The sequence below is a fragment of the Ylistrum balloti genome, unplaced genomic scaffold, assembly GCF_031769215.1.
Source record: "Ylistrum balloti isolate Yb309-2 unplaced genomic scaffold, AGI_CSIRO_Ybal_v1 Utg370376, whole genome shotgun sequence".
Taxonomy (NCBI): Eukaryota; Metazoa; Mollusca; class Bivalvia; order Pectinida; family Pectinidae; genus Ylistrum; species Ylistrum balloti.
In genome coordinates, this window is record NW_026782263.1 from 93,781 (window position 1) to 231,420 (window position 137,640).

General features: G+C 35.5%; 2 protein-coding genes across 2 annotated transcripts in view; both read right to left on the reverse strand.

Moving 5' to 3' along the window:
- LOC132554073 (uncharacterized) overlaps positions 1-13,803 on the reverse strand; it is a 15,474-nt gene extending 1,671 nt beyond the window's left edge. Inside the window, exons 1-2 of the mRNA XM_060218371.1 lie at positions 13,618-13,803; positions 1-903 (exon numbers count right to left, since the gene is read on the reverse strand). The exon at positions 1-903 is cut by the window's left edge and continues 1,671 nt beyond it. Coding sequence (XP_060074354.1) covers positions 191-903; positions 13,618-13,672 — 768 coding nt within the window. The 5' untranslated portion in view covers positions 13,673-13,803 and the 3' untranslated portion in view covers positions 1-190. The remainder of the gene's footprint in view (positions 904-13,617) is intronic.
- A 46,061-nt stretch (positions 13,804-59,864) lies between these two features.
- LOC132554063 (protein stum homolog) lies at positions 59,865-120,449 on the reverse strand. Its single transcript, XM_060218360.1, has 3 exons — positions 120,158-120,449; positions 64,993-65,166; positions 59,865-64,248 (listed from the first exon to the last, which is right to left on the reverse strand). The coding sequence occupies exons 1-3, from the start codon at positions 120,357-120,359 to the stop codon at positions 64,172-64,174; spliced, it is 453 nt and encodes a 150-aa protein (XP_060074343.1). The 5' UTR covers positions 120,360-120,449; the 3' UTR covers positions 59,865-64,171.
- Between the last annotated feature and the right edge of the window lie 17,191 nt (positions 120,450-137,640).

Sequence of the window (137,640 nt, forward strand, 5' to 3'; positions counted from 1 at the left end):
AAAAATACAACCAGTGCGTATAATGGAAAATAACCAAGTGGAGGTCATTTGAATACACTACAACGTTCATCCAATGTCTGACTTGGCAAGATAAACTTTGGTCGTTCATTGAAAGGAAGGTCTTCCACAAATTTAAAACCATTGGGAGATGGTTTAGAAAACTGTCAACCTTTGGTGGTTGTTGAATTTATCACTTTTTAGGCCAGAGTGCTTCCACAGCAAACATAATATCTGCAATATTGCCATCCAACAACTCGTCGTCCAGTATTTTCTCCTCGCTGCTACTTTGCACGGTAACCTGTGGTAACTCTGGTCGATCCAAAATATCTACAGAGTGCTGTCCCCTTGCCTGCATGATCACCATACTGGAACTTTTTCTTCTAATATCATTAACAAGCACACCATGACTATCTAACAGGTTACCAACACTTGAACTTAACACATGTGCAGCTCTGCCGGAAGTTAGAAAATTCTTCCGTTTCTTAAGTAAAATTTCCTTTGGATCTACAATGTCAAAATCATGTTCTCTGTCTGCATCGTTATATAAACTTTCACTTGATAGTTTTCTTAATTCATTGTCTTCCTCGTCCTCACTAAATGTCGTCTGTCTGCTCGACACAGGCACACGCAGCCTCGAATTGGGATCTATAATGTCTTCACATGAACGAGACGATTTACTAACGGCCGGAGTTTCCGTGCTAGTGTATGAGTCGCATGAAGTCTGCCAGGAGGCTTGGTTTCGAAGCTTTCTTTTTCGCTTCGTACAAACGTTCTGTATTTGGTTGACAAAGGATGCCTTGTCGATTCCAGAGTTGTCATTCTCTGCCATTTCTACCAACCACGCCACAAGTTTGTCGTAAGAGTCCATTGGAGGCTCGTTCAAATCATCAGTGTTGTCCAATGCTGAAAGTATACAATATAAATTTGTATTTGAATTCGTAGAATCCTTGTTGAATATCATTATAAAATATGTGAATAAGTGAAAAACAGGATAAATATTCCTAATACGAAGAATATGATAAATATCCCACATGTAAATACTTCGTGTCAGCTATGATGTTTATAGTATAATTTGAATGAGTAAGTGCTAATTCCTAATTTGTGAGAGGTGTAGAACATTGTTGTTATGTGCACTATGGTACGTGAAAGTTGGTGTTAAAAGTTAACATCAGACACTTATTACACGTTACAGGAGTCTATCGCAGTACATGTGCCAACGAAAAAACTCTGTTTTAGCGGAGAAACAAACTTTTAATTTAGTCAGACTATTTATATTTGTTGCATAAGGTTAAACGTTCTTTTAACAGCTGATATTGAACAACATGACAGATTAATGAGAAATTGACAGGAGATAACTAGCACAGTTAAGGAGGAATAGTGGTGCCATGATATGCTAAGGTCCCTAGTTATAACGTGTGGAAGAGAATGTACATGTTTATCTGTATTTACAAAAACAGATGTGAATGTTCGGCAAACAATTTTGCGTGGTTACATTTAGAGCGTTTCCATTTTGTTTTCAAAATCCGTTTTGTATGTTAAAATGCGTCACCCGAAACGTGCAATAATGATTAAGTTTGAATATTGCGATATACATTCAAGATATGATATATATAAAGAAGAAAACAACCGAATGTCTATTAGTTGTGGTAGAGAATATTCTGGAGAAAAACAATAAAATATCACAAAAAGTGTTTATCGGCATACCTATTTAAAAAAAAATTAACATTTATAGAAAGTTTAGCTCTCACTCATGTTGTGTAAGCTCATCGTCAATAGAGTGTTTGATTGTTCTCTGATAAACGTCACTTCTTGTGTATATATAGCCGAATAAAATGGAAAAGAAACAAGGATTGTAGAAGAACTGTTTGATTGAAAACTACCGAAACTTCTCTTTACTACTTCCCAAGATATATATTTACCATACTAATGTGCCCATTTATAAGAAAGCTGAGAGGAGACAATAAAAATCACCAATTCTTTTGGTTCCTTTATAAGTTGACGGTAAAGTGGTAGTGATTAAACAAAACAACATTAAATGTCCCAAACATATCAAAATAACATATTTTGTATTAGCGTTTGGAATTCTGTCTGTATCCAGTACACGATGAAATAATTAAGACAAATGTATTTAACTAAATATATCTACATGATGTATGTAAATAGGTATTAATGTATTCATATCAAAAAACCCATTTCCATGGTGATAGATATACAAATACTTCAGTAAACAGGAAAGTTTATGAACCTAAACTCTGAATTTGGCATAGAACCAAGTGTATTTCGTGTGCTATCGCGATGTAGTAAATATCCCCCCGATTCACTGCGTTATCGCAGATGGCGGCCAATCACTACAATGTCAGTTTATTTCAGTTTTTAATTTGTGATGAATCATAAAGAGAAGATTTACTAGGCGGTAGTCTGGAGTACTTAGTACACGTGTGTTATGCTTTAAATCATCATAATTAAATGTACTCTGAAAATTATTAACCCGCGATCAAAATGTTTTTATCGACGCAGAACTCTATAGGGAGAATCACTTCAACATATAGGTGCGGCTGTATAGAAAACAAGCATATACCAAAGAGTTTCTTCATCAACAATGAACCATTGATTGATCATTCCAATTTCATATTATCAAGAAATCGATATCATAATATGATTGGATTATTCCAGACAAACCTGTGAAATACATGTGATTAGTTTTCCATCTGAATGGACAATATGTTGTATTAATTTAACATTCTAATGCAAAGCATTGTGAAAATTACAACAAAATGTGTATCTCAAATTGAATAATTGATTTGAGTAAGATCTGTAACAGACCATACACGTCAGAAGTAGACTGGTACCTTGTGGGCCATGTAAACAAAGCAACTCTTTCATCATTGACTTTTCATGATTGTCTATCTATCGAATCAGGCTACCACGTAGGGCACAGTAAACAAGTACAGGATACTTGAAACCAGCTCCGTACACAACAGCCAAAGGGCAACTCCCTCAACTGGGGAAGTAAACAGATTTTAATAATTTAGCCAGTGAACCAGGATGTACATACATAACAGGATATTTCTCAATATGAGTGGCATCATAGTATCCATTGCAGAAAGCATAAATTTTGTTTCGGTTCCAATCGTCAACCTGTGTCTACAGAAAAACCAAGCGCTGTGACAGAGCAATGGAATTTTTGTTCCAGGAAACCCCGAAAAAACACCAACAAAAACGGTTGGTAAAGTATGACCCCAATCAGGAATGATGGCTGTAGATATAAAACCATCATTGACAGTATACAGCTTGATATACAAAGTCAGTATGGTACCACATATTCTCTAAAGTTGTTTGGCAACACAGCTGTATATATTCATACAAAACACTTTTTGCGACCTTGAAGCGTAGCACTTGCTGCATCAACCTTTCAGCTATAGATACAAGATGATATATACGCTGCGTGTTATCAACCGTGAACTCCAAACTATTTTCATATGTGGATTGATCGAGCGTTCTTGTCCAACTTTTTTTTTATTTGTATACAAATCTAAATAATTAAAAACATACTTGCAAACATTGACGATCAATGAGAGAGGTGATATCGATATTGCATTCTAAGCTAGATATCCCGGTAATTAGTGACTGTAGTTAACATTAACCATCAATTCGACAGGTGGTATCGATATTTCATTCTAAGCTAGATATCCTGGCAAAATAGTGATGGAGATCAATGTCTATCTTCGTTAATTTATCTTTGGGAATAATACATATTGCATACAACTTTAACGTTTTAACAATTAGGTATTGGAAATTAAAAGCGATTATTGTTTTAAAATTGAAACTATATCACGTTTTGAATAATTCATGATAGGATCAATTGAACTATGATACTTGGTTATCATAAAAAAAGAAAACATTTCGTGTCATTTGATTAACAAATGTGCTGTTTTGAGTCTTTAAATAACAAATAAATATATTTACGATAACGTTTGATATGTAGTTATGAAAAATGGAGCTTATTAAGATAAAAAATGTCGAATACATTAACATTTTAAAACACGATTGTTGAAAACTAGTGTTATCTGGAATAAGGCTTTACAGAATACAGCAGACCGATGTTTACGTCACAAAACAGACGTATCATTGCGCCTGATTAGATATCGGGATCCGAATCTGAAGGAAATGTCATGCGGGCGATACTATAGGATTACATTTTATTTGCGGATCCCTGTGGCCTTTGATATTATCAACAGTATCCAGAGTCGCACGTTAATACTAGCCAGCTATTTGTTTCATTTTACATAGTGCTGGAATGATCTCACCACGGTTTGGAATGACGCAACAATAGATTCAATTAGTACGACATCAGGAGGAAATGACGTTGTTATACATCAACTAAAGTACAGATGTTTCGAATTCTGCAACATATGCCTACCTACAGCGTACGAAACTATAATCCACAGCCTCACGTCAACGTCAGGACAACATTAATAAACAAATTTCTAACTTTTGTTTAACTTTCGGTGAACTCTTCCTAAACATTTCCGCTATCCAAACTGATATCTCTGGTAGACATGTTTACCAGTAGTGCTGAATGATCGAGTAGATCCTATCGGTGAGCTGTTATTTGTAGCTGATTAATCTATTTCCTATCGAGCTGGTTCATCTTCTACCAGGACTGAATACATCGGATAAACTTGACCTTTCCCCTCATTTACTAGGTTTAGTGGAGAGTGAATCGATGGACTCCGCTAATTGGACATGCAAGACAAGAATATCATGATGGCAAGCTGAATTTTCAAATCGTCAAGTAAAATATAGGTGTTAAAAAATTATGAAAAAGCATCAGTTATATTTAGAAATTTCTTAATTAGTTTGAAGTTCACCTTGAAAACTCATTATAATTGCTGTTTTTTATGAACCTAGATGATCATTTTAAGGAAAGTGCAATTGTAAGGAATATCAGTAGTCAAGATAACATTCTTCAGCGCAGAAAATTTCAAATAAATTTGAAAATATAAATAACCTAATATATCTATTATGTAACATGTGATTATTAGGCAATATGTTCACAGATCACACGTTACACAATAGAACTTGCAAATATAACCGAAAATACAAATTAGGGTTGAAATAGAGATAAAAATGAAATCTGTAAAACATAAAAAAGTAATGAAGGCAAAAATTGTTTTTAGAAACCATTTGCATGTGAGGGGAAATACTATAATTCCACAGAATTTTATTACTGACATTACTAAAGGAACTGAATATATAGTTATTTGCGATGTTATTCCATTAATGTCGGATAGCCGAAATAAAACCATGAAATATTGCTCTCAAGCGTACATGTTTTATGGTTAAAGATATTAGTTTGGCGTTCAAAACATGAGTTTTGTCAGTTTTGAAACATGTAACATGAAGTGCTTATAGTTACATTATTTTACTATGTTTGCTATTCCAACTACCTCAAGGATTCAGGATGGTTGTAAGCAGCTGTTTGCCGTAGCTGGGAATATTCTTGCCATCTCACTTGCACGAAATATTTCGGTAGTGGCTACGAGGTCAGTAGAACTAGGCTAGATATCACCGAAAGGCAAAACAAATATACCGTTTGGTATATCAGATTTCATTTACTTGTCATCATGTGTTATAGAATTAAACGTAATTGCTTAGATCACGCCATCAGCTATGTGTAATAAAAGGTTTGACGAGATTCGCTATGAATTATTTGAAATAGTAACACTTATTACACAATCTTCCAGGCAGTACTTAATGATACGCCTACATGAAGACACATAGAGGCGAGGTTACTGTTTGATCAAGTTCGATATGGGAGCTCGCGAGTAGGTTGTTAAATTTGTTTTTCTACTACGTCAATTCTGTGAGATACGAAACCCACGCAGAAGGCATACCGCCACAAAAAAGAAGCAAAGGTCATTAACGGGTGAAAACATAAGGTTTTACAGATGGATGATAATTTGAATGGCGGTCATTATCAACGCTGACCGTTCCCTTAAAATGGATTTGTGTGGTTAAACAATGACCAACCAAAATCGATTTTTAACATTACCAAATTATTGTTGTTGACTCATCGAAAACAAAGCTATGATTCATCAAATCTCCATTTAATAAACCAAATTCTTTAATGATATAAATACTCTGACTTGTGTATAGAAGCGAGCTAATAATAAGTCTATATAAACATGCACAGGATGGAGTAGAGTGTTACATAACAATTGCAACAACCAAATAATAGCATACGTTACATAGCGACAAGTCTATTCAACCGGAAGCGGATACGGATGTTTATACGGTCCAGATGTATATTATCTAGCAAGTATGGTAATTTTATCACGTATCTATCCCCATCTTGAAACATGTTGTATGTTTAGTGGCCATGTTATCTTTTTATTATCAATTTCAGTTAAAAGAGCACAGCTAGATTTTGCCGTTTTGTTCTTTAAAAATCTAAAAATTCATATGATTATTTGAAGCAATTTTAATTATGTAAGATATATGTGATTTTGTTGACAGGTGTACGATAAATTTGAAGAATAATGTGGTTTCCTGTTTACAATGTTTACCGGCCGTTAGTAGCCATTAATATCTTGCCGGTGAATGAAGAGTTTTGGAATCCTTGACTCCATCGCCATATGGTCTTTGTTATTAAGAGATTGTAAAACTTCAAATAATAAAAACATAGATTGTGGTTCATATAATAACTTTAATCTATCATATCTTTCCTGTTCCTAATTGATGTTTTTTTTTATTTTCGCACTATGTTTTGTTTGAAATTGAATATTGTTTGGTAGTTCAGTTTTTATTAACCCTAATAACCTCAACAATGTACGCTTAGTAATAAGCAAGCGCTATCAAGTGGCTTGTTTACCTTTTCATATTAATGGATGCACGTAAATTGGCAACGATGAGAAGAAAAATCGTTATTTTGTAGTAACGAATAGATCTTACTTCTTAATAGCCAACAGTAAGTTTCGTCATAACATCACATCCCTACAGTTGTGAAAGGGGCAGTAAGTCGAAAAAATAATTAAGTAGTACGTGCAATCATGCCAGACTTTGCGTGGGAGTAATATCGCCAATTGCTCCCATAGCATACTACAAAATGTCTGTATGTACAACTGCAAACAGTGTATATTTAATATGACTTAATCACACAATATTTCGATATATTTTGTTTACGAATTACACAAAATAGTCGTGAAATTCTACCCATCTTTGATATTGATAAAACGAATCTTATATATATATTGTTTCTTTACAATAGTCTGCGTCTAAGTTGTTTTCTTGTTTGTTTACTAGGCCTTCATGGTAGAATAATAAACGGGGGTTGATTAGGAGAGACAATTATCGCCCAGGATGCCACGCAAGGCATCTCTTGAATATATTTGAACAGACAAACAATAGGCCGGAGGATCAGGACGAAATAAGATTACACGCAGTGGTGCAACACTTGTATCCTTTAAATCCTATGTAAGCCACCCTTTGTACCTAGTAAAATACATCGGGATATTGACCGATAATCGTTTGAAGTACATGTAACGTTTGAAAAGTTCAGTAGAGCAATGAAGAGCAACCAGTGAAATCCACCACCCACTGTGTGGTGTTATCATTCTTTATCAATAGGATATCTTAACGTATATTGTTCCGTGCTTTACGGTCTGATGTTAATTAAGCCTGATTTGGGTTATAACATGCTTGATTTGGAGGAGGTCCAGCTAAGGTGTTTGTAAGTCACAAGTCATTTATACACATACTAGGCGAGGTATTTCACTGTGGTCTTTACGTTGACGTTCTAATGAAGAATCGTAAAACAAATTCCGTTATTTTGACAACGACTAATATATATATAAATTATAATAATAGGAACACGGGCATTTTGGTTTGTTTATATCGTTAGACGTTAGTTCAAGTTCCAGGAAAGTGCGTTTTCTTTAGCATAAACAAAATAAAACGTGGGTTAATTCCCAAAGTAGTTTTACCATAAATCATCAAAGTGTCATTGTTTTGAAACTAAGAAAGAACAAAACAAACGAAACCAAGTATTTTTGTAAGATCTGGACCCCAACGCACTCCGTTGTATATAAGATATGAAGTGCTGAGAACTTATAACAGATTTGTCTTCTGTAAAAAATGAAGTTTGAACGGACCCAGATGAGGCAAACAATTTTGCTGATGTATGATTACCATGCATGCTTAGGATAGTTGAAGCATGTTGGTACATCTCATGTAAACAACATGGTATATGTCTAGGTGGAAGGAAAAGAAACCTGCGTTTTGAACTAATTCTGGTTAATAAGCCAACGAGGTGCATTGAATGGCCATACCATATGTAAACTACAAAACGCTAATTAGTAGTAGCCTGGAACGAGGCCCAGTATTTTCTACACAGTTTAGAACATGCGAGGTTAGCAAGGGTATCGTAGTGGGGCTAGGTTTCTGACTGTCATGGACATGATTTGCCAGCATGGATCTTCAGATGGTTAATTAATTGTGAAATGTTGGTAAGTGTAGCAGAACTGTGCTAACTTTATGTAAATACAGAATACGGTAGTAAGGATGATGCCTTCAATGTTTTTATACTGAATTATTATGTTATACTTATAAATATGGTAATACATTAAACAAAATTATCGACCCTGGTCCTAACAATTATTTGTTTATGTAAGTGTCATAATATTACTGCTATTCTGGATAAATTTCAAAAGTAATTTAGAATATAGGTGTTGATCTGGATAATGTTAATTGAATTACATATGTAATTATGAGATACTAATGTACAATAAAGTTATATGTCTTGTTGACTTAATTTCTTATTTACAATATAGTATTTTTAAATGATCTTTTCGCATGGTTTGTCGATATTGCTAATGATTAATTGTATGGGATGTTACGTCCTCTTATAACTAACATGTCTGATGACGACGTTGTCTGGGATGATGGCCAACGGTCTTTCATTTGTAATCTTGCATCGAACCTAGTTTTACAAGCTATCAGAAAACGCAACACACCATTTTGTTCACATATAAGGCTGTGTGAAAACATCCTGAATGGAAAAGGTTTTCGAATGTATCATTATGAGAACGTGTATAACAAAAATATTGATCATGAAATTGGATTGTTTTACCAATGATTTTAATTACTATGCAAGTTGTAACTGTTTCCCTTTAAATTTTTCTATATTCGTTCGTATGCATGCATTGAAATGAAATTCTGTCAAATAGGATATGCATGCGAGATTGTATAATACTTTGGTATGCTTTCTGCATTATATATTAAACTTACTCTTTATGTATATTTATATTGTACGACTATAAACAGCATTGTTTGAATTCAATGTCGGTTGTATATTGGCACAGAACATTGAATGTAGTGTTCAGTCTTTTGTTAATGCGAAGTTTCTGAACAATGAGAACTGGGAAATTCTCCTACTAGTCAATAAATATTTAAACATCACCATCATTCACACGCATAGAACAGGCAAACTGTCCTTATTGACAGGGCTTAACATTTTTTCTTTGACAGAGCAACAAAATACTAAGACCCAAATTGTGAAAAAATATAACACAGTATCCTATTGTTTGATATAAACAAGTGTTATTTTTTTATTATGCATTGTTATTCTTCGTTCAGTTTTTATTTGTTGTAACGTTGAAAAATTTATTCCAGTTTATATATACAATATATAGAATTTCACATTTTGTTATAAGACAAGTTATAAAAAGTTCATGATCAGCGATCAGTAAAAATAGGATTTAATATAGCTGAAGCGGAGTTAATGCCATGAAACTGTGACGTCACTACAGATAGAACGGCTAATCCATGATTATAAAGGTTTATATTGTATAATTTATAACTTAATACCGATAACACGGTGCTGATAATTTATTCCAATATCCAATCACTTAAGGTTATCTAAAGGCATGAATTATTGTGGAAGGAGGTTTTCAAATATAGGTAAGTTTAAAGTACCATTATACCGACTTTTCATTACCTAGTGAAGACCGACGATTAGAAGGAGGTATAAAGGACCTATTTCAAAGGATTTAACAATATGTGATGATTATGTAAAATAATTCCTAGGCAAATTGTCAACATGGAAACCGAGGAAAAAGAAAGTAAAAAAGGACTGGTAGAGACAACCTGTGTACAGAGTATGATGCATAACCATAGAAAACCGATAAGGATGGCATTATATGATAGTCTACCTGTATTAACAGACCCAGGTCGATAACCATTCCTTCCGAATTAGATCGTTACTCTACACTAAGCCTATCATTGTCTGGTATCAACGAATACATCTGTCAACGTTGGCTGTATAGCGTTGGCAGCAAGCAAGGTGGCTCCAGATGTCACTGATTACTGCTGTAAGAAGTGATATCATTACTGATCTCATAGCCAGACACACGAACGTGACACTAGGCGTTATCATACACAATAAAGTCTGGGATGTACTTCTACAGCGCTGTATATATTAAATAGACGATTCAATGCCACTTCCTATCTTTTAATGTATTAGGTTATAAAAGCACCTGAAAATTGATAAGTGATTTCGATATGTCCCGTGTCTCAATCTATTCGCTACCACGCAGTTTAATATGTACAACCCAGTATTGGTAACACCATCATTCGGTCGTATTAAAACCCTCATCACGGCTAACCCAAAGGACTTTCACACTACCCTATTTATCGATTTTCCAACATTTGGTAATTGGCCATGTTTGCGTCAGCTCTATTAACTTCTAAATACCCAGGTGACCTCTGGAAAGTGTTGGTCCTAGCTGACACGCGGGCCAGTAGGCGATTTCCCCTGACAAAAAAATTGTAAATGCTGTTATGTAGATTCATGTTTTCACTCGTCCTCGTGTAGAAGTGGCTTCTTCCAATTCGTCAAGGGACCTGCCTACTCGCCAGTGCTACATAAAAGGTGAATTCATCTATCACCGAATGTGGTATATAGAGGATGCTTTTCATATCGTTAGTTGGTAAAAAATCGTTTTATTTTACTAGAATTTGGATGTTCGTGTATACGTCACTTTTATTTGGAGACACAAATGCGTATCATAATATACAATAATTTATCTGTTGATCATACGATAATGTTAGGTATTATTGTCCTGCATTTGGACATCTGTTGCTATATGTATGTAATGAGTTGGTGATTATTATGGTTCATGTTAATATTAGAACAACAACTGCGTCATACCGTTATATATATATAACATAATGACTTATAAGTATCAGTGAAAACCTTTGTACTTTTGTAAAAAGGAATTATTTATGAAATCAATCGAATGGTAATTATCGATTTTTATATAGTGTCAGTACTACGACGCTAGGTATACACAACACATTGCAACCACTATGTATTATGTATTAGAAATGTGAAATATCCTTGATCTGTGCTAATCCATATTGTATACATGACATTTGATGATAACACTGATACTGCTGGTTTTAACAGCGTTGCAGACATACGTGCTATACAACATTAGTAGTAACATTAAGAGCGTTTTGATGTACTGTATATGTTCGTCTGCAGCTCTGCTATTTACGGAGATGTAGGTCGTTAGTTCATCATTTTGCTTACTTCCAACGATAAAAACTGCTACTTATATATTTATTTATCTGTTTTTGCATGGCTAATACAACTTTGTCTTTCACCCCGGGTATATTGACACACAGACTAACACATTTACATTTTCTAGTGTCTTAGTCGTCATTATAGGTCTAATTATATAATTTGTTTCTCAAATTAAAATCCAAAATATCTTATGTATTATAAATGTATATATACGTCAACTAATTGTATTCGGACAAATCTGTAGCTTATGTCACTATATATTAAGATTCATACTAATGGCATAAACATCAATATGTACAACCCAGTATTATCATATCATTTGGAATGACTGATACGAATCTCGTTGAAAATCTTCCGTACTTACGACCCCTAATTAGTCAAAATTTCAAAAGTGTCCGTAATTAGTCAAAATTTCAAACTTGTTCAATTTCGCTTCAATCAAGTTTGAATGTGTAATGTGTTGCTATTGGGCACAACTTATTTAACTTTATCTAAGGTGCGGGAATAGCTTGGGGCATATGTATCGGTTCCTGTAACAATTAATACATGTTTGTTCTTGAAATCATGTTTATTAATAATTTGTTTCAGGTCAAATGCAATCGTCAGAGATTTATATAAACTTAAGAAAACAATAAATATGCCATTTGTCTTATTTCTTTGGTTGTAGGTCACAGCAACGGAATTATTTACGTTTAAAATTGTCAAAATCAACAGTACAATGAAGAACCAGTGAACGTTTACATTATCAGGAGAGGTTACCATCAAATAGCTATAACAGTAGCCAGTGAATAGAATCTAGATAAATACAGGGAGGAACATGTATACCAGAATTCTATAGAGATCTATAGCAATACCACTAGAGTTTCAGAATCAATTACATACATTATAAACATAAGGAGTTCAGGTAACGTTGAACTGGTGCAAACCCGTTACTAGGCAGACCTTCCCGACATGTGGTGTTTTATCTAGTGGAACCCATGGATGGCATCATGCAGATGCAAATATGTATTACAACATTCGCTTTTAATACCTTTTGACTGAGTCATGAGTCATCCTGTAGAGATATAAGATACTTTTCATCGATAACATCATCTTTGATACAGAATATACATCTACGTTTAGGTAAATATAGGACAGGTTCGAACGAGAGAATTTATGCGACGTGTGCATATTTCTATTATTAATTTCAGACATTTATGTTGAAACAGTAAAGTTATTTCATTTATTCTGTTTCCATAACAATTTCGATTCTATAAAAAGTACATTATGCTTTTTTCTAATATTGACTAATTGAAATAGATACCAGAAAAAGCTATCATAGGGTATCGAATGGATAATAGTAGTTTATTAATTAATTCCCTTATGAATATTCATTGCATGAGAATGATATAACGATATGATAGGAAGGGTTTCCTTTAATATATAATATCGAAACGTAACACTGATGTTGCAAAAGAGTAACTGCGTTTTGAAACTCATCTCTATGCCTGGTAATCTAGCCATATCATTAATAGTACACAAGAAAAGACAACACAGACACCACTGGTATACCAAATCTACCTAAACTTGACAATTAAATATGAAGTACGTATTCTGGTCTCGAAATTATCTATGTAGATCAAATTTAGAAAGCAATTAATTGCAGACTAACATATGAATATAGATGAATTTGTGACGCATTCTCTTTTTTTTAATATAAAATGCTGTATTTTAAAAAAAACTTATTTACCGTCAATATGCTTAAATATCCATAAATGTTGCCCATTTTGTGATTCATAAAGAAACATGATTTCCCGGTACTTGAGAACATGTGTTTTAAGGTAGAATTGACCAAATCCTCCCTAAAAGCGGGAACAAGTCCATGTTTAATAAAGCTATGTACCTGTATATAAAGGCACCATATGTATTTGTAGAAAGATACCAAACCCATGTGGAACATTCTCATACCCTGACCTAGTTACACAGCACTTATATCATTACCAAGATACACCAATAAAATACAGTTGGTTGTAAGTTTGAAATCAGCTTACCTTTTTTCCCGTGATATTTGAGTCCATTGTTTTTCCGGCTAGAATGATTCCCCATATTTCTTTCGCAATTACAAGTGAATTTTACACGCTATCCGACAATTCAGCACCACAGTACGGTTTGCTGTTGTATACAGTTGGAAATCAACAGACCCCTTGTTGTAGTAGCGAGCAGTGTGTATTGACGTTCATCTAAGCCTGGTGCTAGCACCACAGAGATCTGGGAAGTGAATGGGAAAATCCAGGCGCTGAAATCTATATATAACTTGTGGTGCCATCAGCCGCATTCATAGTAAAGGGGCGGAGACTAACAGAGAATTACTGATGTCGACTACTGATTCAGTTATTGGGTAAAGATTTCGTCATTTTCATTGTGCTCTCAACTGAGTAATAATTATGATTATGTTGCTTTGTATCTACTTAAACAACTAAATGTCATTTCTCTTTGTGATATTAAAACTCATTTTTGATAATTTGGATTCGTTTGACGCACACGTTGAACGGCGAGTGCTTTTTCCTATTGATTTTGTGCCCGATTGGTTAGGTGCTACTAAACATTTAATGTTTACTCTTTATAGTTGTTTGAATCTAGTTATTGGTTTTCATTGTACAGTACACTTTCATTATCGCTTTCGAAATGACCATTCGTTTGCTACATGTAACGAAGATATATGAAACACAAGACACAAATACTGGGTATATTCTAGAAGTCTGTTGCAAATAGATATTTGGACTACACACGTCTACAGGCTTTTCCTCATCCCTAACATTTTCCATTCCTTTTTATAACAAAATTATAGCTGTGTATATGACAGCTGGCGTTTAGTGGTCTGTGATGCGAAACAGATGTTGGTAAAACAAGAATGAAACTGTATAAATACGATGACCTCTATAAAATATATTTCCAATTTCAAATGTCTAGTTATCGATGATCGATAGATGGCCCGGGGTTTTGTTTTCTTCTCAGCAGGTAATCTAATTTGATGAGTGCATTCCTGTTTGACTGGTGGAACGGTCTCAAACTATTTAAAAAATATTGCTTTACTTAAGTGTCTTACCTGGACAGCATAGCAAAGTTACACTAACCCATCACAAACGTTTTGACCACAGGTGGAAAATATCAAAATGTATCGACCAGCTTCGACCTTATAATTAGGTCATGGCCTCAGAATTTGACGTCATATCAGCAGTAAGAATAAGATGATTTTTTTGCTAAAAGCACGTCAGTTATTGTGATTGTTTAACTATATCGATGTTCCTAATTGCAGGTAGACTAATATTTCTGGTAGAAATATCACAAAATGTATATTACCATTTTAGAAATGTATTGTTACAAAGTATTGTAAAGCACTGACACAAACACGATCATTGTATCGTTGAATTTATGACTCGGAAAAACAAAGCAAATTTTACTATCAGTTGGTCAAGGTAAAAAATATACAGTGAAGTGACATTGACACATGAAACCAGTAGCACAGTAAATGAAGTAGGGAATATCAATTTAAAAAACAAAACCAGAAAATGAAAAAGACATGGATAGGTGATATGTCCTCAGAAATCGTGCAAATTCAATATTTAAAGGTACCGAAACTGATACCATTCTGCCTGACTATAACATGTTGCAAATTTTCCGATGAAATTCGTTTTAGTCAAGTAAACAAACCATTAAAACGTAAAATATGACTGAAGAAATTACTGAAAACCGGAAACTGTAACCGAATACCGGAAAACGAAGCAATTCTGACAAATACAAATCGATAGACAATGGCGTATCGGAGGAGAATGCTCCAAGTCCATTTACACCTGAACTCGATCGTATGACACTGTAGCTGGCCACAGTACTCCACGATGAGATAAGCAATTTTGCATTAGATCAGAAGGTATGGAAAAATATCTGGTTACATGTAAGTTGAGAAAATAAACATTTCAAGTATGATTTTGTATGTTAACTAATAATCACGGCAAAACACATTTCTGTGTTGTTAATGTGATTTACCTAGTAACAGTATCATACACACACACACAGACACACACATATATATAGGGACAAGCACAGAGTTTGTGATGATATGGTCACGATCGAAGCGTTTAATCCTGAAGTGCTTTGATAAAAAGCGTGTTGAATATATGTTGTCTATAAGGCAACACAACTACCTCTACATCTTTTCTCTAATGTTAGTAACCCCGCATTAAAATAATAATTTACTTCTCATTTCGTTCAAAACAAAGAGTGCAGATAGTCATATAAACTGGCACATAGCGCCAACAAAGATCTCCAGGACCCAGGTATTCTTTGTATCTAACGAATTAACTCATTACTACATACAATTAGGACAGGATGCATTAAAATCATGCGTATTTTCTATTTTCCCTCTTATGTTTATATATGCAGTATTCTAAGCATCAAAGATGCCAGAAAGAATGAAACGTTGGATCACCGTTAAAGCAACTGTGTCGATCATAAAAAATAGGAGGCAGAACAGACAAGCGACTATAACTTAACCCAATGGCTAAGTCTCGCCATTCAGATTTCCGGCTCTTAAAGCTAAAACGGGTTTGCGATTTCGTAAATTGTAAATCCTATTGAAGGAAAAAAATACTAGCATGGAACAAAATTAGCATTTGAAGAACTTATTAGTTACTGTGAAATCATATATTTTCGAAGTGTTCAAATTTCGTGGTTTTCCAAAAAACAATAGAGTATTGACGCTTGATTTTTGTGGATATATTGCTCTCCAAATTCACAAGTATTATAATCCCTGTCAACTTTTGTCTATGTATCATGCCGTGGACATATAAACCCACGGATTCACCGAAAAAATCCCTGGAAAAGTTTTTACAATACCATTATTGGGGTTATATATCTTGTTCTTGGTGGTTATTATTTGCTCCAGACGTCAGTAGGGACATTTTTACCAACAAAAACTTCTTAATTTCAATCCGCATGCTTTTAATATTGTAATTTGTGAATAAGCAAGCATTCATAAATGACTTAACACCTTCTGTCTGAAGAAAGTTAATAAAGAATTTTGAGACCGATCTTGTTGTACAAGCAATGGTTAGCAGCAGTTGAACATATAATAGTTTCTTATGCTGATTCAAAAACACTGATCATTTATATTTAGACTATGTTGATGACAAGAGAGGTTTATTTAATAAACTTACAGAAATCGCCGTGCGAGGTTAGAAAGGGCGACTGGTTTGAGTTCCAAAGTTTTGGGGGTTTCCCTTCTTCCATCGGATAGTTAATCCTGGTTCACTTCGTTGCTTCAGCCAATCCCCTTTTACGCTCGGGATATAAGTCCCTTTTCTGTCTTACAGTAACACTGACAGTCAACACTAATTACTGTTATGTTTATATTGGCTTAAAATCTGCAGGAGTATTCGATCTAATACATGTAATTACTGAATGGATTAAAATATTTATGTTGAATATCACAGAAGTTTTTTCCGGTGACAGACAGTGATACTGAAAATGTTTTATCCCGTTGTAAATAAAACTTAATCGCAAGGAGAACTCATCATAATTATTTATAAAACGGGATTTCGGAACCTTGAAATCGGAAACCATGGATAGAAAGATTTCATATATGGTCCTCTTTTCATAAGTTTTTAAAATGTCTATTTACTTTAAGCGTTTTCTTTCGATCTACGAAATGCTTCAAAACTTTGTATTATATAAAAATGTAGCTGGTGTCTCGTATGATCAACGGACTCTGGTATAATCATATTTTTATGATGGGGAGGAATGTCATGTTAAATTGTCTCTGATAATGGTATTGCAGTGCGATAGCACTATAAATGCGTCGATCACTGACGCGTATGTATGTATGTCGTCGTAAAATTTCCTTTTCTGCTGTGAGTATGTAAAACCAGAAAGACTGATTTCTTGCATCTGATAACAGTATATCTATTTAACACGTAATTTGTATGTTCTGATGTGTCTCGCCTTAGTTGCGTCATTGTTGAACGTGTATCTAGGGACTCATTGATACAAAAGAGTTCCGCCTACAGCCTTCCGTAAATATAATGATGAAGGAGACAGTCCGCGACCAATGCAACGCTTTTCAATGTTGTTGTATATTGACACTCTACTTTCCCTTATCTAATGTTAACTGCTGTGGTCAGAGCATTATCCAATCCTGTATCGATCTGTTCATACTGTCGTTAGGGTATACAGGAAGTGACACTCTGTGCACAGGCAATAAACCATCGCCATCACGTTTTCATCTCATTTACATCAATATTTCTTGTGATACACACTTTTGCAATGTGATACATTGTTGCAAAAGTCCTTGCTGATGGTAATGAATTCGATGTTCATTGATTATTGGTTGACACTGACTGTTAAAGCCTTAAAAGAACATCGATTTCCTTATAGGCCTTGTTACAGCCACATAAATGCTAACCACTGTACAACCTAACAATGGTTTATATTTTGGTCCATACAATTGTCAAAAGTATGTAAAGATAACTGTTTCTTCAAGTAATATAATTTTCCTTGTTTGTTGAGAATAACTTCATCTTCAGTTCTATGTTTGAATTTCAATGTTAGAATAAGATTTAACGACAGTTAAGTGGATTAATATGACCATTTATTAACAACATATCGTTCTCGCTTTAGAAAATGAAGACAAAAACATTCACAATAAACACAATGGTACAGTATTTAATTATTTTTAGATGGAGTAAAATTTTCCATATTGCTGTATGGAAGTTTTTAAGGTTGTAAGGAATTACTATGACTGCAGACAATGTGATGAATCTACAACATACACACACACCAGTACTATTATAAAACAGGTGGGATTAACATGAAAAAAGAACATAACAGTAAGTTTAGCAGACCGGAACACGACCTGACTCATATTGTTGCGGCTGGCCATTATGCACTTGTTTTGCTAGAAGACAACGATGTAATGACTAATAAAACTTTCAAAACTTTCCATTAAAACTCCGAAGAAAAATGTTTAATGTGAATCATAGAAGTCTGGCTTTCCTTAACGAATGAATTTCTCATTATGAATGGTCGTTCGTAAAAACGAGATTTGTCTCTGACCAGTAAAGAAAATGGTCATCAAAGATTCCCTGCAGCTGCTGCCGTTTTGACCTTCAATTTGGTGGTTGGAACAATAGGCTTATAGTGACTGGTGATTTTGCTCTAAGCTAGGACATTTCGGTGAGACTGGTGCTTGAATGCAGATATTGTCTTCATATGACGTAGTCTGTTGCAAAGGCGTAACCTAGAACCACCTATTTTAAAGTGGCAACAGTAACAGAAGACCATTACGTTTTTATTAAAACTGCACTTGCATTTATTACTACACGTTAAAAGGTTGAATTCGGGCATAATGTGTCTAAGTGTAACCTATCAACAATTGTTAGTAGTTCGATATATTGTTGTGTCTGAGTGAAGAAGCTGATTGTCGGCACTGAATACCGCTAATAGGATTCCGTTGTTGTAGAAGGACTTCGTTTGTATCTACTTACGACTTGGTTCAAAGCCAGTCTTATCCATTAAAGTTCATTCGAGAAAACATCTTTAGGATAAATACATGAATATTAAAATGAACAATCTTTAGGAGAACACAACAGAAAAAAAAATAACATAAATGTCGTACATTTTCATCTGTCGCTTATGAAATATATCAAATGTTGTCATACAATTGCCTGATAGGAGATTAAGATATCACCATCAGTGTGTTTTATTGTTGATGCTGTCAATTAAACTAGCGATGCAGTGCACATATTTCATTGTTTAAATAAATGTAGTTGTGATTGAGCCGGACGTTTTCTTTGTTTGGAAGATTCCGATAAATGGATAAAAAGAAATCTGCAAATAAGCACACGATTTTTTCAAATTTTCATCTTGCGTATTTTCAAAACATTATCTAATAGGTCAATATTTTCAAAATGATTGCCATATGTGTTAAACCAGAAGGTGCATTCTAAAATCAACAAACCTGGTGCCTGCTTTGTGTAACATGTGCATTTTTTCTCCTTCTAATGCACGTGATGCGAGTACGTCATGCTTGCGTGAGTGCATGCCTAGCCCTAGCGATAGATATCGTGCTTAAAACTTTCCGATGGGTTACATTACAAGGTCGAAGAACTCTCGGTCAAAGGATGTAGCTACATATTGACCGAGTACCTGTCGTGGCACTGACCTTGGACTGTTTAGATGAACCCCGGCTATATAATCGAGTTTTCTGAGATACTGACCTGAATGTGGATGTTACATGTCTGCCATATCAACGCTGACATGCTCGAACACATGCTCATTATGTCATGGTAATGATACACGAGTAGGTTAAGCACGTGTTTTGGTTTATAGAGAACATTGATGGCAATGTACACAACAATGCGCGGTTTCATCCCAACAATTAGTGCATATGCAATACAAGCGGACGGGCATGTTGACAGATATATACCTTTGTTCATCTTGTATGCATGATCGTTTATTTGTTATTTAGCATTCTCGCAGCATATGACGACAGTAATGTCTATACAAAGGGGACACATATGATGATAATCAAACTGTATGATGTGATATAAAAAAATGGTATATCGAACTTAACATCACTCATGGTGACGCAAACGGCTAACAACTGCCGCATATACATATAATCTTCCATTTTGTCGTATTGTCCTGAATAATTAATGCTTTTTTATGTGTCAATGTCATTCACTGATGTGTCCTTTGGCGGTCACGTCAACATGGTACCATTCCTGCTTTGTTACTATGACATCAGAAAGGGTCAGTTACACATTATTGACAAGATGTAGAAGTATAAAAAGCTCCGAAATGATTCCGTGTTATTCATTATTTGGCCCTTCGCCACATAAATATACATTTTTATTGAAAAAAATACTGTTCGTTTGGATGTCTTTTGTATTTATTTTGACAGGGAACGGGACTCTTAACGTTTTGACAAATAGTTCTTGAAACATTGTTCTATCATTTACAGAGTGAATGTCAAAAAGGAGAAGGACAAGCTCAAATGGAAGCAGCCATTTTCTTACATTTTCAATTCAGGATGTGTCGTCATTGGGCAAATCATGACATAACAATCGATGTCTGACTTTAACGGTCAATGAAAATGCAGCAGAGTATATAGCACTAGCGAGATATCGTGAGAAAACATGGCTATATTCCAGTATGTTATAAACCTCACAGACACTACAGATTGACATATAGGTAAAGGCACTATGAAATTCTTTCATTTCAGTAGGAACCGTTCATGAACAACATGTGTTCATAATTAACATACAAGTCAAAACAAACCATAAATTCATTGCGACCTTTGAGTAATACGAACAACTTTATATGACATCAACTCTTTGGAGGAAACACGGTCCCACTCAAAACACATGGTTTCAACAACATTGGTATTCTTCTGAATGACTCGCACAATTAAATCAGCTAATGAGTGACTGGGATATTCTGTATCAGTACAGTTACAGTGCATACCTTAATTTGGTAATAGATTTTGCCCTCTGGGGATCTAAATTGATAATTGGTGACAGTTGAAAGAAATTTGTATATTTTTAAACACAATTTTATATCTGAGGGATGAATTTAGACATGTAAAATGTTTGTTTTTACTCCGGATTAGGGGACTAGTTATACTTGTAAATGTCTGGTTGTTGACAGTCCAAGTTGCAATTTAGCCTACTATATTATGCCATTTGTAGTTTTTGACTGGTATGTTTCTATGAATATAGACAGTCGTTACTTATGTTGAACTTGAAAATTTTAATGACATTAGCTTTAAGTAATAACACATAGTGTTTTATTTATGTGTGCGAGTCCTTCGTCATCTCCTGTCGAGAGAGTATTTTGATAAAGAATTTCCAGAACAGTCTGGAGTTCATTTCAATGTCATTGCACTAAACTTTCGTTTATTGGAAATAAGCTGAAAACAGTTGATAAATCTGACAGTAAAATCGTCCGCTTGCTATACATTGCTTCACCGCGGATATTTTAACGTCTGCCTACGCGATAGATGCTATAAAAGGAGCTATTGAATAACTATAATTCCATGCCATAAAAATCTAGACCGTAGATTACCTTTATATAGCGACTAGTTTCTATGTTTTGAATCCCACCCAGTGATGGATGTGGACGATTTTAGAAATAGAATATTTTATTCTATATTTATCTGATTAACTGGAAACTATTATACTATTGTATTTGGTTATTTCGCGTGTTCTATTTTTCATATTACCCAACGGTCGGGTTTGGATTTCATTTTACTGATTGCTTGTGAGCTGAAGAAGAATTTCTGACGCATTTTGTCATTTTTCTGACTGACTTTGTGAAACTTGTATAGATAAAGCTATATTTAGATTCTGCATTTAAATTATGAGTGTTTTGATCATGCATGAATTCATTCATTGCTTATAATGTCGGTAAATCTGGTAGATGTTTGATTGTACAAATGTATTAAGTACAGTAAAAAAAACTGAAAAATAGATGTATTATGAGTGATGTGTTTTCTTAATTGTTTAAACTCCAACAGTATGATGAAATACATGGATCTAACAAATAAGATATATCATTAGTTTTGTCAGGGTATACGACACTGTATGACCGTCAAAATGCATTATTTTCCGAGACCGTATGACAAATTTATGAAACTTTCGAGTCTTTTATCATAGCATGTTTTATACTTATTAAAGGAACATAGTCATCAAAATCGACAAACAGTAACGTTGGGATAAAAGTTTTTCATCTTTCTAATTATAACGTTGTTGTTTGAATTCACTCTCTTTCTTGTCTTTCCATTCTTTGGCTCATATATCTAAAAATAAAATGTATCATTTGAATTAATTCTCAACACCTGTGATGTCCTTGTTATTTAGGGAGGTGGTTTCGGAACACAAACTACCTATTTCTAATAGTTCATTAACTAATCATCGACGTGACGTGACATCCGGGTGAAGATCTCGTGACGTAACTTTATAACCAATGGGAATGTCCAAATGCAGTTTTCTGCATAACATGTTTTAGTCTATTACTTCTAGAGATGATTCCCTTAAGTGTTGTACATTCAAGTAGACAAATTGCGAAACTGTGATAAGTAATTTCAAATACTGGAAAAAAGGACAAGAAAATGGATTTCCCCAAAAATGCTTCAAGCAATATGTTACATTAATTTCTTATCTGTTGGTTATGCTTATCAAAATGCAATATTTTAATCGTGTTCCAATAGGTTACTGAACCATTCAATCAAATAATTTTCGTTTGTCCACGTTTATCAAGAGTTTCTATACGTTTCACAACGGTAATGTTTCAGTTTAAATGTTCTCCATACCACTGACATCTACTGGTGTGTTGTCTACATTGTGATCGGGTTCTGTTTTGTCAGTTACCAAGGCGATAATCTTGAACTAGCCAAGACTGTCATACATAACGATATTACAGGCAACGGTGACATGCCTGTGTAGGCTTAGATCATTGTCTTTCGTTATACTGTTCATTGAAGCAAATGAGATAACGAAACAACATCCTCTTTGAACGAAGTGTTAAGAGCAGCATGTCACGAAATCAAATAGAAAAAATGTGGTTTCGCAAAACAAAATTGTATTGCTTAATTCTTATCATGCAGTATATACCACTGGTATGGACATTACTGGACGAGGAAGTCGTTTTGAAATGTGTGCTAGGAACTAACGTTTGGGAGACAGTAGAAAATCAAACAAGTAGTAACACGGATATACTTGGCTCAAGTTTGTTTAGTGTTACAGGACAGTACACCATCTCCAAGGTTCGCCCAGTCTAATGTCCGTAAAGATATTGTGATATGCATTCACTACTTATTTTAAGACGAACTGAAACAATGTTTCAGATGTAAGATAACAAAGACGAGGCCCACGGGCCTTAAGGGTCATCTGACTATAAAGACCTATGTATGAAATAGGCCGGAGATAAATTGCTCAACTACACTACAGCTTACATAGGTTGGTTCATGAAGACATTTTTTGAAAACGTATACATGCACTACACAAATGCCGTTACTCCGGACATACTACTTGTTGAAAAAACATGCTACACGCCCATTATCAAGACTCTTGGCCTTGGTTATTGAGAAGAAGTGGCTCACGCATTTCAACACATTTGAGCCCTGTGACCTTGACAGTAGGTCAAAATTAACAAATTTGGTAGCCCATCATTCCAGCATGCATCAAGCCCAATATCACCACCATGAACCTTTTGGTTGTTTAAAGATTTGACACCTGTTACCTTGAAAGTAGGCCAAGCCCATTTCATTTTTACAAACGTCATCCTATCATGCTACAAGCCCAATATCAGTAACCTGAACTTTGTGTTACTATAAAGACGTCTTTTGAATAGAAAGTTTACGCAAGATGACGGACGAAACACGATGGCTACAGGTCATCCTGATCTTCTGGGTCAGATGACCTATTGAAGTTCAATCGTAAACGGGGTTTATTGATTAAATGCGCGTTTACCGAAGACAGGAAGTAGGTAGGGCAAACAAAATTTCCGGGGGTAGATAGTTATCACGAAACCATATATGACAAAAGAAAAAGACAGCCTTTTACCATCGTATATAGCCGCTCAGACCAAACAAAACAAACCATTCTTGGAAATCGCACTGTATGCTATATTGCATTGCTCAATATTTCAAAGTCCAAACAACAACATATGAAGATTGTCCGACGATGATAGACCACTAAGCACATTTTTACAATGCACTCACACTGTAATGCCACTCGCGACATGGTTGTTTGTCATTCCACCTATTCATCTTATACTGATAAAACGGGCTATTCTGTCTTAACAACAGCTAATTTAAAGATGTCAGTAAGTATAACATATTTGTTTTGTCGAGATCTGGGTACGAGACCAATCATTTTTATCGCTCGGGCAAACGTGAAGGATAAGCATCCATCGTCAGGTATCCAGTAACATGTGAAAAGCCATATCCTTGAAATGAGCATGCAGGACACCACATGTTCGCTTATACCACCATAGAAATCACTTAGAAATCAAACTATATTTAGACATAGAAACAAAAATAACTAGAAACAAAGAATACATTTAATTCCAGATTTTGACGTAATAAATATCTGGTTTTATCATCGTCGAACTTAAATACAAAGAATGTCATTAACAGGCATTTTCTCCGTGTAAATATCGATCGAAGTTTTCGTGTAGATGTCATACGTATATTTTTGTATAAGTAGCGAGGTATGTTTTTTTGTGTAGATCACTTTTGTAGGTCTACATGTAAATGTCATATACGTGTCTTTGTGTTAATATCATCCGCATGGCTGTTTAAATAGCGTACCTTTGTACGCATGCAAATGTCTTACGTGGTTAAATCATGATTTCCATCATTTATGTTTGTTATTTTTTTTCACTGTATGGTATCATTTTACTTTCTCCATGATAACGTGATGTATAACGGGTTTGCACCTAATGACTGATTAAAACGCACAACTGGTATAAGACATAAATTGGACATAAACAGTTGGACTCCAGAACAACGAAATGCAGAGCTTATATTACCTCATTAATGTCAGAAAGGAACAATGATTCCTCATGTTTACAAGTAAAACTACGTCACTGTATTTTAAAATGGCAAATTGAGAGATTGTTACGGATTTCCACGGATTATTTTTTTTATCAATTCGAGATATTGCCCACGTTTTGATTATATATTTAAAATGTATTGATTTAATAGCATGAAATGAAGAGTAAATGTCATGTATCAACCTAATGCAGATTTAAACGTGGCAGTGTATTTTGTTCAATATGTTTACTTAAGGAGACGACTGACAATGGTACACCCACACGAACCATGGGTAGAGTCGATCAAACACGAAAAAAAGAGAAGAACATATAATTCGTTATTGATCCAAACATATTGATATTCAAGAAATATCAATCTTCGCCCATCCAGTTTTTCTATCCTCCAATGTTTCTGCATATACACAACACATGAATAATTTAGTCATCGTTTTATTGCAGACTCATATCATACAAAACAATATTGTCGACAAGAAAAACTGCTCTTTTATTATTCAGATCAAATCCATCAATAAACCATTTACACGTGATTAATTAACGTATTTCTAAAGACTTCAGCGTCGACTGGATCATTCAGGTTACGGTTTGTTTACCTTTCATACATTCTTCAATAATCGCGTTGATCGCGGTGTATGTCCGTGTTGGTTTGTTTGTTGTGTATATCCCATCATGGTAGCCATCTGCGATTTAGTATTGCGCTTCCTTATCAAATCGATCCTAGGTGATTGGGTCATCACGCCGGAACTTAATTATGGTAAACATGTTTCCATTATTTGCTGTTTACGTGCATGGAAGCATTAGACAAATGGCGTCGTCAAACAATCCAATGAGGTGTATGTGATAATTCCCCCCCCCCCCCCCCACCCCTAATTGAAGATACATTAATTTGTGATTGGAGTCTTCCTGGTTCAAAAAATAAATCGGAAATATAAAAACATCAATTTGGTTACTTTAAGTGGTATTTTACGTCCCCATGCCTGTGTCATTTAAACGATATCCATTAATGATTGGACCACTGACATACGCCACTGCAGATGAGACCACTTTGTAAAATATAAAATGACACTGATGCAAGAGCGCAAAACAGCAAAGAAGGAATACTGAAATTGCATTTTGTTATTATTCGGATTTGTTGAGTTGAGTTTAAACTTGCTTGTGCATCGCCACCGACCGTTCATCATAACGGTAGGTGATTCAGTTGTAAGTGTTACATAAAACTCTTAGAAGTGGAGACCATTCTCCAACAGAATCAAATAGACAAACATTTATCAAGCGAAAATTGTCATAGCTTTTTATGTCACCGAATCAGATTGTCCAAAAGTTACAAGTGAATAGCACCATTTCGTAAAATTATATAGAGACAAATGATATATCAAACTGCATCATACAGAAGTTTCGTACTTCTAAGACTCGTAATTAATGTCCAGGGCATCAATCTTAAAAAACTATTAGGCGACTGAGGGCTGTATAAAGTGATCGCAACACAATGTCAAAATCTAGACGCCCAATCTTTCAATAACATTTCTTGTGTCTGATACTGTAGTGTATATACCGAACCGTACAACTATTCGATTGAATTAAAACGAGGCATGGATATTATATACTAACAGCTTTCAGATAGCCTACAATGTATAATTGTATGATTGTTTGTGCTGATTTCAACTGTAAAACAATGAATATCAGCTCAAACAGCAGTAATGGTACGGTAATTACACAACAGATTACATAAAAAAAAGTACCTGTCATTAGTCATATTAAAATTTCATTTAGTAAAACTGGTCAATAACACTAAAGAAACAACATTTTAAAACATTTTAAAGGAGGGACCTTTCTATGCCCTTAACATAGATAAAGAAGGACCCTTCTGTTCCTCCAGTAGAGATAAGGAATGACACTTCTGTCCCCTAAACACAGAAGAATCCTTCTGTGTCCTCATCAGAGTTGAGGAAGGCCACTTCATGCCCTTGACAGAGATAGGAAGGACCTTTCTGTGTACTCGACAAAGATACAGAAGGATATTTCTGTACACTCAATCGAGAAGAGGAAGGACCTTTCCGTGCCCTCAACATAGATAAGGAAGGACTTTTCTGTGCCTTAACAGGGAACAGGGCACAGACAGGGCTTTTCTGTGATCTCAATAAATATAAGGGAAGGCCACTTCTTTGCCAATGAAAGAGATAAGAAATGACCATTCTGTGTACACAACAAAGATAAGGAAGGATATTTCTGTACAGTCAATCGAGAAAAGGAAGGATCTTTCCGTGCCCTCAACAGGGAACAGGAAGGACTTTTCTGTGCCCTTAACAGGGAACAGGCAGGGCTTTTCTATGCCCTGAACATGGAACAGGAAGGACCTTTCTGTACTCTCAACAGAGATAAAGAAGGAAGGGCCTTTCTATGCCTTCAACAGAGATGAGGAAGGACCTTTCTGTGCCCTCAACACTGATGAGAAAACTTTTGATACAACAGGTTGTTAATATCATTGGTGTCTGTGGAGAAATAGAATATATCTAGCACTGATGGTCTCTAATTTGTCGCGTTGTTATGTTACATCTATGGATCAGAATGAAGGATGAAATACACTTGTCTTTATTACTAATGCCAACAAGAGGCAATTCTTCTTGCACTTTTGTGTATAAGCTGATTGTGTTTCCCTAATAGGTTTTATACGTTCAAGTGTATAACGCCCGCCTGTCGAAATGAACAGCATGATTCATTAGCATAAACATAGACATTCCCTATAATAAAGCATTAGTGAAGGTGAGTGGTAGACAATTGGTCTGTACATTATCCAATCCATTCATACAAGTATACACATACATGCATATGCTTACCAGGTGTTGACACGTGCGTGAATATATGCACTACTGCAATGTGGTGGGGGAGGTATGTATTGGCAAGTCTATAGGTAAAGCAATCTTGTCACAGCTTGTTTGTATATTTTGCCAAAAATGTGAGGACATATGACAGATCTTGAGACAGTTGTTTATCTATGATATCATATCAAAGAGTGATTGAAACAATATCAAACGACTGTTGGAAGAGGATAAAGAAACAGCTAGGTTTCACTAAGAATTCTGAAGATAACTAGAAAGGTATTCACTCCTCTCACTCTATTTGAAGAAGATTACGACTGATCAAATAGACATGACAAGCGTTGGCAAGAAACCCGAGAGGCAAAACAATCAAGGAGACATCGAGCGTTGTTCACGTGAAAGAGAAATCAGTTTATGATTGATAAATTATATAATTAAAGAGATTCGGTAAATATTGTAATTAATTATTAGCCTGGCGTGGCATTTCCGGGGTTACATACCATGTGTGTTTAAGAGGATCGAACCCAAAATGATTTGTATATGGGAGTGTTTTAATACATGGGGGCGTTTTGATTGTTTTTGTTCGAGTAAATAAAATACATGGAGATACCGATTATAAAATCTTCACTACATGTATTGAGTCGATCTAGGTACAGAATTGATCCGCAAATCCTTTTTCATCATGCTAATAGATCGAGAGGTTTAAAAATGACTACAGTTGCTGACAAATAACGCATAAATCCATTTACGAAGGCTTACTTGTATCAAATTTTGTTTTTATAATCCTTTGCGTGTGTGCTTCGTAATAGATCTCTGTTACATAAAAGAATTAGAGATCAACAGAGGAGATTTAGTTGCTGATAAATATAATCATTTGGGAAGCTTATTTATTTGTATTATATTTTGTTTTCATAATCTCTAATCATTTCTGTATGTGATTCGTAATATATCTATGTTACATAAAATGATAAGAGATAAGCAGGTGGGATTTAGTTGAAATGGATACAGCTGCTGACAATGGAATTTAAAAAGGCTCATTTGCATGATATTCGCTTTTATAATCCTTTCCGTTTATAGTTTGTGCCCTAATGGTGTTACAAAAAATAATCGATAATCCGGATATGTTTTGATAATCATTTTACTTATCCATTCATCGATTTTGATTTCCAATAGAAATATATTTCTATTTAAATGAACTTTCAGTTTCTATTTAGCATAAGTGTACGTGTCGTTTTATGTTATTAATAAGACTATATTGGGATACGTGTTCTGTTAAATTGATGATATTCAATTCAATCGATTTCTCATACTTGGCTTCAATATTGTTATTGGGCATGTTATGATTTTGCCAATGAATGAAGATTAGACGGACTTTCCAATAACACTAAAATCTAATGAAATGTTAAAAATCGGAAGACATGCCAAATCGCTTCTTGAAGATGTCTAATGCGGCATTTCCATTAATCCTTAGAACAATTCTAAGTACTAGGATTGTGTTAAGTTTGAGTGATCGGGGTTAGATACTATTATCATGTGGAACCATAAAACACATCGATTATTAAAAAGGCAACAGGGGGAGCTGTAGTTAGAACTACCAATTAAGCCCTCTAGATGTGTCCTTTTCAGGTGACTCAAAAACACCTTTATTTCCCGACGTTAACTTTAATAGATCGACATCAACACGTTCCTTCATCTATTTCTGGTAAAATAAATAATCAAACCATGCGTTATTTACTATAAGAAAATAATGTAACAAAGATGATATCATTCTTGATCTTACCTCCACTTAGATTAGATTTCTTTTTATAATTTTGTGAATCAGTAACGATATACATAGATGTTTATCTATTATGTTGGTACATTCACCACATGCTCCTTGGCATACAACCCCGTAAGAATTTATAGATCGCTGCAAAAATCCATAGATGAGATATCTGTTATAAGCTTTTCGCACTTTCTCGTTATACTTGTAATAACGTAAAGGACCTCGAAGTTTTAAAGAAGACTCGAGGGGATTCACTGAATACACATAAAAGCCCATATCACATAGTTAATAGTCTATAGTCACTGTGATATACAATGTACAATATATGCTTAATCAGTTATTTCATGTGTGTATGATTCTTTCTGATTACGTGAGCAAAAACGGAGTGTATGGAAGATGGAAGCACTTTTCCCAAGAAGCGTGCAAAATTCTTAGAGTACGCCTGGAATGGCGAACATCTAACTTTTTAGGTTGACAAATCGATAGCACACACCAAAATTAATTTGGGTTTAATCAACTAGACATTAACTAGCGAACTGTTGATAAAAAAAACCCCGGAAAAGTGTGAATCTGCAGCAACGCAGTAACCTACCAAGGGTTAACAAGTGCTCTTTACAGAATCAACTTGTATGGTATTTGCATTCTCGTACAATAGTGCCTTAATGAACTATCCTATAACGACTGAAGAAATCTTTTTTGCAGCATTTTCCACAAAAGTTTTCAAACGTATTTAGTTATATGATTTAATTATAATTTGATTCTGATAAAAATATCTTTGATACAACGACAAACACCTCCAAAGAACGTGCACCAAAATTTGCACTTGAACAGTAGAGTTACATAGAAATAGTCCAAGCGAAAACTGTTTCGTCCGCTGAAATCATTGTCTCCCTTTGTACAAAATTACTTCCGAAACGAGAAATAGTCCTTACACCTGAACAGATATTAGCTTAGTGGTATCATTGTATCAGAGGTCGCAGGTTGGTTAAGATGCTGTACACCTATATTCATCAATGTCTAGTTGAGTGACAAGGAGTCTTTTCCCCACCACTAAAAATCTACCGTTTCAGTGCCCAAACGTAGTCAGACTCGGACCACATCGTTGTAATGAACTGGAAAATAACATGTTCAAAATAGGATCGTATTTTGTCAAGTAGTCATAATCGACCAGAGGCTGTCACTCTAACGAAATGTCTCAATATAGATACAGTATACATAATTATATCTATATACACAAAGTGACACTTGCTATTGTACTCTGTGTTTAGCAGACAATCGTGGATTGTTTGTTTGTTTGTTTGTTTATTGTATTACTTTGATATTGGTGTCCATAGATGATGGGATATTGTAATTGATGTACTCTTTGTATAGAAACACAGTGGAATGATACCCCACCCAGTCATTTTTGTTCTAAATGCTTTGTATATTATTTGTTATTTCAAAACGGGACTCATGATATAATTTTCCATTTTCATAATTAACACTTTTAAGCTAAATGTACCACAACTGCTATCACATGACAAACATAATGTAAACAATGTATAAGGCTTCTCGTCTCAACACATCTAGATTTAGATTATTATTAGAATTATGACATTCAATTTGTGACAGGTAACTATAATGACATATATATTTATGTCTTGTAACCGAAGAGGGATTCAGTAGTACCATCCCTTCCTTACCCAGGAGTATCGACTAGTAGGCGCTAATCTTCTTGTAATTAAGACTCTATCAAACCAATCTATGTATGGATTTACTCCTGACATACTAACTCACATTCATCAAAGCTTAGATCGACAACAAATTAACAGATATTGTGTGGGTGTTGAATCGCCGTCATTTCTATACGATTCGATGAACATTATCACATTGGCTTACTGCATAATTGATCACACGGAAAAAACCCTACGTGGAGAGATTTTCCACATGTCAAAAATCCAAACATACCATAGCGAAGTTTGAGTCCAGAACGATGTGAGGAAACTATACCAATGTCAACCATAGCGAAGTTTGAGTCCAGAACTTTTGAGGTGATTACACGAAAGTCGACAACCCAAATATACCATAACATAGTCTGAATCATGGACGACGTAACAAGACAAAGCAATGTCAGTCATAGCAAAATAAGCCCCCAGAACAAACGTGTGGAAACTACACGAATGTCGACTATTGCGAAGTTCGAGTCGTAAACGACGTGAGAAGACATAAATATCAACCGCAGGGAAGGATGAGATCAATACGACGGGAAAAGACATAAATATCACCCATAGGGAAGGATGAGATCAACACGATGGGAAGAGACATAGATATCACCCATAGGAAAGGATGAGATTAACACGATGGGAAGAGACATAAATATCACTCATAGGGAAGGATGAGATCATAAATATCACCCATAGGGAAGGATGAGATCAACACGATTGGAAGAGACATAGATATCACCCATAGGAAAGGATGAGATTAACACGATGGGAAGAGACATAGATATCACCCATAGGGAAGGATGAGATCATAAATATCACCCATAGGGAAGGATGAGATCAACACGATGGGAAGAGACATAGATATCACCCATAGGAAAGGATGAGATTAACACGATGGGAAGAGACATAGATATCGCCCATAGGGAAGGATGAGATTAACACGATGAGAAGTGACATAGATATCACCCATAGGAAAGGATGAGATTAACACGATGGGAAGAGACATAGATATCGCCCATAGGGAAGGATGAGATTAACACGATTGGAAGAGACATAAATATCACCCATAGGGAAGGATGAGATTAACACGATGGGAAGAGACATAGATATCACTCATAGGGAAGGATGAGATTAACACGATGAGAAGTGACATAAATATCACCCATAGGGAAGGATGAGATTAACACGATGGGAAGAGACATAGATATCACCCATAGGGAAGGATGAGATTAACACGATGGGAAGAGACATAAATATCACTCATAGGGAAGGATGAGATTAACACGATGGGAAGAGACATAGATATCACCCATATGGAAGGATGAGATTAACACGATGGGAAGAGACATAGATATCACCCATAGGAAAGGATGAGATTAACACGATGGAAAGAGACATATATATCGCCCATAGGGAAGGATGAGATTAACACGATGGGAAGAGACATAAATATCACCGATAGGGGAGGATGAGATAACACGATGAGAAGAGACATAGATATCACCCATAGGGAAGGATGATTAACAGATGAGAAGAGACACGTCCATAGGGAAAGAGACATAAATATCACCCATAGGGAAGGATGAGATTAACACGATGGGAAGAGACATAAATATCACCCATAGGGAAGGATGAGATCAACACGATGGGAAGAGACATAGATATCACTCATAGGGAAGGATGAGATTAACACGATGGGAAGAGACATATATATCACCCATAGGGAAGGATGAGATTAACACGATGGGAAGAGACATAGATATCACCCATAGGAAAGGATGAGATTAACACGATGGGAAGAGACATAGATATCGCCCATAGGGAAGGATGAGATTAACACGATTGGAAGAGACATTAATATCACCCATAGGGAAGGATGAGATTAACACGATGGGAAGAGACATAGATATCACTCATAGGGAAGGATGAGATTAACACGATGAGAAGAGACATAAATATCACCCATAGGGAAGGATGAGATTAACACGATGGGAAGAGACATAGATATCACCCATAGGGAAGGATGAGATTAACACGATGGGAAGAGACATAAATATCACTCATAGGGAAGGATGAGATTAACACGATGGGAAGAGACATAGATATCACCCACATGGAAGGATGAGATTAACACGATGGGAAGAGACATAGATATCGCCCATAGGGAAGGATGAGATTAACACGATGGAAAGAGACATAGATATCGCCCATAGGGAAGGATGAGATTAACACGATGAGAAGAGACATTTATATCGCCCATAGGGAAGGATGAGATTAACACGATGGGAAGAGACATAGATATCGCCCATAGGGAAGGATGAGATTAACACGATTGGAAGAGACATAAATATCACCCATAGGGAAGGATGAGATAAACACGATGGGAAGAGACATAGATATCACCCATAGGGAAGGATGAGATTAACACGATGGGAAGAGACATAGATATCACCCATAGGGAAGGATGAGATTAACACGATGGGAAGAGACATAAATATTACCCATAGGAAAGGATGAGATTAACACGATGGGAAGAGACATAGATATCACTCATAGGGAAGGATGAGATTAACACGATGGGAAGAGACATAGATATCACCCATAGGAAAGGATGAGATTAACACGATGGGAAGAGGCATAAATATCACCCATAGGGAAGGATGAGATAATAAATATCACCCATAGGGAAGGATGAGATTAACACGATGGGAAGAGACATAAATATTACCCATAGGAAAGGATGAGATTAACACGATGGGAAGAGACATAGATATCACTCATAGGGAAGGATGAGATTAACACGATGGGAAGAGACATAGATATCACCCATAGGAAAGGATGAGATTAACACGATGGGAAGAGGCATAAATATCACCCATAGGGAAGGATGAGATTAACACGATGGGAAGAGACATAGATATCACCCATAGGGAAGGATGAGATTAACACGATGGGAAGAGACATAAATATCACTCATAGGGAAGGATGAGATTATCACGATGGGAAGAGACATAGATATCACCCATATGGAAGGATGAGATTAACACGATGGGAAGAGACATAGATATCACCCATAGGAAAGGATGAGATTAACACGATGGAAAGAGACATAGATATCGCCCATAGGGAAGGATGAGATTAACACGATGGGAAGAGACATAAATATCACTCATAGGGGAGGGTGAGATTAACACGATGAGAAGAGACATAGATATCGCCCATAGGGAAGGATGAGATTAACACGATGAGAAGAGACATAGATATCGCCCATAGGGAAGGATGAGATAATAAATATCACCCATAGGGAAGGATGAGATTAACACGATGGGAAGAGACATAAATATTACCCATAGGAAAGGATGAGATTAACACGATGGGAAGAGACATAGATATCACTCATAGGGAAGGATGAGATTAACACGATGGGAAGAGACATAAATATCACTCATAGGGAAGGATGAGATTAACACGATGGGAAGAGACATAAATATCACCCATAGGGAAGGATGAGATTAACACGATGGGAAGAGACATAAATATCACCGATAGGGAAGGATGAGATTAACACGATGGGAAGAGACATAAATATCACCCATAGGGAAGGATGAGATTAACACGATGGGAAGAGACATAAATATCACCGATAGGGAAGGATGAGATAAACACGATGGGAAGAGACATAAATATCACCCATAGGGAAGGATGAGATTAACACGATGGGAAGAGACATAGATATCACCCATAGGGAAGGATGAGATAAACACGATGGGAAGAGACACAAATATCACCGATAGGGAAGGATGAGATAAACACGATGGGAAGAGACACAAATATCACCGATAGGGAAGGATGAGATAAACACGATGGGAAGAGACACAAATATCACCGATAGGGAAGGATGAGATAAACACGATGGGAAGAGACACAAATATCACCGATAGGGAAGGATGAGATAAACATGATGGGAAGAGACACAAATATCACCGATAGGGAAGGATGAGATAAACACGATGGGAAGAGACACAAATATCACCGATAGGGAAGGATGAGATAAACACGATGGGAAGAGACACAAATATCACCGATAGGGAAGGATGAGATAAACACGATGGGAAGAGACACAAATATCACCGATAGGGAAGGATGAGATAAACACGATGGGAAGAGACATAAATATCAACCAAAAAGAAGGATCAAAATGACGTTAGAAGACTTACTACATGTCAACAATCAAATTTAAGGCCCAAACGACTATTTCTGATTAGAAACTAATAAAAAACCCAATTATAAGATTATACAAAAAATGTTTGTTTCGTACCCCTTTCTCGGGGTGTCTTTTACGATTGCATATAGTGATGTAAAACTTGATTTGGTTATCTTGGATTGAATGTAGGGGAATAAGATAATTCACTTCCTATTCAAGGAAGTTCTAGCTTGAAGGATTCGATATCCAACAAAAACGAAAATAACATTGATACTTTGTGAAACCTTAATGGTTGGTTTGGGATTTTACGTGGGCATCCAAGGTTTTCGCGGATGCCGGGGCCGCTGACTCGCTTTGTTATGTAACAATACTGATATATCAAAACAAGCTTGGACTGTAGCATGGCTCCCCACCCAGGTACAAAGCATAGACTTACCATTACTCAAATCCCATAAGCGTTAGAATATGATTAATCTTTGTGTTATTAAGATATGTCTTGATCGTGTTTATTCCAGTTGTCCATGCCTAGCGTATGCGTTGTTACCCATTATCATGCTTTAAATCTATAATGCATTTCTTCACACTTATACATATCAAGTTAAGTATGAACGGTTGCAGGGCTGAATTATATTTTACTGACTTTGTTATTCATCACGAATATTCAAATACACAACACAGTGATAAAGTAATCGTCAGTGTCTATTTTCTGGTTGATGTTACCGCCTTGGTTCTCTTCTCTGCTTTATTTGTTCATTTAGGTCGAAAGGATCTAGGATAAGTAATGGAAGAATCCGTTTCCCGACGACTATAGTCATTATCTACCGTAGGAAGGGATAATGGCAATTTATGTTTAAACATTATTTCTTATTTCAAGAAAGCATCGACAGAAATATCTATTTAGCGTGATGTTGTTCAGAGCTATGTTTCATTAGGTAACACTTTGGACAGCTCTATTATACATAATCCCAGTCATTCCCTCTTGGCCTCTAAGTGAGCTCATCATCTGTAGACACTGCTATCAGTAGGTATCAGCCGTTATGTAAATTTGAAATAGATCATCCATATCAATGAATCATAATTGATACCATGTGCTACGATTTCTGTTGATGGAAATTGAAATAAGAAATTCCAATGTAGATATCTCGAGTTAAAATAACCAGGTGAATACTTAAGAAGTCGACCGAGAACCGTCTTAACATAACAACTAACGACGAGATGGAGATTTCTTTGTGTTTGCAACTTTTGAAGAAACCGTCAACAGAAAAAACTATACTTTGCCTCACATGTTTTCCTTAAATGATACCGGTGTTTTTCTTTACCCACAGCCTTTCAACACAGATGCAGGGTTTATAGAAGGTAATCGGATAGCATGATATGGCAATACTATTAATGCTCCGTGTTGATATGAGATTGAAAATGTTATGATCAAATGAATGGCCCTTTAGCTGCTACTCAAATGTCCCGTTCATGAAGATAACGCGACATGGCGTGGGCAGTCTTCTAGTCATATGGGGTTTGTCAATAGTCGTAATTTAGTGAAAGTACGAGACAAAAATTGGCGGATAATTGCGCACTCATTCGAATGACATATTCAGATCACTACAGACAGTTGTTTAAAAAATAACTTTCGTTTGATTTTGAAGTTAATCAATAAAGGAGAGGAAGAATTGCCTGGTAATTGCAGCCAATTGAAAGTGAATACCTTTCAATACGAATTTAGAATGCTATTTTGGTATAATGCAATGCCAAATGTTGGTAAAAATGTTCTGTATTAGCATTACTTGTCTTAATGGTTAGAGATTCAAACCCGGCACCTCTGATTACAACACACCGCATTATCTCATTCCTTTTAACTGATAAATGTTTTGGCCATGTTTAATGACTTATGTATTGCAAGGTTTTGTTTACAAGTTGTTTACCTCCATTCTGCGGGAAATTATCATAAGAAGCATTGTTGACGTCGGATGACTACCATCGGGGTCATACCAGAAATATTCACAATTATAAGCATATTATGCGCAAACACTATAACCAGTAGGTACCTACTGATAATTGTTCTAATGTTACTCAGCTCGCATTCGCCGAACCACTTTGAAAATACTTTTTTTACATTGGACACCTACATATTGTTTACCTACTACACACAACTACAAGTCTTGTTAAACGATGTTTATTATCATGTGGTTTATTTTGTGTTTAATGTTTTTCAGATAACCTGACACTGCAAAAATGATTTAGAATAAACGCTCAAGATGATAAGCAATTCCAGCAGGATGAACGGTTTTCTATTTAAGTAACAATACTATGCAACAACTGGTTATGAATAAAACACGCCATACAGCTGTTTGATTCTCTACAAATGCTGGACAAAACATAAAATGTAGACTAAATAGGTAAGACAAACGCTGGACAAAACGTCCAATGTAAACTAGACAAGGTAATGACAGACGCTGGAAAAAACAAATGTTGACTAGACAAGGTATCGATAAACGCTGGGCAAAACGACAAACGCTGGACAAAACTTCCAATGTAGACTAGACAATGTATCGACAAAAGGCTGTCAAAAAACATCAAATGTAAACTAGACAAGGTAATAACAAACGTTGGACAAAATGTCCAATGTAGAATAGACAAGGTATCGACAAACGTCCGACAACATATCCAATGTTGGCTAGATAGGTTAGACAAACGCTGGAAAAACGTTTATTGTAGACAAGACAAGGTAACGACAAATGCTGAACAACATATCCAATGTAGACTAGACAAGGTATCGACAAACTCTGGACAAAACGTCCAATATAGACTTGACAAGGTACTGACCAACTCTGGACAAAACATCCAATATAGACTTGACAAGGTACTGACACACGCTGGACAAAACGTTTATTGTAGACAAGAAAAGGTGACGACAAACGCTAAACAACATAACCAATGTAGACTAGACAAGGTATCGAAAAACGCTGGAAAAACATCTAATATAGACTTGACAAGGTACCGACAAACACTGGACAAAACGTTGAACATAGACTAGACAAAGTATTGACAAACGCTGGACAAAATATCCACTAGCAGACCTAATCACTCTTATTGGAAGACGTGTATATAGGTCTCATTGCTGATGTTTTAGTAATTAGTCTTCCTATAGAGCATGCATTCATTTACTCGAAATCTACTAACACGGAGATGTAAACCTTGATTAAGTACTTAAATATGACCCTTCTCTCATCATGTACTTGATCTCCTTTTGTTTCTTTTGATTAAATATTAACAACCAAACAATTACCTTGTTGGAAATCGATCGTTTTCATCGGGTTTATTGATGGTATGAAGCTAAAGGTATTTTCTTCATCATCTTCACCTTTTATCTGTGTGTAATGACAGCCATAATGGAAGACGACCTTGTTAAGGTGCGATTGATTAAATGTATCATTTTTTTCCGTTGTGACGTCTCCGAAGGAAGAGATATCGAGCAGGAATATAGATTTAGATTTTTTTTATTCATCTATGATAAATAATTCCTCAATAGTTTTGTTTAATGAAAGCCATATATGATCAAGATCATTCGTTGTTTTCCATTTGATTGACGAAACTCGCCATAAATCATACAAATCACCTCTGTCTAAGTGCCCTGAAAAAAATGATAATAAAACCCTCGAAGACTTGTTTCAAAAATCTGACATGAAAAGATAATTGTGTAAGATCCTATATTTCTCCTATATTCATTCTTTTAACCTACTAAAATATAGATACAATTTTGCAAAATCGTTTGTTGCCATCTGTGTTCATAAGTTTGGAAAATAAGTTACGTTAATTTTTCCCTAAGGAATGGTACCCTGTTGCGGGTGTTTTCTTATTATTCCTGAAACAAGTGAATGAAGTAGGTTTGATCTTTCCCTTCTCCCGCGTTTATTTCACAATAAACAAACAAACGTGTTTTGTGTCCGTTGTCTCCTAGGTAATCTTAAATAGCAGCACAGTGGTTTGTAGGACGTAAATATTGAACCAAACAAACTCGACTTCCCACATGTCAATATCATGTGTCAAGATCGTGCCCTCGCACTGTGGTCGGAGAAGACTATTGGATCGTCACGAGCAAACATGCGCGTGGGTGACGAGAAATATCATGAACTGACCGTGACACCACTGACTCTAAATACCATCACTGGTTGACGACATTTTGCTGTCAGTCTATCCCCAACAACTTAATAAACCCAATGAGATAATCGGTCAATGATGCTTACGGCGATATGATGTACATATTAGGGATACAATGCAAATATGACAGATAATCATTAGCAGTGACGTGCGTGAAATGTACCTCTTTGGTATCTCGCTAATGTCTTTTTTTACAGGAATATGGTGTGACACTTTACTAATGTTATGTTATAAAAGTAGAAAAAGAAAAACAAAATATATCACGTATTGATAATAATTGCTTGTATATATATACACACATATATTTACACACTATCTGAACATGTTTTCAACTCGTCTGCCAAACACCTAAGTCAGTAACCATCATCATCATGTGACTTTAAACACCTTATATTGTCAAAATTATTTTCACCACTGTATTATACGAATTATTGATTGATTGAAGTGCAACATCCTGGTAACATTTGGGGACAAAGGCTGAACGTAGCAAATAAGATGGGAAAGCAAGTATCGAAAGGAGGACATTGGTTCAAAATACTTGGGTACAGTGGTAGAAAAATATCCCTGACTCTGCCCAGGCGAAATTGTTCATTTTAATAATAACTGTATTCTTAACTGTTCCTCACAGAAAAATGTTATTGGTGTTGATTTGATTATGATGTAATTATGGTCGTTTAAAAACAGTCGCCTAATATACATGCGTTGAAAGTGCATGTGTTAAAGGGGTAAAGCTCGTGCTAATCTCCTGCTGATAGTGCGGAGCTAATGCCCACTTTATAGTGCTGCCACACTGTAATATACTGCCGACGGCCCCCAGTAGGACACCGCATCCCATCACATATACATGTACCAACATTTGACAATTCAATACAATTGAGAAGGATATAAGAACTAGACTCTAGTATGTCTCGGCAAGGAGATCGAACCCAGAACCTTCCTCACCGTAAAGAATGTTCAACTAGCGAGACTGAATAAAAGTGACTGAAAATCTGTCAAAGTAATGCTATCCAAATTTGTTCTGATAAAACGGATGTAATCACACTTACCTAGGTTGTTAAACACAAAGACGACTCTGAATTTTTATCTTTTGTGAAACAGATCAATAACTTGATAAATTAGAAAGCTGTGGATATCCACTGTTTATAACGGAGAATCGAGACTTGGTATTTCCTTAAAAACTATATAGGCAGACGAATAAAAGTTGCACGCATTGTACTTGAATGACACATCCGCAGACCAGCAGGGACATCAGCCAGTGTTATTGGGCATAATCACTAGTTGCAGACATGCATTTAAAACATTACGCTTCCATTTACGTACTGAAAATAAGGGAGAATTCTTAAATTTGTTATTCAAATGTTAAATTACATTAAACAGATCATTACAGCAACTCCGAGTTCATTCCATTGTCAAATTATACCTAGCAGCACTAGAGGAGGGGCTATTCTGGTGTCATTGACGACGCAACGACAACAAAATAGTTAAAAAAAAATCACAGGATGAAGCTATGATGTCATGTTACACCTACATACATATCTCTTTACATTAAACTACGCCGATGTGAAATTAAGGGATGTAAGCAAATATTGTGCATTTATGACAGGAATGAGTAATGACAAGACTGAAGTATTACGGAAGTCTGACATAATATGATAAAATATCATATTGAATTTGAAAATATTATATTTAATTAGTCAAAATTTCGATAAATATTTTTCCAAGCCCAAATTATTCAAAGCATCAATACCTTGTGACGAAATAACCCTGTGTAATTTTGGTTGGAGAATGGGTACACAAGGCCATTTGTGAACCATAGCAAATAAACCGGTCAAATGTGATATTTATTATTATTTGTATGCTCATTATTTATGTTATACGATAAAAACAATCGTTTAACCGGTAATTGAATATTAGTGCGGGACTAGCGGACGACACCCGCGTCAATACACCTTTGGGAAAGAATGTTTCCCTGTTGACTTTGCACGTGTAGTGACGTCACTAGTAAATTGCACGCTTTGTTGATAGGGAAATAACACCACCTATAGCGCGTGCGGTCTTCCTGTGGACGGCACAGGCCATGCACGTACAATGGCTTGAGCAGGTGCTTCCAATCACACCGACACTTAACGTGCAGGACTAATCATTTTTAACGCGAACCATACCCAGGAAAGCGCCTGTTGTTTCCGACCTGATAATAAATACAAAGGATAGCAAAATAAGAAATATTGATGTTTTGGATCATTCCGGATCGTTGATTGGCCGGTGCTTATCTGGAACGTGAATTTCCCAATTGCTCAAACAATAAATATGTAGTTGTTTGTTGAAAAATATGTGTGTGTTTATAATTTGTCCGACTGTTATTTCACTGTAGTTACCAGCAAGACATGCTTATCATACACAGCAACACAGTAAATGTTCAGCGCTAATAGTAAGAAAAATCATTCAATTTTCGTTGCTGAAACTACCATACATCATTGTTAAACAGTGAATTTCATTTGGATGTTTTGTTTAAAATTCAGTTAAAATGGAGGTGATTATTTCGATCTGTAATGGTACGGCGTCTACACAAATCAATCCAATTACATCAAGAAGTAGCAAGCATCAGGTTCATGTATACTGTTACATTGTATAGAACAAGTGCATTTAATGCTGGTTGTACTTCAACGTATTTCAATGCATTTCCCTTGCATTGCAATTGTTTGCTTTTGGTATAGACGTCCCATGGTCATATGAAGAAGATATCCACGGACAATGGAGCCACTGAACGTCTATCACACTGCAATACTAGCAAGAAACTACAACTAGTTACAAAAAACTGACAACTAGTCAGTCCTTGCGTATTCCATTCAAGGCGACTAGAAGGGAGCGAAAATAATAATCGTAATCGAAACTCTAATTCAGTAAAACTAAGACAAAATGTAAACAAAAAAGATTTACACGGAGAAAAGTACAAGGAGATAAAGACAATACGAATAAGTAATGTCACGTTCTCAAATCTCAAATCTTTTTTTATATTCTAACGTAATAGACATGGAATAAGAGAATATATAGAAAAGATTATAAGCTTTATGCTCTATCTGCAGGTTTGCAGCTTTTATAGCGAAATATGCCTTTTAATGGTAGAAAGACGCCGATGCCAAATAGTTTATGCTCGTGTCTAGACAGGTTGCTCTTTGCGGTATATATTCCATCACCAAGTTAGACCATCATTACCTTATCAATTCTATCTCACAAAGGGCTATATGTTAATAAAATTTATCCTTTTTGTTACTTCGGAGAGTTATTTCGGGATGTTAAATATACATTTGTAAAATCAGAAATTGAATTTGAATAAAAAATGAAATGCCTCTACACTGAACATCGATATAAATTGATCGCTAAAGGCAACGGCATATCAGGTAATACCGATGTACGTTTAACAGCATTTGGAGATGTCTAGAAGGAGCCGTCAAACGAATGTCAGTGTTAGAAAATAACCAACTTTGTTGTCAAGGAGCGGGGATAAATGTTAAGGGTTCAAAATAGAATAGCCGACGAGATGACGTTAATTGTACAATATTTCGATACATTTTGAATCAGCGCAAGCGTTTGTAAATTGTCAAAATTAGTACATATCATATATAGCGAAAATGAATCCTACATGAGGAAAAATATATCTTTTCTCGATATTAAAGACAATAGAGTCAACATCTCATTTCTCGCTGAAAACAATCACTGAAGTTTTATATTTATATGCATATTCTTTTTTCATCTTCTGTACGGACAATCAACTGATGACAGATCAGTAGGTTTTTGAACTACTACACGGATATTATAGTAAATGTTGCGTGAAGTAAGTGTCCATGGAGTTTACAGTGCCAACACACATGGATTTCATATTATTTACATGTCACATATTCAACCAATTATGGCATATGGCGTGTCTATGGGCTAACCAGAGCTTAAAAAACGACAAGACGATACCAGCTTTAAGCAAAGTGCGACGTTATTGACGAAGCAGAAGACGCTTATCCCTACGGAACACCTGGTCTTATTATCTTTATCCTTCTATTGCTTTCTCAAGTGTAAATATATCATCCGGCCATATTTTGATGTAGTTGTATACTTGTTTGTTTAAATGTTCCTTTTCGTTTGTTTTCTTCTTTGCAAATTAAATAGCTCAGAATAATTCTACTAGAGCATTGTTATAAAAACAAACATGTTTTTATCGGTCTGTCAACAAACGTAAGGTCATAATGAACTAATAAATGATGGACAAAAGATACAAAAATAATTCACATCAAACAAACAGAGATAGTCAATTTACGTATGCAGTTTAAGATATCATAACATAGTGGTCATGGTAAGGTATATCTTGACAGTCTTCAGATTATCTAGAAAGTTTTATATATTTAAAGTATCAAAAATAAAAGTATCTCGTAGATTGCAGTTTAATGCAATCCAATATAATGCGTGTTTTGTTGTCTGCATATTCACATCAGGAAGTGTGACAATAATGTGTTAAAATCTCTAAAATGAAATTCTAAATCCTTTGGGCGATAGCGAGAAAGGCACTTTTGTGGCACGATCTGCCATTTCAGTACCTGGTATTTTGACGACAATTGTTATTGAATTCAATTTGCTATCGAATTAGGCAATAAGACAACTTCAATTATACCGAAATTAAAGTGGTCCATATCCTCCATTTCAAATTAATTTGTTCAGACGAGTTGGAGCCTGCCGTAATTTTTATATCAATGATAATTATCACGGTTCTTCAACAGCGCAAAGACAATTAGAACCGACTAATGACGAATGAATCCGTTTCAGAAATTTGAAATCTAGATCATTGTTTAGTCAAATTGTGACATAACCTGCAATATAGATTAAATTATTATTAAGGTACAATGAAAATATCCCAATAGGTCACTGAAGCTGTTTACAAATAGAGAGAAAAAAAGGATACAGAATAAGCGTTTATGTACGGATGTTTCATGAATTTTCAATTTTTATATACATTCTAGTGTAGGTTGGTGCCTCGGTGTCTGAATCACCAACCATCCCAGTAATAGCAATATTCCAAAATAAGACGGAAAGAACATTAAAACAGATGTTCAATTTCATATTTTTGTTTTAGAATCAATACCTTCGCCCACCACTTGAAAAAAAGAAGAGAAAAATGGAAAGCTTGCGTTATAATTACACTGCTCGTCTTGGATAATTACGGCTTCATCTTTCTTGAACAGAACAGATTACAAACACTTGTATAATACTATACATCGCTGTAGGCATGGATGACTGATGCTAAAACGCAGAACGTTATATCTGAATCATGAAAATCCTTTGTTTAATCTTCAGCTATCTATTTGAAATGGCATTTTAAGTCATTTCATTCTGGCTGCGGTTATTTGTACTGTAAGCAAAAGACAAATAGAAAACATCAGAATTTTCGTGTGGGACATAAAAGGTGTCAGTTAGACTGAGCTCTTTCTTGTACTTCTTAGAACACAGATTTACCTTTCACGTTAGTATCAATTCTAGTTGGTTACAAAGAAAACACCGCGATAAAATCCGCTCATCATAAACAATTGATATCCATGCGTTTTCTTGCCTGTCAAGGACGAAACATTACAGGATTCGGGTTATTAATGTTTGTCATTAAAAACTCATTTGTTACTTAAGCTATCGGGGACCACAAAATATATGGAGCCGAAATTGATTGATCTATTTTTTTCATTTTGGAAACCGTTTATTTAAATATTAGCCTAATAACTTCAAGATTTCGAAACTGACAGAAAAATAAAAAGGTGAACAGACTTTTAACCTAATCGCAAATTAAACACGCAGAAAATATGACGAAAAGAAAGATTTACAAGAAGACTCCCGAAAAAGAACAAGAAAGAATGAGACCGTGCGTTCCGGAAGAGCAAGCATCCTCTGCTTCATTGACGACACCTGTCATATAAACCAATGAGCACCAAACACTTCTAGCTCCATATCGCACAAAGAATAAAAATATTTGACAATGATATCACTATGACGACCGAAAATATTCCCATAATTCTCACCAACCTGCTTCTCTCGAAACCTTGTGTTGTGAGTTTGTTAGTCAGTTGTCGACTTGTTCCACGTGTAAATCGTGCTTTTGGGAACAACTGTAAAAACTCGAATCAACAGCGACATGTAAACAGCACATTTTGGGAATGCAAGATTGTTGCTATCCAGAAATGGATTTTTTATAAGAGGGAAACTGAAATCTTTAAGCTTACCATACAACTTGTTGGAAAGGAAAGATCGGGACAAATGACTGATGGATAAATCGGTTCTGTCCGTGATTTTCGATTTGGTGGGTAAATACGATGGACTAGGTCAATAAATCTCTTGTTATTTAAAAGTAAAATTGAAGCAATTTCAAGGTCTTCGTGACCTGATTTAACATGCTCTGCGATAAATTCAGACTCGTATGGAACTTGTTTCGATAGCTATGTGTAATGGCATATATTCTTGATATTATTACCACATAACAAATACTCAGTACCAAAGGGAATAACAAAATGAATAAATCATTAGATTATGCTTTGGAAAATGTAAGGAGCGAATCTTCCTTGAATATTACTTACGTTTGTGTATTCTAATCACTTGTAATTACTTGGGTGACAACTTGACCCTGCATATCTAAATAATGGCGATTTCAATCTATTTTTGAAATGCCTGAAGGTGGAACGGATAGACTAAGCAAATGTACATTTGATATGGAATTGACTTGATCTTAAGCCGTTGAGTTCATAATCTTGTAAAAGGCAAAAGAAAAAGAATCACCTCAAACTTAAGTTGAAGAAAATAAAACTTTCAAAATTTAGGGAAATCAAAATATTGCAAACAAATGGATAAAAGGCAATTGCATTCATATAATGTACGACCTTTATACGTGATAAAGAGTGGCCATGTGTGGATCTTCCATAACGTATATTACAAATTGTCGTGATAAAGGTGATATCCTATACGCAAACGGAGTAAAACAACATCCTTTTGGCGTGATGCTGTAAGGCTAGTACATGTGCCTACTTCTTGTCGCAAATAATCTATTATTAATTTGTCTTCAATATTGATGCTGAAAGTTAAAGAAATCCCTTCGCAGTGAATTCCGGAGGAAATTTGCTGAATACAAATCTGAAGGGTTTTCTTCAAGTTCAGAAACACGGCATTTGTTTTTACCAAATACAGCTGAGAAAAAGATCGTTTGTGAGTATCATTATATCGATTACTGAATAACGATTTGTTTTTATTTTTCAAATTACAAGAGAGAATTAGACTTAATAACGCTGCGTGAAGTCTTTCGCTTTCTATGTTTCAGATAAAATCAAACGAAATGCAGTCATGAGGATAGTCTCTGTCTTTTGATTCATCGGCCAAATCAGAATATCCACAGAAAACCAATATGTGATGAATGCCAACAAGGTCATTGATACCTAAAGCAAAGTTGATTACACTGGGTATGTATTTGATCAGTGAACCTGCCGGTCGGGCAGCCTGTCTTCAAAATCAATGTTGCGGATGCTTGTAGGGGTAACCGACCTACTGCTGACCCGACGAAAATAATCGATACCAAGAAATGAAATGGTAATACAAATATTTTACTGTTGATGCCAAACCCTTACACACTTGGTACTGAAATTGATTTGTCGTCTCGTAGCATGTCATCATTTATGGAAAAACGTGAAAACGACAAGCATCCATTCTGATCTTAAAAAATTGAAAATACTGGAAGTAAAAAATGAGCGAAGGAAACTTTTGCTTCATTAGTTCAATGATTCTCAATCAAATACAAAAGCGTACAGCGGATTAGATGATACGGTTATTAGTTCTCCTTTTGAATGCCCAAGGTTGAAGCTCAGTTTCCAATGCTTGGTAACAGCTTCTATACGAATTATATGTATATATGTCTATTGTGAGTATAATGGGACTATGTATGCTTACTTGTGACCTTGTCACTTTATTACTTTCCAATGTGATAGACAACAAACAAATCATCGTATTTTCTTGTTTGCTTAGGTCATTTAAAGACGCTAGCTACTGATGCGGCAAACCATATCAGCTGTTCAAAGGCTTACTGCAATATAAGACATTGTATTCTCTTGGGAATATTATTTTGAATTCCCAGATTGCTGCCTAATCATGCGTAACGGCACATAAAAACATAATGAATCTTGTGAATCAAACACGTGTTTCGGGGTATTGAAAACTTATTCTTATGAGAAACATTACTTCCATGCATTAATCCATTTCTTCAGGTAAGATTTAAAATATGTTACTGTAGTTTCAAATACATTTTTCTTGAAATCTTCATATACACGCCTTCTTTTCTTTCAACATAACTTTTAATCCGTCTTTTGAGTCTCTACTAAAGTTTTTAGTACCTACTGCTGGTTCACCCTTTATCAGGACAATGGGATCGGGTGAGATGTCTTGCTGGGGGCCTAATTTAGTAGTTCTTAAAAAACCGATGATTTCCTAATCAAGTCGGCATTAGAACTGCCAAGTTAACGTATCGTTAGTATCTTTTTTCTTAACAAACTGTCCAATTTTCAGCTCTACAGCACCAAAAAAACAGGTAAACAAATAATAAGATATGATTTTCGATATTGCGGTGATACCTAATCTCAGTACTATTCCATTGGTGACGGTTAAGCAGCAATGCGTCTTTCCTAAACGTTTCCACCTTTTTTCAGATTAACTATGTAACTGAGAAATTAAGAAAGAGACATCAAATATGCTTTTTAGCATGACGTTCATACTGGATTTCAGATTGACCCGAAAATTTAAACACTTGGACCCTATCAAAATTATTCCATGTAACCTTGAGATAAATACCAATCGTAAAAAGACGTTTAAAATAAGGATTGTTCAAGTATGATTGCGCAATCATATTGCAAAATGGTCGCTATGGCAGTCATATTGAACTTTTGAGGAAGTCAGCTTTTACAAAGCTTGTCAAATTCTTTCCTTTACATCCCGACCAAGTCACACTTCAATCGTAGAAGTGGAACGGGAAAAGCTGAAATGTGATGTCAAAATGGCGTCTGTATGCTTACAGCGACCGAAAAATAGCACCACTAGGTTGTGGTGATTCTAAGCAAGATTCAAGTAAATTCCAATAATGAAATGTTGGAAATGGGAATGAAACGGATGGCGGACGGAACGAGATGACTAGAGGTTGTGAAGTCAATCTGACCATTCCGGTCAAATGCTGCGCTGCAGGTATGGAGTAAGAATTGAACCTGCTGTTCGAATTACCTGAAAGTACGAAACATGTGATCTTTTTTCTAAACAACGATATTTGTCTACTTTACATGAGGTGGGCGTTGGCCACTATAAGGAAAGCTTCAGGGTTTTTCCTCCTGTCAAGTTATGCAGAGGTCTATCAAAATGGTATTTACTACTTTCTGTTTAACTTTCACAGCCTTGTGATAATTTAACGACTCTTTTTCCCCTTATCAGTATAATCCGACCAGGTCGCATACATAGGACGGCTGTACTGAAATGACAATGCACTTGTTGACCACAAGAGTTACAGTAAGCATGTACCTTGGTATCTTTCTACTTACTTAGCGCCTGATCAACACTTGTAAACTGTCTGTTCAACCACTGACTCCTGTATCACGCTTCTGTCTAATTCACGTAAATTTCATCAACTCGAATCTCACGAATCTGACGTCATTTCCGCTGATATTATCCTGGGGCGACACTATCCTTTGTTATCTGGCAATGACAGGAAATTACATTTCCCCCCTCGGCGAATACATGGCTATGTATAACTACCTTTGCAAGACATTTTGTGCGACAGATCTATACTAGATAATTACGTATATGAAGCACCGTACGCAATCTCAGAAATGAAGTGGAAGAAAAGATAATGACATTTCCAATGACGATTTCTCATTTGTGTACCGGATTATCATCCTCTGGGGATCCCGGCTTCTTTGCGATAATACAACACTATTTAGTCTGTCACACTTTGAAAGTGATTTCGTAGTTATCAAACAATCTACATTGACCTACATCTGGCCGTACAACCTCGGATGTTGCTGTAGATCTTCACAGAATTTTTTTTTATATCATAGTCACTTTGCAATATATACAGATAAACATAGTACAATTTATGCATCTTTAGGACTTGAAGGTAATTTCAAGTTTCTGAGTCGTCTCTGAAACAAATTTGGTCATCTTAGAGTACAGTGTAAATTTGCTATCGGGGTACTAGACGAGAGCACCAAATATTTCAAAGGTGACTACTTGAACGCCTCCATCCGGGCGAGTGAGAATAATTAATACAAGCTCATTGTAAAACAGATGAAGTTTATATTATAATATCTAAAAAAAATGTGTAGGAAGAGGATGTCTCATATATCAAAAGACATTACCTGGCATGTGGCAATGATTTGTGTCCTATAATGATTTTGAAATATTTTGTATACATGTATGTATGGATGCTGTCAAATATTCAATAACAAGTACTGTTTCAACGTCGATATCCTAAAAACCCATATTGTCACAATTTTGGTTGAATGATCCATATATTGTTTGTTGTTGTAGTAAGTTTTATGCAATCCAAAAAACTCATATAAAGGATAAAACATTCAGTTTCTTGTAACGATTTCAAAGAGAAAGACCTCTTCATGATAAGAAATTATAAACTGTGTTAGACGTTCACGGCTTTTTTCTTCCGTGTGTCTCCTTCTCCCATATTAGAAGTGCTGTTTCTTCTCTATCCGGCTCCCGGCATACCGAAATCGTTTAAACTGGTAATTTGCGCCCAGCACTAAATAGATTTCCTCCAAAAAATGACTGTTTTTGGAGTCGGCGATATAGAGAAGTAACATGCACTGCGACATATAATCATTGTAAATGAAAGGCACGAAAGGGATCCTATTTTTTTTTTACATTTCAGAACAGTTACCATTTTAGGATGATCCGGATGTGTTAAATGTATCAGTGTTAATCATGGAAACTGTCTAACGAATCAAAATTCACATAGTATCAGTAAGATACCCAATCAAATAGCTTTACACGGAATATGGCTGCTGTCATATCTTCGTGGAAAACTGCTTCACAGTTCTTCCGATGTTGATAAAAATCGCTGACAGAATATACCAACAAATTATCGTTTCTGCTTCTTTACTAGAAAGTTGCCATCTTACCAATGTTTGAAAGCTCCCAAGGACCTGCAATCACATAAAAAGATAGACATATTCTTTAGAATTCGAAGTTTTTTTTATTGTAGGACATTATTCCGCATATGTTGTATGTAGTTTTGCGCTTTAGCGTGCGTTCAACCGGAAATAAGTATTGTACATCCATTTACTGCAAAAAACGCCGATAAGAATATATCATGACAAACATGCTTGTTCGATTGCATCCCGGCAAAAACTTGACTTCAATGACAGAAATCAATGATATTGCAGTTCCATGACATGCCTTTATTGCCCGTATCACGTTCCAATGACTTGCCCGTCCTTGGTAACAAGCAAATTCTTTCTAGCGGAATACTTCAGAAAAATAAACACTGTAATCGGAAACAAAGATTTTTCCACTTGCACTGTTTCTGGTGCATGTTATAGACGTTAATGACTAATTAACATGCAATCTGTCGTCACCTAATCACACTGAAATACATGTTTACATAACATAGGATTCACTAACCATCATTCGATACGCTGATCTATGTCAGTATATTGTTTACGATGTACATGCCTAATAAATAATGTCTTTTGATTTCTGGTTTCCATCAGCAACGGAAAGGACAACAAAGTGAAACATAAAACAGTATCAGAAGCTATTATCTTTGGCAGACTGGTAGAATTTTATCATCTTTTTAATCATAAAAAACAAATCAGCACTTCTCGCGATTGAAAACAAAGGAAAATATCTCTTTCAAACAAACGTTTGTTTACAGCGTATTTGCTTTAAATTTAGATAATGTACGTGCTGTTTCAAAAAAAAAATTCTCGTGTTTCTGAATGTGTTTAATACTATTTAACTATTCTATATTTTTTTCTTTTTCTGCCTAGTGCGTCAAAACACTGCTGAATTATGTAACAGAAATACTTTTAACGAAATAAACTACTTGTTACAATTTCAGTGTACATATATATCATGTGTGATAGCGCAAAAAAAAAAAAAAAAAAAACGAGAAATACACACCCTAAATGTCTGGGAATCTTGTGAAAACACTACCATTCCGACACCTGAAATCTTCAGCTAAAACCCCCACTTGTATTTGCATCACACCTGTCTGACAGTCTCTAAGTTATTAGGTGCTACGGTTGCGTATATCGTCGTACAAGACATATCTTTCTTAGTGTGATTTGCATAAATTTTTAATGCGTTTATGCGTGCCGTTGGAAATTTCCCACAAATTAAATAAGAAACTCTAAACATTCTTCCCAAATGCTTAAAATAATCAATATATAACCAGATGAAAGCATTATGTATTAAAACACGATATTTTCAGTCAATTAAATAAACCTACCTACAGCATTACCATGCTCTTCGGCTACACCTGTAGATAGCCTGTATTCAATGTCATGTGATCAAATAAGGTCAAAGTACAAAATTTCCGTGTTAACACAGACCTTTAGAAATAACACTGATGATAATGTCCTGACAGCTCTTTCACGGGATTGTTTCAGGATCTCCCTTAATTTCTATTATTATCTAGATAACGTTCGGCCTGTTGGTGAATTTTCGCTATAATAAGTTGTTTCTTTAAGTAGAGACTGGATCAGTGTCACATAACTCGTTACAATCCTCGAAGTCACTAAAGCAAGTGACATTAGAACAGTCGTACAAAGTAATCAAAACCAAACAATTAATTAAGTGTGTCGTTCGATACATCTGAACGCTCTGTAGTTTATTGGTGCCGAAGCGATGACGCCGACTATCATCTTATGCGTTCTATCACAACCTGATTGCCAGACTGCTGCAAGCGACACAATTCGATTCCAAAACACGTCCTTTGCCTATACTAACATTTCTTGCAATGGTGAGTCATACATGTAGATTTTTTCCCATTTATATCTTGCTTTGTTTCTGTCAAAGTTTTTTTCGTTATGAATAAGATACAAAACCACCAAGAATAAAATATATTTTTTCTAAGTCTAATTCATTCGCATTACTAAATAAAATTAAATATCGCATTTTTAGTACTGGTATCATTTATGAATAACTTATATGTAAATTGTGAATACTTAATTCAATCAGCTTTGTTTGATATATCTCTTTTTAATTATGCTGCTAACAATACGATGGACACGCCATTAAAACTGAAGAACACCTACAGGTCAGTATGTTATGGTGATATCAAATCGATAGAACCACAATTTTTCTAATGAAACCATAGAACCCTTTTTCACATAACGAGACATGTAGAAACTGTCTCCGTTCACTGAATCATCGCACGCAATAAAGTACAAACTTTGTTTATCAAATAGTGGTGAGATATGGACTTCAACTTGTAAACATTTGTATTCGTGTGAAAAAGTCAAGAAACATCTTGAATTTGCTCCGCAAACACAATAATTCATTTTGGTTCAGTTTTCGAAATGACGTGATAATATCAACACGACTGTTCGCTTGCTATGCGGGACGAAAGTATTACATAACAGCTTTCCATAGCTTTATTTCCGTCTATTCCAAATATAGCGTGAATAAGTTTACATACTCGCCTCTGTTCTATTTATGCGAGTTTGGAAGACACAGCACGGAAATTAATTATTCATAAACTTTTGACGTGCGGGTATAGAGGACACAAGCATGACGTCATAGCGATGAATAATATATACATCCGTCTAAATCCGTCTGTTCCTGGAAGGCTTTTATACAGTATTATGACACGGGAAATCAGATTAGGCAAAGAAAAACGATCCAGCACCAAATGGTGACACAACCCAACTTAACAGCCACAAAATAATTTTTGCTATTTTTATCACAATACTGGATGCAATTGAAATATTGAAAATAGTATGCATGCAAGACGATACGACGTATGTTTTTTTTTATTTTGGTGTTGGGGAGATGGGATGGGGGATGATGCATATTTTCAGTCTTCTGTCCTTTATTGATAGCAAAAATGCTGAATAATATTCTCACGTTTGATTTTGGAACGTTTGACATCTAAAGAATTGTACAAAAGACACAATATCTGGGCGGCATCGTTAACTACTAAAAAAAATAGGACAGTGAAGACATCTGTAAACAAATATAAGTTAAATACAAAACTTAATTAATGCCCAATTATATATTTCCTATGCGATGCCCGTGTGTGCGTCCTTGTCATTTTTATAAGATAATTTGTTCCCAATCTACAGAATTGTGTCGCCCAGACACCTGTATAGTTTCACTAGGAAATAATGAGATTTCGAGGACAGAATGTAGACAATTTTTTTCTTACTTGCCTCATTTGATTAGAGGCGACCAGTTTGGGAGCTTCGAGCTTCAGAATGGGACATCAAAATTTAAGCAACGAAAATGATGGTCCCATAGCATTTTTTAAATATCATTTTTCCTTTTGACCTTTTGACCTACATTATTCTAAAAATGGATACTAACATATCGACATAAGCCCATTTCTAGTGCATTTCTCGACAACAACCCAACAGGGACCTAAAACCATACACACGACATCTGGAATAAAACACAAAATGCAACTTTTATCAATAACAGTGTTCTGACCTGGGAACAATTCGACGACAATGAGTCCTAATTAGTAAGTGAAGAAGATCAATGTTACAGACTCGCGACAGACACCTTTATAGCAAGGGGAATGAGTTGTCTTCTTACATGTTGCCATAATTATCAGCATGAGGATTGGGCACAAGTTATAACAACAGTAAGCCCTTTTCATAAACAAATTACAATTATAGTTTTTTAAACAAATTACGAGGTCGTGAATCAATGGTGATATACATACTGGAAAGTTACATTGATCTGCTGACTAAGAAGATGAATAAGCTTTATTGTAATTTCAAAAATCTGTTGCCAGATTTAGTGAAATTGTGTATATTTCTAAAATTCATTTCATTACTTTCTTCAGGAAGATTTTCATTTCCAGAAAGTAAGTCTAAATTAAAAAAACAAACCTGCATTTTCAAGATAAAGGAAAAGCAAACCTCTCTGTTGTTACAATCTCCAGCGGACAAATTTCATCCGCCTTACATTACAGAAACAGGATCAGACACGTAGAAGAACTAACCCCTTAACCTTTCTTTAATATTATATACAAACGCCATGCTTACTTTCGCAAAATGATCGTTACGAATGGACAACAGTTTACAAGGCCTGAAGGTTTGCTAGTATGGATAATTTTGATAAAGTGATTAACTACATCTTGCCTACAAAGTGGAAGTACGAGTTAACCGTGCTTTATGTTGGTACTTGTTCGGGCTCAATCTGTCACATTATTTGAAAGAGGAACTTCATATTTTGGGTATGTCTTCATCTATATAAAGTTATACAAGCTATATCGTGTTATGATTCGTGATAAAGATTAATCTATGCTTTCAAATATAACTTCGGATTCCTTTGGAGTGATATCTACTTAATAAAAAAATCTATAGGTGAACGAAGAATGAAGGGAACAGAGTTACTGGCTGGTAACGTGGCTGAAAGTGCTCGAATCACGACTTTCAGCGACAAATCGAGCAGCACTCTTGTCTGCGTGTAAGGAACGATAACTCTGAACAAATCACTCACCATTGATGCATTGACAAGCGAGGTTTTAGATCGCGATTTTTTTTTATTATCTATTGCTTCTAGTTTGTATCAATAAAAATTAATGGTTTGTTTTTCACATGTTATGTCAAAGTATATTATGATAAATGTTAGATAAGACTCATGGCTACAAGTTGATCGAGTATCGTCTGCTGTGTAGATCAAGATAAATGGATTTTCGAGACTTAAACCATAATTCATTTATCTCGATACTAGATCGAGATATCAATATTGAATTCTTAAACTTTTTTCTGCGCTAATTTACAGTGATACTATTAATTCTCACACAAGATACTTATAACATGTAAAATTTAGACTGTATTTATTTAAAGTATTCTCATTTGTGTGATGCTAATACTTGTATATAGAAATGAATACTATCATTAGCGTAGACACTGATACCTATTCATCTTAATATAATCAACGCCAAATTTATGACTATTTGTTAAGCCAGGTTTTCTCAGACAAGTTACCACTGCGCCACCCGACTACCCACTCATTCCCAATATGATGACGTTCAATGCAACATAATGAAATAGTTTTTACTCCATTGTGACGTCATACGTCGAATGGTGACATCAAACATGTTTCAAAATGGTTGCGAGGTAAGACTTTAAGAAATACAGGAATCAAAAAGTTTATTTTTGACGCACCTGCATCAGGTCAAAATCGGCACTTTGGCACATAACTCGTTAAAATTCACTTACCTTTTATTTCACTTCTTCAGTAAACAGTATCATAATAGAACTGTAACCCAGATTTAATTGTAACTCGTTAAATCTATACGTTATTTTTTTCCCGTACTCTTCTTTTCTTAATATCATGTATCTGGTTTGTCTGCATCCAATCTCAAAATTTTGATGAATGTCCCCCTCCCCCGTTGTGGCACTATATATGCTGGTATCTAAAGGAAAATAATTTTTACATGTAAACATTCGTTGTCATCTACGGATTATCAAACATTTAGGAAGAATATTGTTGTTTTTGTAATGAGGTAGTGAATAGTGAGACTAAAAATGTCCGTTTAGCTCAACTATTTATTTTTAATTTCTCAACTGATGCCGAACAACAGTGACGTCACAAACAACGTAACGTAATGATATCATGGTTGTGTAGCTGTCGCTGAATTCCCGACCGCTTACAAAGCTCCCACGTCTTTAGCGTTATTTCTCTCTATATAGCAGACGACACTTGTTAAATTATCAGTCATGTTCCATCTTAAACCACACGAGTAGTCTCCCATCACTTAGTAGTTTTCAGGAAATTTTATTTCTAATGTCAAACAAGTTGTCTCCCTTCCCCTGGATATAGTTGACATCATATCAGACGAGGCTACCACTCATACATGCTATCATTATTTGCCCTTACAACCGCTCTCAGGCTAAAGGATTAGGAAAGTATTGATTCACCAATACTTCTACATGTCCTTGAAAATACAAGTGCATTCAATACATTAGAAAACATTGCACCACAGTTTGATTTAAGAAACGATTAACACAGTCCGCTCCTGTCACTACTTTCAGTATGGTGACACATTTAAATGATCTCAACATCCGATCTCAATGTAACTCAAAACCCAACACTAGCAAATCAGACCTGATTGATACTGTTTGCATTTAGCTGCAAAAACAGGTTTCAATTTTTTGACACCGCCAAAGAATTATTTTCTTAGCTATTGAATTTATTGTTGTTCAAAATGATAACTTAACATAATGGTTGTTTTGTTTGTTTGCTTATAAATTTTGGGGAGGGAGAGGGCCATGGAATGTGGCAAATTTGCTTCATATCTTTTATAAATGTTATGCGTGTTGGTTGTCCCCAGTATTTACCATCAGACAGCTTTATGTCGGCATCAACACTCTTTCGATACCTCTACTAGGAAACAAAATAAGTGCAAGGGCAGATTTTGCTTGTCAGTTTTTGTCGGATTTGATCTGACAGTCAGGGAAATTTAGAAATGCCAAAATTGATAAGAATCCCCGTTTTCAACGTTGCTAAACCATTCGTGATATTGTAAAATCGTTCATTTTCGTGGGGAATTTTATTTTCGTTGTTTTTTATGGGTACGTTCTCGATCAACAAAATCATACGTTTACCAGCTGTTAAAAGTAAGTAGTATAATTAGCTTTACTGAGCTGTATCCATCCACAAAAAAGTTTCCACGAAATAATGATTTAATAAACACGGATAAGCGGTTTAGGGCTGGTTAGGTCGTTATTTGTATGTACCAGGGTTAGGGCGACGTGATACTATGAAACTGTCCTTGAGGGTTCTGAGAACGCAAATTCCTCGAGTTTTTCATTCATGTTACTTGGTGGTATTACATTTTTTCATATCAATTTGAGCCAATGGTACAAAGAAACTTATGTTCTCTTTTAGATTTCAAATAATGTACAATGAAATTTCGCTGGCTTCTGAAAAGACAGTTCCAAGGTGAAGAGACGAAAAACAACAATATAGAGATATAAAAAAGAAGTTAATTTTAAAAAGTCTTTTCTACGTACAAATGAAAGATTTATATCCCTTTATACACAACCTAACATAGTCTGTTTCTTGTGCGATTCTGTTTACGTTTTATACCACTTCAATGTACATCTGGTTAAGGGCCAATCAACAAAAGACAAAAACTTTTGTCATACTTATTCTGAAGGGCCAAACAACAAAAGACAAAGACATTTGTCCTAATTATTCCGAAGGGCCAAACAACAAAAGACAAAGACATTTGTCATACTTATTCTGAAGGGCCAATCAACAAAAGACAAAGACATTTGTCATACTTATTCTGAAGGGCCAATCAACAAAAGACAAAGACATTTGTCATACTTATTCTGAAGGGCCAAAAAACAAAAGACAAAGACATTTGTCATAATTATTCTGAAGGGCCAAACAACAAAAGACAAAGACATTTGTCATACTTATTCTGAAGGGCCAATCAACAAAAGACAAAGACATTTGTCATACTTATTCTGAAGGGCCAAACAACAAAAGACAAAGACATTTGCCATACTTATTCTGAAGGCCAATCAACAAAAGACAAAGGCATTTGTCATATTTATTCTGAAGGGCCAATCAACAAAAGACAAAGACATTTGTCATACTTATTCTGAAGGGCCAATCAACAAAAGACAAAGACATTTGCCATACTTACTATGAAGACTAGGGACAAATTTGCTCTAAATGAATTATATGTTTGCATGGGTTGTGCATAGGGATATGCCAAATTTATCCTAATGGTTAGTAGCATTAGCTGCTATGTTCTACGTAGGTTTGAAATCGGATTGCAACACAAAACTGGTTTGGCCATTGTCATGCTACCCTTTCCAGGTTATGACATTTAAGTGCTCTTACATTTCTCGGAAATCGTCTTTTTCACAAAGCAACAACTTATTAATTTTATTTGAAAGCAGCCCACTGAGGAGCCATTTTCAAGTGATGGGTTCTTTTAAGGCGCCAACCTCTTGAAAACGATCATATAATAGTACAATGCAATTCCTCCGACAGGTAATGTAGTAGGCATAAAAACATAACATATTCCCTGGTCCTTCAAACGTACATGGAGGTGACCCAGTTACGTTGTAAGCGAAGGACATAAGACTAATGTCTGCTATCTCGAAATCGTGATAATAGCGGATCATTGCGATCTTGGTATCTTCTCTGTTCCCAGATATACACTTTTCTTTCTAATGTCTCACCAGACACAACCTTGTTTTGACCTTCGCGTTTTGTTTCCTGTCCATGACCCACAAGTCATAAAATAGCACTTGAAGCTCTCTACTGTTCATATTTGATGCTATTGAGAGCCATGAGACCATTTAACATTGATCTGCAGTCGAAACTGTAACATTTTTGATAGTTGTGGTTTTCCTTTCGTTTCTGGTTTCTTCCGATCATTTATTTTCTCTGTGGATGTCCTTTCAGATCAGATATAAAACCCTTTCTTCTAAGGAGGTTAAGCCCAAGAGAAAAGAAAACAGAGCACAGGAACTAGTTGTTTAAGGCTGGAATAACATTTGACAGTCACGGCGACATCCTTATTAGGTCCATTTTAAGCGAAATACACTTCGTTTTGAATACCGCAAGTATAAGTATAACAGTTATTTAGGTTATAAAATAGCAAATGTGTCGGAATTATTCATCATTATTCAATATGAAACTTAAATTTGAAAGACGACATTTTAAACGCACATTTGGTTCGTGTTAGTTATTAGTCTGAGGTGTCCGTGTGAGAGGTGTTGTTGGCTGGACGGTGATCCCCGTCGCCCACCAGAAACATAACGATACTTGTTTAAATATACTCCATTTTATTCACATTTAAATTAAGCTACATTCAATTATATTTTAATAGACGACCATTGTCTTCATACCAAAATATTCAAAACTTAAATACTTGAAGCAGTTAACATTCTAAACGGACATTCATATGTATTCACTGTACACATAATGGCAAATACTGAAATAAATTAGTGAAGCACAATGATTGAACATATAGTAACGGTGTAGAAAGGATAACATTAAAAAAGTAACTTCAATTATGTTCATTTGTAAATATTTGGTACAAATTTTTATTCATTTGAAAGAAAAAAGATTTCGTGCTAGCCTTTGCTATATTTCCTAGATTATGTAAAATTTATAAAAGATTCATTTTTTAATAACTATAACCAATCACGATGTTCCTTATTGTCTCTTAAACTTTTATTATTTATGTAAATATATAATTAATATTGTAAGGTGTTTTCATATTCATATATCTACAATAATGTACTTACGCAAATTTCTACCGACTCACCGATACGAATGAATGTAGAGATACGAAAATGTGTCATTACATAGTAAAATGCAATGATAAATGACAAAATATTAAGGTGAAAAAGTTCAAATAGCATTCAACGCATTTTAAAATTATAACCATTCAGCAATACAATAATTTGTCAAAACACATACTTGTTTTAGGATATGAGATATTGATTATATAAATCCTCCACAAAAATGATTTATTACAAAAAAATCTGTTCAGATCTAACATTAGTCATACATTGTCAAACTATCACACAACACGAAAAAAATGTTAAAGTTCTATTTCCTTTTTCAAAATATTTAATCTCTAATCAAAGAATTGTTCAATAAGGACACAAAGAAGTCGATCAGCATCGAGAGTCAACATTTTCAAATACAAAAGTACAAATGTATATTTCTAACTAAACGTACATTGGAAAAATACAATACAATGCACAGAAAAAATATTACTGTAATTTGACAACTTTCAACTACAGCACGTAACAAACAGAACTTAGATGAATTAGTTTTATTACAAATTATTTATGTCTTTGCTTAATTAGGTTATTGCTTGCTATGCATAACTGAGTGCGACACGTGTGGATGCTTGTTGTACCCTCCTATTGTGGACATTCGAATGACTGAAAAAACAGCTACTCCAATATTAATGTTTTTTTCATTATCATACATTTTGTGTTTTTGCAAATGTTTATCTAATTCAGACATATCATAGATTCTGGCAACTATCCGAGAAAAAAAGGTAAAATTGTATATGTCAACCTCTGTTATGTATTTGACTTGTAACAAAGCCTTTTTAATATCTAGCAAGTCAGTTTTCAAGATAACAAGACAGATTGAGTTCAAAGTTGACCCAGTGCGGTAGTATGTCATTTTAAAACGACTTTCAAGTGATTTGCACTAAAATGTTCAAGGAGGGCAAGATTCCTCAACATTCCAGACACACTAACAAACGGAAAATCCTAGAAAATGTAGTTTTAAATGTCAATGGATGAACAGTGCGCAAACTGATATCAAGGTTTAAGAATTAATATAAAGTTGATGGTTTCCATTTATTTGTGTGATCGCTGGTAAGAAAGGCGATGCTTTATCTTTCACGCCGGCTGTTCCAACCAGACAAAACTGAAAACTGATAAATTGAAAATGTAACCAATTAAATCATGACCTTGTATCACTTTACGTGCAAGTCTCAAAATAGCGATTTTTATCATTTGGAATTTCATTTGTAAAGTTTGACTCGAATACTGCTTGACATGTTTACTTTGTGCAATGCCACATGTTTTGAAGAAAGGGTGCGATATATAATGCCATCAACAGTTTTTTTAACGCAGAGAACAAAAGTGTCTTGCAGGGAGTATTTTGTCAGATCAAATTTTATCTAAACTATTCCAAAACCATCTTCTGCTGGTGGGTCTGCCTTGCATGGACTAAGGGAAAATAATTATGAATGAAAATAAATGAATTATTGTAATGTGTTTTGGTATTCAAATATCTTACTCAAAATTTTCTTTCCGTTTCTTTTCCAGTGTTATCTGTTGCATGCATTGGTTCTATCCAGGTTATCACTGACACACCTAAAACACTTACTTAGCTTAATGTACATCAAAACCAGTTCAAGCTAATGTAATAATTTGTTTTAAATATTTCATCGTCAGAAATGTATATGTATGAGAGACATATATGCAATTAAAATGACATAGCAGATTTTATATAAAACGAGAGTATGAGTCAAAAACATCTGTGTTTGTATATGATAATAAAATTACAACTATGGTGTTCCTATCTCTCTCGTATACCCACTTCCGGTATTCGTAAACATAATACACTATAAAGGCAGTAAACAGACATATGTTATTTCTTTCCCGTCCTGTTTTTATTGCAAGCAAATCACGATATTCTTGAATGATGATGAACATTCCCTACTCCTTTTCTTTCATCACAGCGTGCACCTGCCGTTTTTGATAAGACAAATTCTTTACTTGCTTCTTAGGATAAGAAACATTCACGACTTGAATTCAGTTTGGGGCTTATAGGGCAACTGTATTTCGGTATTGTATTTATGATACAGTCTCGAAGATAACTTTGCTGCTGCAACGACTAAACAAAATCTTCCATTCGAAAAAGAACAGTCATATGTGTTTTATAAAAGTGGTGGTCGGGTAGCGCAGTTCAATTCCCCAAATAGACATGAAAAGTTATGGAGCTCCTGCCCGACTACCTGGGGTTTCCTGGGTACCCTGGTCACTTCCTACAGTAAAACCCCTCTCGCGCTCTCATCCGGACCGCTTTGAGTGTTTAATACAAGTTGGCATAATCAGATTCACAATCTTGTTGTAAAATAAAGTTGAATTTAATTTGAATGTCGACAATAGGGACAGCCACTGTCGCATTAGCATGTCGATGATTTATACAGGCTCGGCTAAGAGAAGAGCAAAAAGACAAAATAATTGTTTTAAATCACATTAACTCTCATGTGAAATATACGCACAAACCACTGTAACAACTAGTATGTAGTCAGATCGTCACACCTACACTGATTAAATGTTAACAGGTTTCTAAATTTAAAGAATAAAAATAAAATAAGTTAATAACCAGTTTTGGAGTGGGGCTGGGGGATCAAGTCGACAAAACAGTCCTAAGAAGCAAATAGCATTTATCGATACAAGTAATAAGTAACGTTACAGTTATACTAGGTAGATAAAGAAACACATATGGAATGCTGGCATTTCAATACAAACATTTCTTGCTTATTTACTCATTGTATAATGTAAAGGGAAACACGTCATAATAAGTTGATAACCATACTTAAATGTTCTTGTTATTTTAGGTACACAAGCATAAGCTTAACATTATCTTCGAATGATCTTTTTGGGCGATTTCGAATCACATGTTCATTTCCAGTCAGTGTCTCCTAAATGACACGAGCCCATCGTTACAAACTTTTATTATGTTTCGTAATGCACAAGTAGGGTATTCCCTGCGGGTTTATAAAAGGTGTATGATACATGCACAGGTAATGTTTGTCTACATAATAAGATATATTCTGACTTCAGTCAATGAAAAAAGAAAGAAATATAAAACACATTCAGTTCCGCAAATATATTACAGCCTGACAGCCCCATTTTCTACTCCCAAGTGTTCGAGTTATATATACCTTCATTAATATATAAGCGGTAACATCTTTCGAAGAAATACCAGGAAAATGCTCTCAGTAATTGGTATTCGTACATGGAGAACAGTATAATCAGGGTTGATAGGAATATTGCATTTTATCGTAGTCGTGTATCAAACCCCTTCGTATTTAACAAAAAAAATCTATCTGCTATCTGTATTCTAGATAATACTCATGAAATAGTCCCAGACACAATATGTACAAATACTTGTCAATACTTACACTCAACTTAGCTTCTAAAAAGTAGCGTTATGCAAGGCTGTACCATCATGCTGTATCTTGACGTAATGTTAATGGCTGAATTCCCATTAATTAAAAAATAACATGACAATCGCATCGGTACAAACCTCGTAAAACTTAGAGCTATTACTTCAAGATTTTATATCAAAATCCTTAATTTCTAGAATACAATTCACCAATTACAAACGGTTCACTGAATCTCTCATTCGAATATAAACACCATTTATAATTCAAGCATATATGTTGTTGACTCGTTATATGTTCATTCTATCCACCGTATAGATATCGGCTAAACTCAACGTTTTCGTATTGCAACCTTCCATAGAATGATCGCTGTCGTTTCTACGTAGAATGAATATGTACGAGTGTATATGTGAGGACACTTGATAACAAAAGTTATACGGTCATGGCACGTCGACACTGCTCTGCCTCCTCACGTAATATGGTCCGAGTTTACGTTTGTTCTCCTCTCCTTTGGCTACTGCAAAATATACAAAAAATTGTCAAATTAGTCGAAAATACACATATCAGAAGATGTTCACTAAGTGAACTTTCTGAAATAAATAAAAACGATTTGCACCTTAAACTTATTAATTTCGAAGATAAAAGGTAAAAATGATGACGGTATAGCTTAAAAATAAATAAAAAAAAATCATGATCCAAACTCAAATTCAATTAAACTAGGGCAAAAAATTAACAAAAGATATATTTATACGGAAGCTCCTGAATAAGCACAAGGCAAATAAGATCATGTGTTCCGGAAGAGTAAGCATCTTCTGCTTCATCGGCGACACCCACCATGTAAGCCTTGGTCAATCAAGGTAAGTATTGCCTCGTTTTCAAATGAGAACAAAGTATATAACAACGGAAACAAGAGACAAACTAACCACGTGCAGCTTCATATAGCACAACGAAAATGAATATTTCTCAGGGAGATCAATATGACGACCGAAAAACTTCCACATAGTTATCATCACCCTTCATTTTTTGAAACTTTGTCTTATGAAATTGTATGTCCGTTGACGACCTCTTACAAGAAAATCGTAATATTGGGAACAGTTTTTTTTTTAGGAATCTCAATGTGAAAACCATTTCTTTTCTCATTTTTTTCTCTAGTTTTATTGGCCTTGGATTTTGATTCTTTCCACATCTTGATATCTTTTGTTATTGATTTTCTCAAATAGAGGGCAGAGTCTACTCCAACGAATTGAATATTTTCACTTACATGCAAACTGGACGAAGTTCATCCCCCATAATATACTCCATATCCATCCAACAATGACGAGAAAGGTGATCATTTGGAGCAGTGCTGCGAGGATATTGAGGACGAAGGCGTGAACTCGTTTACCTATCCTGGTCGTTGCGCCACAAAACACGGTAAAGGAAGAAATGAACGTACCTGGAGAGAAAGAAATAGGTTATCAGCATCATATAAGTATTTAGTTATTATTAAATCCAGATTATCATCGAGCAGGTGTATAACAACTTCCTATATATCGCCATTTGTATAACGTACGCGAAAGAAACATGAAATATTCAACAAATTGTAAAACATTAAGGGCTGTTTATAATTCGGATGCTTTGCATCGTATCACTCTATTCTTGTATTAGTGATATTTTACCGTTTTGTTAATTTTGCATTTGTTTACGGGCAATTTTCTATATGATATTGGAACTCTGAGGTAGGCACTGTTGAAGATTAGAGATTCGTTTGATGTTTGTTGTTGTTTTAACATATTTCGGTCATTTAAACGAGTAAACTAAGTGTTATTATGTCATGTAGTGTATATCGGACTTCTCTCACGATCCATCACTCTGGTTCAGGGATGGCAAACATATGATTCAATAATGTAGTGCTGAGAGTTAATCAAGGAACAGCAAGTACCGATTTTTATGAATGCGTTATACCGAGAAATAGGGACAACACCAGTAAGATTTCTCACACGGGAGAAATAAAGGTCAAATTTGAGGAAGTGTCATTTTGGGGACATAGCAGGAAAAATAGATTAGGAAGAAAAGATGCTAAAATACAGAGTTCAGTCATGTCATCCGGTAATGCAAACTGGAATGCAAAGGTAATTCTCAAGTTGTACCTGCGTGATATGTAAAGAAACAAAGACATGAGAAATAGACAGATGTGTAAGTAAAGGGTCATATATTTATATATATCAAGCATAGTCTACAAACTAACAATGAGTACCTCTTTCGTTCATCATAAACAAATAACTTTGTCTGGGATATCGGATCTATTATATCAGATGTGAAAACAAATACTACCATTTCTTCTCTATTTGACATTATTAATGAAGCCATGTGAAATACAATGTACCTTAATGAACAAAGTGACGTGACGTCAGATTTTGAAGAATTTAATTAGGTTATGATATTTTCGCGTGATTGCACTTTCAAAGGCAACACCTTCACTCTTTAATCATAAGAAATTTGAATATGACAGCTGACATACTCAAACATAGCTGGTACGCTAACGACAGTAACATATATTAACCACACATCTGTTTGTCAGAAGTCAGACATGTATGGACGATAGATATAACTAACAAGCATACGTCTTCGTACTTATTTCCACATAACATTGGAACTGAAATATGAACGTAGACATCTATGAATGTTAATGAGTTTGCCAAATACAGCCGCTTTTATAATAGCATTGGATCGTTTTTTTTCATCTGTAATTGCAAATGTTTGAAACGACCTTGAGTTAAGTCGGGGAAATCTACTTTGCATGATTTTTTCTACTAGTTTGATATGTGATTTATAGGGGTAATTACGTTCTTAACGAATATTCTTGCTAGGAACCAGTATCGTAGCTGAAAAACTAACTGCCAAGTTATGCAGAAATTGAAAATATGAACACATAATAAGATTTGAGATTTTTTGTGATGAAGTTTAGGGAAAGAATGTACGTTGGAATCCTGATCTTTAAAAGCGAAAATAGTTGGTCCATGCAGAAACAGGAACCGTTTCTCTAACATAATGCTCCTCAGTTGATCTGTTGCCACTTAAGCGGTATTTAATTCATCATTTTTACCCCTTATGTCTTCCAAACATTTCTTTTGTGTCATGTTTATATACGTGTTTCAAAGACTCCTGTCCTCACAATACACATGGCTGTGGCCAGGATATTAATCTCAAAGCAAAAACAATAAAACCCACAAAGCAAATTCTAGACACTTTGAAGACACATGCATCTGTAGTTTTGCTTACACGAGTATTGAAATTATTTCATACAGTTTTCACGTAGGTACATATACATGTAGCCAGTCTCTGTTGAAATAATATTCATCATTATAAACCCGTCTATTAAGTTTTCATTTGAAACAAACAAGCTTTTAAGAAGAGAAATAAAACGTGCTGATGAAGAAGAAAATCGTTAACATTTGTTTTTGCTGCATGATTTTGTGTCAAGGTAACGTTGAATATCTTATTACTATACACTTAGAATTACCAACTATTTCACTAGATACTTCAATTTATCTTAGTAAATTTGAATTATCATTACAAAACCTACTGAAGTAGAATGGTAAGATAATGTCTATAACCCTTAAAAATTTCACCCCATATTTGATACAGTGTCACTTTTTGTTACAAAAATCATCTACTGACAGACAGATGAAACCTGTTTCCTTCGTATCTCCATAGTTAGCCTCTGTCATGTTACTCGTCCGTTGTTTTCAAAAAGACAGACTAGCAGAAAGGGAAACGATATCACAATGTAAAATACTTTTATATCAAACTAATGTGCAACCAACGCCATTCAAATAACTAAGATTGCATTATTTTTGTTCATTGAAATGTTTCAAAGAATTTCTGAATAAAATTGGCAAGAACCCGAAATTTGAATCTTTTAAAACTGGTGAGAAATTAATTTCTGGTTTAAACTTTCATTTTATCCTGCATAACAGTAGTAAGTAGATTACTTTTAATGAGTGACAACACAATGCTGTAAATGTTATTGGCAAAACTCTGTTTGCAGGAATTACAGTTATTGTTACCATAGATTGATGCTATCAAGTGCCTGAAAATGTTTCATTATTCTACTGATTTCCAAACTAAAATAAAAAAGAAATAATAACGTTTGTCATTTGAACGATCATAAAGGCAGTCGACTTAATCACGACCTTTATTTAAGGAGAATGTAGAAATCCAATTTCATATTAGAATCGGCATACGGTATATTCCATACACAGTTGAATTACACAGGAAACTCTTCCGTCATATAATATACATTATATGTTCAGAAAGAGTTTGTGGCATTTTGAGCAACTGTCGTTTAGCTTAATGAGGCTATGGTGTTTTGGAATATACGCTCAAGACGATGAATTATATCGAAAAGTGTACACATTTGCCATATATGCCTACACGTGCATCTTGAAAATTGCAAGCTTTGTGCATGTGTGTTCCTTGTTAGCATTTCATTGCTATTTCACTGCCAATACAGAATCATACGATAATGCCTTTAGCTAGGGAAATTCTTGTTATCTCTACATTTTTTAAGTCTTCGTACACGGAATTCTACCTGCATCTCGAGACAAGTATACGACCTGACCTTTCACCTTCCGTCTGAATACTTGTCTGTGAATAGAACATTGTTATCTAATTGAAATCAATTACCTCAGGGCATCCGATCTTTTTTAAGACTATATTGTAATATAACCTATTATTAAAATGTCTTCTGTTAAACCTGCCAGTGTCAAGGTGACATTTCTACTTATCATATGACCATGAATTCCATCCGAAGTGAATTACCAGTATGTCCAACACTGTATTGCAGTACTATTCATACCTTTTTTCTGTATTCACGAAAGATATTAGCGAAATGCAAATTGGCAATTTTAACTTTATTTTCCAATTATTGCTTTAATCATAACGACGGGTCTTAATGTGAGAGGGAACTTGAATAACAGGCGAATACCGACGTGATCAGGCAGACGATCCCAAGCCTTTTCACGTCTATTCAGCTACGTCTACTCGAGCGCACCATCATGCTACCATATCCATGATCTAGCATTTCAGTGTGATGGCACTATAAAAAGTAAATAACCCTATCCTCCTTTGACATCGTTTTCTTCTGAATCAAGTTGTTGCAGGTAGTTAAACATCCAATAATTATCTGTAGATATCAATTACGTCTCTATATACAAAATGAATGAAGCATTGACTTTATTCACTATAAGTGTGTGGTCTGGTGTCGAACTTAATTCATTCATCCTGAAAATCTTGCCAATAGTGCGGCAACATATAGAATGATATGTATCATGACCGCTAGTCAATACTGTAGAACGCAAACGCATTTGTGAAGATGAACTCATACTTTATTCGGTTTCATGACGTTGTTTGTACTTTATATTTTCGCCCCGTTGCTATTGGATATTATGATGTTGACGGCCAAATCTTTCACGAATAAAATGCAATGTTACACTCTACATTGCAGACCCTGACAGGAGTGTTTTAATAGTAAAGATTAATGTCTATCTAAACTCGAAGTGATCAGCAATGTACACTTGTTTTGCGAACCAAGTAATGGATATCTCGAAAATATAAGAACGTTGAAGCTATCGGTCGTCAGGATGAAGACAACAATATGCTATTGCGTAATAGCTACATTTCTGGTTTAAGTATATGGCCCTTTTTGTAGTTGGTCCATATCCCGAGTGATTTCTTGATAACGGAGGTGCATTTTTCATCGTCCGGCTTAATGACAGTTTATTACTGTATGTGATTGACGTAGAATAAGATATTTAATATTTAACATACTAAGCATTCACACAAGAAAATGGCTACAGAGCAGATTTTTATTTCCCTGTATTTAATTATCCAACGGAAAATAAAGTTAAATATATGTTAGTTGAGAACTCCCAGTTTACCTCGCACTTCCTGTTTCTACATGACGTGTACAGGTGTACCGGAATAATTGTTCCTATTTATTGATAGGGAAAATGAGAGCTTGGGTCTGTCTAATTCCCTCGTTGTTGCAGTCTGACGGTTCTGTCGTATATGATGTACAAGTAATGCGTCTCCATAGCGTTGTCCAGACAATTAGTGTTACTCATGATTTTGTTAGACATTTTACTAACCCCTACCAACTCTAATTTATTTTGAACGTGTTTTCATGCAACAAGTCACAAAAAGATGAATAACTCAAGCAAAGTAAATTCAACAGCATACTGGGCTGGTGTTCAGTAATGCATTAAGAACATTATATTATTATATCTTATATGAATATCTTCAGTAGATAGGGGTTAGAATTCCTTATTGTGAAGGGAGAAAGTGTAAATTTCTTCACTCTACGAAATTGTAAATCCAACTTCAAATTGACATTATTTGTGTAACATAAAAAAGACTAAGTTAATTAACACTCGTTTTTCAACTTAATCTTTTCCCGCGTATTGATACTCCACAACTCACTAACATAGGATGAATGATTATTGTTTTGAGTGTTGTAGTTATCCCAGTGTTTCGTATTATTTTTACACTAAATTGTCAACGAAATATCACTGTAACATCATACCATTGTCCTGTCAGTCTCCACATCAAAACCCTAGGGCGAGAAAAAGAAATAGCCCATCGCTAAAAAGCGAGAACATACCTGTTCAAGGTAAAAGAATTGTCGGTCTAGGGTAATAAAATAATTGATCCAATGATAAAAACGCCACTCTATATGTAGGAAACAGTCCTAAATTTACGACCTAATCTTATTTCGTTCATTAACCTATGTCAGTTGTCTAGAAGGCACAGAAATGCCACAATACCAGATTCATTTTGTCGTTTTAATAACAAGCAATTTGTTGCTTGTTAAAGTAAACTGGATTCAAAATTTCCCATTATTAATATGTTTCTATTTGGAAACGTGACCGTACAAAATGGTGTATATTATTGTCGACCTTTAGCAACATGTTTTTTCTCAGTCTACTAAAGACGTTACTTTTTTGTAAAGCTCATATTGTGCAGCCAACATTTTCTATTTATCAACTTCTTGTTACAGACGTAACTACAACGAAGAGAGAAAAAGCAAGAATGATCTTGTGTGTATCAAACGTTCATAGAAATGCTATTTAGTTGCTGTTTGAATTGCACATTGCCTGAAGGGGGAATTTTTATCATTACGTTGTACTTTTAGGCCGAGGACGCATTCCTTCAGATTCCCGACATACATGCCAACAAAAATACCACGGAAACCATTTATTCCAGATTTGTTTTCCATCGAGGGTTGTCAATCAAGCAAGAGATGCTCGTGATGACCTATTTAACGGACTTTAGGAGGCCCATATCTCATCTCTATTGCTTGAAACGCCCGTCGATAAATGCTAATAATATGTAAGTGTTCAACATAGGCAAAATGATACAAACACAAATCACAGGAGATTAAATTTCGATTTAGTGATGGGCTGGGTCAGAGTGTACCATTACCTACATCACTGCGCAATGGGTTGTCCCGAGAACTTGTGTCCCAACTAAACGTGGTATCTACAAAACAGAACCGCGCCTCTGCTTTCCATTGATACATCCTCGAGAGTGTTATCATTACTACGATGATAGTTAGTACCGCTTCTAGTCTGCATTTATATATAATCACTGAAGTTATATAGCAGTCTAACCGAAATAAGGCCCCTGTAGTCATATGAAGAGAAACAGTCGTTTAATCATGTTTCATGGGGTTAGGAACTTCTGATAAGTTGGAATTCCATTCATAAAATAACTCATCAGTCCTTGTACCCTTCTGGAGATATCAACATCCTACTATTGAATTCAGTAAATGTTTGTACATGTTCTTGTGATTATTGAAAAAAAAACGGTTTTAGACTCTGTAGATACAATTGTTATTCTTTGTATTTCCTCATACTTAATGTATTTCATTCTCACATATTTGGTGCGGTATTAGGACTAAGTACGCAAGAATGTCATTACTTCCTCACGAACACTACACCCAAATCAATACGAATTATAGTAATAGGCACATTATCTCGGAATTAGATTATTGGTACACGCTACGTGTAATTATTCAATCTATGACAATAAACTATTGCAAATTTGTATATTAGCAGTAATTGAAATCACCAGGTTCTCTCCGACTAGTTACCACGTAACTAGGGTTTTTGTTTTGATTTGACAAGTGTTTTAGTCAACTCAACAGTCCAGGTTGTAAAAATACCATCACCAGGTTCCACGGTTATACGGCTATGTCAGACTTATACTTTGTATGATGTCGACCTGACATTCAATGTTTTAATATCATTTTGATTAAATAATGCTTATATATGTAGACTATTGTTTATTGTCTAACAAATATGACACACAAGCACTGGGCGTAAGAATTCTGCAGTAATAGCTACGCCTATTTTGCACGAGCAAACATTGTATGAGTCGGCTAAATTTGGGATCTTTATATTTTCTCATTCTTCTTCCTAAATTAATGTCTCTCTTGACACTACCTCCGTGCCATTTGGCCTTTCGTGGAGTGTTCTGGCATCTGGCTGCGACATATCAGTCAATACAAGCGACAGTTAAAGAACCATATATTGTGCTAGTGTAACAACTGGTTGCCCGCTGTCAGTAAAATGTGACCGGTTGGTGTCCTGCTGAGGGCCTTAGGTAGTGCATGTCAGTATGATAGCACTATACAGTCGGTTTTATGTCCGTAATACCACCAGCCTCCAACAAACATATGCACTCAACGCATGAACTGTGAACATTTCTACAGATCCTTAAACAGTCATAGCTGTTGATAGGAAGTGAAACGATGTAAAGTCAAACATATACTGACATACACACGAATAAAAGAAATCGATGATAATAAAAATAAAAAAGAGACGATAAAGACATAACTTTACCAAGTTCAGTACAAATACTATCGTTAATATCAATGGATTATTTCTTAAATCGTCGTAGAGGAGCTATATCATCAACGCTGTACTAATGATTAAAGCTCTACATATCTTCATTGTTTTAGTAAAGTTGTCATCAAATATGGTTGATAAACAAAGTCATAAAGATATGTTAAGGAGGTTCTTCATCTTTCAATAAATATCTTTGTCGTATTGCATATACAAGTCAAGAAATACACATAAACGTATAAATAATGTTAATTCTATCTTCCCATCTGTCAAACTTCAGTGGATGTTTGTTGCAGGTTTTTAAAACATAATACTTCAGTTCAAAAGAGTGGAAAGAGCTTCAACGGCCAGAGATAGGAAGGTAGCTCTGAGTACATATCACTTTGTACTTCTGTCTCTGATGATGCTATCCGTAAAATCATGTGTTTTTTACATCGGTATGACTTATCCAATGATATCCGTCCTAGGATTACAGAAAGATTTACGACGTATTTTCACTTTGAAAAATGTGAAAAAACCTATCACAATTATGATATTATTATTAGAAATAAAACGTATTAGAATGTGTGTTTTCAGTTGTACTCCACTTACATTGAATAAATACAATTCGACCCCCAATATCACTGACAAGTCCTTTAAAGACAAAACAACTGCCACACACAATTAACTGTATCATCGCTACAGGTTAAATTGTATTGAATTATGAACTTGCATTGTACTATTGTGTCTGTATTGAATTTAAATTTCGTTTATATTTCATATTGAAATAGTGGGTATGAAATTTATCTAAATTGATATGAGAATGTAATTTACTTGGAACATTATGTGCAAGTAATTTATTTTAAAATGTTAATATTTTAAACAAATTTGCAAAGCATAATGTAGTATCGCCTTTAAACCTTGCAACCAATGTTGCATACTACCGATACAAAGCCGATGCTATAAAGGTGTAACATATGCATTGTTTGTGAAATGAACAGTTGTGAGCTGGCTTAACTAAAAATCAGATTTTTATTGAAGGTCTATCATGTTTCTTGGGTGGGCGAAAGATAATAATTTCTAATACATATTTTTTTTCAAATTACTACCCTCGCCGCAGTCTGACAATGCCGCCAGTGTTGATCCCAAAATAAGGCTTCTATCATGGAGCAGACACTTGTTGAATTGTATCATTGTGCAGAGACAATGTGAAGATATCATTGCCATAGGCAGGCAGCTGTAAGAACTCCGTTTGTACTATTATCAATGTTTCAGTCGTCAAGTGTATTTTGTATTATTAAGGCTATCTATTCCTTTTGATAGTCAATTCTATTTTCTTCTATTTGATTTATCTTGCCACCAAGATAAAAAGAGATGCCCCCCCCCCCCCACAGTCTTACTAACAACCACCTTGAGCGTTACCAATTGCCTTAGAGATGATCTTATTGTTTACAATCGAAGTAGGAGAAGAGGACGTTTACCCTTCCGGACCACCTGGTCGTATTCTCCTTTCACCAAGCATCTCCATAAAAAACAACTTTTAAAAAAAAAACAAATTCGCTCGTCGCCATTAAGTTAAAATGAATATATATGACATTTCTGCATATTTTGATACACGTATGAATACAGTCAATAATAATTGTATTGTAGTGCTATTTATAGAAATTACTTGTGAAATATCACATCCATCATTTCATACATAACACGATGTAAAATTACAAATATTGTATGGTGGCATATGCCCATATACAAAACAAAATCCTCATTTAACAGTCTTTAGTAGTCTTCAGTAGCTTTTAGTTTTTCTCTTTTCTTAAACACCATTGTTCCCGATACTTTGTCCTTGAGTGAATCTACAACTCACACTAGGAAAGCCTTTGGTCTTGTCCCAAAGTCAGGTCGTATCGAAGTCGTTCATGTGGAACAAGAGACTTTTTTGTTCTTGTGCGAGGAGAGTCAGTTGCGAATTCAAATCCTATAATTTATATGAAAGTAACTCTAAATGGCAATTATGTTGATTCGGCTCCCGATATGGGAGTCTTAAAAATCCAGGTTTTTAACAGCTCTTCATTTGCGAAGTTGAAGTCATTTCTATACCAGCGTTCGCGAAATCATGTATTCGCGAAACCACAGTGAACCACAGTTCTCAGCATTGAATTCTTGTTTTCGATAAATTTGGACTCATTGGGTGTCATGCTGACAAGTACATGTTATGACATTTCAGGGTGATGACACTATTTAATCGTATGTCAAAGGTCAAATCTTCTTTGTACATCGTCTCCATATGACATTTGCTGTTGTAAGAACGTAAAACCCGAAGATTATATTTCTTACGAATTTAATAAATTCTGAATCGCGATCTTTGCGTACATAGTCGCTAAAATTCTGAAATGCATCTAAGTGTTTTAAAATGTCATGAATTTACTGGAGGTCTCTAATAGAGAAAAACAATTAAAGAAAACGCAAAATTTATTCTGATAGAACGATCAGACTGTCTGTCAGGCGGTTGTATCACTAGATTTAAGACTGTTTGATATTTTCCCCTGAAACTCGGTCAAACCAAATGATGCATTTTATCTATGGAAGTATACAGGGCACCTACAGTGAATAATTTTGTTACAGTCATCGGAAGGCGGGCGTGTTCAACTTCTATAACATTACCTGTATAAATTGGAACACAGTCAAAAAACCTCTTTCTCAAAGTCATTCAACTAGGTCAATTTTATCGTTCTGACATAGAGAAGCTTGCGTTAAGCGATTTGACGTGCCGGAAAGACTAAAACGGGCATTTAACGTACATGATTCGTGTGCAAGGAACTACCTCTCATTTCAAAAGGATTGCTATGATATAGGTGTCTTGCAACTGAAAATGCAATACATGAAACATACGTACATAATAGGAATTATGAATCTAGTTGATAATGACTAGTAGAAAGCGAAAAAAACCATCGTAAACACAAGATAAATTTATAAGGCGTGCAAAGCAATAAACACCGCACAAAACAATATGTTCCACAGTTTTCAAATCTTTTATTCAGATAACATATACCATTTCAATAGACTTATTCGTTTGAAACGTGCACGTGTTGGCGTCAGTGTCAATAACCTTTATAGGCTATGATAGAAAGCTTGATAACATAATTTCTTGTTAATCTTTAACATTTCTCGGCTTCACTATGTTTAACTACTAAAAGTAAAAGTCTAGCATCTTGATAAACTAGATCTCTTTTCCGAGATGAAGTTACCCATCACGTGACTTAATATTAGTTTGTTTATGAGGGATTTTCTACTTCGCAAAAGCTATCAAAACGAGATGAAACAATGAGGTATTCTTTGTAGACATTTAATTGTGATCAGACATTAATAAATACATGTAAACATTTAAAACTTTCTCGCTTTACCTTAATCGTAGCCGCATATTCGTAAAAGAGATGTTTTCATGTCGAATATTTTTGACCGCCATTTGCTAACAATTCTATTTTTATTATATGCGACCAAACACTTATAGCAACTGGTCTGAGTATATCTTGACTGAATTAGTTTATATGACCACTAGTGCCATTTCGAAGGTTTACTTATACGTTATTTGATTTTAAATCCAAGCCATCTGCATGCTTCAGTTGCACTGTTTGTTGAGGTGTCGAGATCATAGCATTTGCACGTATGAAAGAGCAAGTATTGCATAACTTCTAAACGACTATGCTCAGCAGTTGGCGTTACATTTCATCCTCAATGAACATCGGGGGTAGACATAGCAGCTTCTCAAATGAAGTATAACATACCTAATTATCCCCGGTTAACTTGTAACATTAGCAACAACAATATAACTCTATGCAGCCATTTTTATATAATCGGTTCGTGCATGTCACGATTCTCTACAGAAGATTGCTTACATATTACATGGTGTAACCTGCCTTATTAATGACTGTGTGCTTATCTAAAACACAACACTACACATAAAGGACTGGATAGTTTAATAATCCACCATACGTGACCGAATGACATTTACACAACATTTTCCCTCTGAGTGGATAAGACAAAAGATTGCTAAATCTGACGCCCGAAGATTAAAACAGCGTTTCTGAAAAATGTAAACATTACTGATACACACAGTAAAAAATAAGAATGTGAAGACAATACTTCCGGTGTGTGATATAAAAATAGACCCGGCGCTATAAACAAGTAAGAATGTTGATAAGGAAACCAGTAATGGTCCAACCATCAAATAGTTAGTAAGCATCTCAGTTACTCTCTGTCGGCTGTGGAAGGTCCGTAAAGAAGCTGACGCTGATATGTACCTTCACGTAAAGTAATTATGGCCTCGAATTGAATTATTCAATAAACACACGTGTTCAGCACGTCAAGTTTTGCAGCCTGGCATCTATTGTCCATAATAAATAACTATTGATGCCCGCCAAACATAATATGCTAACTAAAAAAATAAAACCAGATGCACGATATCTCACATTATGACCTTTAGACCAAATGTGACCTTATGTCGAAAACCGCTAAGACAAATAAATGAATTTGTCGACGTTACAAATTAAGCGCTTAGGCAATAGATTCACCCATGTACAAGGTGGTATTCAAGAAGTATCTAAATCATAAAGTTATGAGGATAAATTTTATGTACTCTATTGGTGCATACAGCAAAGCATGCAACAAGAATGGGAAGGGTATGGGTAGCCTACTTTCTCTTAGTCAATTGTAGTTGTGATGACAAAGGAAATAGGAGACATATCATTACCTATATATTATATCAGTAGCCTTTTAATGTACGTATTTGGGATCAGGGAGCGACTCAAAACATGTTTGGTAATGTAATCTTTATAGTTTATTCTTGCATTTCAACCTACTTGGGCACAAATTAATTTCGAAGACTTGGTAGAGGCATGTTTTAACTGCAATTATTTCGACAAAGAGACCGCCAATCCTCACCATGATATGAAGAGAACATAGATTCAAATCAATGATCCTAGTGTGTGTCCCTTATAATTATGATGTTTAAAAAGTTATTTCTTCCGAAGTTCCTTTAATATAATATAATATAAACAAACTCATTAATGACAGTATATATATAACATGTACAACATAAATTAAGTGCACCGTCGGATGCTTTTTAATGTATCCGTAAATCTGACCGTGTAATATCAAATGAAAATCCGCTAAATGCCTCAATCAGTTGCATTATGGATACGGTATAAAGTCAAGGGAGATGCAGCTGAGTGAATGCTGTTTGCTGGCATGTGTGTATCATCACCTGAGAAACGTAAATTAAAGCGGCTTCGCACTTTAATAACGATCTCCTTAAATCAAATATTTGTAGAAAGTGCATCTTCATGTGCTTGATGACAGTGGTACCAATTTGTGTTTGCAGGTTTGGCGGATACCAGAGGTATACAAATCTTTAACGAATGATTATCGCGTTTGTTTAGATCAAAGTGAACTCCAAAATGAGCTTATGATAAAAGCCAGCTTCTCTTACTTGACGTCTTAACACACGTTTAATTATGCCATTTCATTATGTCTGACACAATGTTAGTGTAGGATTTTACAAGATATAAAACCTGTGAACAGATATATACAAAGCTGGTATGCTTCACTTGAAAGATCGTGTAACTTGTTGGTATTTTCTCTGTTATTTTTTGTTGGCCATTACAAAGTTTTTATAGAACCACTTTGGAATGATATTATTAAAAGAATATTGTATTTTTATGAAAGTAAGGTTGAGATTTTCGAAAGCAAGTTGAGATGCAAATATGTACTCGGTATTGCATGTGTTATATAGCGTCCATGATCCTGATATGTTCTGGATACCTAACCTGTAATTGAAGTGGCAACGACACTCATGCAGTGGTGTTTACATTAAAAATCTATCACCAAAGGCCATTTTGTGATTATATATATACACAAATGCACTAACTCGATGAAATATATTTAAAAAATATGAAACAAAAAACAACAATAATGCAGTGTTCATTAAATGCCGAACTTCCATCTTGTAAGCTTAAGGAAATAATAACCCCGCTGTGTTCTATTTCATGTTATCGAAAGACAGCATCAATTCCTGATTTTCTGCAATATCGTGTGGCAGTCTCTAATAGTGATCGTCTGCCTCCACTGCAACACATGGTATATCTACACTTACATACAACAGGTTCCCTTGGGTCCCGTCGTCATACAATCTTATCTGATGCGGGAAGTGGTAAACCCAAAACAAGCAAACAATTGCCCATAGAATTAGCTTGCTGGTTACCTCAGTGTAATTGCGTGATGTAACTAATGCAAGACGTCCGTAGAACCAAGAATATCTGTTAACTCTCCACAATGAAACCTTGTAGCTTTCAATGAATTCCGTAAGTGATTCTTTTGTATTTTCGTTCGCTGACATCTTCGATTTTATGTTATCTTCACTTCTGGCGCTTTCAGTTGATCGTTTTCACTGCTAGGAAGGATCTCTCCGTTGGCCCTGATGCCATTAACTACTCATTGGCCAGCATCATGGTAGAGTAATATAAGTACAAGGTGGCCAGGTGTGGATGGACTTGTAGGGTGGTCTTGTGTGTTGTCTTGGGCAATATACTTCGGTGAGGACCATTGTAACGTCTGCGTCTGTTTTGCACCATGTTGTTGATGGGACGTTAATATCAAAAACCTTACCAACCCGTGGTTCTGATTATTTTGTAAACATCTTAATTCTAAATGACATTTACCTGATGGACGTCTAAATTGGTATCAAACCCATGCCAAAATTCATCCTGATGTCTTTAACGTGTCACCACTATTGACCGTGAGAAAAATACAAATACGCTGCTTCCAACTATAGGATTCATTAGAGGCGACAGTTGTTTACTATATCTTTTCCACATCCTATTTCGTCTTGCCTTGCCTTGCTTGTCAGTACATCGATTCCGGTTTATGTGTTGATAGCCCACCATAGGAAGGAAGATTATGGTTTACTTAAGTCATAAACCAGAGCGTACCGTTTTGGTTAACTATGCATTCTGGTTCTTGCATGTCTCCATCTTAATTTGAGGAAGGATATGGGTCGTGCCTCTTAATTAGTACAAACCGCAGCCTTTTTTAATTTGTACTTCCTTTTTGACGTTAAGTTTTCAGTGACTGAAAGAACTGATTATTCAGTCATTCTGATTTGACCAGCTTCGCTTTAACATGGACGTATGCAGGTTATGATATTTCAGTTTGACGACACTAGAAATGCTTCCTTATGTGAACCCATTATTCTTGGACAGGTAGAGTGGGGGTGAAACCAAAGATTGTATACATCCGTTTTCTGTATAATGTAATCAGGTCGTGATTAACGATACCGTGATCAAGTGATGGTAGTATAGAATATCATAGCAATAAATTGGTGTTATCGGGACACAGTTAGCTTGCAAATTATAAAGATTCTGATAACAAAGCCCTTCTTTCTGAAATTCCCAAACGGTGTCCACTGTGGACTGTGTTTGTGATGGAATTCGACTGATCCTAAACATTAGACATGCAGGCACAAGAATAAATCGACAGAGCACTTTTGAACTTGCTATTATGCCCTACACAACGTAAGCAAACAGCGTAAGCAATCAAACCTGATATAATAATAATAATGAAATCGTATGCTATAGGTATTAAATATAATAACGATATCAGTGCGATTTTTAAGTGCCAGAAATGGAATAACACATATGTGATGACCCATCGTTTTAGAAGATCACAGCGCATAGGTACTGGTATTGTATCTATATGACTTAATCGTCCAGCCAAACAGGAATTCACAACGTAACTTGTAATAATGTCCAGAAAACGCTGTTATGGTCTACATTTCAAATTCAGCTTTATTAATAACATGTGTTAATAAAGGAACTTGCCATCCACACAAACGCTCTACATGGTTGAGATAAAATCCACCTGTTGTTTTTCAATGCTGTAGTAAGGCGCTAATGCGATAACCTCTGCAGACATACAACCCAACAAAACATGTCTATGTAATTGGAAGGTGCCAGTCGTGTCACCTGATTGGATGTCTGAGGTGTATTAATAGTAAATCACACTATAGTAATTGGTTGAATGTCTGAAACTATTACAAGTTAACGATATTGATTTTACGTTAAACTATTGCAAAACATACATCATCCTTTGTCCATATATTGTTGACATTGAAGGTAAATATTTATTATCATGCTTGAAAATGACATAGCTAGATGAAAACAAAGCACAGTTGTCATTCTCAAAGTAATAATATGTTTTCGTAATTTGTAAAAAATCTGTATGAAATTTCAATCTAGCCGAAGGTGATGTCATATTTAAACAAGAGGCCCATGGGCCTTAACGGTCATCTGACAAAAAGCAAGCCAAACCTAGAAAGTGGGTTGAGGTCATTCATTTGAATAAACTTGGTAGCCTCTCCTCCAAGCATCTTACAGGCCCAATATCAGCACTCATGGACTTTTGCTTGTTGAGAAGAAGTCGTTTGTATATTTTAACATATTTGACCCCTGTGACCTTGAAAGTGGGTCGAGGTCATTCATTTGAATAAACTTGGTAGCCTTTCCTCCCAGCATGCTTCAGACCCAATATCGGCACTCATAGACTTTTGCTTATTGAGATGAAGTCCTTTGTATATTTTAACATATTTGACCCCTGTGACCTTGAAAGTGGGCCAAGGTCATTCATTTGAACAAACTTTGTAGGGCTCCATGCCAGCATGCTATGGGCCAAGTATTAGCCCCCTAGGCCTTCTAGTATTTGAGAAGAAGTTATTTAAAGATTTTGACATATTTGACCCCTGTGACCTTGAAAGTTGTTCAAGGTCATTCATTTAAACAAACTTGATAGCCCTTCATCCCAGCATGCCACAGGCACAATATCAGCAATCTGAGCCTTTTGGTTATTAAGAAGAAGTTGTTTAAAGATTTTAACATATTTGACCCCTGTGACCTTTAAAGTGGTTCAAGGTCATTCATTTGAACAAACTTGGTAGTCCTTCATCCCAGCATGTCACAGGCCCAATATCTACACTCTGAGCCTTTTGGTTAATGAGAAGAAGTTGTTTAATGATTTTAACATATTTGACCCCTGTGACCTTTAAAGTGGGTCAAGGTCATTCATTTGAACAAACTTGGTAGAGCTCCATGCCAGTATCCTCTGTGCCAAGTATTAGCCCCCTAGACCTTCTAGTATTTGAGAAGAAGTCGTTTGAATGAAAAGTTTACGGACGGCGGACGGCGCACGGCGCACGGCGCACGGCGGACGACGACGGACGAAGCATGATGACTATAGGTCATCGGACCCTTCGGGTCCAGATGACCTAAAAATGAATAGTAGTTGTATTTGATCATATATCCCAGTCCATCTCAAGGGGAATATTTTTGATCATTAATAGTATCGATCATATGACATTGGAAAAAATAAATATTGACCAGTTTGGGACGATATCATGTAAAGCCGTCGATGATATTTATTTATCACATGTTCTATACCTGTCACGAGCATTGTATTTATTATGTTTTTAAATGTAAATGATTAAGAGTGACGGTAATTTTCCATCCATGACATATTTGTGTTATCATAAAGGTAACTTTATAAAAGAATAATGATTTCTGTACTACTTTTGTGGTAAACAACCGGGAGTAATCTCGTTTACTAACTGAAATTTCATCCAGCATTACACCTATAAATGGGGTATAAGGAATGTTTCCGTTACATCGTCTGTTCGTATATTGGGGCTCTCTCAATGTTAACAAACTAATCCTTCATACACTTACACTATTAAGAAGACCATTAAATGCTATGTGTAAACAAACACGGGAAAATGCCTTTGATATGACGACTTAATCAACAGTAAGCTTTTGATAAAAATTGTTGGTATACCTGACGGTGATGCAAGGGTCTTCCATCCTTTCAATTTGACAGAGTGCAAGAACCGCGCGGATTCAATCCTCGTCCCAATGGGGGATATAAGTGTATTTTGACAGCCGTCAACAGAGGCTTACGCCTCTCTTCATTCCCGCTGAGGTCAACAACCCCAACTTATGGTTATATATTCTCTGCGTTATTCGAGATAACGCGTGATCGGTTTCCCTTTCATTAAAATGTATGGTAGGTGCATCAAGGAGATATGTTAATTTATTTCATGCTTGAAACCTCTGACAATTTAAGAGATAACGGAGCAAGAGTGCATCTTTATCTTACCAACGTATCGTCTCTAATGGTGAGACCCAAGTTCTAGTCAATTTTAGTAACTAACCGATAAAAAGATGTTTTAGAGGTATTTAAACAATGAATAGAATTGAGATGCACTTGCATTGCACCATCTTTATACATTCGTTATGTTTTTTATTACCCAATCACGTTAGCAAAACACTTTCCAACGACCCGGCGGTGACTTTCGCCTTTATTGAAGACTCTTAATATCATCTTTCCGTGGTCTCTGTTTTCATATACATGTAGTACATTGGCGCAGTACAAAAGTACTGTGAAGTGGCCCTTTTCATGTACAAATTGTCATTTAGATTAGAAGTAAAATCAATCAAACGTTCTCAACTCGGGTACAACCATGTTATTTGGAAAAGGTCTCTGTTGATTGCTGACTAAATGGAAAGAAGAAGAAAATCCAGGCAAGAATTTGAGTTGTTTATCCTTGCTTTATGTCCTATTAACAGCGAGCAAAGGTCATTTAAAGACATGCTGGATTTGGATAGTGGAGCAAAAAGCACCGACTTGCGGCCAGTACTTGGCGTCTGCCCGACGTAAGTTTCGAACCCACGAATCAGTGGAGGAGTGCTAGTGATAAAGAATTGGAACGAATTTCACCAGACCTTTAAAGTAGGCAAATCCTGTCTATCTGAAAATGATGATAATATGTTCCCATTTCAGAGTGTTGTTGTAAATAATTCTGAATATGAATTGTGAGAAACATAACATTGTGCTAGCAGCTAGTTCCCTAAAAATCACTTTTCACTCTTGGACTGTAGTTAACGTACAAATGCATGGCAGGTTTCCCTTTAAAACGGCTTCTCAAATACTATTTACACTTCAACGTCTAGCAACATCATTTCATAAAGTTTGATGTCAAAGGATGGCCAAAAACACAAAAACTAGATTTTAAAACATCATTGTATTTTACATTGGAATAAACATTGTGGTCGTTGATCTATACTAAAAAGCTTGTGTACAACATGTTTGTTTAGTTCTCTCGTAATACCATATAACATAGCGAAAGGTCAATCACATCTAATATCCGGAGTAGGCTCAGTTCCGTGGATGCTTAGGTCATTTCCGGTTCCGCTGTGGGGGATTTTCTTTGATCGATAGATGTAATCTGTAGCACTTTGTGTTTACCAATGAATATCTGAAATCACCACAAAATGCCTCACGCACCGCCAAAGGACTTAAAGTGAATACCAGCAATTCATGTGAAGTATCAATTTAATGTAAAATGGGTAGATTTTCTGTACTGTACACCTGAGTGGAGACAAATCCACGTCCTTTAAATTGCATTTGCTTCTTTTAATTTGATGCTCAGGTTTAACGCCTCACTTGACAATACCTTGCGTTTGGTTTCCGTGTCGAGTGTTCTCCAATCTAAGTTTATGTGTACCCTCACAGGGAAGCAAAGAAGTCTATGGTACCTACTACTGGCAATAAAATAGTAAAGGTAAATGCGTTGTCTTTACAAAGTGAAATGTCACTTATGCTTTGATATTATACCATTTCGCTGTGATGCCATTGCATGCGGCCCTGTTAAGCGGTACCATCGTCTGACTATGAACTAAAAATGTAAAACCTCATATTGTATTTGTTAAAGTTAAACTAACACACTGTCTTAACGATATCGGATATACTCCCTGGACTTCATTGCAGAAATGTGTGGTTATGTACGGTCTCACGTCCTCGCACCATGGAAACCTCTACAGACATAATGGACTACAAATTGAATGAATCTTAACGCCCAAATGTCTTTGTGAACGACAAACACAACGTCCATTAAATTAAGAACACGGACCAAAACGTATATCCTCCAGGAAAAAACAAACTTATCTATAACTTTATTTGTAGATAACATATTTTACAAAATGTCTCTAATAAGACTCGTTATCCCACCGCATATTAACATAACAGATAACAAATATTGGCCCCTGTAGAAGCTTGGGTATTTCCCATATACTCTGTCTAGCGGTCACTGATGGAACATTACTTGCTTTTTGCTTATATTGCGGCCTATGATAATACTTTCGTTACGATATTCTTCTTTGACGATGTCTCTTCCTTGGAAAGTAGTGGGATAGTTCCTAAGGGGAATGACCAAGTAAAACGTCGCATATCATATATACAGGTGATTTAAGTCATATACTTACAACGGTCTAAGGAGACATGGCGATGTATCATAAATGAATTTCATTTAAAGAGCCATATGCATTATTGTTTGATTTTTAAAGGCATTGGTTAATTCCGACTCACCACAAGTACTTGAGACATTGCGAAACGGAGAGTAACAGAAAAAAAATTGGGGGAACATGTGGGATCTCCGAGTATTCAATGATGCAGGTGACGTTCTGGGCAATCATTAGATGGGAAATGTTGGTATTATTGAACAAATAATCTTTATCTTTGTTAATAATGGTTACTAAACCGATTTATTGCCGATTGTGTTAAGAGGGACGTCACTGTAACGGCAATATCATTATAATGTAATTTGATGGTTTTTATGCTATGTGTTGATTACTTAACTGTATACAAAATTAATCTAATAATCTAATTTCCCAATTTTCACGCTGACGCTATCGCGTTACACCATGGTAACGCTTATTAACGCTTTTGTATATTGTTTAGATATCTCAGTTATAAGTGATTGCGAAATCATTATTGCATTAATTTGACGAAATAATTAGCATGTGCTATTATTAGTAAAGAGTGTTTACAATAGATCCTGTGTACATATATACAGGACACCGAAAAGTAATAGTTTTAACTGTAATACACAATATCCTGCTGTCTACATACAATAACCTGCCGATAGTAGACTATTTAAAATATGAAGTTCGCACAAATCCTAGCTTAAGATACATAAGACACTATCACTAGCCTTGACATGTGCGTGATGACATTCCATGTTCTGATGCTGCCTGGTCATATTTTAACACTTAAAAGTAATTACCATTGCGGTTTGAAAATACCATTGAAAAGTCATAACCATTTTACCTTTTACATTGCCAATAGCTATCTGAGTTGTTGTCGCTTCAACTCTTGACATTGCGTATTTGAACATTTTAATCTAAAAAACATTCCCTGTATCAATATGTCGTGAGCACTATGTACTGTTGTTTACATTGATCACGATTTTGAATTACAGTACCTCATAGTGAAATAACAATACCTGAAAACGTAGGTATGATACTTCACTAGGTCACATTACACTTACAAGGGGCAATTAAGTCATGAACACATTATAACATATAGACTGTCGTATTGTAGCATTCCAAAGTGTCCTGTTAATTACAACAACTGACATCGCATCACCAGTCCAACAAATCTGTAATAGTTATTCTCGACCACTCTAATCAGTTGGTAAGGATCAGTCAGCCTGACCAACATTTTATCTTTTTCAGACCACCCATCAGTTCCATATATCTGATCTGTAGGTCAGTGTGTTAGTGGGTGGACGTTTTAAACACATATAGAACCCGCTTTTCCGATACATTCACAAATTGTTCAGAACGGAACGGATATCTCTGACTGACATATATTCTCTATGTATTAAGTAAACCACAGGCCTAATCTCCTATCTGTACATCGCAGATAATAAATGGGCATTTTGGCAGTTCATCTCAGTGAATCGACCGCAGCTAACATATTCTAGAGATAATCCAATGTTTCGGCTGCCAATATAAAACACGTTGATAGGATCTTCCCTCCCTGAGAATGTGTGCAGGATATTGGAGGGAAATGTAAGACCTGTTTCCACTGATACGAATATAAATATACATATTAATTTATCATTTTGCTTATACGTTTGTTTCATTGGACCAATTTACCGTGCGTTTGGTATGTATTTACAATTAGCTTTTTAAACTATATTTTTAACGACGGATTGCAGACAAACGCAGACGTTTGGACAGATAAAAAATTGGCGCTAGCGACATTGCAGTACTGGGATTTTTAAGCAGCAGCTGCCGTTATTTCGTCAAACAAAATACCGATCGGAACGTCAATGGAAGTCCACCATTGCGATTGAAATTTAAATACAAACATCAGAATTTTTTCGCTTGATAGGTCGTAAATAGCTTATGCATGTCTGTCTATGGTTGGTCGTATTATGCTTATCACTATTCCGCCGAAATCATAAGTCACATGTTGTTCCTCTTTTGAGTAAATATTAAGTATTTAATTATCGGACGAATTCAAATCTTAGAAATCAACATTCAAAGTCTAGGCAACATTCAATAAAACAATAAAAAACCAAATTAAACAAAAATACATTTACAGATAATGTGACTTGTCATTGCTTTGGTGATCAATTCATACAATTATTCTATTATTATACCTGCTAATGAGACTGAAAAAACCCTGCATTACAACATCCTTATATCCCAATGCACAAGGGTATATGTCAATGCTCAAGGTTAAAGGTCAATTCTCAAATGTTTGTCCGTCAAGCAAGGTAAAAAATTAACCTAATATGAGGTAAATGGAGTTAAGCATGATATGATAAAAAAAAAGCAACATAGGTTTACCGACATGAGGTGGATTCCAAGTCTGAAAACAAAACAAAAAACAAAACAAAAAAAAAAAAAAAAAAAAAAAAAAAAAAAAAAAAAAATAAGAGAAAAGCATTTGTGAAATAAACGGGTGTACAGTTGCATTAGTTCTTTTGCTACAGTCTTAGTTTAATTCATTTTCTAACGACAGTATGCTGTATCGGCTTTGTGTTTGTTCCTTTTCTACAATCGTCGCCTTATGTAGGGATTGCTCAAAACCAAATGGATGTATATATGTTGTTTTCATGTAATAAGCTACCAGATTGGACAGACATAATACATGAGTAATTACGTCATGTTAATGATAGCTTATTAGTTCTAAGCTAAAGTATTGATTTTCTTTCATGACAGTTGATGTCGCATGATCTGACATTTCATATTACAAATTGAATTGTCTATCTTTAGAAACATTAATACGAAAGTAATGTTCTGTAATTCCTGCGTCGAGAAATGAAATTGACTGTGCACTGTAATTGATTTTGACTTTGACGTATGGTGCTCCCTTAAAGAAACTTTTTGACAGGAACAACAAACGTCACAAACCAACAACGGTAGGTGTAACACAGAGAGTGTTTCTCATTTAACAGAAAGATTATAGATTTCCTGAAATGTTTAACAGTGTATTTATTTTATATTCATAAGAAAAGTGTGAGATTTCAATAAATAATTGCATAAAGTGAGAAACAATTGTTTTAAAATAGTTCTTCCCCCAAGAATTTCTATCATGTCTTTGAAGAACGAATTAGATATATGGTGTTATATAATTCATTATTTGACTGAGTGTATCTAATTCTCTTTTTTCCTGAAATATGCTAATCACCAGCATTGTGAAGCATCAAATGATATGCTGTAAGAAGTTTTCAAAATTTATATACAAAAAAAAGCCTTAATGCGTTGGCAAATACAACTGTTAAATAGACGAGGAACTTTACAAAACCCATACCATGCTGGGAAAATGCCAAATTAATTGGACCGTAACTTTAATGGAGATGTACTAAAGCATTGGAATTATATATGATGTGGTTTTGAGTTTGCTGCTAGGCTACTGGACGTCTTCATATGTCGAGATAGTCACCCTCACTTAGTGCAAGAGTACATTTGTGTTTACTGGACAATGACCTATTCCTACCCAATAAAAACTGAACATGTTCGTCTCTAGGTCGAGGTCGTTATACACAAAACAGTACTGTAAATATCACGTGATGCATTTCTATATTTAGCCAACATCACTCTATGTTGAAAGTAAATACATATATATATCGTTTGTCGTGACTTCGGTAAGCTCACTCTTCAAATAACCTTGACTTGTACAATTGTTTGTTTCTTAAAATAAACTGAACGATGGAGAATCAAATTAAAATATGAGACAGAACGAATCATCCAACTGATAAATATAATTTCTAAAATAACATCATGTCTTTGCTTTCCCTGCAAAAATGCATTTTTGCAACATTTATCACTTCATAAACATTCCTCGTCTGAGATACAAGGTGTCCATTACGTTGTGTGTCATGTTTTTTGGACGCGATATATAGCAAACAGCTTTGATACATTTTATTTCATTTATCATTTAAATATCAAACTAACAGTGGCGAAAAAAACACACCAAAAAAGACGTATTCAACAAGGAACATGAAAGAACTTCCGTGAACACTTCAACCAATCAGTTTCAGTGTTGAAAACAGTTTAAATAACGACACTATCTTCGATAAATATTCTACTTTGTGCGATATGAAGCTGTACGTATTTGTTAATACACTAGACTTTTGGGTTCCGTTTTTGTCATGAGAATTTACTTGATAGTCCTAATAAATATCGTGTGTAGTTAGTGAGACGAAACTTACCCTTCCGGAACACCTGGTCTTATTCTCTGTGTTCTTTTTCAAGGGTCTCCGAGCAAATATTTTACTTTTTTAAATATGCTCTAATTCCATTTTATTAGTAATTGGATGATGATAGTTTTTGGTTTTGTTATTGTTTGTTTTTGTTTCAGATAGTGTTAACCTTTTCATGTTTTATCATTGCAAGCCAAAACAAACAACGTAACAAATTACATCATACTGTACCACACGGTAACGTGGAAATTTCTTACACAAGCACTACACCGTTCAGCTTGTTGTTAGGCAGGACGGTAACTCTAGCCTACGTAGGTATGTTGTTTACATAATGAAGACTTGGAACTTCTAGTACATTAGCTTTCACACCTAACCCAAGGTCAAGTCTCTACATCAAAGAATGTAACTATACATGTATCTGTCGTTGTTAAAGCAGCAAAACAAGGAAATCATGTAGACGTGTTCTGGATTCCCTGGTAAACTGGCAAAGTCCGAAGTGAACTTGGTGTATGATGCTATACATAATGATTTTTCTGAATATTTCGCTACAGTTATTTTTAACCATTTATTCCTACATTCTCCTACTTTGACCTTTCGAAATATGAACAAATGGAGTGTCGTGACAAAGTTTTTTTCCCACTACAATGTACTTTCAAATTGGGTTTCAAATCCTTCCGGTTTGGTTATGACGACACAAATTTCAAGGTAATCTTTTCAGCATTTAATATAACGTTATTAATGTCAACACAAAGTACTGTGTTCTCTATGTCAAGGGTATTATACTTACATAATGTGTTTAGTGTACATCGATGTTTACATTTTTATCCTACAAAATATAAAATGGAAACGACAGCTAAAGGATCAATTTCATAAACGATACTTAGGGAGCCAACACTTACAAATAAAACTGTATCTAACACAAACTCAGTCAGCTGTGTGGAATCCATTGTGTCTCCTAAGACAGGGGGTATCTAATATAAATCAGATACGTAACTTTTGACAGAAGATAGGAAGTAAGATGGCTTCATTTCTTAGCAATTTAGCCAGTGAATATAGATATACAAGATATTTCGTCTCTATCAATCGATCGATCTTTCGATGGCAGGTTTTATCGATTTATGTATATCATCAATAACTTTAAAGCTGTGATATCAAAAACATAATTATTGAAATTTAAACTAAAGCGATTCTCATTTTAGTTAGAAAATTGAGAATGAGAAAATCAAGTCTATTTGTGCCCGGTATAAAACAATGGTTGGTAAGTAATTCTGGTTTCTTGATAAAGTCATTGTAAATACTTGATCTTCAATAAATACAACCTGAAAATGACAGGTTTATGTTTTCATGTTGTCAGCATTCCATCATCTCTCTAGTTGTGAGTAGTGTATAACGACAGATTTTAAGCGGAGAGGCTGGGCACATCGACAATGATGTATTAGTATATTATTGTCAGCGTAAAGCCACATCGAGGCTTATTTTGGTCGTTCTCTGAACGTTTATCACTCTGTCTGTTACAATTGGTGGATGATAATTCCTCACCTATAACATTCATTAATCAATACAGCTGTTGTGTAGACAAATTGTTAATCTACACGTGTTATAAACTGTAAAAGTGATTTGATTGGCTGGCAAGGTGAAGGATCCATCTCACGCCAGCGGAAATTAAAACAGTCCTAAGTACAATGATAGTGTAGTTGATTTACTGCTTTCAAAAAAAAAAAAAAAAAAAAAAAAAAAAAAGAATTTTATATGAATCTCCATCAACTTAATTCGTTAAAGATAAAAACATATATTATAATCCACATATTTCTGTAATTTTCATTTTCGCCTATTAATAAACGGCATTTCACCACAGGTCATATCAATACGTGCTGTCTATTTAAGAAAACACACGTGGGTAGATGACAAGTCAATTCAGCGTCGCGGAGTACCTGGTATATTCTAGTAAAACAGCTCGCACTAACTCATGTTTGTTGTATGTGGTATATCATCCACTTTCGTTAGTTGTTTAACGCTAAATCTCGTGTTTTCGAATGAAAGAAATGCCATATACAACAAACACTTGTTGTGTAACCTCTATTTCTCACAATGTCAACTCAGATTTTTACTTTTACTTTTACGCCTTTATACAATTCTACGAGAGAACTGTAATATGTTTGCAACTCTTAGTTTACTATTTTCAGAGTATCAGCATTAGGATTTCTTTTATAATAACCTGTAAAAGAAAACACAATGAGTTGAAAGCATACGTATTATTGAGACCATGCAATAAATTATCAGAGTACATTATGATGCGTAATAAACTAGTTTTAATAGAGAGAACGTTCTCTCCTACAGAGCTGGGTTCGAAAGGTCATCCCTGATGTTGACCACTCTTTATTACTCTGTATATTTGTCGCTATAAAATCGTGACGTCTATTGTGAACGTTGTTTTAGGTCGTTCGTTACTGGTGAATCCCCGTGAGACCAATTTCGCATGTTCTTTGGTTACATTTTAACTGTTACCGGCATTGTCAGGAATCTTTTATGATGGCGATATGAGTGGAGATCTTTATAATCCTTCATGAATATGCAAATTACGTCAATCTCGTTTTATGCGTGAAATAGACAATCGCAATTCTCTTTCCACCGATAATTCAAAACAGTGTATCTTGTTTTTTGGTATTGATCAATTGAAATTGTATTCATTGCATTGGTTGATTAAAACAGAACGCCAAGACCAGACGCATAAATGTCAAAGAACACTTTTTATGATAATCCGTTTCTAGTGTATATAGTGCACCGCCTGCGCATGGCAGGCAACCTGACACACAATTATGTGCTGTGAAATGTGAAACTAAGACAAGTGTCACCTTTCGAATTACAAAGATTGAACTCTTTGCGCTCTATATAACACTTGAAAAAATAAAAACGTGCCCGTATAATTATCATACTATATCGAAGGGACGACACGGCCCGATAGAACACCTGTCATGGCTCCTGCTCGTGCGTCTCACCTACCTTCTACGGAACCTCCGTCGCTCCAAAACACAAAAAATACAAAACAGAACGTTACACAACATCTAAATATACAAATACAACATCTGGAATACACGCGATCGTGACACAAACAAACGAACAAAAAACACAAAAAAACATGTTTTCCGACATAAGCGGGTACATACTGAATGTACTCTCCTTCCGGTGGTGGTCTTGTCATAGCCAATAAACACCTATCAAATATATCTATGAAGTCAAACAAACATATTTTAGCACGGTAAGGAACTACTTCTTGACTTGTTCAATCACTACATTTATAATGTGAATACGACTTGTAACAAGAAAGTTAAGCTTATAATTTCTAATAAGAAACATAACAATTCCACGATGTAAGACCATTCGCATTTTATTTCTGCGTGGAATATTATACGTACATGACCTTTTGACTTTGTTTTATTCTCGAAGCCAGCATCATGTGAACTCGCTACCAACACAAAATGAAGTGTCAGTGGATTAATTTTCAAAAGTGCTTGATCGATATTTACAAATCATGAAGTTGTAAATTTTAGTTTTAGATTATTGCCATGGTTACCGAAACTGGAGTGTCTGATTTGGCCTTTATGTTCTGTAATAGTTCACAAATTATCTCCAATCTAGTCTTAATTGCCATTGTAACGAAAACATCGACATACGTTTCGTCAAATGTTATGTCTATAATTTTGTTGATTTGGAAGGTTTTGGGTGATTCTGAGTACGTGCATGGCCTACATTGATCACATAAATGCCTCTGACTGGCTACTGAGGATAAGCACCTGCAGGGGTATTGGCTATTTCAGAAGGAAAATTGAATTTTAAGACTTGAACATGTATTCTCCAAGCACTGCTGTGTTGTTTGACGGTAAACGGACATTGTTCAGAAGAAGCGCCTTGTTCTATTAAAATGAGTAACTAGAACACGGCTAAGACATGAATGCCCCCGCTGCCAACCTCATAAGTGTAGATGTAGCCTTAGACCTTTTTTCCCTTTTTTACCTATACTGATAATCCCGTTAATATGGTACGGTATACAACATGTTATGATGCTATGAGGTAAATTTGAACCAAAAGTGTCAAGATAAAATGTATGACAATGATTCTTAATTGATCAGGTCGGAATGACATCGGTAGCATTATATGCCACTTAACTACACCACACCCACACCCACACCCACACCCACACGAATAAAACGGAATGTTCATTATCATGATCGTGACATGACTTTAACGTAAAAATTTCCAACAGTATTGCTCTTTTGTTGAAGTCGAAAAATCAGATAGATTGCAACAGGAAGTACCACGATGGGTAGGTGTTCACACATGTGCAACCTCATAAAATAATGTTCAAGATTACAAAGTTAGAAAAAATAAAATCTTTACCGAGATGTTGGAAATAGAATGGAGGAATACGTTGATATCAGGAAGATCATAAAAGCCGAACATTAAGTATCCACTACGGAATATTACATTTCACCGCACGTAATCAAGACCTCCGCTGCTCGAGAAAGCAAACAACAGCATAAACATCAAATTGTTTTTATAAACTTGATTTCTCTCAGGTATTACGCTTATACACAATTACCAACGTTTTCTTATTTTGATAATTAAATTCTTTTTTCTGGATTTGATCATCTCTCAATCTGATTATATCCTTACATAAAAACATTCAATCTAATCAGCTTTCGACAAGTGATCAGGTGACAGAATGACTAGCAGATTCTAAATGGCAACATATCTGGAATGAATTTTAATTCTACCAGGCCATTCGTTATGTAATTAGGCACCATCCAGAAAAGCATTAAAAGTCTGGACACTATCTGTTAGTTCGGCTCCCGATCAGTGAGATCCGTGTGCAGAAAGAATAGCTAAGGGGATTACCGATTGCACCTAATATACATATTAAACTACGTGTACGATATATATTTCAGCTATGGCAGAAATTTCTATGTCATTCTTTCATTCTAACTGGTTATTGCTGTCATTAAATCAGTTGAAGTAGATGACAAAGTTTACACCACTGAAATGTCAACAGTTTCATGACCAAAAGGTATTGGAAAGATTTCCTAACCTCAGTAATACGAATGGTTTTACGTTTCATAATATGAAACTATCGTATTTTTGTCCCTCATTCTACCCACGCGATTGAATTGGCAAAGTTCGAAGTTTAGCTACATTCCAATATATAGCTAATTTGCGACATCATTGCTCCTTTTAGCCGTGAAATTGAGTTCCCGCAACTCCTGTGGTCATTGCTATTACAACCCCCTTTACTTCCAGACACCACGGGCTGTTTATTTCGAATTAAGATGTCGCGGAATACTGGTCAGTAATAGCTAGTGATAAATATACTTACGTAAAATCTGTTAATATAATGGAGTTTACGATTGCCTAGATAGCGAAACCAGCATGTTTGCTGACAAATCTGTGAAGATGTATTATCCTAATAGTTCTGCAAACAATTAATATGACGTTTCAGCACTCCGGATAAACAGGATTGCTATGCAGGAGATAATACACGCCAGCATGTGTTGTTCGTATCCTTTTGCTATACATAGTCTATTATCACTTCTCTGATGGAATATGGCGAGAGACACACGTTGCTTGCTCAACCTATTTCCGGTGCCTAATTGATTTTGAATCCGTTCCTTTCTTTGTAATACTCGACATAACATCCTGATTTACTAAGATTCATCTCCAAGAAACAATTCAGACATCGTTTATTTTTATATTTAGATTCACATTCAACAAGAGTCACAACCTATAAATCTGAATATTTCCTGCCTGCCTTATTAGAAAACAACACGACGGACTGTATTTGCACAACAGCTTCATTAATCATCTTCATTCGGAACGCATATATATCTTTTAAGTGCTATGTAGTGATAAACAAATAGAAACTTGATTATGTATTAAGTCATGTAAGCAAGTATTTATAACCCAATAGTATATGATATATGATTTACTTATCCACACATTTCAAATTCAAGCTGTATGTATTTCTTTGCTAGGTTCCTGGAAATGATAATCATAGTTTCGTGACTTTATAGGAGTTCTTTAAAAAACATTACAAAATCTATTAGACGTTTGATAGATACATGACCTATTTAAGTCTTTTAAGGACGTTAATAACTTCAAATGTGTCGATATAAAAAGTTATAATTGAGGTTGAAACAACCTTTATCAGACGGACAAAGGCGAGACAGTGGCGGAGTAGATATATGAGTAGAGTTCTTGAGGAGAGATAATGACCCTTTAGTTTCTCTTACAATATTATGTATTCACAAAATTATGTATAATTGGTGCAGCCTACGTGAAGGACCATGATTCTATGCCGAGAAATTTACGTCATCACAAAGCCATACATAAGGTGCGGCGGACTGGCATTAACAAGCAAGGTCTGTCAAATGTCTCCACTGGAAAATGGAACTTTATTGTTTAAGGAGAGATTTGCCAAGATAGGCAACAGAAATGTGTAATACAACCTCTCCCTTCCATCACCCCCTCCTTCCCAACAATAAAAAGAGAAAAAGTCTCGGTCATCAAATATCTCAACATTTTTTTTCCAAACCAGCGACAAGCATTAAATCATTCTAAATAAGCAAGATACGTGAATATCGATTGTTCCGCTAAAAATGTGAACTAAACTAAGTAATCCCATGTGCATTGCCGGCAAAGATTAAAATATTATTTCCCAACACAAGAATTTGTTTGAACATCTTGTAAACAAAAACCAAATCCAGTGTACGCCTGTTTCATTTCCAGCAAATTATCATGTAAACGAACGAATTCTGGCCTTCGCTTCTACACTTAAAAAGTATACAAGATGATGCCATTTGAATGCATTGCCATAGATCCTCTCCAGATCAGAACAGTGACGAGTAATCCTCTCGATGGTGTAAACAAGCTGTTCTGAATGATCTTAGTTCAGAGGGTTACAAACCCATAAAACATGTACTGCTGTTCCATGCCAGATTTCAAATGCTAAACACATGAAGACAATTAGCCATTTTCATACTGAGAAGTCCGTGGAACAACACTGAATGTTAATCGTCAAATAGAGGGCGCCCTGTATGTTCACCTGTCACTTCGGTATAGTATCATTAGAGTTTCTTAAAAGCCTGTAAAAGAAAGTGATATTCGGAAACAACATTGGATACATACCGTCGATATATGCAGCAAGCATGTGCTTTGTTATCTTAAAAATGACTTTTACACTAGAACTTTTTCACGAGACCACGTCCTTGAGTATTTACACAGCACTAATAGAAATTATTACCACTGGATATGCCAAAACGTGAAGGTGTATTTTACAGTTGAGTTTAGGAGTCGCGGCAAAATCGTGCAATTCTGCGATGTTATACTCAGGCAACAAAATATTCATGTTTTTGTCATGATCACATTAACACGCGATACATTTTTGGCTAATTTTATTATATTGGCGTACTTAATGCTCTAACGTTTTGGCTATATTATATAATATTGTTGTAATTATGTTTATACCGGAGGTTTGTCACGTTTTTATATTGGCGTACTTTATGCTCTTACTTTTTGGCTATATTGTATAATATTGTTGTAATTATGTTTATACCAGAGGTTTGTCACGTTTTTATATTGGCGTATTTTATGCCATACCGTTTTGGGTATATTATGAATTATGATATTGTTTATGCCGTTAATATGTTTATGCAGCATGGTTATTTAATGACATAGCTAGATATATTTCTTTATCGTTCTTGGTAAATAACATACACAAAACATATCCCAATCCGGGTCTTCAATATACTTTACGCCATGTTCAATATATCTATATATTCTTCCGAAACGCCAGGAATTATTCTTCTTCTACTTGCTTAATGAAATCAGTGCAAATGTTTCATTTGTTCATATTTTACAGTCGTTTTATTAAGTTTAAGTTAAGAATATACTGACTAGCTGACATTTTCTATTTAAGTATGTTTTATATGTGTTTGTATACATTCTCTATGCCTTTATTACGCATCCGTGTCGTGAGCGGGGATAACGACCTATCACCACCAGAAGACACGACACCAACTTGTCCATGTATGTGTCAACTTCAATATTATCAACAGGGTTAGTAGAGGCGACAGCAACTCGTACGTCTGTGCCATTGATTGTCCGCATTGCTGGAAGGAATGTCATAGGTTTTCATTATGGCCAAGACTTGGTCCAAATCAACTGAATAGATACAAGTCAAGAAGTTGACAAGTAAATGCGAATCGCCCAGGGTAATATCAAAACATCATTAACGTCCCCGATTACTGAGACAATAATGGGAATATACGAAGGACCTGGGTATGAAGACATTAAGGAATCTTGAGTACAAATATAGATAAATTAATGAAAAGAGTGTCCGAGATATTTAAATGAAATTATTCTATATCTTTATACCGGAGTAAAACAATCAATTCCTTCAACAATTTGGAGTATAGATATGCAACTATAAGGGAAGAAGGCAATTGTCTCTGTGTTTAATATGCGCTATAATAATCAGAAATCAACGACATAGTCTATATAGTATAATAGGCAGCTAGGTACCACAGGAGCAAGTCAATGGGCATGCCTATGGCTTGGTATTTTACATGAACACAACAAACCTCAGTGACGGAGACCATATTTCCAACATACTATGACATGAAAAAAAAAATCTCAAGCAGTCCAGTTGGGTCATGTTGGCCTTCTCTTTTCTCATATCATTGTTTTTCCTATGTACTATTTCATGGTAATGATTATGTTTCATATTCTATAGACAAATCACTCGAGGTCAACTGTTTACGCCAATTGATTAAAAATAATGAAATCCACTTGATTTTTATTATTATTATTATTATTAAATAAAGAAATTTAAACTGACTACGATTAAGAAAAATGCTTTATAGTCATAAGAAACAGTGACATGTCAGTACAGTGACATAACAGATGACATAACAGTACAGAACGAACTTGAATAATCTTTGTATTCTTCTGGAATAAACACGTCATCGTCCAGTGTCCTATTTATATCGAATTCGCCTTCAGACTATGGGTATTATGAGAGCTTTGGGATAACCGAGAGATTCTTTTCTATGGTAATTAGAGCCCAGCTAATCGACCAATTTGAACTGGAAGGAGAGCCCGTGGTCATTCAGTGAAACTTGATAGTGGTAATTCATACGCTGACTATGAAACGGACACGTTCAGCACGGTTGTTGGTAATTCCTACAAACGATGAAATATTTCACTTCGATACCATTTCTCTACAATCTGGAGCGCAAAATCACAATCACATGTACATATTGGTGATCAGGAATTGAATGATCCTGTTATATTATGTAGCAATACTGAAATTCGAACACCTGTTGGAGAGGCTGCCATGAGATACGTTATTTCATATGACCTAATGTTAATTAAGAGTCTTATAAAAACTGATACTAGGGTATGAATGTGTTGTATGGATGTCATTTGGGCGTCCTATTAAAATATATAAAGTTTCGTTTGAAGAACTCACTAAAGATTCGTTGTTAATTAAGTCCAATGACCGATTACAGTAGACTTATAACATATTACGTTCTGACCATAGAGATCCTTTGAGGTTGGATTATTATTCCATGAAAAAGAGCAAATACTACCTCCACGTTCTTCGGGATTTAACATATTTTCATGTTCCATACTGGGTTTTCCAAGAGAATATTCATTAACACACAGCTGATGATAAGCTGGTTGGTTTTATTATCAACACGTTTGTAACAAAACTACCATGTTAAGAATATTCGTAACATAGGATATAGGCTTCGCGTAGAGGATAGCCCTGGTGTCATTCAAAAACAATGACAATGTTAGGCTTCCCTGGTCTGAGATGTATTATATCACTCATTTCCATTGTATGTATGTTTGGATTTACATCAAAATACAGCCAAATTTATATGAAGAAACCATAGTTATTGTTTGGGAACCGGCTCTTAGAGTGACATTTTACAGCCCTGTGTTTAGCGTTTATGCATTCTGTTCTAGTTTGTGTTTCTTTTAAACAAATATTGAAATTGGGTATTAGTTTGATATCAATGACACAAATCCTGGTCATATATCACTTGACGTGATTTTGCGTCTTTCAGAAACTACGTTAACAAATGAACAAGCACAGAGATACATAAACACAACATGTACATTCCAAAGACTCACGCGTAATGTATTTTTAGAACTCTGAAAATAACTTGTTTTCAATAACCCATCTTGTTTTGCTTTTTTTAATGTTTAATGTAATTTGATAATAAAATATATCATCGTTCGTTTATTAACTGGGTAATTTACAACTTGTTTTAATATCCATTGGTTGAGATTGTGTAAGCTCTCGCTTACTGACACGTCTCTTTATACCATCTTGAAGAAGACGGTCTAAATAACTAGCTCGAAAGCTTTATTGTACTGGTAACACTTAACATTTCTTGGCAACCTATTATGATCGTCTCGGGGAAATTTCATTCATCCTATTCCAAAACATTCCACAGGTTTGTCGAATCTACATCCGCGAGAGAAAATAATCCCTGACCGATTCTGTGACATATATATCTATACGCCGTCTGTAACCTTGACACTTTTGCATTTTATTAATATTTCCCTGCTCCGTTAAATCATAAAATTGATAAATCTGTAATAAAAGGGGCACCCCACCTCTTGTTTTGTAACAGTATGTAAATACGGGGATTACATGCCGAGGTTTACAGTCGGTTCTGCCCAAACATGTTGATCATATCACCATGGCAATATCTACTCCTCAGCCACATATAAACAAATGCCAGTCGTTACAACATACATCAACGATATGTTAGCGTATTTTCAAGGATAAAACTCCACGTCCAAGAGGCACAGATGAAAAAATATCGGAGATCTATGCAGATTTTCGTGTAATAATCTTGTGACATCTTAGTTGATATGAATATGTGAAAGCAATCCTGCTTCAGTTTCATAATTTTCCGAGTCCAATCATCAATCTGCCTATTAAGCCTGCTCCGGTGTGACATAGATATCACATGAGTGTTTGCATGTTTTTGGAGTACAAGTCTATGGCGCTATTGACATTAGTTTGGCTGACAGATTGACTGGTATTTTATTAAAGTTTGTCATATCAAAGTTTTTTATAGACAAACCGGCCGGTATTTAACTAGCAGGGTATGTTTTTTATCGTCTTATCGGCAGCTTTGATTTCACACTTTTTTGCAATTCTAGACATCAATCATGAGTTTTATCAGGGAAATTCGATGTGAAATTTCTCCTTGCATGTCTGAAATCTAGTCCACTGTATAATGATAAAACAACGACCGAACTGTATTACGTTATTCATCTGTCTGGAACTGCGCTAGATTTAGTACAGAGCTGTACTGTTAACATTAAAGAGATATGTTTGTGAAGTTTTAAATAGACACCAGACATGAAACTATACATAGCGTTGATTGTGCATGTACTGAACAAAAAAACAATGAATACTTCCTTTGCATTCTTGTACTGTGTGGTAACCTCCTGATTTCAACCCACCATGTTAAAATTCATTTATAACTTGACACATTTCAGAAAAAAAATGAACTTGACTTATAATTATTTCATTTTATGATTATTTTTTTTTTCATTATTTTATTTTTTAGTATTCTATATGCATGATTTTCAAATTGGTTAAGTAAAATGAATATTCGTAACTCGCCTTCGAGTTTACCATAGTTTGGTATTTTACATGAAAGGGGAAACAGCTGTTGGTACAAAATTATATAATAGCATTTTTTAGCATATACCTTTTATTGTAATCATATATATGTATTGAATATTGATATTCCCTTTTGCATCCTTTTTACAATTCTGTATATGAATGTTTTATCATAAAGCATTCTAGTTAAGTCGAACCTCGTTATCACGAACTCTGTATAATCTGAAGTATTTCGTCGGTACCCGCCAAACTTTACACAAAACATTCGATCTTACTTAAATCGAAAACTCTGATAACTCAAGGTTTTTCCACAATCCCACCGATTTCGAGATAACGAGGTTCGACTCCATTTTGATATAGTGATGCTGAATTTGTATGTTGCCCTTAACTTCCGCCGTGCGTCTGTAGCAGACTGATATCTTTAACTTTTTCTCAAAACTCTTTCAACAATTTTAAAGATGTTAAAACCCTATAAATAAACAAACATACATATGCTGTGAAATAGGTACCTGTCATTCGAATACAGAACACTCTTATAAATAACAGGGGATCATAAATTTCCACCCTAATTGATTGATGTTATCAAACTCCGAGATAAGCAATTTACAATTGCAGTTTCTGCGTTTTGATTGGTTTCAATGGTGAACTTTGATCGTGACTGCTTCGTTCTCGTCTAGGTCATCATGCCGAATAATCACGCAGATAGCAAAGACGAATGACCAACAATACTGACGACATCTTTAATTCCGTATCTAAATGAAGTCCAACCACAATGACAATGCATGACTTACGTTGTAAATGTGCATGAGTCGGCAAATTTAGATGGAAAGTCGCACCATGAGTTGGCAGAAAATTAAACGCGCAAAAAAATGTTCCCGATTGTTTTTTGCGATGAGTTAATTTCTGTATTGATTTTTATCAGTTTATATTGATGATATCCTGCTGAGAATGTGATAGAATCTGAAATAGATAATCATATTTCTATATGTTTATGACATTGCCGGTTTTGCATTTTTGCAAAAAAATAACATGAGCAGAAAACATCCAGTGTAAAGTATCACACAATACACACAAAAGAACGGAGCATTTGTCGGATCTTTTAATGTAGAAAATTTGTTAAAAGTTAATCAATTTATATTTCCATAGCTCTCATAAATTCATTTTTTCTGAGTTACAAAAAAAAAAACCACAAACCACAAAACAGATTTTTTAAAATGTCAAAGTTCGTTTGATATGTTTGAAAAATAATTAATTTGAGTGAGCAAAATATCTTTTACAACAGTCAGTTTTTGTGTAACTTTTATATAACACATGTGTTATAATGTTATGATACATTATTATAGTATCGAAGTTTAGATGGTGTTCCCTGTTGATGGTCTCTCTATAGTTCCAGCACACCGAAATGTCATATACTGGAAAATGCAGTATGACAACCTATGCAGACAGTTACATTCTACTGACAACACAGGTTCACCATGGATCATTTACATCTCATTTCACTCCAACACGAGACCAGTAAGTAACAGTGTCATAGAGTTTTGTTTATCACAGACAAGTAGCATAACCCATAGCCTATCACGATGAGGTGGACACTGAACACTCTGGTCAAACACGTGATTTTTTCAATCCCAAGCGAGGCCTTAGGAAGCAAATAGGCTGCATCTCAATATGACAACGTTTTAAAATGATATGGCCAAAAGAATAACGTTAGAAGAATTGCAGTCTATTTCTATGTTTACCTGTATTTACCTGTGGTAATCGTGCCATTTATCTATGCAGGAAACTGATATCACCTGTAATTTTATTGAGAGTTATAATTTATCAACCGTTTACATGCTCTTACTTAACATCAATAGGAAGAAAGAAAATTATGGCAAACTAAACGGTTGAATTCTTATTATTTTATTATCCTCACTTTCTTTCATTGAAAGATAAATGAAATTCAAATTTGACATATTCTTTCTGTTTTCATAAATATATCTTTCATATAACACAGAAAATAATGACAAAATAAAGAAAATAAATTTCACAGTATTCATCTCTTTCCATAATATTGTGACTAATGTATATCAATCATGTGTCTATCCTGTAGTGATCAGTGTCGGGTTCTATATCAAAGGAAAAAACACAGGTAAATGTATTCATATAAAATATATGATTAGTCTGGAACTAACTATAATTTGTTGATATTGTCGTCATAAAACATCACATCCATTTGTCATAAAGAAAGGTTCCAGATTTAGTCGTCTCCTTCGATCATACAATAAGGACAACCGACACGTTTCCCACGAGCTTCCTACAAGACAGTAAAACATTCTTCTTACCATAATTACGAGTTAAGATATCGGAACCTTTTCAATGGTAAAATGATAACATGCATGATATCCTAATTGATAACATTTTCTGAATATATTCAACATAAACACCGACAACGGGACAGTAATTTTAAAATAGATCTATCCCTTGTTAACTTTTTTTCATTTCCATTTTAATCTACATATACAGCATATTCACTGACTATCAATATGTGTTCGTGCATTTCTAAGGTAGCCTTTTTTTATACAATATGAAAGCGAACATACTACATTTTCAGACTACCGACCCTTTTTAAACAGAGAGCCAGTAATACTTCTCCAAGTATCGGCTTCACCAGCTGTTAAACATCGATGTTAAATACTTTATATTTATCAGCACAATAAACTTGCAATCAAAACACGGTATGGATGCAAATTTAATGCTCATCCATCATAACAGATCATCTTCCACCGTAAAATATTTTGAGGGGCGACAACGAAGGAGGAAAGAAAACCTGACTATAATACAATAAACAGCAAGACACAAGTGTTATTATCCACATGCGCAAAGTTGTCTCCCTTTTATTTTCGATTCGCCTTATTGATAACAGCATTCTGCACACGCACCTCAACTACACAACCTTCATGTGGACTGCATGCAAACTCGTAAAAATCCCTGATGGAGTAATTAAAAAGAAATGTTTCGGAAGCTTTGAATTTCTTACAGAAGGATTTTAACATAAAATGATACATTCTGCCAAACCCAAATACACTTTAATCTGTTTAGTAAATAATTTACACAATCTATAAAGAAATCGTTAGTTTCTCTTCGGGTGTGTAAATGATAATAACACTTTATCTGATTCTGTTGAACGGCGACTTTATACACAGAAATATCTCACATCAGATCACATTTCACACAAATTTTATTACACCTACTCACGTCCCTTGTGCACAAAAAAGCAAGCATATTCATGGGTTTTGATGATATTTTTATTAACGGGTTACGTGCTGCCCAGTGAGCGATCTCAAGAATGTGAAGGTCAAATCGCTTTTCGATCATAGGTTTTAAATTGACAAACATAAGTAAATCCGCCGTTTACAATACTTAAGACAAATACAAGTTTACAAATACTTGATATATTTTGTGTCTTCTTCCTTTCCTTTCGAAAGTCATTTCCTCTCTATGGTTTGTACTGCTAAGACGGAAATAAAACATATGAATTCAAAATATATATACTTTACCGTTATAGTTCAAGGTTAAATAAAACGGTGTCGAGGACGATTCGGCCACTAACACTGGCATTCCAATAAAATAGTCTAAGATACGTATGTGGTCGAGTGGCAATGTGTTGGCCTCTCACCTAGTCGATCGGGATTGGATTCATCGATAGGACGTGGGAAGCTACGGGATCACTTGATTCAACACATGGGTCTCCCTTGGTATTCCGATTTTCTCTTTTGACACTACCTCCTAATGTCTCATTTGATACTACCAATTAATGTCTTGTTTGACACTGCCTCTTAATGTCTCTTTTGACACTACCTCCTAATGTCTCATTTGATACTAACGATTAATGTCTTGTTTGACACAACCTCTTAATGTCTCTTTTGACACTACCTCCTAATGTCTCATTTGATACTACCGATTAATGTCTTGTTTGACACTACCTCTTAATGTCTCTTTTGACACTACCTCATTCCTTGACTGTTGAGTTTGGAGTGTCTGTCCAAGTAAGAAAGAATTTGGATTCTGTCATCAAATGAAGAAGCAAGGCGAGGTTGCAATACGGCAGTAGAAATATCAAAGATATTTCCATGTTCCTTAATTAGATTGGGTTGGGATTTTGTTTTAGATTGTTTAAAGTCCTATTAACGACTACCGTCATTTAAGGACGACCTCCGTGATTGCTTGTTCTTTCAGGAAGGCTGCGATATGTTCGTGTAATCATGTTTGTGCTAGTGTTTTAAAGTGCTACCACATTGTAATTTACTGCCAAAACCACCCAACAAGACACGTCTAATAGACGTTAAACGTTGTTACACTAACAAAATGCTAATAGTTAAGCGAAGAGCATTTTGAAAGATTCTTTGTATGCTTAAACCAATGGTCAGAATTCAACCTATCACTTACAGGAGCTTTTAGGGAAAAGAGAAAATGCCAGAACCAAAATGTAGTTGCCTGTTATTAAATCTGTAATAGCAACAGCAGATACCAGTCTGACGTCTTATTTGCAGTGCAAACTTTTAGATACCAGTCTTTTGTCATTTTTTTTTCTTCAAATTTTATTTTCAAAGAGCAATTTTGTAAAACATACAGAATTATTTATTTATTTATTTTTTGCTATCTACCTACCTTCCTTATTTTCAAAAAATATTTAGCTAGCTGCAGCTGAATATAAGCAAGAATCAGAAAAAGCCTTGATCAAGTCTGGATCAGGGGAAAAGTCATAAACATCTGGCTTTGGTGCCCCACGAAAACAGGTGTCACGAATTTGAATTGCAAACAAATCGTTTTTTCTGCAGGAAGTTCTGATAAAGGTAGCCTCATGACTTTTCCGTCTGTTCATAAACATTTTCGAAAAACATGATCTAATTCCATCCCTTAAGGTACATTATGTAGTGACTCGTATGACCGTCAATTTACATTAAGGAAACGTTTCTCCTACATCCCAAATTATGCATACTTTTTATAACTTTGTTGACGAATCATTTAATATGCTGTTTGGTCGTAAACCATTATGGTAGCTTTTTGAATTTTATCAAATTATATGGCCATAATTAAGAGAAGATTTGGATTTAATGGTATATGTTGCTTTGCGTTAGACATTGATAATTATAACAAATTGGATTGGTATCTCTTTTCCTGGTTCTCAGCATGTAAATGATAACATCAGCTTGGTTGCTCGGTTTATTTATACACAAATAAAACAGAAAGCAGATGTGCTCGTTACGTTTTTTGCAATTGTGCTCTCTTTTCCAGACAAAAAGTCAGCTGATAACAGGGATGGTTATATGGATATCTTAATTTCTAAGGCAGTATTGCCACGGCACAGCATAGTTTTATTTCTTCCTTTCCTATTTTGTACAATATGATACATTCAAGTTATTGTCTAATTGTTAAATTGTCGTTGTTCTTGTATGATACAAACATGTCAGTATAAAATGAAAAAAAAATAGAAATAGTCTAGTAACCAATAAAAACGAGGAATATCAAAACAATGGTCATTTTTTCAATATCTTTATGTGTACATCAGAAAATGCCATGTATTTGACGTCCTAGAACAACTGCGCCACCTGCTGTGTTATGAAGTTCTGAAAAATTACCTATTTTCGTGAGGATTTATTTTCATACATTTCGTGGGTATTCTTAATCAACGAATTTTTATGTCCATGAAATATAGTGTCCACAATCTTTTTAAAGACACGAAAATTACGCCTTTCGGAAATACCCGATTTTACTGTGAAAGAACAACAAGCACTGAATATCACCGATATTTCGAGTTATCAAGTTTCGCAAAATACATTACAGGCTTTCGAGTTTCAAGTAAAATTAGTTTGCCACATTCGTTGAATTACATTTAAGCAAGTAGGATTCAATCGGATTGAAGACATTTCAGTGTATTATTAGTCAATCTACTACTATCTTCGTCGACACCAACTTCATATCAACTTTGTTAAAGCGATGATTCGAGGCAGCAATCAATGCTTTACAACACCTATCTTAGGCGTTGATGTTGACCGTTTCGAGATCATAAATTGTTTGGTATGTTTTGGGGTCTATGTCCTCTTGTAGTCGTGTGATCTCTACGTTCACGAGTAAAAGGGTTTCTACGGGGCAATTTAGGAGTGAACAATCTAGCATAGCACTTAACCCATTCACATTATTAGGCAATGCAATCTATAAAAGGAACTGTTTGATTTGATTTCGCCTATTCGACTGTTATGTAGGATATTAAGGTCATTTTAATGTGTTGAGATATTCGATCTATCCTTGACCGAGTTTATACATAAACCTGGTACTAGTAATGCCTCCTGATCGAAAGATCGGAGGTATATTGTTTTTGTGCTATCTGCTTGTTTGTTGTCAACTTTAACCTTGCTCATAACTATTGCACCGTAGGAGGTAAGGCTTTCATATTTGGCATATATGACCTTGACCTTTGACCTACATTTGAAAGTAAAAAATCATTACTACAATGAAGACATAAGTGCAAGTTGCACATGCCTTACACAGTACAGTTTTAATGTCCCACTTCAAACTTTTGTTGCAACCGCAAGTATAGTGCTTCATATACACATCCTGTTGTCGTTTTAATACTTAAGCTTACATGAAAGAAGCTAGGCTGGATTACCGTAGTCTTTTGCACGCTAGCGATTACATGATGACTAATGTCAAATAAATCGCTGATAGTCGAGTTAAAAAAAAGTTTTTTTGTTGTGTTTTGTTTTTGAAAACCATGTTCATATCACATTTGTAATGAATTGAATATTCTTAACGATTTTAAAGTTTCCCGTTTCTAGTTGCAGATATAGAAGGATTTCATTCTTCCTTCAAGCGTTAAATGTTTTTGATCACTGCTGGTTTTGTAGTATCGATTCGATCGAGTTTCGTTCCTTTAATCATTTAAAAAGCATACTGCTTTGATTACAATATTCCCTTTTGATTAATATTACGACACTTCCATATCAAATTAGGTCTCTGAAAATCAATACCTACTTCACAAAGCACGTGATGTTTTATCAATAACTTGAATATGTACGTACACCTCGGTGTCCGCTTACGTTTTATGACAATTAACTTTATGAAAAAGCACACAGGAAATAATACGTCTGTGGTATCTCACAGCAGAATCTGTGATTTATCTTGTGTTCCATATTTAAGAGACATGGAAGAAAAAGGTAATAATATGTTGTAACCTTTGAAATACTTTTACGTCGGTGTTTTCTTTACTTTCTGTATTAAAGAAAATAACTCGGTTAAACGCCTGCGCTGTTACGCAGGTTGATAAAGACAAATCAATAAAGAAATAGAAAGTTTCGGTTATATTTCTGATGGGAAAAGTTATAATCCCCTTACACAGATTTTAGATTGTAAGTTTAATTCTGGTAATGTTGAAACATAAAATAGAAATTCAAACTTTCATTCAGTGCGTCGATTGCAACATTGAAGTTTTAATTGTGCAAATGGTAATGGAGACAAACTATTGACTTAACAATAAAGAGGATTAATTTCACATCAGTGTTTAGATGTTTGAATATCTGTGTGAAAATAAACAACGATGAGCGAAATAGGATGCCTAGATGGAAAATGTCACTTAGCAAACACAGAAAAAAAAGGTTCAGACTTTAGCAGAGGCGAATACTCTCTGAAATAAACCCGACTCGTTCCAGAATTGACATCTCCTATCTTAGAAAACATCTCAAAATATCATCAGTTCACTTTAAGTTGACCCTATAATACTCATTGTAAACGAGGAGGTCACATAATAATTCAATGACATTGCTGAAACGGATTTATAACCGCTATTTAAGATAATCCATGCTGTATAGTCCGTAATTTAACGATAGATAATTACCACCGCCTGCAAAGCAACGTAGATTTATTACATAATTATTTCTCATTTTTCAAAATAGCACTCGTATCATCAGTCATGTCATGCAGCCTTATGTAAACAATGATGAGCAGACATTGCCAGAGTGCGTGGGTGGGGCTGATTTAGAGCAAAAAAAACAAGCACCGGAACCGGAAGTCGAGCAAGTAAGTATACAGCTCATGTTTTGTTTGTTATTTACCTACTCCATTACGGATCCTAAGCAAGACATTTATAACAAAAAAACATCAATCATTTTGCATTGTTTTCAGTCGGATATTAATAACATTAAAAAGCAATAAAATAGTGGCAGTGTATGTATGTGTTGACTGTTTGCCAACCTAACAAGGCCCTACATTCCTATCACAATGCGTCTTAACTACAGAAACTGAACGCCGCTGGCGTAATTAACAATGACCTGATGTTGCATGTGCAGCTACATAGACCTTTAGTTAGTACATGTTGCCCTGCCAGAGACATGCCTGTACTTCCCTGACGTCTCTGGATTCCATCAATCACATAGTTAACATGGCATGTTAACGGTGGTGGTCCATATTCAACGTGAATCCAAAAAGTCGTAATATGAAGGTCAGCAGCTAATTATAAACTTTATTTAGGATAAATACATGTTTAGGTAAAGGTTAATTTCCCACAAAGTTCTTATAGATGTTAGGATCGTAGGGAGCATATGTATAACAAAAGATACACTAAAGCTTCAAGTATCGGGTGACGCTCATTCAATGTGAGCATCATTGTGGCCTTAACATTAATGGCAATAACTTCTAAATCAGTTTGGTCTTGAATTACAACACATTACAAAATAGGCTGATGACGTGCTTTGAATGTGTTCGAAAATATTTTATTTCAGCTTCTTCATTTAATTGAAGAAGACTTGAGGTTTTTATAAAAATAATCAACAAGCTTGGTGAATTATTAGCGACATTGGACCATGCATTTCACATTAATTAGTATCAAAACGGTCCATACATCTCTCTACATCTTCCGAGATTATATATTCCTTCATCAAACAAGGTATTTATTTTTAAAAATTTTCAAATATATCAAATACAACGAGCTGCAGTTTATATTAAGTTGCTAACACGTGCAAATGTGACGTCTTTGCCATTGAGGTTCGATATTGGTGTCCTTCTAGAAAATTGTCCGTATATCGCCCTAGCTGTTGTAAAAACTTTAAACCCCTGAAATCAAAAATATTGATAAACTACAGGAGTCATATTGTTAAATTGCATCGCCATCACATGAACAGGGAAGTAATGATTTGGAATCCTTAAATGTCTTCTGTTTCAGTAGGGCATTTCTGTTATTAATGAACAATGTGATGCTACCTTTCTGGTTCTAATTTCATTTATCGTTAAGATATTAGATATATATATACTTGTAGCTAGGATTCCACTCCACGTGGGCGTGAGGTTGTGTTACCATTCCCAGGCAACGACAATATATTGAAATGATATATTGACGTTCTTTAGGGGTTGGCTTGTCGTATTTGGACATTGCCTTCTGATGACGCAAATAAGTGTTAACAAAAGCGACAATTTTAGACTTCCGAAACTGACTAAATTGAAAACACACAAAATGGATCTTCAACTTACCATCCCATCCATAATATAAATAGACTGGTAAATATAACAAACAAAAATAAATAACCCTAGAATTGAGATTTAAAAGTGTAGGTAGATTCTCAATGTCCATGTCACGATAGCCTCGATGAAAGGATCAAATACTGCTGATTACGCAGGGCTTTTGTGTATTGATGTGTACTTTGATATATCGTTTTATACTGTTTATGCTTTATGTATCCGCCAATGTTCTAGGGGAAATATATTTCGTGTATAGCTACCTATTACGACTACAGTTAGACCGTCAAAAAGTCCAGAAACTAGTAGTTAATGCACATTAGCAAAAATAGAGCACTGTTCTGTTCGGTAAACATGCAATTGGTTTTGGAACAAATTTGAAATAAGTTTATGTTCCAACCCAATTTATTGCTTCATAAATGAGTGAAGTCGAAGTATAATTCTTAATAAAATTGGGAGAACCTGAGATGTTTGATATCCTTTCCCCTTGCAGTTGATCCCAGTCTAAATATTGTGACCTTTTGACCTTGCCTATGACGGTGGCAAGCCGACAAATTTCATTATGAGTTAATAAATACCGCTAACGTCTTACAGGGCATTGAAATCCCATCATCGGAAATCAGGTCGTTATGACAACCGCGAAGTTTCTTCTTTATCGGAAACCTTTAAAACGAGGCTACTCTTCATTTGTAGTGATTCTAACAGTCGCTCTAATAGTCAGAACCGTCATAGGTCACATGGTCAGAGGAACGTGTGTTTGATGTATGTTGGCTTCTTTTGACAAATTAGCTGGTAAGTGACGTCATACTGGCCATATAACTTGTAAGTGTTTATTTGTTCGGATAATGTCGCCGCATTCTGCAAGGTCATATAAAGACATCTATCTGGTTTTATTACATAAACAAAACAAACATGTAGTCTACAGCATAAAATGTTTGTGGGTTTTTAGTGTTTTTTCGTGAATGTTTATGGTTACTTTTTTCGTGGTTTGAACTTTGTTTATCATTAATAACTACCAAAGGTTAGTTAGAATTAACAGCGCTTAGTGAAAATTTGAATTGTTGCCAATGAAAATACAAGAGCTCAAAATATGTCAATCTCGCCTGTCTCAACAAATATACAGATGTTAAATGAAAAATAATGTTCTCAATTTTGTTTAATTCATGTTTGACGAATTTTACTCTAAACGGCCTTTGAACAACCGGGGCCTGAAGTCTAATCTATTTTCGTTACTTTCTATACAACAGTACTACATGTTGAACAAGGTATCAGACATCACCAAAAATCTTAATTTTGTAAAGTAAAGTCAAACGAACTATTCAACATAATATTGTTTAGGTTTTATCGTATACGAATATTTGTAGGGTTTGTTCACGATCACGATTTTACATACAATAAAACTGCACTTGTGACTTTCTATTCATCATAAATTTGTTCTGAAACATGCGAAGGGGCAATTGATAGTTTGAAAGATCAATACGGTAGCCCTCTGCATGAATGAGATAAATTTGATTCCGTCACTTCAAGTATCAATAAGTGTCGATTTCGGAGCTTTAGCCGTGTTGAAGATATCACTTGAAAATCTAATATCTGTCGCTATACACAGTTAAGCTCTTCAGAAATCCTGTAATCTATGGTAAAGTCTAGTATGTACATGTATGTTAAGTCAGTGCATATGAAGCACACGTTTCACTGATATTATGTAAACAGGCAGTCAGCGATGAGTTTATACGATAGAATAATCATACGGTGATGACAACTTATCACCTCATATCGTTCATCATTACAGCTCTGCCCGATTTGTTATCTCTCTTTTATTTACCAAAAATTCTTTTTAGTTCCATAAGCAAATTTTCAACCCATTCAGGAACTGCGCAGTAAGGATTTGGGCACAGTTTAGGATACAAAAGGCACATTTTCTGTCCGAACATAAATATAGAGATGGTATCAAAATGACCTACCGGATCTGAAATCTCACTGGAAACTCCGGTATTACACATGTAATATGAAAATCCATCATCTTATAAACATTCCAAGAACTGGCCATCTATATCATCAATGACCATCTATAGATCATAAATATTATGACATTAATTTTCCTGATCAATGGATTATTTAGTGACTGATTCTTAATGGCAAATAGTTCCATGTACATGGGAGATAAAACATACATTCACGAATACGGCGATTAAAAAACAGCGAAATTTGATCACGATACATTAAGACAAGGAAGAAAATTAATCCAGGATCCATCTTAAACTACTTTAAACAAATTTATAATAGACAAACATCGCATTCATTTTCAACACACGTTTCATACTTTATAAATAGTTATGATATATAAGTTCCACATGCGCAGTTTATCACGAGGGTTAATCGCCGCAATTGTGTGTTGTAGAAATCGCGAAAACAAAATTTGTTTATAGTGAAGATTCTACAGGGCATGTGTGAACTTGAACGAAATAATGAACCAAATAAACATATATAAATTCTGTATATATGATACTGTCAGACCTCATTATGATTATCTTTTACAAAATAAGCTACATGTATGATCAAGGTCAATACCTATTATTAGCACTGAGTGAAACTGTGTACTACAGTGTACATTAGAATCCAGAAATAGCATATCGTGTGACAAAAGGCACAGTACATCTAACTCAATACCCTCCAACATTAATATAAAAACGGACATGGAAATCACACCACCAGTACAACAGACAATTAGGAGTAGAAGAGGTATGCTTGACCTCGTTTTCCACACAACTCTTTCTCCTGTTTTGAGACGGATTGGTTCATTTTATAAAGTACATCGTTAATTGTGTACAATGTCTCTGATGACAGTATTTGTCTATATCGGCAGTAATATTCACAAGTATGCAGGCGAGAGGAAAATCGGTGATAGTGGGTTGGTCTAGACAGAAATGCGGGTCAGACACAGCCTGGAGTAGTCTCATAGTAAATCATATACCTTGCTTCGTAAAGGAAACACTTGATAAGGTTAGATACCAATGTAAAAACAAATTACGATATCACTAATTGATACCTTCATTCGACAAACGATCACCACCTGCCGAGTTGGGTGTTGTTTTTTCACCAAGGGATGTTCCAACCCCGTAATAGACCCTTGTGTTTCTATATTCCTTTACGTTTTTTTTTTAAGTTTAACAACAGATCGATATTTAAGACAATTTACTGCAAAATGCAATAGCTTGCAGAGGACAGCGTTATCCTTCATGTACAGTGAATGCGTATACATGAGCTGGTGTGTTAGTCTTTGGCTTTCTTCCGATTTCAATGGCATTACATTTTATTGTAGCTTTGTAGGCCCCAGTGAACACCCGCTGTTTGTCTCAGCTGTTTCAGAGTGGTAAATGAATAAAAACAAATAATTTAGTAAACTGAAGATCATTTTCGTGTCTACTCAAACAAATTTGTACCAACTTAATGTTATGAGACATAGTAAAGTTAAAGGAGACTAACTACTGGTGAGATAAATATAGTTGTATTTGTTTAACACAAGGCAACAACATCCAAACGATTCCTTAAAATCTGATCTACTGGTGATTTTCGATTTCCAAGATCTGGAATGGATTACTGAATTCCGCTTATTATTGCTTCACGTCCCAGTAACAGTCAGGGTCATTTAAGGACGTGACTGGTTTGGGTGGTGGAGGAAAACCGAAATTCAACCACCGACTGTGGTCAGTACCTGAAGACCGCCCCACGTAGGTCTCTACCCGCGACCTAGAGGTAGTGATAAAGACGGTCAGACGTCTTAACCACTCGACCACCGCGGCCCCTATGACAAGAAGGCCACTGCTAATACTTATTTATAACTTAACTGGATGTTTAGTATATATAGTTAATATTTCCTCCAGTTGCATCAATACCAAGAAACACGTTCGTTGTGACGCTCTCCCAACAGAGGCAGTCCAGCTGCCGAGCGTTTCAGTTTCTTTTCGAGTGTTGTGAATTAATACCAACTTCGACAAAAGAACGCTGCTTAACAAGATCAATTAGAAACATATAAAAGTCTGGTGTTGTTATCATCCGTTCTGAAGATTCTCGCCAGGTGAAAGCTGTTGTGAGGTCCCCACTTGAGATACCACCAGACATCTTAGATAAGGCATGTGTTCATATTGAAGATGCAAAGCGACCGGTTCACCATTTAATACACACGGGAGATATAGGTCAACGGCTTGCGTGACGTTTTTTATGACAGCCTTGGACTAGTGACATGTCTGATACTTGTCATCTCATCGAAGTATATATATATAGATAATAAAAGATACTAGCATCTTGCATGATTGAAGACTGTCTGCTCTACCTTATTCTATGCGAAAACGGGTTTTAAAGGAGAGAACTGACAAATAAACATGAACATGCTTGTGGCATAACCAATTAAAAGATATTAAAGTATTGACAGGGAAAAAAAATATTTGTCACACATGAAACCAAAAGTTAAATAGTGATAAATATATTATATATATAAGATATATTAATGGGGAGAGAGGGGAGTGGGGTGAGATGGGAGTGAGGTGAGATGAGTGGAGATGAGATGGGGGTGAGGTGAAATGGGCGTGGGGTAAGGGGATGGGGTGGAGGTGGAGGTGGGATTCGGAGCTTAGTCATACTAGATAAACAGTGCGATTGACCTCACCTACTGTGATGACGCAAAGATCATAAACGGTAAATATGTTTGGTTTAATAAAACATAATGACGACAGTTTAAATTATATTCAGCTAGACTGTTAGTTTTTGAATTAATACCATTTTACGAATCTACAAAAACTGGACGTTATTTATTAATTTATTGACAAATATCCTTCCATTGCTTGTTTTGAAATTCAAATTTAATTTTTTAGATATATTCACATGTTCGTGTCTTTTGAACAATTGAACATCCATAACGGGATCATAATCAAAGGGGCGTGACCACGTTCATAGAGGTAGTCACACCTAAGTCATCGACTGGCACAGGTATCGTTTTATCTGGTTATCGGGACGGAAAACACTGCATTTACAAGTATAGTTTGTCATACCGAAACATTCAATACATAACAATATCAGGCTACCTGAACGAACGTCATGCCTTCTGATATCCCTTACTCCTACGACGCGGGTAAGCCAAATTACAACAATGATAAAGAATTGGCTTTAGCCCATATCGGTTTATTGCATCCTTTGGCCAATATTGTAAGATCCATGTCTCGTGAATGTTTCAAACGATATCGTTAAAACATAACGAAGAGTTCTTCAAGACCATTACGTGTCATTAGTCGGGACGTACATGCATGTTGGTGAGCGTGCACCCAAATTGTGCACGTCAGGTATAAAAACTATATGAATGGTTTTGGCCAATATTCCGACTGCCTACAAATAAAAACATACATGTACAATAGTAACGAAACACAAAAACAAAGATATTGGTCTGTTTGGTGATTGTTTGAACAAATGCTACGTATCTTGTGTGTCTGTACGAATTCTGAGGTAACAATTGGGCAGGCGACGTTTGTTTGTTTGTTTCTTTCTTTTGTATTTCACGTCCTCTCAATAGCAAAAACAGACGGCGTTCAAGCATTGTTGGGCGACTGACGGACGCTTTCACGCTAAATATGAATGTAATTGTACTATTAGGCCAATTGCAATCAATTAATTAGAAAAGAACATTTAGATATATTATGAATATTTTGACTTTAAAGTTTGCTATATGTATTTATCTATCAAAAGAAATACGTATTGTTTTATATTTATCTAAATGTATTTCGCCAAAAATATCCATGATGTTTAGTGGGACGTTACTGACACCGCCATCAAACAACAAATATCACAATAACACAAAGCCAAAGCCACACATAGGCGTATGTTGGTAAAGGACTGGCGTTGTATACAAGGGAGAGTATGTAGAAAAAGGTAAAGTCAGAGAAAGGAAAAAAATCCTTGTTATACCTTAAGAAAGCAAAGAGGTCACTGTAGAAAGTAGAATGTTCTGAATAAGTCTTCTACTTGGCATATAATACAATGTTTAGTAGGTAAATGTATATGTTCCTGTGGGAGGGTTGCACAACACCAACAACTAAACAATGAAACGTAATTTGGTGATATGTTCCGCAATAGACACCATTTTCAGTACAGCACGTTCATGATCATTTAAAATTTTGTTTAACTTTCATGTGTGACAATGAAAATATTCCATTCAAAAACATCATTACGGTCAATAGTATAGACATTTATGTCAACACTTATCTGTATCTATGATCTATCAACAGAATAAGGATTTACTGTAATTACAACGGAAACAACATACATTGTAGTAAGTGGCGTCTGTCGCGTAATTGAATATACATTTCATTGAACACGATATAAGGATTACAGCAAGCACCAAACAACAACGAACAAACGCAAAAACAGTAATTGTATTATGCATACCAAATATCTAACCTGGCCAGGGAATGGTTTGTTCCAGAATGAAAGTTTCAGAAATAAGTATGAAATTTATAAAACAAGGTAATTATCCTCCAGATGATGTGTCAGGTGCCGTTTTCATGTCAGTTAGGATCAGCTCCGTATCCGAGAATTAATTTGAAATCTGCCATAACTACCTGTCTGGTATTTAAAGGTTCAATATGAATATTGTATGCCGTTACTGTATGCCACCCTTCTCGCGGTCCATGGTCCAGGTCAATTTTTAAATCTGACTTAATACGCCAAACTACATTGAGACCATCACCTTGCTGATCCATAATTAAGATTTTTAGCATGTATTGTTCGTGCAATTCGAAATGAATCCATTTATTGATTTTTCCCCTGCACCCATCATTTGTATATGCGAAATTGTGAAATACTATATTGTTACCGTAAAGTAGTGGCTGGTGACATTAAAGGGGAAACAAATTGATCCTGATGAATAAGAGTTATATGTCAGACCTGACCGAGTTTGACGTCCTGAACTTGTGGACACCTTAACAATCGATCTTCCGTTTGACTGTCCGCTGTCTACTATAGATTACAGCCTGTATATCTCTTTATGTCTGTCCGGTATTCATTAGTGATCCTTAATGAAGTCATGACTGATAAAGAAGTATGTGCTTAGTCTTGACCACGAGCAAATTACAGGCTAGGAATTATATATATATATATATATATATAGTTTTTGTAAAGGGAGTAACATAGCTGCATATGAATTCTATATATGTTTTACTTTCGAATGTTTGTTAATTTATTTTAATACAGACTGGATGATAGGGTAAACATGATATCAATAAGTATTGATAGACTCTAGAAAGGTCATTCTGACGGCAGCAGTTTGTAGTCCATGGCAACGAAAAGGTCGTTGGAAAGTATGTGTTGTCGATGACGCTTAATACACCTAGGGCTGTAACAATGATTGAAAATAAAGAATATGAATCTGAGTCTGAACAATGTGATTGAACTTGTTGATATACTCTGACTATACACTGAGTTAATTCAAAACTAATAACCACAAAATGTTCATCAATCACGAGACTTCAATAAGAGCTTCTACGGGCAAAGCTTGTTATTTTTTTTTATCATATACAGTGTATTGTAGAACATCTCTTTTGTTAGATGACTTTCATAGAAGCATATGACCCCTCTCCAAAATCCAAACGGCGTATCTAACACATAAATACAAATTTAAGGCATCGAAGCGCAGTTTCACTGTTTTGGCGCTTGCAGTTCTCACTGCATGATTGAACGAGGTGACTAAATTTGCTGTATTTATCTCGTCTCTTCATTTCATAGATTACAAAACCTGTCGTTTAGCCCTCCTGTTGAATGACTCCCCTCTTCCTGCGGGGAAGACATGCGGTTTCCGTCCTCAGGCCCGGCATATTTCAAAATTAGCGAGGTGTTCGTTTGAATGAGATGCAAAATAATAAAAACATAACTGGACCATTCTGGTGTCAGTGTATCAATAGACCGGCAGATCTTAAAGCAACATGTTTGCAAAGTGACAATTCATTGAAATTGCACGTCACAATGGTCTTTAAATTTGGCTTATCAAAGCAGTCATATCCTTCAACTTGGACACAATCGCATGACAATTCATTCGTGTTCTCAATATCAACAAGCTACCCACTAGTTAAACGTTAAAAGCTGAACTGGAAGCAGTAAAGGATCTCTATTCTGTCATTGGTAATGGGACAGGAATAATAAGTCTCTTTGGGCGACCTCCATCCAAAGTCCAGAAAGAGGTAGTGTATTGTAAAGGTCTGAGAGCAAACGAAAGACAGTAAAGAAAATGCAATAAAAGTAAACAGAATCACTTATATGCTGCAACAGGTGTCGTTATATCTCATTGATTGCTGTGATGAACTCGTTAAGTATAACCCACATTTACCTACGATTAAGGAGGATGCACTCGTAATAAGCCATTGTTAAGGACAAATGTAAATTTTACTCTAGATCTAGGCCTTCTCTTAGCTTACTTAAGCAACGGGAGATAGATTAGATATTACTAATTATATTAAACAAAAAACTGTATCTTTTAGTGATCACACGGTGCAATTATGATGACGCAATACTGTTTCATAAAATAGATATAAGTGGTAAATAATTAGTAGATGATATCATAAGATGATTTAGTTTAAAAGTGAAACCCCTTAATTCAACATGTAATACCAGTTTATGATTAGATTTAGTTTAATATCTCTGCGTTATCAAAATATCAAAATATTCACATCACCAAAGTTAGAAGCGTTAACATCACGGTATCTCTGTTCGACCTTGGTCAGGTGTGACCTTGCACTCTATTGAGGTAATAACTCGACCTAATGACCATGCCGGCTCGCGCTAATAAGACCCAGATATCGCCAGCCTCCTCAGCAGCTCACGCGCAAGTGTATCCCCGTTTACGGTATTAAAGCCATTACAAAGACCTTGGCTCCAGATTAAGGCTGTTTCTCTTTGGAAATTCATTACAAGTATCAATATTTGCTAAGCTACCGTCGAAAATGTCATAAAGTCAAAACATGTCCAATATTTAACATCAAAATGGCTCAAGTGGTCAGTTCAACAAAAACGTACATTCCTAGACAGCAGTGGAAATACACAAGCTTTCTTCATGTTAAAACTTCTGCCGCTAACGTCTGATACGTTCACTTTCTGTCTTATCAAACTGATTTATGTATAAAAACGAGGTATATAAATCTACTCTGTTTCAGTGAAATTATTGCGAAATTAGTTTTACACCTCTGAACGGTAAATAGGTCTGGCATCTCAAGTGTGAGCATAAATAGTTGGCAGCTGTCGTTCAAAGAATGGCTCACCTGAAATTCGGTTATAGAGGTAAACAAGTTACAGTTCACATTAACTCAAAGCTAAGAGTTTGCATGTTGTTGCAGTAAACTGAATTTAAAATGAGTCGACATTACCCAGCTTACTATATATGACAGTGACATATCCTTCCATTGACCGATCTTTTCGTATCGTGAGAGAGCTTGTTTTCAATATCGCAAGATACCCACAGTATACCAACTGTCATTGTCTAAACACAATAATATGAAAGAAATACACCAATTGTGCATCAATTAGAAATATACATTTCATAGTGTGCCATACTATTCCGAGATTTACATGGAGTCGCATTTGGAGCTCCAGGGATGATTCAGTTCGATATCACCGCGGAATCACACCACCTGTTATGTATAGGATGACATATCTTATCAATTAAAATGTTGACAAAACCAATGAAAATGTAAATATCTAAAAGATCGATAAACATCATAATTTAGTTGTTTTTCCGACTTACCGAGACCTGGGACCAGTATATTTAAGATACAACACACCGCCGCTGCTCCTATTGGCATACACGGGATGGCATTGTATAGCGGTCCGTGTTTTTCTGTAACTTCCAGAATTTCGTCTTTAGTATCCATGATTTGTACACTTTTCTTCTTTGGATGCCCTGTAAGGGAGGCCTTGGCGTCCTCGTTTCCTGCTCCCGAGGCCATTGTTTACAAGACAGATGAAGTATAATTCCAAACGTGTTATTTATAAACACTCTTTAAAACTGCATGAGCAATTCCATATGAATTCTGTGACGTAAATGAAATATCAACTTTGAAAACTTTTCACATTAAGATATAAATCTCCATAAAGTTTTTTTTTTAAAACTCAATTCCACAAAAGACAATGTATGATGTAATACAGATACCTTAAAAACGATATTGATGAAGTTATTTTTTCTCACGTTTAAATTACTTGCATCTTGAAAAACAGCTGTGTAGCCGTATTTACCACTAGAGAGTATGCAGAGGTTTCTATACAGATCCTGGTGTAGCTCCAAGATGATATCCTCCCACACTGGTAACCATGTAGGCCTACGACAGCACAGTATAAAACTGGCGAGCGAAATCACACAACATAGTTGATAAGGATAATTCTCACAGATACATATAGGTATTACCGCTCTGCTGTCCGCTTCACGCGTGCTCTTGGATAATCAGCTTCGTCAGTCAGCTTCAGTTTTGACGTTTCTTTTCAAGTCACGTGGTATCGTATGTGTTTATTGCACGCGCGCTCACCTCACGTGCAGTATAAACATACACTTGAGTCCTTGTGTGTATTTGTTGATGAACTGGACATGCTAGATTTGGGCGTGTGATAGTGACAGGGTGTGTGAAATCATGGAATATCTAACATCAATATACGGTCATTTTACAGCGCATTATCGCTGACGGTAATTAGGTTGTAGGCGCGTGCAGGCTGATTGACATTATATTGATAATGACGAAATCAATTTCATTAATCATATCGTTTCAAGGGGTGTCCTCACAAAGTGTATGTGAAAATATAAATGGGAAATGGAGAAAACAAATCATTTCTAATTATTGAGTTTGTAAAAGATTGTGTGCAATTTACTGGATAGTATCACGTCCTGTAGATACTGCAGTAAAGACTGTCTTCGTGGCATTCTTATCTTAACACAATCTCATGTTATGAAGAGGGCGTCTGTCTGTCTGCCCTCTGTTCCGACGGCTCTGTTTTTGCTTTTGTTTGGTTTTGCTTGTTTGTTAAAGGTGTTCGTTTGTTTGTTTTTCTCCATCACTTGTAGTCACTCTATCATCATCTCTTTTTTATAATGGTAAATCTTGAGTTGAGAAGCACTACACAAATATATGACTTATATTTCACTGTGATTTGCATCTCCATTGAATTTGAATTTGAACAATGTTTTGCCGTGTGCCAATATTGATACCACAATTGTCAACGTCATTTACAATAAAATGGCACAATATCGTAAGACTGATTGTATATCAACTCCTTTCAAGACAGGAATGCTGTTTACTATACACTCCCGTCTAGACAGGAATACTGTTTACCCGTCTAGACAGGAATAATGTTTACCCGTCTGGACAGGAATGCTGTTTACTATACACTCCCGTTTAGACAGGAATGCTGTTTACTATACACTCCAGTCTAGACAGGAATACTGTTTACTATACACTCCCGTCTAGACAGGAATACTGAATACTGTCTAGACAGGAATACTACTATACACTCCCGTCTAGACAGGAATACTGTTTACTATACACTCCCGTCTAGACAGGAATACTGTTTACTATACACTCCCGTCTAGACAGGAATACTGTTTACTATACACTCCCGTCTAGACAGGAATACTGTTTACTATACACTCCAGTCTAGACAGGAATACTGTTTACTATACACTCCCGTCTAGACAGGAATACTGTTTACTATACACTCCCGTCTAGACAGGAATACTGTTTACTATACACTCCCGTCTAGACAGGAATACTGTTTACTATACACTCCCGTCTAGACAGGAATACTGTTTACTATACACTCCCGTCTAGACAGGAATACTGTTTACTATACACTCCCGTCTAGACAGGAATACTGTTTACTATACACTCCCGTCTAGACAGGAATACTGTTTACTATACACTCCCGTCTAGACAGGAATACTGTTTACTATACACTCCCGTCTAGACAGGAATACTGTTTACTATACACTCCCGTCTAGACAGGAATACTGTTTACTATACACTCCCGTCTAGACAGGAATACTGTTTACTATACACTCCCGTCTACTCCCGTCTGGACAGGAATGCTGTTTACTATACACTCCCGTCTAGACAGGAATACTGTTTACCCGTCTGGGCAGGAATACTGTTTACTATACACTCCCGTCTGGACAGGAATACTGTTTACTATACACTCCCGTCTGGACAGGAATGCTGTTTACTATACACTCCCGTCTAGACAGGAATACTGTTTACTATACACTCCCGTCTAGACAGGAATACTGTTTACTATACACTCCCGTCTAGACAGGAATACTGTTTACTATACACTCCCGTCTGGACAGGAATACTGTTTACTATACACTCCCGTCTAGACAGGAATACTGTTCACCCGTCTGGACAGGAATACTGTTTACTATACACTCCCGTCTAGACAGGAATACTGTTTACTATACACTCCCGTCTAGACAGGAATACTGTTTACTATACACTCCCGTCTGGACAGGAATGCTGTTTACTATACACTCCCGTCTAGACAGGAATACTGTTTACTATACACTACCGTCTGGACAGGAATACTGTTTACTATACACTCCCGTCTAGACAGGAATACTGTTTACTATACACTCCCGTCTAGACAGGAATACTGTTTACTATACACTCCCGTCTAGACAGGAATACTGTTTACTATACACTCCCGTCTAGACAGGAATACTGTTTACTATACACTCCCGTCTAGACAGGAATACTGTTTACTATACACTCCCGTCTAGACAGGAATACTGTTTACTATACACTCCAGTCTAGACAGGAATACTGTTTACTATACACTCCCGTCTAGACAGGAATACTGTTTACTATACACTCCCGTCTGGACAGGACTGCTGTTTACTATACACTCCCGTCTGGACAGGAATGCTGTTTACTATACACTCCCGTCTAGACAGGAATACTGTTTACCCGTCTGGGCAGGAATACTGTTTACTATACACTCCCGTCTAGACAGGAATACTGTTTACTATACACTCCCGTCTAGACAGGAATACTGTTTACTATACACTACCGTCTGGACAGGAATACTGTTTACTATACACTCCCGTCTAGACAGGAATACTGTTTACTATACACTCCCGTCTACACAGGAATACTGTTTACTATACACTCCCGTCTAGACAGGAATACTGTTTACTATACACTCCCGTCTAGACAGGAATACTGTTTACTATACACTACCGTCTGGACAGGAATACTGTTTACTATACACTCCCGTCTAGACAGGAATACTGTTTACTATACACTACCGTCTAGACAGGAATACTGTTTACTATACACTCCAGTCTGGACTGTTAAACTACATTCTATACACTCAAGACAGGAGTAATTAATCCCTTTATACTCAGTCAAGACATAAGTACTATTTCCGATACTCTCAGTCAAGACAGGAGTACTATTTCCTGTACTCTCAGTCAAGACAGGAGTACTATTTCCTACACTCTTACTCAAGATAGGAGTACTATTTCCAAAACTCTCAGTCAAGACATAAGTACTATTTCCTGTACTCTCAGTCAAGACAGGAGTACTATTTCCTACACTCTTACTCAAGATAGGAGTACTATTTCCAAAACTCTCAGTCAAGACATAAGTACTATTTCCGATACTCTCAGTCAAGACAGGAGTACTATTTCCTGTACTCTCAGTCAAGACAGGAGTACTATTTTCTGTACTCTCAGTCAAGACAGGAGTACTATTTCCTACACTCTTACTCAAGATAGGAGTACTATTTCCAAAACTCTCAGTCAAGACATAAGTACTATTTCCTGTACTCTCAGTTAAGACAGGAGTACTATTTCCTGTACTCTAAGTCAATACAGGAGTACTATTTCCGAAACTCTCAGTCAAGACATAAGTACTATTTCCTGTACTCCCAGTCAAGACAGGGGTACTATTTCCTGTACTCTCACTCCTGACATAAGTACTATTTCCGATACTCCCAGTCAAGATAGTGGAACTATTTCTTACACTCTCAGTCAAGACAATGGTACTATTTCCTGCACTGTCCGTCAAGACATAAGTACTATTTCCTACACTCTCAGTCAAGATAGTGGAACTATTTCTTACACTCTCAGTCAAGACAGGAGTACTATTTCCGATACTCTCAGTCAAAACAGGAGTACTATTTCCGATACTCTCAGTCACGACAGGAGTACTATTTTCAATATATTGCTATCCAGATAGAAGTACTTTATACTTTCGTCTAGACAGATAACCTGCTTTCTTACTTGGACACATACACACATCGGGTTTAAAAAGAGAAATATTTATGATGACATTTATGCAAGCTTAGCACCATTCTACGTCTATTTTAGTCAGATGAGATATTCCGGAAAGTCGAGATTCTGACTTGAATGTATTTACCTTACTTTAGTAAAAGAAAGGGGAATGCAGGGAAGAAGCACGTTAATTTTTCCGTCTGTAGCGTCAAACAACGAAACACGGTGTTTCTGTGTGTAACCAGGTCACAGATTAAAGATTTGTTTATCGCAAGCGTTCGTCAAGTAAACGTTTCAACTACTCCAAAGCGAAAAAGAGTAAAGATATCACAGAAAAAAAACACTGACATATTTACCGCAACATCGGCACAGGAGCATGATCTGTGTATGTCTGGGATCACTACAAATCACGACGTATTTGAGAATTCACTGATAGGGAGATCAGACTTTCGTGCAGGAATGAAGGTCATATGGGAATGCAAAGGCATGCAAGGTCTTTTCAAGGTTGAATAATTATGCATAGACGTTGATAGGGCTATATTAATCTCCCGATAATTCATTATTCGAACTGTTTTGTGAAAACATACCTCTAGAATGCACATTAGATAGGGTTTGCACGTGTACACAACATGTCCTAGTGTTTTTGATACTTTGCCTACCGACAAAGCAGCAACATGCTACGTGTTTGAATGAAGACGCGCTGCATTTGATTTGCACAAAAGTACAACGAGATAACGAGAGATTAGGATCTTTGCATTTAAAAACACATCTGATTTAGATTTCATTCTTTTTGGGGAAATATCTATTTCACAAACGTCAAAGTGAAAAATACATCTTTTAACATAAGCGATAAAAAAGTCTCACAAAAAATACGTGAAACAATGAGGAATTATGATATTTTAATTAATTTTATTTTTGTACAATGGACACTGTTATGTAATTTCTTGTGTGATGCCTGTTGCGTGTGTAAACGAAAAATTCTTAAACTACACGTGTAACATTTTATTTATCAGATCTAAATATAAGGCAGATAAATTCAAGTTGATTGCTGTCATCAACCGAAACCAGTCTAAATATCAATAACGATAATTAAATCCATAAAAACGTATTTTAGTTTGATCAAAGCAACTGGACGAATTTGGAACTGGACCAGTAGTACACTGTTTGTAGCGTCACTGCGGCGACGTAAACAAAACAGTTCCGAGGAATTAGGGGATTTAAACAGCATCCCGCATTTACACACATCAAAATTTGTGACAACACAGAGTATTCTTGTGCAAGTCTAACCACCAAGCGTGACATCGATAAATACAAGCACTGAGCTAGAGTTGCAGCTTCATTAAAAAATATATGAAATTACATACCTGAAAATATTTTAACGCCATTATTGTGTGATCATGAATCACAGTGTACCAACATTTCTATTGGTAAACCAAATCCCGGACTAAATCAACGAAAACAAAAATAGTTGATTTCTTATTGAAATCGGTAGTATTATTATGAAACCAGCAATAAGTAATAAATAGATAAATCAATAATAAGCAAAAAAAAAAAAAATTGCTGCTTCCCTGCATTAGCAGCGCTTCACTCTGGAAGGCAAGAGATTGCGTGCTCCTGCTTCACAGACATACGTAAATGTCGACCTTTTCCAATTCTCTATTAGCGCCTAAATCTTGCTGCAGTGTATCTTTATATTGAAAATAGTCCTACTGAACTCTACATCTATATACATATCTTTATATTGTACCTATATATAATTAATTCTCGTCAATGGTCGTCAATATGCGTCAGCAAGATCTCGTAATTTCTAGATATGCAAATCATGACATAATATCAACAAAATTCGAATTTCGCAAAAAGACGCATAGAAGTCAATAAAATAATATAAAGAAATAGATATGAGTATTGAAAATGTGATATTTGCGTAGATTTTACCTTTTTGAATGATGATATAAACGTGGCCAACCTGTAGCGTCACATCGATATTATAGACATGTGCATATATCCTGAAAAGAGAAAACTAAATTTTCATGTTTTAACGATGTACATCACCTTCAACGATAAATGGGAAAAAAGTTCAGACATAAATCTAGAATTTTAATTGTCTGTCTAACTTATTCAATAAAACGAAACTCCATATAATATTTCCAACTTCAGGGTCGTTAACTTGTTTCATACCCTTAATTGTAGTTCACATAATTGGCTTTGTGCGATTTTCTCAGTACTGGAAAAAACAAACGCCTACACGCCGCATGTTATCAATGATATTCTATTTGACTTTGTTCTGTGGATGTTTTATGATTTATACCTATCATTATTTTGCATCAGTATCTTTTCTGCGCACTTTTCATTACATGCTTAGTCGAGTTATTTGATTAGGTGACATGTCCTGGTCTTACAGAGAAAGTGTTGCGAGATTGAATCAATACGTAAAACTCACGTGCATACTATTGATCATGGTCACCTCGTCTAGAACTGTACTAAATTCAGATATTCATTCTATCATGGTACTTATTAAAGGCAAAGTTTGTTTTCCTCACTTCGATTTCTCGCCAAGTTTTGTTTTGAAAACAAAGTTAAACAAATTTTAAGTTTTTAAGAATATAAATCACCAAAATTCGAAGGTGCATCACTGTTTTTAATACTTTATAACTTCAAATATGAATATACATAGATCCAAATAACATTTTTAGTATTAATCATAACTTCTACAACAAAGATTACAGGTCTGCACATTTGCATTGTTTCACTTATCATACGTATACATGTAGTTTGTCGTCTATCCTTCAAATGTTTTCCTTTTACAAGTTACAAAACAATAACAGTGACCTGAATACTTGGGGCAATTGGTTTTGATGAGCATGCAACATGGATATGTTTATGTATTGTATTAAGGCCAATTACTACAGTACTGTTACTGTGGACACCGGCAAGCGTCAATGATCAACACGTAGTTCGACAGCTGGAAAACATTTTTCTTCATTAACCCTCCCTCCCCCCCCTCCCCATCTCTCTCTCTCTCTCGGATTACCCCCCCCCCCCCCCGATCTCTGCCTGTTGAAATCATGTATATAGAATAACACTATGCACAATAACGGAAATAAATTGATAAATACCATAGAATAAAGACACAGTAAACGTGCTTATACAAGAAACAGCAACGGCGTGTTGAAACTCAGCAGACCGTGGCGGACTTTCTTACAAGTGAATAGGTATATAAGGAAAACTATTTTTGGGAGCTTTGTTCATGCAACAACTAAGTTTATTTTTGAAGAATTGTCGGAATCATGCTTTTGTATTCTATATATAAAACAAAAAATATGATTCGCGGTGTTTCAAATCCTTCCATTTCAAAATGCACTACTTTAAGAATACCAACGAAATCAGACAGAGAAGTAATGTCTGGTAATACATTGTGTAAATTGTGAAATCAAATTCGGTTTTCACACCCGTTTAAGTATTTTAATTATTTTACAATGATACCATTGTGTATCATTAGATAGGTAACGTATATTGAACGTATGTATGTAAAACAGAGCTACGTGAAACAGCACGATGCATGTTAATGACTTTACGACCACATAGACAACATCTTGAAACCAATATAAGAAATACACCTAAGGGAGGAAGGTTGGAACATAAAGAACTGAACAAATACAAAAACAGAATGTATTTAATATTTGGAGGTAACAAGTAAGATTTCAAAATTTTCACTTCATCGTATGTAACATAGTGATGGAACGGTGGTGAGTTATTCGCTCTCAACTACAAAACTCCTTGGATCGTAACTCTTTCCGTCGATTTTTTTCCAGGAATGGTTCATTGATATGTTTTTTTATATGAAGGTAGATCACATGTTATTTTCATATTTTGTTTCATGCGAGAGCCGTTAAAACATAAAACAAATATTATTGTCATTGATTTTTGAGATGTTAAATTTACATAGGGCTATTACTTGTGATATGGTCTCAAATCTCTAAACCTTCAGTGTATCCCCTACGCCTGTGAAATTTTTTTTTTTCACATCACCTGCAAAGATTGGAATGACACAGATATTAGCAACTTTCAATTCATTTAAATTAATTATCAATAAAACCGTTACAACCATTCAGCGAGAATTCCACGTTAGATTCACATCTACATATGGCGATCCGAAATTTAAAAAAAAATATGATATCTTAGATGCAAAAATCACTTCAAAATTACATAACCCAAAACAAGCGGACTCTTGAATGCGACTCTCTCTCTCTCTCTCTCTCTCTCTCTCTCTCTCTCTCTCTCTCTCTCTCTCTCTCTCTCTCTCTCTCTCTCTCTCTACCCCCTACCCCCCCTCTCTCTCTAGCACACATATATATATAATTACTATACATGATATCTGTTGTGATAAGAGTTAATTATCTTCGTTTGTCAGTACGTGACTCTTGGTGTCAATAAGCCTTGTGCAATGTATGACTAATCAATTGTTCAAACATACAAGGTACTCGACAAACAATTAAGTCCTGGTTAAACAGCCACTTCCGGCATTCATTCTATCCACATCCGATTTACAGACACATCTTATGATCATCTACAACCGGTTTAAAATTGATATCCGATTTAATTCGCTATCCAATTAAATGGACCTTGCCGTCTGAGTTTACCATAGTTAGATTTGAAATACTACCTGTACACTTGGTTCTTATGCTACATGTACCAATTTCCGGTTTTATCGCTGTCGATATCCGGTTTACGCATTATCTGTTAGATTTAGTCCGTTTATATCTGTTATTACAAAATATTTTTGAAACGAATCCTCTACCAGTTTTTTCAGCAGTGTTCATTTTAATCGAACAGTATGAGAAATAGATACATATATACTGGACGGGAAGCCTTTATGTATGTATACTTAAGTGGACAGCTGCTGACAAGGAAGACGTTAAGCGGGCGGTAAAATGTCAATCGCGTCCTCACTTTGGCGTGATATCGCGTGAATGAGCCATACGACCATTAGAAGGTCTCAGGGTTCCATCAACATAGAAGAGATATAATAGAAATGACTTTAAAATCCTCGGAAACGGTACATCAAAGCCGATGTGATCTCGTGTATCAGTTTGTTTTTTGTGCTATTGATGTTATGGCTTAAACCTTTGCGATCTGTCTGCGTTTTGAGATGAGCTGAACATTCCCCAAGCGTGCGCATGCTCAATTGTTATGGGGATGGCTTATTTGTCACTGTGCCACCTTCTCCTACGCACGCGGCTATAATAATGTAAACGACAATTACAATTCCTCGACGTAAACAAGATAAAATTTACATGTTTTAGCCAGAGTAAATATAACAGCATTTTTGTTTTACAGTGATGATGAAGTGATAGCTGTAGCAGATTTTACATTGCTGTATTCCTCCCGCAACCATTTTGCTGTAATGGTGTAGATGATTATAATATATACAGCTGGCCAAACGTTAAGGACCACCCATATCTTAGATCGGCCTTCATCATGTTCTCATAAATTCAATGACAACTTAACAGAATATTTTTTTCTGAGGAAATCTTTCCCACTCCTAAATGTTTGGCATTTTGGATCCAGTGCATTGACTTTTATTCCCAAACATGCTCACCTGGGTTCATGTCTGGTGACATTACGACGAATGAGAGCATCACTTTCATTCCTTGTTGAAGACTGTCTTCAACTAGGTAGGCCCTGTGTGGTTTTGGATTGTCATCCATTTGGTTAGGGCGATCTGCAGAACTAAAGGTCAAATATCTTATCACGGTTAGCTTGCCTATCTGATGCTCCATCAAGGATATGCAAGCAAAGTTTGTAGTATAAAGAAAAGAACGATAACACCACCAGCAAATGCTGTTATGCCCAGAATGTGATTTTGATGGTATGATGCATTTCTTGGTATCTAAACACAGGCCCTGGCGTCTGTCGGGCTAAGAGCGGTTTTCATCAGAACCAGTGGACTTTTCGCCAAGACCTAATATCCCATGTCTGATGATCACGTCCTCATTGCAGTCGTGTTTGTTTGTGTCTTCAGGTCAATAGTGGACTAGTCGACGAGAGCAAAATATAAACACTGCAAGGCATACGACAAGGTTTAATTTCGCAAAAGAAAAAATTTCGCTCTGATTAAAATTTTCCTACTGAAATAGATGGTTCCTAACTTAGGGTCAAGTGTATATATATATAAATTTATACTATGTTGATAAATCTAAAAATCCGGGATGTTAAAATAAAATTTATGATCCTATGACAGATCAGCTACGATAACACAATGATAGATTTTATATCAAATCAACACTTCACGTTAACTCAAAACTGATACATTGCAACTGTAAGTTATTGCTGGAGTATTTTCGTATTTAAAAGAAGAAATAAACAATTTATTTGGTACACCTGTGGAGCTTCCGTTGACTGACCAATACCCTCCCTTCCGCCCTAAAACAAACAAATGAATCAGTGTTAGTTTTTTTTGGTCCTTTTAAGAAAGCAGATTTTTAAAAAGCACGTCTGATGTTAGCTGTAAATATGAGGAGTATATGATGATGTAAATGAATTAGTTGTCAGGTTGTTTTATGTGTACTTATATATTTAATAGGCGCATTAGATGTTGGTAAGACAAATATATGTTACACACCAATTATCACATCTGAAAGCTCAAGGTGTTATGATGGATGTTTTGCGAGTGAGCAACCCAAAATTATTTTATAAAAGCTTTAAGAAATGGAAAGTAAAACCAAATGCAAAGTTTGATGGTTTTTATAATTACTTGAAGAACTTGGCTGGCGAAAGTGGCAAAACTGATGGAAATTTTGTCTGTAATGATGAAGTTATATTTAATGAGATTTTTTACTACCTGAAATCGAATCGACAATCAAAAATCTTAAAAGAGAAAAAGTCACGGATCGGACCAGGTCCTGAATGATTTTTTCTTGCCCTGTCAAACAAAACATTCAATGATATGATGGATATTTTGATCTCCCGAAATGTCATAAATGTAAATGTTTTTAAGATATTTTAAAACGTCTGATGGACATTTTCAAGCAATATCGTGAAACTTGTTTTGCTTCGTCTCCTAAATACGTTATTTACAAGCACGTTGTAAGTCATTTAGCATTGCAAACATATATTTCTAAGCCTATTCCTATTAATTATAAAAAGGCTATTGTAAAAATATGATTATCTTCGCATTATTTTCTTATTGAATCGGGTTGACAAACGAACAATCCTCGCCAACTTCGTAATTGCCCTGTACGTCATAATGATATTGAGGACGAGTACTATTTTAGTCTAACATGTCCTTTGTATAATGATCTGAGATTTAAATATATCAAGCCTTTCTATCGATCGAATCCTTCTGTCTTTAAATCAATCAACTTTTTATCATCTTTAAACACAAAAGAACAATGTAATTTAAGAAAATTTATACACTATGCAACCAAATTGAGAGAAAATTACTCAGTAGAAAATTAATGTAATGACCTGAAAAAAGTTGTATTAAGTTTAATTCAGATGTTGGATTAATAGCTCTACAAGTTTACGATAATTAGAGGATATGAATAGAATGTAAAAACCCCCGACAACCAATCCTTTAATGAACATTTTGGCATCATGTAGTTACGTTCCTGTTAAACCAAAACAAAACATATAAACAACTCGTGTCGTTATAATTATTGGTATATGAATTGTTTACATAGGTAGATGTTTATTTTTTCCTGTTTTTTTTTTCTTTTAATCAATTGCTGTAATCGTTACCAAAAGTTATCGATCCTTACACTCACTGAAATCTCTGTCGATGGCTAAACCTTACAGCCGAAGGGTCCCTAGCAGGGCATTCCACCCTGTCACACTGCCAACAGGCAAACTAGCCTTACACTCACTGAAATCTCTGTTGATGGCTAAACCTTACAGCCGAAGGGTCCCTAGCAGGGCATCCCACCCTGTCACAGTAAACTGCCAACGGGCGAACTAGCCTTACGCTCACTGAAATCTCTGTCGATGGCTAAACCTTACAGTCGAAGGGTCCTAGCAGGGCATCCCACCCTGTCACAGTACACTGCCAACGGGCATACTAACCTTGCACTCACTGAAATCTCTGTTGATGGCTGTATTTTGGTGGCGCAAAATAAATATCAATGGCAAATACAATCCCTCAGTTATATGTTGAAATCCACCTTTTCTAAATATATTTTGGAGAAACAGACCTTCAACACAGGAATGCGTTGGTTTTATATTGATTTTTAAAGCTTTGCCAAGATTCGCAGCTTTAAACCTTTGACAGAAATATAAGTGGATATAAGGAACTAAACTACCCGTTAGAGCGTCCCATCAACAAGTATGGCCATTTAAGGACGGCCTCCCGGTGTATGCGAGGTAGGTTCATGCGTTGAATGAGTGTTATTGGGCTTCTGCGGTATGTCCTTGTAAGCCTCCTTGTGGTATTGTGGAACTTGGGCCACATTAATTCTGCTACCACACTAAACCTTACAGCCGAAGACTCCTAACACGGCATCCCACCCTGTCACAGTATACTGCCAACGGGAAAACTAGCCGTTACGCTATCAAAATTCTGATTGTTACACAAGGAGTAGTGAATACCATTATTAAAGACTCTGGTATGTCACGGCCAGTGGACAAAACCCGAAGTCTCACGGGGACGAACAATCAGCTAAAATCAAAACATGAGGAAGTATCAACGGAGATAGTATAAAGAAAAATTATCTTTAGAGGAAAACGAGAAAATACTTTTTAAAATCTGAAGTTTTTAGTCGCCGCTTGATATCATGTTATGGGGAAACCAGGTACAATTTTTACGCTCTACGTGCAAGATTAATCTTCGTAATAAGAAACCAAACCGTACAATGCTTGCATGCCATCAACAACCGACAGCTACTACGGAAATCGTGATATGGGAGGTAATTGAAAAGATCCTTGGAATTTCGATCAAAAGTAGTAGTGTAAACACAGCTTGGAGAAGCGTGAATTGAACTATAGTGTAATGGAAAAGTCATGAACGTAGAAATCCAAGTTTGGTGTTGTCAGGCTTTCACTGTTCGTTTTGTTGTAAATAAAAACTGCAATATTTATCTGACAATATAGCCGATCAACTTTATTCAGACAATGTATAAAGATTACAACATTTGTCTGACGACATAGTCATCCAACTTTATTAAGACATTTTGTCATTTGAACGACTTTGAAGTACCCGTTTTATGGAAGTACTCAAATGAGCTTTTTAATGACTTCAAAACAAACACAAAAACAAGCCTCGATTTGGTTAATCATACAGCGGAAATGTTAAATGTTCTAACAGAGTAGACTTGTTTCAAAAGCCAGCTTCTTCACGAACGGTCAAAAGCTTTTAGAACATAACATTCATTTCATTTCACAAGGGCACAGTAGACAAATGTTAATGAACAATATGAAAAAAATCCTTAAAATGTTTGTAGTTGTTGTGATTCTTGAAAAGAATCGGACACAGACACAATAGAGCGAATGTGGAAACTGACAAAGGTGGGAGAGAATACGACAGAGAGTGTTTTAACAACGAAATTCCTTATTTGTGAGAATTACAGGTACATGATAAGAAATTCAATATGTACATTTACCTATACATTTATAAAAATGATTCTTCTTACTGTCCGTCTCGATTGCTACAATTAACTGACAAAGCTCACATTTAGATGAAAGTTGTCAAATGGTGGTCAATTTATGAGAGGACATTCTTGACAAACTATTTTCCTGTACAGCCTTATCATTACAACTGCAGACGCAGAACTACTGATCCGTCTTAATTGGTACCCCTCAGCTGTCCGACTGTTCGGCCAAGTGTAGCATCTCGTGAGACAAAACGTTAAGTGATAGACAAGTCATATATAAGGTATTGTTATCCAGACTACATATGAGCGTGCGTATATCACAAGCAAGTAGAGAGTCCACAACCTGCAGCAGTTAATCTCCGCGAGAAATATGTGTTTAGCAATTCAATTACGTAGCTCGGGAAAAATATGGTGATTTTCATATCGTTATCGACAAAGCTAATTATCTGTCCAAAGTGACTGGCAAAATATACTGGCATTTGTATAATGATCCTGGGTTGTTTGTTTGAATAAATTATTCCAATCTTATCATAAAGTAAATGATATCGGCGAACAGACATGCTTTCATTTTTTTTCAATTATTATCGCAGATTTGTACATTTTGTATTTACAATTTCATGTGATACTTGTTTCCTATTGCAATATGGGTGAGATTTCCATGTCATAACATAAAATGACACTACAGCGACAGTTCACGACTCCATGTACATATTGCGCGCGGTGCGCATTAGTGCATCTTATGAAATATATAGTTATCCAAATATTAAATACTTCGACACACGTACGAAAAATAATAAAAAATATATAAATGTTATATTAAATACAGATTTTCATAAAACACTAAAAAGTACCTTATACACATCGCTAGAACAGCGACGAGTTCAATATTGAATAGCTTACCGGAAGCAGTACATATAGGTGGCACCTATTTCATTGAGGACGTCATGACGACAAAATTGTTCCAAGAACAGAATGGTTAAATATTGAATATTTACAACAGGAAGAGGTAATAGAAAGGCTGTATACGCTTGTGCAATCCTGTTCAGCATACATAAATAATCTTATCATTTAAAGACTGAGCAATGCAAGTGTAAATATGTTGCAATAACAACATTGCAGGTACATAGAAACTCATGCTAAGAGAAAAATTATCTTTCATTCGCTTGAGGTTGAGGTAGGGTGATATCTAACCGTACGTGGAAAGCTTTGAGAATGCCTAAAGTTTATGAATGATTCTCTTCATCGTGATATCAGTAAATGTGAGTCCAAATGATCAACTGTGTTACAAGGATGTCTATGTGATACAATGTTACAGGGATGATAGTGTTACAGGGATGTCAGTATGATACAATGTTACAGGGATGTCAGTATGATAGTGTTACAGGGATGTCAGTATGATTCAATGTTACAGGGATGTCAGTATGATAGTGTTTCAGGGATGTCAGTATGATACAGTGTTACAGGAATGTCAGTATGATACAATGTTACAGGGATGTCAGTATGATAGTGTTACAGGGATGTCAGTATGATACAATGTTACAGGGATGAGAGTATGATACAGTGTTACAGGGATGACAGTATGATACAGTGCTACAGGGATGTCAGTATGATACAATGTTACAGGGATGACAGTATGATACAGTGTTACAGGGATGTCAGTATGATACAGTGCTACAGGGATGTCAGTATGATACAATGTTACAGGGATGTCAGTATGATACAATGTTACAGGGATGTCAGTATGATACAGTGTTACAGGGATGTCAATATGATACAGTGTTACAGGGATGTCAGCATGATAGTGTTACAGGGATGTCAGTGTGATACAGTGTTACAGGGATGTCAGTATGATAGTGTTACAGGGATGCCAGTATGATACAATGTTACAGGGATGTCAGTATGATACAATGTTACAGGGATGTCAGTATGATACAATATTACATGAGTGTCAGTATGATACAATGTTACAGGGATGTCAATATGATGCAATGTTACAGGGATGTCAGTATGATACAATGTTACAGGAATGTCAGTATAATACAATGTTACAGGGATGCCAGTATGATACAATGTTACAGGGATGTCAGTATGATACAGTGTTACAGGGATGTCAGTACGATAGTGTTACAGGGATGTCAGTATGATACAATGTAACAGGGATGTCAGTACGATAGTGTTACAGGAATGTCAGTATGATACAATGTAACAGGGATGTCAGTATGATACAATGTTACAGGGATGTCAGTATGATACAATGTTACAGGGATGTCAGTATGATAGTGTTACGGGGATGTCAGTATGATAGTGTTACAGGAATGTCAGTATGATACAATGTAACAGGGATGTCAGTATGATACAATGTTACAGGGATGTCAGTATGATACAATGTTACAGGAATGTCAGTATGATAGTGTTACAGGAACGTCAGCATGATAGTGTTACAGGAATGTCAGTATGATACAATGTAACAGGGATGTCAGTATGATAGTGTTACAGGAATGTCAGTATGATACAATGTAACAGGGATGTCAGTATGATACAATGTTACAGGGATGTCAGTATGATACAATGTTACAGGGATGTCAGTATGATACAATGTTACAGGAATGTCAGTATGATAGTGTTACAGGAATGTCAGTATGCTACAATGTAACAGGGATGTCAGTATGATACAATGTTACAGGGATGTCAGTATGATACAATGTTACAGGAATGTCAGCATGATAGTGTTACAGGAATGTCAGTATGATACAATGTAACAGGGATGTCAGTATGATAGTGTTACAGGAATGTCAATATGATAGTGTTACAGGAATGTCAGTATGATACAATGTTACAGGAATGTCAGTATGATACAATGTAACAGGGATGTCAGTATGATAGTGTTACAGGAATGTCAATATGATACAATGTTACAGGGATGTCAGTATGATAGTGTTACAGGGATGTCAGTATGATACAATGTTACAGGAATGTCAGTATGATAGTGTTACAGGAATGTAATATGATACAATGTTACAGGGATGTCAGTATGATAGTGTTACAGGGATGTCAGTATGATACAAAGTTACAGGGATGTCAGTATGATAGTGTTACGGGGATGTCAGTATGATAGTGTTACAGGAATGTCAGTATGATACAATGTAACAGGGATGTCAGTATGATACAATGTTACAGGGATGTCAGTATGATACAATGTTACAGGAATGTCAGTATGATACAATGTTACAGGAATGTCAATATGATAGTGTTACAGGAACGTCAGCATGATAGTGTTACAGGAATGTCAGTATGATACAATGTAACAGGGATGTCAGTATGATAGTGTTACAGGAATGTCAGTATGATACAATGTAACAGGGATGTCAGTATGATACAATGTTACAGGGA

Excerpts from the sequence above, each read along its gene's own strand:
- LOC132554063 (XM_060218360.1), bottom strand. The coding sequence starts at position 120,359 with ATGGCCTCGGGAGCAGGAAACGAGGACGCCAAGGCCTCCCTTACAGGG. Across the intron at positions 65,167-120,157 it reads TATACTGGTCCCAGGTCTCG|GTACGTTCATTTCTTCCTTT; the intron begins GTAAGTCGGAAA and ends CTTTCTCTCCAG. Across the intron at positions 64,249-64,992 it reads GAACTTCGTCCAGTTTGCAT|TAGCCAAAGGAGAGGAGAAC; the intron begins GTAAGTGAAAAT and ends TATATTTTGCAG.